The 126,513-nt window shown below is 41.1% G+C and overlaps 1 protein-coding gene across 1 annotated transcript; it reads right to left on the reverse strand.

The window, feature by feature from the left end:
- Positions 1-72,196: 72,196 nt before the first annotated feature.
- Positions 72,197-111,276, reverse strand: gramd4a (GRAM domain containing 4a). Its single transcript, XM_069907707.1, has 17 exons — positions 111,234-111,276; positions 110,485-110,605; positions 108,831-108,889; positions 99,237-99,369; positions 96,465-96,490; positions 95,608-95,699; positions 92,764-92,855; positions 90,847-90,895; positions 89,877-89,948; positions 88,612-88,655; positions 88,413-88,522; positions 85,284-85,438; positions 81,618-81,762; positions 79,639-79,732; positions 77,539-77,623; positions 74,731-74,799; positions 72,197-72,870 (listed from the first exon to the last, which is right to left on the reverse strand). The coding sequence occupies exons 1-17, from the start codon at positions 111,274-111,276 to the stop codon at positions 72,769-72,771; spliced, it is 1,491 nt and encodes a 496-aa protein (XP_069763808.1). The 3' UTR covers positions 72,197-72,768.
- Between the last annotated feature and the right edge of the window lie 15,237 nt (positions 111,277-126,513).

Here is a 126,513-nt window from a genome sequence, read left to right on the forward strand (position 1 = left end):
ATCAATTTGTTCAGAAAAAAATTGAAGATCTCCAATTAATTAGAATTAAGAAATAATTTGCTTACATTTTAAGGGCAACCTTTTTAAGGTTCACCCACAGTATAGAATTACTTTGATATAGTCACTGAAATCCACATGATATGTGAACTAATGACAACAGATTCCAGACACATCTAAATCACTGCTATTTTAAATTCTTTTTGCGTGAGTTTAATTCCTGATATGTGCAAGCCTGATCTGTCGTTTCTAACCTAGATTACATTGTAATCCTCAAAGGAAATTGCGAAATGATTATTTCTTGGTTACCTTAAATTAAAGCTGTGGGGTTTATTGTTAAATCTTTAGAAAGCCTTTGTTTTAAATATATATTTTCTGGTTTTTTTAAAAGAAAAGTTTTCAATGCTAACACAAAAGAGTAAAATTCTGACCATATCTGGATGATGATTAACTGGAACTGACATTGAGCAGCCGGATCTTCACTCTCTATTGTGATTAATGTTGTGCCAAGGAGAAAAATTAGCCCATTTCGTCTCACTAGAGATTGTTAGTGTACTATTATTGCCACTTTCTGCTTCATGTCGTGGTGCACCTTTATGCTTTTTTATGTTCTCCACCTGCTCTCTGCAAAGAAGAGATTCTGAGAGAAGGCATATAAATTTCCATTACCCGAAACTATTGGTTCAATGTCTGTGACACTTCTCAATATCCAGCGTCTCAGTCAGGGCTATGATCTTGCTTCACACTTTTAAGGTGTCTAATGCATGTTTTATTTGTACATCTGGAGCACTAAAAAACAAAGGCCCTCTCTCACTGAGCAGTGGGAAAAGTTTTTGAGCATCAGGTAAGGCTATTTTATTGCCAATTACAGCAGTCATCTGGTTTTATTAAGAAATATATGTCATTTCCCTTTACAGTGCTCTAGGGCTGTCAACATTTTGTATCCATAAATTAAATGCGCCCTCAGGCTGCTGTGATCCGAACCAAACAAAAACTTCGCATATCCACTTTATTTTTTCTCCCTGCTTAATTTTCCACAGAATGGACTGCAAATCAATTTGTTCAGAAAAGAATTGAAGATCTCCAATTAATTAAGAATTAAGAAATAATTTGCTTACATTTTAAGGGCAACCTTTTTAAGGTTCACCCACAGTATAGTATTACTTTGATATAGTAATTGAAATCCACATGATATGTGAACTAATGACAACAGATTCCAGACACATCTAAATTAAGGCCATCACTCCAGAGTGGGACAGGAGGGTGCCCTTTTTATTGACGTGGCCGGGGGCAGGTGGAGAGTCGCTAGAGTGCGTCAACCTAGATGCTACTGATGTGGGAGGGAGTGGGGCGGGTCTGACAGTCAGGGATGGCTGCGACCATTTGGGGGGCCACAGCACCTCGTTTGAGGGGCAATTCTCCCGGATGCCCACCTTGGCAGGCAGGTAGAAGAGTCTGTGTAAATCTCCTGTGTACCTGCCCCACTGTTGACCACAACTGTACTTAATTAAGAAATAATTGGAGATATTGGTATAAATTACTAATGATTATGTATTGAAGAACACAGTTATAACAAAAAAAAACAATAAATGAGCAATGAACATCACTGTACAAAAGAGAGATTAGAAGACAGCCATCAAATCCCTTGTACTTTTGACAATTTCAATCACTGTTGTCCACATTCTAAGTTCAGTACTTTTTTTTTTCTGATCCAGTCAGCATTCCCTTTACTGTTAAATTGGCAGTAACCTTGTCTTTCCTGTAACGAAAAGACTTAACCTTCCCTTCTGGGACAGAAAAACACCTCCTTTGTGGCTTCAAACTGGCCTTTATTTTAACCTTTTTTTCTACTTGTGAAAAGCATTATTTTTTTAAAGTCAGCTCTACTTGCTCTTTTTGATTTCCAAAAAGAAATTGTGAAAACCAGCCTCCGACCAAACCTTGTGTGGTGGTTGGCCTCCCTCCATCTCATTTACATAATCGAGCTTACAGTGTCCTGGGAGGATGCAGCGGAGGAGGCCTATAAGCGCAAAAACTGAGGTTCGCTGTGCTTACAGCAGATGTGCAGCAACGTGGCTGGAAGGCAAGGGTCCGACCAGTTGAAATGGGAGTTGGGAGTGCAGGGAAAGATGCACCGACAAGCAGTTAAAGATCTCTCTAGAGCTGCTGAACAGGGTAGTCAACGGCTCTGGATGAGGAGAAAGGATTCCACCTGGGCACCCAAGTGAGTGAATGGCATCTTGGGGGTGAGTCCAGGATGCCAGGATTCATTGCTGAACCCACTGGTGGTGTCATGGGTCTATCAGCAAAACACTGAGGAAGGAGGGCGCCCACTTGATAACCCAGAAGATGCCACCACTCACTTGGCTACCCCGCAGAGTCTTGGCAGCAAGTCTCAGGAGTGCAATAAGGGATATTAACATCAAGTTCTACATAACATACCCCCTGATGGGCTCAGGCCTGAAATGACGACTGCTTTTTGAGACCTTGGACAGACACATCAGCATGGGAATGGGGCAGGGAACTGAAGTGGGCGGCTGTTAGGATATCTTCACTATTGCAGTGGACAGAGAAAACGTGTCTCGTCTGCATCCATCCACTCTGATGAAGAAAAGGCCACAATGGGAGCACCTGATGCAATAAATTACCCCTGCAGATTCACAAGTGATGTGCTGCCTCACTTGAAAGAACTGTTTGGGCCCTCAAAGAGTGGTGAGGGAGGAGTTGTGGGCACTTGTTGCACTTCCTGCCAAAGGGGTGATTGGTGGAAAGAGAGGACTGGACAAGGGAGCATTCCCTGCGGAAGGTGAAGATGTATCTGGTGGTGGGATCACATAGTAGGTGGCGGAAATGGCAGAGGATGATATGTTGGATGTGGAATCTAGTGAGGTGATTGGTGTGGACAAAGGGAATCCTCTCTTTGTTGCACGTGTGGGCGGATGGTGCCATAGCAGATGTACAGGTAATGGAGGATATGCGTGTGAGGGCCAAGTTGATGGTTATGGAGGGGAAACCACATTTTATTTGAAGAAGGAGGGAATCTCAATAGATCTCACCTGGAAGACCTTATCCTGGGAGCAGAGGCAACAGATGAGGTGGAAATATGAGAAAAGAATCATTACAGAGGGCAGGGTGTGAAAAGGTGGAGTCGAGGTAGCTGTGGGTGTTGATCGGTTTGTAGAAAATGTCTGTCGAGAGTTTTCTGTTGAGAGATCGAGAAAGGGGAAAGAGTTGCTAGAGATAGACCAAGTTCATTTAAGGCCCAAGTGGAAGTTGACAGAAAAGTGGATAAAATCTCATCATCCGTTATCACAATGGTTCAGCATCTGGCTCACGAAGAGGCGGTGCCTTCAGAAAACAACCTCTATTCTCAAGGTCCCCCACCACCCAGGCCATGCCCTCTTCAGTCTGCTACCATCAAGAAAATGGTACAAGAGCCTAAAGATGAGAACTCAGCGGCACAAGGACAACTTTGTGACAATAAATTCGGGTTCTAAATGTTGATCTGGAATTACCTTGCTTCCATCAAAGAGAGTGTGGGGGGGGGATCCTTTGTCACAAAATATTAATATTTTTAAAAAGATTGATAAAAGATTAATACAGATAAATTAACCCAGGTAACTGAAACTACCTTATATTTGATTTATAATATGTATCTTGTAGTGGCCACACACAAAAATAAAAATATACAGTACCTTTTCCCACCCTTCACAAGAGCCACAACACTTGTGCACGTGGATTGCATGGGAACAAATGATTGTATCTGCTTTGCTATTGTGCAGTAGATCAAAAGAGCCTGCCTTCCCCCTTCAGTTTCTTCATGCTCATGGATATGTGCGTTCAGTCTGCATAGCACCCACACACGCTCACAACACAACATATCTCTTGATTAAATTTCAGGATCCTTGACTTTATCAGCAGATAAATGCTATCACTTTGAGTAGTCAAGCCTGGGTAGCTTCAATGGTTGTTAATAAAAAGATACATCGTTATATTTTAAATTAATTGTTTCATTATTAGGTTTGTTGTTTAATGTTGTCCTTTGCATTTTATACACTCTTGTTTTTATCTTTTGTTAATGCAAAATACTTTTCATGCTAATATATTTTATATTATGTTAACTATAATAGAGCTGCAAAGTTTGTGAAAATCTTCTTGGTCAGTAATTTTGCCATATTCTTTCTTCCAATTTAAATTTTGCAGTTTAAAATTTTACGCTTTTCATTTTTTTTCTCCAAAACATCTGTTTTTGAAAATTAAAGTTGGCAACTTTTTTGAGGGGGTGGAGGGATGGCGGGGGGTGCTGCAAATAGTTTGGCCTTGCCCAGAGCACAAAATAGTCTGGCACCGGCCCTGTATATGTCTGCAATTGACCAGCTTCATTTATGGGAATGAAATTAAGAAAAACTGCAGACTCTGGAAACTTGAAATTTAAATAGACAATGCTAAAAAACGCAGCAGGTCAGGCTGCACTCGTGGAAGGGGAAACTGTTGATATTTTGGGTCTCACTTCATTTATGTAATACTAGCAGGATGACCGGCGTGGCCCGGGAAATAAAACATTCAGTGGTTGACTACATGGTTGAAACAAAATACCCCAAAAATTCTGCATATTTGATTTCAAACGGAACGTTTATACTACAGGTTGGCTATAGTAAATGGTGCTGCCCTTCATCTGGTGGCTTTGATTCATGTTGCTTGGAGTCTTCCTCAGCAGACTTGTCTGCTCATGGAATGCCTGGCGGAATCAGCACTGAGCCGGGCTTGGCGTTGTTCCTCAGTTTCCTGCTGCCTGTCCCTTGCATGTCTGAAGGCAGCAACATTGGGGCGAGACGGATGTTCCTCTGCTCTCTCTTGCTTTCTCCTTTCTCTTACTCTACAGGGGCTTGTGAAGAGCTTCTGTGCCAAAGTTGCTTTGCTTTTTTGGGCCCATATTGAACTGGGTTTGGCTTCTTCTTTTTATTCTGAATTTATATTGATGTACAGCACTCTAACTAATTGAGATGCAAGTTCAAATTTTTTTGGAACTTCATATGACCTTAAAGTTAAATTCAATGTGGTCATGACATTCAGCATCAAATGTTACCCCTAGTGCTCCTCCTTGGACATTTCTAGAGTGCTCCATATTGAATTGCATGGAGAACAGACAAACAGGAAACAAACAGACATACATGCACAAATATATATAGATGTGTGTTCACAATTTGCATTCCAACCCAGATAAGAATGTAATATCTCATCTCTGCTGCTTTGAAACAAATCTCACCATTTTATGCTGATGCCTGTTCATTTTCTCCACAAATAAGGGTGGATAAATCCCCAGGGCCTGACATGATATTCCCTCAGACATTGAGGGAGACTAGAGTAGAAATTGCAGGTGTTCTGGCAGAAATATTTAAAATGTCCTTAGCCACGGATGTGGTGCCGGAGGATTCGTGGGTCACTTATATTATTCTGTTGCTTAAAAGTGGCTCCAAAATAATCCTGGAAATTATAAGCCAGTGAGCCTGATGTCAGCAGTAGGTAAATTATTGTCAGGAGTTCTAAGAGATCACCTCTAGCAATTATTGGGATAGCCAGTGACTGATTAGAGATAGACAATTGGCTTTAACCAATCTTTTAAGTTTTTTGAGGAGGTTACCTGAAAAGTTGATGAAGGAAAGGCTGTGGATGTTGTTTACATGGACTTTACTACAGCCTTTGATAAGGTTCCACATGGGAGGTTAGTCAGGAAGGTTCAGATGCTCGGTATTCATGGTGAAATAGTGAACTGAACTCAACAATGGCTAGATGGGAGAAGCCAGAGAGTAGTGGTGGATAATTGCTTCTCAGACTGGAGGTCTGTGACTAGTGGAGTGCCTCAGGGATCAGTGCTGGGACCATTGTTGTTTGTCATCTATATCGATGATCTGGTTGATAATGTGGTAAATTGGATCAGCAAGTTTGAAGATGACACTACGATTGGAGGTGTTGTGGATAGTGAAAAAGTTTTTCAAAGCTTGCAGAGGGATCGGAACCAGCTGGAAAAATGGGCTGAAAAACATGATAAATGGTCGGAGACTGAGGAATGCAGTAGAACAAAGGGATCTGGGAATACAGATATATAATTCCCTCAAAGTGGTGTCACTGGTGGATAGGGTTGTAAAGAGAGCTTTTGGCATGTTGGCCTCCATATATCAGAGTATTGAGTACAGGAGTTGAGATATTATGTTAAATTTGTATAAGACATTGATGAGGCCAAGTTTGGAGTATTGGGTGCAGTTTTGGTCACCTAACTATAGGAAAGATATCAATAAGGTAGGAAGAGTGCATAGAAGATTTACTAGGATGTTGCCTGGACTTCAGGAACTGAGTTACAGGGAAAGGTTAAAAAGGTTAGGATTTTATTCCCTGGGAGTGTAGAAGAATGAGGGGAGATTTGATAGAGAGTATTTAAAATTATGAGGGGATATACAGAGTAAATGTAGATAGGCTTTTTCCACTGAGAATAGGTGAGATACAAACCAGAGGGCATGGGTTAAGAATGAAAGGGGAAAAGTTTAGGGGGAACAGGAGAGAGAACTTATTCACATAGAGAGAGATGGGGGAGTGAAATCAGCTTCCAACTGAAGTGGTGAATGTGGGCTCACTTTCAACATTTAAGAGGAATTTGGATAGGCACACAGATGGGAGAGGTATGGAGGGCTATGAACTGAGTGCAGGTCAGTGAGACTAGGCAAAAAAATTGGTTCGGCACAGACTAGAAGGGCCAAAGAGGCCCGTTTCTATGCTGTAATGTTCTATGGTTCTGTGGCCACACAGCATCCATGGGAAGGAAAGGGGAACCAACATTAAGATCCTGAATCTTTCATCAAGGTATGAGCAAAGAACAGACAGGCATCCCAATAAAAGAGGTGGGGGGAGAGGGAGGGTGAAGGGTCAGGGGAAGGTGTGCATCTCATGGTTTACTGAAATAGTTTGGTTCAAAGAAATACATGAGTGTCAGAGCCAAAGCCAGTGAGAATACTGAATGACCAAAAGAACAGCTCACACTAACCATCCGAGACTCTCATATTTGGGAAACAATGCCTATTTATCTTTTTGGATTTATGAATACTTGTCCCGCGCATAAATATGTGTGTATGTCTGGTTGTGTGTCTGCATGTTTTGCACTGACTGAAGAACACTGTTTCATCAGGTTGTACTTGCACAATGAGGTGACAATAAACTTGACTTGACTTCTTGAAACAACGACTCCCAGTTTCAGTCGACTGTTTTGAAAGAGTGTGAAATGAATAGCATGCGTTTTCCTTCTTATCATCTCATTTCTAATGGTGCAGCCAAGAGTCTAAACAGTTCAAGAAGCAAATGTTTTAAGGATATCCAAATCACAGCAGTGCACATCGCTTGGCCAATTTCTTGCAGAAATGCTGAGCATTATCATGTGTTATACACCTGCAGAGCATTATCATGTGTTATACACCTGCAGAAATGCTGAGCATTATCATGTGTTATACACCTGCAGAAATGCTGAGCATTATCATGTGTTATACACCTGCAGAAATGCTGAGCATTATCATGTGTTATACACCTGCAGAAACGCTGAGCATTATCATGTGTTATACACCTGCAGAAACGCTGAGCATTATCATGTGTTATACACCTGCAGAAATGCTGAGCATTATTATGTGTTATACACCTGCAGAGCATTATCATGTGTTATACACCTGCAGAAACGCTGAGCATTATCATGTGTTATACACCTGCAGAAACGCTGAGCATTATCATGTGTTATACACCTGCAGAAACGCTGAGCATTATCATGTGTTATACACCTGCAGAACCTTTGCTGAATACATTTTATAGACGCACTTGAGTATCATTCAAATAAATATGCTTCTGGAAGTTGTTGAGTCAAAGTATGAAATGATACTAGTCAGAAAGAATGGATTTTCCAAGGACAGAAAACGTGCACATTCGTAACCCGTCTAGTAAATTGAACTCACAGAAGTGGGATACAAGAACAAAAGGTTTACAAACTAAGAGACACGATGAAAATTGATGGCAGCATCCAGTGTGCTCACATGACTAGAAGTGAACTAGGTCAGGGTGAACCACTCATTTGTGAATTGTGTCAAATCAGATCCAGTGTAAACATAAGAATGTGATTCTCCATTATGAGCCTGTCTGGCAAGGAAGCAAAACCTTTTTCATGTTTGAATCCAGAACAAAACAGCCAAAGGTTGATTCAATGCAAAAACACTTCCAGGAGATCATAAATTATTTATAATTATTCATTAAACTGGTTTACTGATGGATTATGAAATTAATTACTTCATTAGACTCATCATCTGATTCTCAATGCATTTGTGAAGACACGCCTCAATTGAATAGGACCTTTAGAATGATTTACTAGCCCATGGATTTATTTATGTGTTTTTGAATCTAATTTACGTAAACCATTTTCATTCTGAGCTTGATGCTTGGCAGGGCAGCAACGATTTTTATGTTTTGCGACTTTATTTTATTATTTATAACTGCAGATCAGGGTGATGTTTTATGCCTTTTATTGCTTTATTCATGGGTCAAGATGAGACCATGAGTTGTGTCTATCATTTATACAACTATCATTTATTCACCTTACTTTTGATTGATGGATCTCTCACATGATATTACCTTTCCCATTATCACACACTCTGCCTGTGTCTTCATCGAACAGTGTGTTCTCTTTCAGCAGGTGGTCGACAGCAATAGCTCTGGTAATACCTTGGGTTGCTTTTAACCTTGCAAATGCTCACCCACAGAAGCTCCTTTTATAGCTTTAAATCCCACCTTTACTCAACTTTCTTTTCTCAGAGCTACAGTTTGGAACAAAGACGCTCTTTTCCTTTATTTGCCCCTTTGCTGCAGAGTTTTAAATTTGTAATCAAACAATCCACATGTGATTAAAGTGCACATTCCAGATTTTATTCAAGGTTTTTATATGTTCTGTGTGGTGATGAAACCACAACACAGGCCGCACTCCCACTATCCGACTGCAGGGGGCAACCACTGTACCTGCAGGTAGGCAACCTGGGAGGCTGGCACCACTGGCCGGCTGTCAATCAACGGCTTGTATATAGATTTGAGACGACCCCCCCCCCCCACCCCCCCCCGCGCCCCCCGGAGTCAGTCGGACACGTGGAGCAAGGAGAGGACAGCCAGACACACATGGAGCCGGCAAACACATTAAGACTGGTGTGTACAGAGTTTGAACTGATTAAACCTGTAGTACAGTCTTCTCGTGTTTTGTGATTGCTTGCTGCACCACAGCACACCACATTTTGGTTTAGCCATGTAGAAATTTCAACACTTTTTATACAGAGTTCCCCTATTTCAGGGAACCTTAATGTTTGGGACAGTTGGTTTCACATGATGTTTGTGAGTACTCGTGTAAGTTTAATTGCTTTATTGGGGCAGGTATGTGAGCCAGGCTTGCTTTCAAATCACCTTTGAAGTCCATAGTTACTATTTTTCAAATGAAGACCAAAGCTATGCCAGAGAAAGTCAAAGAAGCCATTATGAGGCTGAACAACAAGAATAAAAGAGTAAACGATATTGCCCAAGCATTAGGATTACCAACATCAACTGTTTGGAACATCATTAAGAAGAAAGAGTGTACTGGTGAACTCAGTCATCACAGAGACTGGTAGGTCATGGAAGATGACAGAAGAATTCACATCATAATGAAGAAAAATCCCCAAACTCCTGTCCAATAGTTCAGAAACACTCTTCAGGAGGCAGGTGTGGATGTATCCACAGAAGACTTCACGAACAAAAATGCAGAGGCTACACTGCAAGATGTAAACCACTAGTTAGCCACAGAAACAGGATGGCCAGATTACAGTTTGCCAAGCAGAATTTAGAAGAGCCTTCAGAATTCTGGAAAAGTTCTTGTGGACAGATGAGACCAAGATTAACCTGTATCAGAGTGATGGCAAAAGCAAAATGTGGAGGCATAAAGTAACTGCCTTAGATCCAAAGCAGACCACCTCATCTGTGAAACATGATGGTAGTGTTATGGCCTGGGCACATAAAGCTGCCACAGGTACTGGCACGCTTATCTTCCTTGATGATGCAACTGCCGATGGCTGTAGCAAAATGAATTCTGAGGTGTACAGCAATATAGTATCTGCTTAACTCTGAGCAAAAGCCTCCAACCTCATTGGATGGTGCTTCATCCACCATCAAGACAATAATTCCAAAGTGCTGAACATGACTAATATATTACGGTGCCCTGAAATGAGGGGACTATGTATAAAAGGTGCTGTGATTTCTCTGTGCCTTGGCTATTCAAGAATTTTCCACTTTTTAGCTTTGAAATACACCTTTGGTTGCTTCAGCAGTATGTTTGGGATTATCGTCTTGCTGTAGGATGAATCGCCGCCCAATGAGTTTGAAGGCATTTGCTCGGACTTGAGCAGATAAAGATGTTTCTATAGACCTCAGAATTCATTTTGCGACAACCATCAGCAGGTTACATCATCAATTAAGAAAAATGTGCCAGTACCTGTGACAGCCTTACATACCCAGGCCATAACACTCCCGCACCACCATCTTTCACAGATGAGGTTGTATACTTTGGATCTTGGACAGTTCCTTTACACCTCCACACTTTACTCTTGCCAACATTCTGATAGAAGTTCATGTTGGTCTTATCTGTCCACAAGAGCTTTTTTCCAGATTTCTGCAGGCTCTTAAATACTTCTTGGCAAACTGTATTCTGGCCATCCTGTTTCTGTGGCTAACTAGTGGTTTGCATCTTGCAGTGTTGCCTTAGCATTTCTGTTCATGAAGTCTTTTGTGAAGAATAGACATTCTTCTGTCACCAGCAGTGGAGGTCTTCCTTGGCCTACTTGTCTCCTTGTGATTGCTTTTTCTTAATGATGTTGCAAACAGTTGATTTTGGTAATTCTAATGTTTGGGCAATTTATTCTTGGTTTTCATGTTGAAAAATAGCAACTACAGACTCCAAATGTGATCAAAAGCTTAGAAGAAAGCCTAACTCTCTTATACCTGCACTAAAGAAGCCATGAAACAAACACCTGTGAAGCCAAATCTCCTTAACATTATGGTCCCCTAAAATGACAAGTCTCCGGATAAAAGGTGCTGTAATTTAAACCAAAATGTATACAAATAATGTTGAATAAAATCTGGAATATTTACTTTAAATACATGTGAATTGTTTGATTAAAATTTAAAAGCTGTGGGGCACAGTGGCAAAAAGGAAAAAAAGTGTCTTTGTTTATGGAGGCCACTGTATAACACTTGAATATTATGCCCTTTTCCTTCATTAACTCAAATTCATGTTTTACCCTCCATTTCACATATCCTAATGTAACACCTGCACTCATGTATTCTTCCCTATTCATATCCTTTTGGTTATTTTGACGATAGTTTAATAGTGATAATTTGTGAAATCTTATTTGGTAAAAACTTCATAAAAAAACAGTAAAGCTTTTATCATCTCATTGTTCAAGTGGTTTTGGAATGAATGTGGCTCAACTGTTCAATATTTTTAGAAAGAAATGCAGATTTAGAAGAGTGAACTTTTTTGACCTGTGAATAAATGCTGAAGAAAACCACAGTGAAATAGTGAAAGGATGTCAAATTCATCAAGCCCAACAAATCAGTAGCTTTCTCTGGTGTTTCTGCGTCATTGCAAGTATTTCACTGTGGGTCTCTGGAGGCAACACCACAGTTGAGGGCCATAATAAAGTATTTTTTTGACATTAGAGACAAGATGTTGCCCTTCACACATACACTTTGGTAGAGCACTTATTCAGAAAGACTCTTGATCTCTCTGAGGAAAAATCAATGGGCATCCATGAGTTTTCTGAACTATTTTTTCACGTCACCATAAAAAGAATGCTTAGGAACGCAAACTCATTTCGTGTTGCACTTAGAGCTGGTAAAGGAAAAGACGTGATAAACAGTCATGTAATATAGATGTATGAATATTGCTCATGTACATTTTAAGAATTTTACCCTGTGATCACTGCTCCCTATGTTCAGTGCTCAACAGCCTTGAATCAGTTGCCTGCCTGGTAAGAAATCCACGAGAGAAGGAATGCCATGACTCTTTCCGCAAAAGCTTTGCATATTAAAGCTCTTTAATAGTTTAACTCACCTGGCTGGTCTCCAGTATCTAATACAGGTCGCATTTGGTGTACTAATTAATCCTCTTACAGATGTTGAGTGGCCAACTACACATTTCATCTTTTTTTTTCACGTATATGTTTGTAAGTTTATATTTCCAAGCATCTTCAGTTTAGTTTGTTAAGTGGGGAACTTAACAGATTAAAATAAAAGCTTACATATTTATTGATGAATGTAATTCTGGAATACTGTTCTGCAATAAAACATTTGTACAGATTGTGTCACAACAGCTGTTTCGCATGCTGTGGTGTCTTTTTTTAATAGACTCAGCTACATACATCAACGTGGCAGCAAAATGGTTCCATAAGTGCTCTTAGCAATGTCAGCTCAAAGAGACAGCTTCAGAAAAATTCAAGGAAATCACCTTAATTTCCAGAATTCAGGTGAAATAAAAACATACATGGTAGACCAACATTCTATAAATGCACTGACATTAATATTCACCGGGTCTTGACCGAGAAGCGTATTATGCAAGCAATAAATTTGGAACGAGAAGATAACTCTAAACCTATCCGAGAAAAAAAGACGTTTGCAATACCCATTTCCCCCACTTGCGTAGCTTTTGAGAAATGAAGAGTATTTGGCACAACACGGTGATTTCTGCCTGTGCCTTTCTATCACAAGTTGATAATCTTTGTGTGAGAACAGAAGTGTATCTGTGATGCGAATATTCTATCCCTCCCATCACATCATAACCTTGGTCTGTGCGTCACTTCACCCTCATCAAAACATACAATCAAACATATTTTTTGAAATACTCATAATCAAAAGTTGAAGTAACAATATCCCATTAAATACATTCTGAGGAAATAAATGTTAGTGTGGAAATGCTCTCTGTAAATTAATTGCTGGTATGCTAATTATTCTACAGTACATGGGAGGGACTTATACTACTGATATAAAGCATCTTTTGAAAGCTTTAATGGACAGTATGAACCAAGCAACATGAGTGATACTGACTCCTGAATTCAATGATTCATATGTGTCATTCTGGCATGCTCAGTAGGCTATTTTTGAGCCACAGGATGCATGATTAATGTCAGGTCATTTGCATTTAAGCAATAAACACACTGATCACATTAATCTAAAGAAACACCTTCTTCTCTTCTAACTAGGACTTACCAAGGGCTGGAGAACATCGGAACCTCCCTACCATTTCACAAATCTACTTCAATGACAATAGCTCATTCGATTAATTGACATTTTTCTTTGGTGTTTTTTTTTGCACTGTATATTTACAGGGAAAATGGAGACATACATCTCCGATTTGCATTTGTCAAGAAGAGCAATGCTCTGGGTGGGACTTGGCCAAATCAGAATCATTTGTACCTCATCACTCCATGTTTCTTTTTCAATGATTAACCTTCAAAAGCAAATTATGACATTCAAGAGAGAGAAATTTGCAGAAAAAGGTTGCTTTCATTTTGCATCATTATTTCCACAAGAACAGAGTGTGAAATAATTGATCCTCTGATGTCTTTAAATCTCGCCTGCCCTTTGATCCTGACTTGTATTGAATGAGGGAGAATACCATTCAGCTAATGAGCTAATGGATCACAGATTTCTTGTGTCAGCTCTCGTTCCCATTCCCTATCTGCACAAAAGCAAGGAGCTGGCTGCAAGGAAAATAAATAAAAGAGAAAGATTGTATCTGTATAAATAGAGGCATGCACTATAAAGTTAATGAGATAATGATGGATTTACAAGACCTCAGCTCAATTGTTGGTGCTGTTGTTGGCACTGCATTAAATAAAAGACTAAAACTATAAAATATGTGCAATATATGTTCACTAGAGGCAACCTGAGCACAATTAATAGATTTACCTGTGTATGAATGAGAGTAATGTCCTTTTGATAACATGCAGTCAACAGGGCCATTTGAGTTGGTAAGAGACATTGCAACAGTACTGAAGATCATGGTTTCCCAATAGTTTTTAGTAACACCTCACAATTAGAATGTATCAATAAACAAAATATATTTCTCAGATCTAAAGATATAGAGACATATTATCGTTATCATTTGTCTCAGTTGAAGTTTTGTATTCTTTTCTACCGGAAAATAATTCTGAGACATCCTTGTAAATTTCCTCTGCACCCTCTCGAGTGCATTCACAACCTTCCAGTTATGTGTTGACCTGCACTTTGTCAGTATTCATAGTGTGGGTTACCTGGTGGTACATTCAGTTCCAACATTACTTCTTGACCACCCCGCAGAGTCAGGAGTGCAATAAGGGATATTAACATCTAGTTCTACATAACATACCCTGCTCTTAAGTGCTACACCTTAGCAAGAAAAGGAAAGCATCCTGACATGAACGGCAACTGTGTATGTAAATAATTAAAAGAAACCCACTGACACGTAATGTAGAACAGGTATCAGGGCATACTTGGACATACATGTGGTCTTAAAGAGGCAATACCCACATGGTATTCTTAAAAAGGAAATGTATAAACATAGCACAACAATAACATCATTACATCTTTCCTCAGTTAGTTAAAATAATCACTCATTGTCTTTGCTAAAAAAATCTATTGGTTATGGAATGAACTCCACTGGTGTGATGGATAACATCTTGCGATTTTTCTATAAGGGTTGCATCATTTGGGAGGTTGATCGATTTCTTTTTCCACACCACTCAGTACCCTTTTTAAAATCTTGGTATGCATTCATTACCTCATTCTTCTCAGGATTGAGTACCGTTGACTACTTGCAGCCCAGCTGACCAAGTTACCCTACCTTCCTACATTCTGACCAAGTTACCCTAACCTTCCTACATTCTGAAGCTTTCATCCTCCCCCCTGTCAACCAAATGCTGCAAAATGCTTCATCGCGCCTCCTATGTGTCAAAATCATTAATTGAAAGACAGAGAGCTGAGCACTGACCCCTGTGGAATCCGACTAGGAACACTTTTCTAAATGAAGGAATACTGATGCTCTTTGCTTCCTGGTATTAAACTAATATTGACCCTAATTTGCCACTGTTTCTTGGAACCCTGAGGCTTTGTTGTGATCAGTGTGTGACCCTGTCAAAAATCTTGCTAAAATTCATGTATACGATTGCCAAAACACACCACCTTCATCAGCGCACTACGTTACATCTTCAAAAAAAACTCAATCAAGTTAATAAGGTTCAGCCAAGGGCTGTGGAGGTGACTGTGGTTGGTTGCCTCGAGGAGTGTGGGCCAGGACACCTGAGCAGTAACTCAAAGCCTCTAGCCCAGATAGCTAACTGGAGAATGGTTTGGAAGGATGGGGGGGGGGTTGCCATCTTTTAAGGCCTTAAGCCCATTGCAAAAGCTATTCAGATTTTTTTTTGTCTGAATTTTAATTTCCAATGTATTTCTGGTAGAGGTTGAGTGTTACCAGCAAGACTCTCCCTGAGCAGGCTGGACAAGTGGTGTCACACCTTGCAGTCCTACAAAAAGAGATTTTCACCGGAGCTGTCCCTTGTCACCTGACCTAATAAAGGTTAGACCCAGAGCAGTCCTCCATTCCAAATTGCATTAATTAATGAAGCTAATGAACGTCACCAGTGGCCTTCAGAGGCATAAAGCAGGAAACAGCTGTCAAATGCTGGCCAACAAAACTCCAAGACACCCAAGCAAGGCCAAATGCTCAACTAGCTTGGGCAGGTGAGTCGTTTTAAAATTTTACATCGAGCAAAAGCACAGAGAATGCTTATATTGAGGAAATTATTGTTCAAAGCTACCTCTGAGTAAAGTACGGTTACACTGTGTGACTGAGTTTTACTGGATCTTACTCTCGTGGACATAGACTGCCACTCAGTGGATGGGCTCTGTTATCCATATTCATTGACACACAGCACGCAGGACTTGACTGATGTTATGGGACATTGCACCACATGGGAAATCATGTTGAACTGAGAGACTGAATGAATGAACAGCAATCAGTTAGTGCACCATTTCAATAGATAAATTTACTTTTAAATACAATCTATTTAAACGATATATTCCAACACAATTAAACCATGATTAAATCTAAGTACGGTAACCCTTCATACTATTAAGTATCCTCATCATTATGTATTCACAAATAATTAAGTCTGTCTTTGTTTATACTGTCTGTGGACATTTGTTAATGCTGCACTTTAATTTTTTTTTGTCCATTCATTCAATAAACAAGTATATACCTTCCAGCAAATGTGAGGAGCCACGTTGGTGAGGGGAGTCCTAATACATCAAGGCTTTCAGGGAAGTAACATAGCTAAAGGGGAAACAAAACCAAAGCCAGGCAGCATGAAACCCCTGAGCAAAGAGCATTAGACAAGATAATATTTTCCAATGGACACAGGTGGCAACTGATTTTCGCATTATACTCAGACTGGAGGGTACTGGAGAGACGAACCGATGTGATGTGAATCTAAGACTGAACAGATTCCTTCACTGCATTAATTTGTTCTGTTTCTATGAAGGATTGACAAAGTACATCAATGAATATTTGTGAGAATGCCTTTTGCTGTTGAAATGGAAAAGGCAAAAGAGGTTTCCAATGCATTGCGTTGTCATGGCATTGCTGAGGCAGTCCATGCCCGCAGTCTCCACACGTTTATCCTCCTCCTGCTGCTCTCCCCCAATAGGGTTGTGCCTCTCACACCACACCTTATTGCTGGCAGGACCTTATTGAATAATTTCCACAGAGCCGTGGGCATATTTTTTCCGGAGTCCACGAATCTTTAACATTGCTGGTAGTTTTGGTTGTAACTCGCCTGTGATTTTTTTCTTCCCCCTTTGGCACTTTCACTGGGCTCAAACGTCAGGTTTCCAGTGAGTTGTCTGTCCCCCAGACACCTGGTTTTGCTTGGTGAACTAAAGCGCTCAGTGGTAATGAAGGGACATGACAGCTACCAGTTGCTGACCCCAGTGGCCCCTGTGGTCAACTAGCCCACTCCACTTTCTGGGTCTCACAGCGCACACTGAAACACTTATTTATGGAGACTTACTAACTGCAGTTAGCAAATGGACATTAGTATACATACTGAACAAGGTTACCAATCAGCATTAGAAGTTTAAGTTTATTATTATTACCCAATTGTACAAGTACAACTGGTCGAAACGTGTAAAGGAGAGAAAACATATATATAGACATAGCACATATATTTACAAGCAATTTATATGCAGTACATATATAAAATAAATAAATGTTGTTAAATAATTGCAGATTCTCAGAGGGATTGTATGAGCAATGTGAATAATTCATCAATCATTCAGCAGTCTCATTGCTCGTGGGAAGAAGCTGCTTCTCAGCCTGGTGGTTCCGGCTCGGATACCTCAGTATCCCTTCCCCGACGGGGGTAGCTGGAAAATGCTATGTTGGGTCCTGAACGATTTTACGAGCCCTCTTCAGACAACAATCTCGGTAGATCAGTCGACGGTGGTGAGGGAGACCCTAGTGATCCTCTCTGCCGCTCTTCAAACAACAAACTCAGTAGATTGACAGTGGTGAGGGAGACCCTAATGATCCTCTCTGCCGCTCTTCAAACAACAAACTCAGTAGATTGACAGTGGTGAGGGAGACCCTAATGATCCTCTCTGCTGCTCTTCAGACAACAATCTCAGTAGATTGACGATGGTGAGGGAGACCCTAGTGATCCTCTCTGTCACTCTTCTGGTCCTGTGGATTGACTTCCAATCTGATGCTCTACCGCAACCACCTCACACTCTGATGCAGTCAGCCAGGGAGCTCTCGACAGAAAGTCAACAGGATGATGGCCAGTAGCTTTGCCTGTTTCAGTCTTGTCTGGAAGTGCAGTCGCTGTTGTGGCTTCCTCACAAGTGAGGAGATGTTGTGTGTCCGGGGTGGGTCACTACTTAAGTGGACTCCAAGGAACTTGGTACTCTCTACTGCAAAGTTATTGAAGTGCAGTGATGGGTGGTCATCCCTCGTCCTCCTGAAATCTTTTTTGTTTTATCCACATTTGGTCTTAGGTAACACAAGATTTTCCACCTCTTCTCTGTAGTGTGACTTACCATTGTTGCAGATGAGGCCATCTACTGTGGTGTCATCAGAAAACTTGATGGCCCTGTTGGATCTGGTTGTGGGTCAGTAGCGTGAACAGGAGCAGGCTGAGCACATAGCCCTGAGGTGAACCAGGATGACAATGCTTGGTGTTCTGCTGTGGTCTTTCTGTTAGGAAGTCCAGAATACAGTTACAGAGAGGGGTTTTGAGTCCCAACTTCTCCACCAGCCTTTCTGGGTCTTCAAATCTTCCTCCAAGATTTGCTCAGAATCAATGTAGTTCAAGTGGGGAAAAGATTTCACAAGAGAAAAGGAGGCACTTAAGAGGGCATCTGTTAAGCTTTAGTATTTATTGTACGGTGGAAGTAGCAGCCGGTTAGAATTCATGCAGTGCAGTTCTGTTCTCAGAGGGAATTCATGGGAGGATTTCAGAGAGCTCAGGAAACCTGTGGGTCCTGGGTTAGATCCAAAAACCGCCGTCAAAGTTGTACGTCGTGGGTGATGAATGTAATTAAATTACCCAGCCATGATTTCCTAAAGGAGTTTCCAGATTGCTACAAAATGTGAAATGTGCTGGAATTAAATTGGGAACTCAGTGAGTTTGGGCCATTCTTCTGATGTCTGCTTTTTATATGCGGGTTTATTTTCCTGACCTGCTGTGAAATGAATCCATTCTCTGGATTACCAGGTTTCTCTTTGTGGGCAAAAGCAGAAGTGGAGACCTGCTGAAAGGACAGGCATATCGGAAACTCAGAAGCAACTTTTATAGCTGGAGAGTGACAAGGATAGGACTTGTTACCTTGACAAATGGGAAGCCGAGAGCAAAAGCTATGAGCAAAATGTAGGTGGGCACCTGAATGAAATGGTGGGAGGGTGAGGGGGTGCAGGGGGAGGGGTACAGTCACACAGTCAATAGGTGGACAAAGGCAGGCAGGCACCTCACCAAAACCCTGTGCAATTGCAACAAAACCTCCCTGTTTTTAAATTTTAACTCCTTTGAAGTCCAAAAATGTTGCCTTCTTAATTACATGTTGGACCTCTGCTAGATTCATGCACTGGAACAAAGAGATCCTTCCCTTGATAAAGGGCTCAAGGCTGAAATGTTGGTTATGTATCTTCATCTTTGCTGTATAAAGTTCTCTCTTTGACCTGCGGACTTCCTCCAGCATTGTGTTTTCATTTCAATCACGGTGTCTGAAGACTTTATTGTGTTTTACTTCCCCCTGCCCCCACCCCCACCCTGATTGACTGAAATGACTCATTACTTCAGCTTGAACCTCATTCTTCACAAGGTACTGATGGATAAAGGACATTTGTCCTTCGTTATTCTACCCACCCGGAACACCAGTAAATCACCTCAAAGATTGGAAATAATTGAATTTTACGTCACGCTAATACCTTTCCTTCCACTTCAACTGTGTTAGAAAGCCCGAAGTAAAATTTGTTGATCTTTCTGGCATGCAGCAAGTAGGACAGAGTGATCTGGAACTCCTTCTTCACAACTTCAAGCCCTGGCACTAGGAACTAGATTAATTGCCTGCTCAACGTTGCTTCCGCTGTTTGAGTGCCCTCTGTTGTTTCTCACCAACTACACATGCACAAAGTGCTCAAAGTTAACTGATTTTCTGCATAATTTGATTATAATTTTCTCTAATAATATTCTGCTGCCTTCTCTACTTTGGCAACTTTTCTATTCACTTTGTTGATTGCTGCATTACGTTTGCCGCTGTCTACTATATTGGCCTGACTGAGGCTTGTTTCGACTTGATCCCGAACTATTTATTTATAATAAATGAATTCAATCAATAATCACACTCTAAATAGCAGCAGGTCGTCAACCTGAAGCATTAACTTTATTTTTCTCTCTGCAAATGCTGTAGCACTTTCTGGCTTCTCACCATAACAAGCTGCAATGTCTTAGTTGTAGATACTGTGTGTGTTTTACCCCTGAGCAGAAAGCCTTGCAAAAGGTAGTGGACAGAGCCCAGGACTTCACAGACAAAACTTTCCCCACCATCGAGAACAGCTACAGGGAACGCTACCGTTGAAGAGCAACAGCAATCATCAAGGATCCACATCACCCAGCGCAAGTTCCGTTCTCACTACTGCCATAGGAAAGAGGTAAAGGTGCCACAAGCTTCGTTCAGGAAGAGCTGCTACCTTGTCACCAACAAACTCAACCAGGGACTTATTTAAGGACTCTTATTTTTGCACTTCCTTGATCTTTTCTTCTCTCTGTATTGTACGGTCAATCTGTTTACATTATTTTTACATTTTAAATTTAAAATTTAGGACAGTTATTTTTGCACTACTGATACCTGGTGGTCCTCCTGCCAGTTCGAGCCAGTCTCCAGCAGCCCTCAGCCCAGCGCCAGTCACCCGACAGCAGTCTCCAGCGGCCCACAGCTTCAGTGGATTCGTCGCCTTGAGCCGCCAGCAGCCCGGCGCATGCACTGGTCCCTCAGCCGCAGAGCCCCTTCACTGGTTCAGCCCCATGATCACCATCCCCACAGGCCGTCTCCTCCGCTTGTCCTTCTCAGACGGGATGGGGGGGTATCTTTCCGTTCTCTGTTGCCCTTCTCCAGTCCTTCACTTCCCCAGAGTCTGATTAATGGGTGCCACCATCTTGGGCACCAGGGTCGGTGCCAAGGGGGGGGGATTCGTGGAAATTCCCTCCCCCCCCCAACTCGTGGCCATCGCTTGTAAGCGGAGTTTATACTTTTTATTCCTTTATTTGTTACTGAGGCCAGAGGGGAACTGCCTATTTGTTCTTTGCGACTAGTAGTGTTGGTAGAGCACTGACAAGAGGAAACAAACAAGCATCACACAGGGAGTTTGCTTCCATGAGTGATCAATGTTACAAATGAGAGTAGCAACAGTTCCAGTTTGAAGTGAGACCAAAAATAGCCCGCTGCAATCCAGGTATGTGTGAACCTTTCACACGTATTTAGATTGGGTCACTTTCTAAGTGCTTTGCAAACTCCTTCTTATGTGATTTGTAAGTTTAAGAAACAATTGTAAATTGCAAATTTTCCCATCTATTCATGTACCAAATTATCTTGACAGTTGCAGAGTTTCAGAAGCGTTTGACCTTATCAGTTTCCATGGGGACAGAGCTTTAGTATTCCAATAGGTGAACCCTGGTTTGAGTCACAACTTGCTACAATATTTTAATGGATTCCGAGAGCTACACAGCATAGAAGCAGGCCTTTCGGCCCACTGCAGCATCTCTGCTGACTATCATGCTCCCCTACACGTATCCTACTTGCCTGCATTAAGTCCACACCCCACATTTAAGTCCACATTTAAGTTTCTGTCCAGCTGTCTCTTAAATGTTGGTACTATTCATGTACCACCTCACCTGGCAGCTCATTCCAGATACTAACTGCTCTTTGTGTGAAAAGTTCATCCTCAGATCCCCTTTAAACATCCTTCCCCTTGCCTTAAATCTACGCCCTCTAATTTTAGACACAGAAGCAGCAAACTCTACTATCTATCAGACATATGTTTCTCAAAATGTTATATATCCTGATCATGCCACCTCCCAGCTTTCTTTGCTCCAGGAAAAATAGAGCCAGCCTGTCAAATTCTTCCTTGTAACTCAAGCCCTTCAATCCAAGCAAAACCTCTATGTATGATTCCTGCACCCTCTCTCGCCTAATCATGTCTTACCTGCAGTGCGGCCGCCGGAATTGCAGACATATGTGGCCTCACCAACTGTAATGTGATGTCTCGACTCTTGAATTCAAGGCCTCAGCCAATGAAGGCAGGGGTGTGCACATGCTTGTATCTGGAAATGGAGCCGCTTTGGGCAATAATCAACCATTCCCTCTTTATGGTCATTATGGTTTTAAAGGGAAATGCTTTGATTCGGATCCCCCCCCCCCCATCTCAAATCGGGGAATGGGCTAACTGTGAACACATGATGAAGCCATTCCAGGAACCTCCTACAAAGTGAGATGCTTGGTTAAATAGCATTCACCTCTGCTCCAACAATTAACATCAAGTCATGGAGCCATAAAGCACGGAACAGGTCCTTCAGCTCAACTCATCCATGCCGTCCCCCAGGTTGCCCCCCTGAGCTTGTCTCAGTCGCCCCCATTTGGCCACAATGTTAAATCATCTGTGAGAACAACGATAGAAAAATTTGTTGCTAGGACCACCTGGTGATCAAGCCTCAGACCTTGGTAGATGGAGAGCCCAGTGTTCACCTGTTTTGTCCAAATGTTACTACACAGTACAATCAATGTTACATTAGTTTTGTGTGCCACAGAATACAGATGTAAAATAGAAAATGAAAGACTTCCTACCGATACCTAGTGGTTCCTAAAAGGTCTATTCTTCTTCAAATGTTGTTATTAAGTGCTGTATTTTAGGATCCAAGTAGAGAGTTGGTTCAGTGCTCAGTTGTTTCCTAAAGAAAGAATTGTTTAGTCAGCATATTACATGTGATTGCCCTCCAGAGAATGGGATTTTTCACAGGAGAGCTATCAAACATTGCGTACCAGATGTAATTTTAGAATGGTCAGTGTGTGAGAATGGCCATAGTATCATTTCTCCTCATTTTCTTTCCAATATAAGCATCATATTGAATTGCAGTTAGGATCATCAGACCTATAGTTTCGAAGGCTTGTGGGTGTCAATCTACTATTTAATTGCATCTCATCAGCACTGTGTTTGAATAGCCATTCATTATTTTTCCACATAACAGAAAGTAAATAACGTGTTTTCTTATATGTCAGTAGCAGCTACTCTTCAAAGAGAACATCTTTTGAAGTAAAAACAAGTACTTTCTTTCAGTCAAACAGAAAACACGCCATTCGCCGGTAGCCTTGGTTTCCATCTGTCCTTGATATTCGCGATCTATGCAGCCAAAAGGTACTTTCTGTCTAAGCATCAGTTTGTGATGAATGTTTGCAATGTACCTGCCAAAGATTAATGATCTTTACAACATGATGTCCAGGACTTCAAAATTGGAAGGATTTTTCAGATTTTATGAGTTTTCTAAAGCAGTTTGAAGAATACCTGCAGATTTTGAAAACCTATTTCTGTGCCACGGGGTGGCTGCATCTTTGAAGCCCCAATGCCCAAATGCCATCCATCAGTGCTTTGGTATCCTCCTGCCTCATTATTGCAAACACCTTCAGCATACCTTGCACAGCTGCTAAAAGGGCAAGATTAAAGCAATTCAATCTCACAGTGACTACATGCCAACATGTAATTAATTGGTGATTATTTGGCATTATTACAGATTGAAACAAGAGAAAAATGTTATTGAAGTTGTTTTACTGAGTGGATGTCAATTATATTTTAGTTTAAGAAAAGACTCTAAACAGTAGAGAACTGCTCATTAATAGAACATTGAGCCTTTCCCATTGTTGAGAGCATCTCTAAACAAAATCGACCCAGTGTAATAAGATCCACGTTATCCAAATTGCTGCTAAATCTCTCGTTGGCTCCAAAATATTTGAATTCATCTATATTTAGGAAGGAATCTTCACAGACCATTTATAAAGAAGGTCCAGTTCTCTGACCTTCAAAGATTGTTGGAAATGTCCACAGTAGTTGAATGAACAGGAGAACCGAGAGGAAGACGTCATCTCTTCGATCATTTCTATGAGATACCAGGCAGCTCCCAGCAAATAGTCTTCTCTGACTCAGACAGTCATAAAACAATATGAACTTGTGTTGTGTTGGCTAATACAGCAACCACTCATGCATAAGAAGGGCCCACAAGCAGTTAAGAATGCCTGATTGATTTGAGTTTAAGTGGGAAAGTAAGTATACAAGAACTCTCTCCTTTAACCCTGAATAACTTTCTGTCCAAACAGACAGGTGGGTTCTTGCTTTAACAGCTCATCCACTTGATGATGCTGCTGGCATCCAGCACTTCCTTTGCACTTTGACAGATAGTTCAGCTCAGATTATGCATTCAAGTCTGTAAAGAGAATCAGTCATAGAAGTAGGCCAGGAAGATTTAATGTGCAGATGGATGCAATGCAGAGCTTCACCAGCTCAGAGCATTGTTTACAGGTGTGGTCTCAGGATCACCTCCTGATGTTCCAGTTATTAAAAACAATCACAAGAGCACTGGAAAGTACAAGTATGAGACACATTTAAATCTGTGCAATTCACACTCCAAACTGACATTTCCTGACAAGACCAGTATTCCAAAGGTTATAATTTAAAGCTGTATTTGGAACAATGAGGTCGAAGTGTGTACTTGGAACATATTGTGTCACAGAGTCACAGAGCGATTTAGCATGGAAACAGGACTTTCTGCCCTCTCACTCTGAACTGGCCATCAAGCACCCATTTTTACTTCACTTCTACCTCATTCACCCAATCCATTTTAATTTCCTCTCATTCTCATCAACATCCCCCACCACTCCCACCCCCCCCCCCCCCCCCACCACCATCCCAATTCTCTCAGTCATCTAAATAGTGGGGGCAATTTATTAACCTCTCAACTGCATATTTTTCAGAATATCCAGAATCCAAATATTATTTGGGAATTTCAGTAATGGATCACAATCATTTATTCACAATCAATTACTGAAGCATTAAATCAAACAGTAAAACTGGAACAGCGGCTTGGATTCTCCCTACCATGCAGTCCCTAGAGGCTCCCTGATTAAATATATTTAAGGCACATTTAGATAGATTTTTGCACAGCAGGGGAGCTAAGGGTGATATGGAAAAGGCAAGTAGGTGGTGCAAAGTCCACGGCCAGATCAGTGATGATCTTAATAAATGGTGGAGCAGGTTCAATGGGCCTTGACCCCTGCTCCTGCTTCTTATGTTTGGGTGACTGTGGCACAGAAATTGGCCACCAAATCTTTCAATAACATTATGAGTGGCTGGTGGGACCAAGGACCATGGTTTTTTGTCAACCATTTTTACAGCCTCACTTACTCTGCATGGAATCCATGCTAATTTCCATTATCTAGAGATTGCCTATAGAAGGCAGAGGAGATCAGTCAGATGTGTTGCATATCCTGGATGATGTTTTGTTTCTTTTGTATAGTTAAAGCCAAATCCATCCGCTTAGATAGTGAGAAAGTAAGACCCAAAAAAATACCTCAATGAGGTGATCATTTAGCACAGACCTTTTATTGAATTGATTGCAAAGTGCTTTGGAGTTTCCAGAATTTCTAAAAATGCCAGATAAAATCAAGTTCTCGTTTCTGCATTTGAAACAGAAGGATCAAAGTCTGAATATCTTTGGGAGAACAAATATCTCCTTTAGTTTCCTGCCTGTGATTCCACTGAGAAACTCCTAATAGCAGAGGTTGACTTTGGCCTGGATACATTTGGATCAATTCAATAAATTCCAGTAGCCTCTTTTACAGTTGAGAAATGAATGTTAGTAAATTGGAAGATTGTGCAAAGTGGTTGCCAGTGGTTGGATACAGGCTCAGTCTGCTACCTCACTGAGGGTGTGGCCCTTACCCCTCACTGCAGGTTTGTGCCACACTCTATTGGATCCAAAAGAAGCATATGAGAAGATGGAGTGACTCTATTAAGCTTGACGTCTCAGCATTTTATCACTCTTCTCTACCCTACAGAAGTAAACAACGAAATGGATGTGAAAGGCTAACACACTAATGACATGGTGAAGAAAGCACGTGAGCATCCCTACTCCCTCAGGAGTTTGCTGAGGTTTGATATGACATGGGATATCCTGGCAAATTTCTGCAGATGTGTGGTGGAAAGTATGCTGACCGGCTGTATCAAGGTCTGGTGTAAGGACACCATTATTCCTGAGCATAAATCCCTGCAAAGGGTAATGGACATCACAGGCAAAACCATCCCCACCATCGAGAACATCTACATGGAACACTGCTGTCAGAGAGCAGCAGCAGTCATCAAGTATCCACCCCACCCAGCATGAACTCTGTTCTCACTGCTACCATCAGGAAAGAGGTATCGGTGCCACAAAACTTGTGCGACTAGGTTCAGGTACAGCTGCTACCCCTCCACCATCAGAATCCTCAACAAACTCAAACAGGAACTCATTTAAGGATTCTTTCTTTTGCACTTTATTGACTTTTTTAAACCTCTGTATTGCACATAATTTGTTTCTATTTCTTTGTTTACATGTGCACAGTTTTTTTTTGCACTGCCAGGTAATACTTCGTCCACATTAAAAAAGAATCTCAAGGTTGTATGTGTTGTCATGTATGTACAATAAATCTGAAATCTGAATTATCATTCAGTTAGACTAGCTGAATATTACAGTAACTCTCTCTTTGCCCACAGGTCCACCCTTCCCTGCCGTCATCTCACAGCATCCACGGCAAATGTTACAGACATTCGACCTGCTCAATACTCCTTGCCAATTTCTCCTTCTGCTGCTGGATTACCAGGCAACTAACCAAGGACACAATATGCACTTCACAAATATACTTCAGAACCTTCACCTGCAAATAAGATTAAAAAAGCAATAATTGCAGAAACCCTCAGAAGTTTTCACAATGCAGCAATTAGATTACCTGGTTCTGCAGCATCCGAATCAATATTATATGATTAGTAGGCTCTTAAGGGTGGCACAGAAGCCTGGATAATTTCATCATGCAGTAATGAATTCTGGTGATACTTGAATGTCTGTTAATTAAATGTTTGCAACTTTGTATATGCATCCCTTTCACATCAAGATAGATGCAATTAGAAGTTGGGGGGGGGGGTGTGGGGGGAAGCAGGAAGATTAATATGCTTTCTAGTATTACATATAATCATTGCTTTTAACAGAAATTTAAAACCTCGAATAATTTCTCTGTAAAATCACCACACCTCTCCCTTTAGTTTATTTTGTTTTTAACTGCACTAACCATTCGTGCAGAGACATTGATTGGTGCTTCGTAAGATTTCACACTAGATGTTATCTGGAGATTTTGTAGTTGGCTAATTGAGCCGGAACATTCGTCTTCAAATGGTCATGAAATCCTTTACATTTCCAGAAACAAGCAAAGAAAGTTGGCTCGTTACACTCTTCTGAATTATTCAAAGTCACCATCTCCCTGAAATGACAGAATTTCTTCAATATCCCACTCCTATGATCTTATAAATCCGAGCAAAGTGTTCTGCTAATAAAATCAAGTTGACACTCAAACCAATGGAAGGTACATGAAGAAAGCAGTGTATATTTCATTTTACATTTCTTCTTAAAAGACAGGAGATTGGGCACTGCTGTGTTCCGCTGATATTTCCTCAAAGTGTTAGCCTGAATCCAAAGACAAAGCATCTCAACCTGAAGTTGCCCTTCACAGATGTTGCTTTTGGTTTATTGTTCCTCATTCCAGCATCTGCAATCTCTTGTGTGTCTATTGCCACAGGTTCCATTCTCAGTTCCATTGCATGCGAATCAAATGCTTGAGTCAGGGAAAGATGAAGAAACAGAACAAGGATGGAACAGAGCCAGTACTGACATACTGAGAGATGTTGCACCAGAGTGAGGGTAAAGCATACCTAGAATATAGAACAGAACTGAATAGAAATGGCCCTTTGGTCCCCAATGTTGAGCCAAGCACGATGCTGCTGCACACCTGTTTGCACGTGGTCTATATCCCTCCATTCCATGCCTATTCATGTACCTGTCTAAATACCTCTTAAACATTGCTGTCACATCTGCTTCCACTAGTTCCCCGGAAGCACATTCCAGGCACCATACACTCTCTATGTAATAAACCCACCTGGTAATCTCCTCCAACCTTGTCTTTCTAGTATGTGACACTTCACCTTGGGGAAATTGGGGAGGATAGACCCCGGCCATCTACCCTTTCAATGCCACTCATAATTTTTTATACTTCCAACAGGTCACCACTCACCCTCTGACACTTCAGAGAAAACAGTGCAAGTTTGTCCAATCGCTCCTCAAAACAAAGTACTTTCTTGTCAAGGCAAGGTCCTGGTGAACTTCTTCAATCCTTCTTGCAATGCAGCCACCAGAATTGCAAAATATATTCCAAATGTGGCTGATCCAAAGTTTTATCCAGCTGCAGCATTACTTCCTGACTTTTAAACTCAGCACCCCATTAATCGGGGCAAGCATGTCTTCTCCTCCACCCTATTGAGTTGTGTTACCACTTTCAGAGACCTAACGGAACACTTCTCATTGTTGATTCTTTCCAGAGTTATTAGATAAATGCAGCATGGAAATAACATTTCCATAGAGAAATGTTTCAGTGGAGAGATTGGCCGTCTTGGTACCATTTTCACACTGATCTCTCCCGCTGTGGTGGGCATGAGGCTTGGGTGGTGATGGATCATGATGCTTCCGAAGGGTTTAGACTGAGGTCGATTCCAAAGTCTAAACAATGACAGCAAAATACAGTCGCTGAGACCACGTCAGCAGTGTCCACATTTACCACCTTTGGAGAGGCTTCCACTGTGATACCAGGAATCAGCGTAATGAAAATATGATCACACTGGTTACATTTTGGTGCCCTTTCAGTTAAACATAACATAAAATGTATTTGTATGACAGGGCTGTTCCTTATCTGAATTATTTCATGTTAGATAAGATGATAAGATTGCCACCCAGCATTTACTTTAACCCTTACAAAAGAAGGTCAAAAATAGCAATTGATCTTTTTCAATCTGTTCAGCAATTCATTACGACTGATAATTCTTTGCAGTTTAGACAAGCTGTTCAAGCATTAAATAGTAAACCAATGGGGGAAATGGCTTCTTGCATCATTAGACATGCTGGCAAATGGCTGACAGTGACAGAGATAAGAAGAAAACAAAACAGAGAGCAAATGCGAAACCAGCTGACCAGTTCCGAAATGTTGTATCACTGGGGTTAGATTTAGTGCTTGATTTATTCTAGTTTTTATCGATATACTTGTCCTGACAGGGCATCTGTTTGCGATGTAGTTTGAAAAGCGTGCCATATAATACCCACCATTGATGTTAATCAATTTAATCAACAATATAATGTCACCATGGTAAAGAGGAAAGATGTTTCTACACTAGTCATGAATAAGGATAATTTTTCTCATTCCAATGCATGTTCCACACTGCCTTTCACATAGAATTCAATGGAACAAATTACAATAAAATTAAATTTCAGGGAGTTTGAAAGAGAGGCTGATGGAGAAGTCGTTAGAGGAATCAAATGTAAAGTGTGGATAAGCCCTTTAGAAGTAGAGGAGATGAAGATCAGATGCAATTGCAATTCTACCAGATCCAGGTGTACATTTCTGGACTCCTTACCTGACAAAGGATATACTGGCCACAGAGGAGGTACGGCATGGAAGGTCTGCCATATGAGGAGACTGGGTGATAGTCTGGAGTCAAAGCACCGAAATACAGGAGGAACTCAGCCAAGCTCGTAGCAGCCATAGGAGGTAAATATATACAACCGATGTTTGAGGCCTGAGCCCTTCCTCAAAGTATGCTGGAGTTCTATTCGAAGTCCTCTATCCTGGTGTTCTGAGGAGATTCAGTCATTGTGGTTAAGTCAAATCAGGGATTGATAGATTTCTATAGAAGTAGCTCAAGAGGAAATCAGGGGAACATGACCCAGACCTTATCGAGGACTCAGTAGTGGAGAGGGTCAAGAACTTCAAATTCCTGGGTGTTAACATCTCCAAGTATCTATCCTGGAGCCTCCATGCTGATGTAATAACAAGGAAGGCTCACCAGTGTCTATACTTCGTGAGGTGTCTGAGGAGATTCATATGTCACTGAAGAGTCTTGTAAACTTCTACAGATGCACTGTGGAGAACATTCTGGCTGGTTGTATCACTGCCTGGTATAGAAATGCCAACGCTCAGGATAAGAATAAACTCCGGAAGATTGTTAACTCGGCCTGCGACATCACAGGTACCAGACTTCACTCCTTCGAGGACGTCTACATGACTTTAAAAAGCAGCCTCTATCCTCAAAGATCCCCATCACCATGCCTTCTTCACTTTGCTACCATCGGGAAAGGAGTACAGGAGTCTAAAGACAAGCACTCAACAGCCTAAGGACAGTTGCTTCCCCGCTGCCATCAGATTCCAGAATAATCAATGAACCAAAGACACGGCCTTACTTTTCGTGCCCTATTATTTTTAATTTTATAGTAATATTGTAAAATGGTTCTAATATGAACGTTTGCTCTGTGACGCTGCTGCAAGACATCGAATTTCATGACTTGTTCATGACAATAAATTCTGATTCTGATCCTGAGATGTTCTCGATGATGGAGAGGGTTTTACTTGTAATGTCCGGGCTGTGTCCATTCCATTTTGCAAGGCTTTCCGCTCGAAGGTATTGGTGTCCCCATAACAGACGGTCAGCCCACTTTCCACCACTGTAGAAATTTCCCAGGGTTTCCGACGTTATGTCTGAGTAAACTCTTAATCAAAAAACAGGCTTTTCCCATGGTGACCATACTCTATGAAAGAATTTAAAACTTCATGGTATGCCATTAAGCGACTGAATTTCAAAAATATACCTAACATTATAAAGTGTTTTAAGGCATCTCAAAGATGTGAAATGCTCTTCTAACAATATACGTTCTTTCTTTCTCAAATGTCAGATTTAATGATTTTTATGTCATTACTCCTTAATTAAAACACACAATCATCTTGAGGCCAGTTCTAAATCATGTTTTTTTTTATCAATTCCCTGTCAGCTTTTCATTGGAGTTAAATGAACTGGATCCTGACCTTGATTAAACATCTATGGCCCAAACATGCAGTGGTGGTTAAAGTTCACTCATGTTACTACAAGTTTGAAAAATTTTGAGCAAATAAATCAAGCAAAATTCAGTCTGGCTATTCAAGAAAATGGGTGTTATGGGGTCTTATACTAAATTCATATTTTATACAGTATTTGAAAAGATTTGATCAAGCTACATCAATGCAGTTTTTAATCGTTAGATTAATTTGACAGTAATATCGTCCATTTTTCAGAGACCTGTTGATGGTTACACATAGTAAAAACACAAAATTTCTGGAAGAACTCAGCAGGTCACGTGGCGTCCGTCAGAGGACACAAAGTCTGCAGACATTCTGACTGTCGAGAACCTGCTAAGTTCCTTCAGTATTTTTGTGCTTTTACTATGTAATAATTAATGACATGGTTGCTGCCACCGCCGGAGGTCCGAGGTCCTATTGCTGTTGCCGCCGGAGGCCCAAGGTCCTGTTGCTCCCGCCACCAGAGGCCCGAGGTCCTGTGGCTGCCGCCGCCGGAGGCCCAAGGTCCTTTTGCTGCCGCCGCCAGAGGCCCGAGGTCCTGTTGCTGCCACCGCCGGAGGCCCAAGGTCCTGTTGCTGCCGCCACCGGAGGCCCGAGGTCCTGTGGCTGCCGCCACCGGAGGCCAGGTAAACCCCGGCAGCCCACACAGCCCGACCGTTGGCAGCCAAGCTGTAAAGGCGTTGCACTTAACTGCTATACAGTCTGATCCTCAACCAATGCTGCATCCCCTTTACTCAGTCGCGGCTGGAGTAAACGCACTCAGGCCGATTCCAGGGTGCACCACTCCATAACTGTGGACAGCAGCCGTAGATCTCCAGATATGGTTCGACCTAAAAGGGGAGGCAGGCCTCTTCAGCCCGGTTAAACAACCTGCATAGGAGAAGGTCACTCCGATATAAAACCTACAACCCAAGGACCTCGCTGCCACGTCCCAGCTTGCTTGGCCATGGCACACGAACCATGGGTGTAAAGGGTGGGGCCAGTACTGCGCATACTGCACTCCACCTAAAAGCTCCTTTGCGCAGGCCCGAGGACAGGTCCACGTCCTCCCCCTCAAAAAAAATTAATGACATGGTCGTTCATTAATTAATGTAATAATACATTGCAGCATTTTCCCACTTTGGCGGCTCACTCCTCGATAGTTGCATCGCACAGATTTTATTGTTAGCAGTAAAATGATGCGCATGCCACTGACCTCAAAGAAATCTGACCACAGAGACATGGTGATCTCTATCCTGGGGTTTCCTTCTTTCAAGACAGCAGTTACTCTCATATGTCACCTTTCAGGCTGCATTGATGTCATCAAGCAGGATAAGGAGACAATCACTAAAGAGATGTCACAGATGGCAAATCAAGACGTAAAATGTGCAAATTTTACCAAATCTCTTTTAGCATTAAAGAAATAAAGATTGAAGCAATGCCATACATTTATTAAAAATTATTGTTTTAAATTCTATTATACGTTGGAATATTTGCCTGTGGAAATTATAAATTTAGTATTTGTGGCTAGTGAGCTTCATGATCTCTTTAGTGCATCATTATAAACGTTCTTATACACTCTGTAACAAAGTGTGATATTTTTGGGTGATACATTGAGGATAGTTATATCAGATCAGTGATCCCTGAAGATTACATTGTGGAAGAATGGTTGAAGCAGCAGGCTATCACCTGGAGCAAGCTCTGTTCTTCTCTGTATAACTGCATGCGCTTCACCCTGAAGCCACTGGCAGCTCCACAGTGAAATACAGAGATTCCTGACAACTCCACGTCACTCAATCTCAGAATCTAGACAATCGTTTTAAAGGCAAGCCAGAAGGCACAGCATCTATCAATTATCCAAGTCATAGTTACCATTTCACAAGTGAATTCAATCAGCACAAAGATTTAGTTTTGCATTATGTGTCCTTACAATCATAAAATGAGCTGAATCATTTCTGTCAAAGGGGAGTTCTTGCTGGAAAGTATTGCACATCAAGGATTCGCTGCAATTAAGCTTTCAAAAGAGTGTGGCAGTTCCACAATTATCCTGCATGACACCCTCAATAATTATCAAGCAGGCAACCTGGCATTTAAGATATGGAGGTTAATAATGTCAACCATAAGGCATTGAAATCTCACACTGTGGACAGCAGATGGCTCAAACCTGACTCCACACTCTGGAGTAAAACATGCAAGTCTGCAGATGCCATGGTTGAAGTAAAAACACAATGCTGGAGAAAATAAGCAGGTCAAACAGTGGACTTTCTGTCGCAACAGTAAAGATGGATAACCAACATTTCAGGCTTGAGCTTTTCCTCAAGGTGTGCTCACTCTGGACGGAACATTTCAGTCCAGTGTAATAAGATTAAGTGTGTGCAAGGAGACAATACAACAAAGTGCCCAGGGTGAGCTGAACAGCTGCTCATAGAAGTATTTCAAGGCAAGAGATCAGATAAAGGGACAAAAACTATTTTGTTCCATTAAGGATCACCACACACTCCTCTCGGACTGTTGATTTACAATAGCTTCCACAAATACAGTGGATGGCACGGGGTCAGCATATACACCAGTGATCGGGACTGCCTGTCAGGAACTTGTACGTTCTCCCCATGACTGTGTGGGTTTCCTCTGGGTGTTCTGGATTCCTCCCACTCTAGATCAATTGGGTGTAATTAGACGGCATGGGCTCCTAGGCCAAAAGGGCTTGTTACCGTACTGTATTATCTAAATTTTTAAAAGTTTAAATTAAATTAAAACAGATACACTTCCAAAAAAAAAAATCAGTACCTTTTATGCACCTGTGGTGCCCAACAATTAATTTTACATCGAAAAATTCTTCTGGGTGCTATTTAAAATAGGTAACCTCATGTAATCCACTGAAATCAATGCATAATCCTTAGCATAGTTTGTGCCAGGTGTATTTTGTTCTCTGCAAATGGGGTGACATTTTCGATTTTATATTTATTGGATAAAGCGAAAGCTAACCACTGGGTTTGGCCTAGCGGACTCTTCAGTTGAAACCTGACTATGGTTGATTTTCCAGAACTATGGACTTGAACAGTCCAGCAAGGAGTAAGTCGTACACTGAGTCACCAGTCATTCATTTATGTAAGTGCTGGATGGAGCAGCAGCAACAGCTCTAGTCACCCTGGTTCAACCCTGCCCACTGGAGTATTTAGTCCAGAGTTTGCACATTCTCCCAATGACTGAGGAGATTTTCCCAGCTGCAGCAGTTTCCTCAACCTCCCAAAAATGTGCTGGTGGGTAATTTAATTGCCCAGTCAAATTACCCCTGGTCAAAGCGGTGAATGGAAGAAGGAGGTGGGGGAGAGAGGCTGGGAATCTGAGAGAGAAAACTACAGGGAAACAGTGGGGAGTGGATTGCTCTAACAGTTGGTATAGAACAACATGGAGAATTGCCCCCTCCCACAAAATATGAGAGAGGAAATAATGAACGTTCTCCTTCTCATTGCAGGTGGTAGTGATCACTGATCTCTTGCAGTGTTGGACTAATATTTCCTGCAGCAGATTTTAATTGCCAAGACCAGTCACTCTGATTCACTTGGGCTTGAGGGTGGCCTGGGGTGGAGGGTCACAGAGCACATGAAACAATCATCATTGTGAGAGCAAAGGGTGTGGGGGAAGGGGGAGAAGTGGATGAATACCATTATGACTGTGCCCTGTGTCCATCCCCACCCTTTTCCATTTTCTCCATGGTTGCCTCTTGCAGAGCCATGGAAGCTGCTATGGGGAGTCTGATCCACTTCCCATGGGTCTTAGCAACGGTGACATGTCAACTGAAATTTCTGCAGGCACTGGTCGATCTGAATTGCAAAGGTCACAATTTACCAATGGGTGGAAAACAGATTAACAATATCTTCAAAGGCGAATAGCACCAATTTCATGAGTATTTTCAGGAATCCCACAATGAGGCATTAGGTTGCTTGTTTAGCCCACTATTTATGGCTGAAACCTAATGACTAGGTACAGGCCCTGGCCTGGTAAGTTGACAATGCACTCGTTCCAACATGGTGATCGAGAGCAGATGGGAAAACACCACTGGAGTTGGAGTCTCTCACCTAAACCAAGGCCAGATGTTTTGAATTGATTGTATTTCATAGACATTAAAGAGTGCATTAAATGCAGGAATTTAATCAAAGAATTTGTATGCTTTGAACATAACATAGAAGATATGCTGGAAGGAATTATGGCTATGAAACAATGTGAGTGTTAAAGATGAATTACTTCAGATTAATAGAGTTAAGTTACAGCCGAGGATATAAATCACAATGTGTTTTGGAGTTGTTTAAAATCAATTTTTCAGTTAAGTTGAATGCAGCTTGGATCAAACAGAACTTGCTCAAAGAGGCGTTTCCTTTGTTTACTGCAAATTTTAAATTTAACACCTGAAGCACACACCTCACCTCTTCTGCAGAAGAAATACTGGCACTTCACCAAGACAAGTCATTGAAGCATCTTTCAGAGCCTTTTATTTCAGAACAGGCTGTAACTATTCAATTCCATCAACAGTACGCATCCTGCTTACTTTGTATTTGATTGGCTGAGGCCCGGGCAGCCAGGTGATCACGGGCACTTCCTTTGAGTTCCTGCTGCAGTGCAAGCGGAACTGGGACATGTCATTCACAGAGATGAAAATGAAGCTCACCAAAAGCGAGAATGTGAAGTCTGGTCCACTCAAGGCAGATGCTTTGAAATGAGAAAAGTAGCCGGGTGTATAGAAGAGCACAACACACAAATGCTGCAGAAGATTCAGCAGGTCACACAGCATCCATAGAAAGCGAAAGGCCATCAACATTTCAAGCCTGAGCCCTTCATATTGAAAATGAGGTAACCTTACACTGGGCAATGTGAGTGTAGTGCAGGAAGAGGGATTTTGATCATAGTCAAACAACCAAGAAAAATATATGAAGCAGGAGACTATCTAGTCCAATTTTCCAGGACCAACAACTTCCTAATCCAACCTTTCAATGCTAGTCCTGTAGGTTTCAACTTCTCAAATACACATCCATGTGATGAGGTTTTCCATCTCAATCAGATCCCTACCATTCTCTGAATGGGACAACATTCTCACCTAATTTTTCTATCAATTACAATAAATCTATGCCGCTCATATCGATCCCTTCATCTGTCCTTTCAAATTATTCCATCGAGATGAGTCTACCTGCAAGCCATGTAAATTTTATATTTTAATTTTAAAATTTTTAAATTTTTAATATTGCTTTCCAAACCAAAGCAACGTAGACAATTGTAAAGGAGAGAATGATGCAAAGCTACAAAGGAAACACGTTGTTAACATCATGTGAGATTATGTCTCTATCTATTGTTTGCACCATGCTTACAGTTCAGATGAAGAGTCCCTGTTATAACAAACAATTGTGTTCGCTTGAAGCTCCATATCCATGAATGAGAGTGATGGGGATACTCAGCTCTAAAGACCTGTTTACAAATGTTACAAATCATTTCCACAGTTTAAGAAACAATTTGAGTGTAAAAATGTTTGTGCATGAGTTGAATGTTGGTTCATGTAGGGCTAAAAATAGTCGGAGCATTTTATCTTCTGGATAGATTTCACAACTAACCAAATAAGTACTGAAATTTATTAGCTGTTTCTAAAGTGTGGCTCATAATATTCCATTCAACAAATCTTCCAGAACAAATATAGGAGATCAGTTCATTTTTTTACAGACTGAACAAATCAGTTTTAGTACTATTGCCTGGTAAATTCAGCAGACACCAACATATTTTCACTAATTTATAGTTGAGAACATTTGCAATAAAATCAGAGTATAATTCATATTAATGGGGGCCCAGCAGCACTGAGGTCCATTTTTGATTCCGAATACCTTATTCTAGGTGTTAGATTTGCTCTCCTCATATTAACGGACAGAATAATTTTCAGATGGAAAACCAACCAACCACAATGTTAAAACTATTCTTGCATTACCACAATGTATCATTTTTATTGTCTCTGAAGTTTCTGCAAAACTGGTATCAACTAAAATTATAGCAGCAGATGGGGAGATGACCCAACAGTAGAGAGATTCAACCCCAGGCTTCATCTGAAAATAAATTTATGATGGTGAGATATAACTCTTGTAACGGGTTATATTAGTGTGGTTATGGATAAATATGTCTTTAAAAGAGATAGATTGTGGGGGTTTAGTGTAGGTCACCTCACAAACACAGCAACACTTCACAAAAGACATCTCATTTAAAATGAAAAAGTTTGCTGAAGCCAGACATTGAGGCACCGGTTGGCTTTGCAGACCAATGAAGAACGCTAATCTGTTGTGTATGGGCAGTAAAGTCGAGGCTCAGAAGTATTGATAAGATCTTTCAAAGATTGGGTTTATAGCCTTGGGAGAGGTTTTTGATTTTTACGAGCAGAGAGAGGAAAAACACACAGGATTCTTCTCAGAGAGAGAGAGAGAGAGAGAGAGAGAGAGAGAGAGAGAGAGAGAGAGAGAGAGAGAGAGAGAATTTAGTTCTACAGTAGCAGTTGAGGCTGCAAAATGGCAAGCTGGCAGGCTTGTTGAAAGACCCCATTTTGAAGACAGGTTGTGAGTTCTGAGTTCTACCTGTTCTAAACCCTTGTAGTCCTTACAAGAGGAAATGGCTGGCTATTTCTCCTGAAATAAAGGAAACAAGGGTAACTCTGCGGTGTCCTGGAAGAAGATGTTATCATTTGGAACTCCACGATGGGGCAAGTTTCTTCGGCAAGACGCTGAAGTGACTGAATGGAGGAAATCAGTTTGTGTGTGTCCAACAAGCCACAAATTTCTCTCTGAAACCAACAAGAACCTTCCTGAGCAGTAACCATTTAACTTTAAGCACCAGAGCCTGGTGAAGATTCATAAATGTTAAATTCTGTGCACAGTATAAGAATTGCCTGATACCAGTGAACTTGGAGAAGTGAGAACTGAATGTTTGGACTGTGAACTTTCCTGAACATAAACACATGACATACACATGCGCTTAGAATTAGAAGGGGGTTAAGTTAATAGCAGTGTGTAAAAGTTTGATCTTGTTATTATGTTTAAAGCAACTTTTGATTAAGTCACCATTTATATTGGTGAATTTCTATTGCTGCTGGGTTTTGGACTCCTCTGGGCTCATAACACTATAAAAACAAAATGTATATGAGAAACTTTATATATTCAAGAATATTCTCTGCCAACTAAGGTGAGTAAGATCAGCAAATGTATGGGAAATGACCCTATAACACAGAAATTTAACCCTTGGCTCCATCTGAGAATAAATTAATGATATTGAGATACAGCTCTAAAAACAATAGTTTAGTATGAACCCTTTAATAGATTCAACCATCGTGGTCATATACCATGGTGTAGAAGATCAACAAAGAGGTGCTGAGATCTCAAATAAAGTAATTCCATAATGAAATAGGGTTTGGATATATAAATATTTAAAGCAGTCATCTGTGTCTTATTCCACCCTTTAAACCCTTTAGATTTGTAATATTAACATCATTATTCTCTGCGTTACATTTGTTTCTGTCATGTTCTGGAACATGGAGAACATTGGGGTACCAGAAAATCCGCAGATGCTGGGGTCTGGTGTAATGGGTGTGACCTGCTGTGTTTCCCCTGCACTGCAGTGGGGTAACGCAAGAATAGTTTTTAACCCCACAGTTTATTTTCACCTTAAAGCATGAATGTGAGGATGGAAATTCCAATATCTGGACCGAAGTATCCAGAGTTATTAGAGAAGAAGGTTGTTTGCCCATTAAGTGTTTCAGAAGGACCAAATGTGAAGCACTGGGTTCTTCAATCAATGTCAGGATGTTCAGCCCCTCTCTGAAGCTGGCAGGGTGCTTGCTTAACCTATGCCGATCTGATTCTGCTGATTTCAAAGAACCCAGCTCCCATCTAAGACTTGGTACTGATCAAGGAATCCATAGATTTCCCAGCACTGGCTGGTTCGTGTAGCCAGAAGAGTAGACAGGCCTGACAAAATACTGTGATCTATAATTCCTATCAACTTTCCTGGAGGAGCATAAATATTCTTTGAGGGATGTTTTTCCACTTCCGCTTGGTCCTTGAAAAATTTTGCTCTGCTGTTTACTGACCATTCATCCATCCTTGTCTGGTCAGCACCATCCATTTCCTGCAGAATCTGAATAGGAACTGACCAGAGTATAGTAAAGGGAAAACACTGATGCAGATATGTTCGTGCATTGCATCTCAACCATCCTGGACCCTGCAATTGGATATTCTTGTCGAGAAATACATCCTTGGCCAGTGTCACAAAGTGCCCTCTATAGTCATGCCCATTGTACTCTACTGTACCTTTGACATCATTCCATTGCTTGTTTATCTGCCCTCCTTCCACAAAAATCATTACGTACATTATGCATGCGTATGTAAATAATACAAATTTGTTTAATGGGCTATCTCAAAACAGTGATATTTATATCTCTGATACTGTAAGAGAGTGATTGGATTTCTCTTGTCCATAGTCACATGTAACTTTAAAAGTACCTGAATTAAATTGCAGACATGGATAAAAGATTCATCCAACAATTGAAAGTCTTATCAAACTATGTACATTAAAAGTTTAATTGAAATTTTAGGTCAGGCATCAAAATTAATGAACAATGACAAATTAGGCAAAACCTGTACCATTGAGTAGGTGCCTTTCGAGTTTTGTTCTCTTTTATTGTAAGGGGAATTCATTTTCCTTCTCTCCTCAATTCTTGGTCTAATTCCATCTCACGAGACTGACCAGATGGCTTCCTCTCTGCTCTTTGCCAATGCAGCTTTCAAACGGATTGCCTGGAGGCAGAAGGGAACTGGTTGAAGGATCCCACTCTTCCCTCTCTCCTGAGACAGAAGTAACCTTGCCTTCACTTATTGCTACCTTCCGGTGTGTATCTCATGTGTGGGGAGCAGTGTGAATCTGTCTTCTACCTGCACGAATGCATTGCCACTGCTTCAGCTGAATGCAAAAGCTTTTAGCCCTAATATATAAATCTACAGTTTGCTTTTCATTTAGCAGATGACTTTTTTTTTAAATGCATTAAGGTTTATGTGTAAATAAAACTATCAAGTAATTAAAGCTGCATTAATAAAACTCTAATAAACTGAATTTGAATACTTGGTTTCAAAGCAACATAAGTAACACTGACATGCAATAATTGAATTTTATTACCATTCGTGTACATATTAAATATAGAGAACTGCGGCAGCTGAGAGAAACAATACAGAGAGGGGGATGCGAGAGGCTCGTCCGTCAAGGTAAATTTTGTTCAGATGTCGGAATCTCCCAAGAGGAATGGTGGACCATTTTCTGATCTCATAAGACATTCCAGGAAATAATCCACTTCAGAACTATGATTAAAATAAATTACTGCAAGATTTGCATTGAAATGAACTGACAAGGAAGCACCTTGTTACAGAACGACCACTTGATGCATAAAGTCAAAATAGAAAGGGAGCAAGACATTAAAATGATCGATGAGAAATGGGTATTAAAATCTATCCCTTAAATTATAAAACTGAATGTCCGCAATCCATTAGAATTTAATAACAAGGGAGAAAAATTGTGTTTGCTTGGCAGCAAAGTGATGTAAAACATTAAATCAGATATGCATTTAAATGTCATCTGTGAATAAAGCACATGATAATATTTGATATGTAACACACTTGGCCTCAAGAGAAAGCATTCTAACTTCTAAGTAGTCCTTTGAAGCAAGGATCAGATTCTCCCGCTGCAGTTCTAGGGTTGAGGTGGGTGATGAGGCCAGCGTGTGACCTGCAGCGCCTGCCACAGGCAGGGCAGGAGGTGGTTGATAGACTAGGTTGGGAGTGGTAGGTTGCTGCTCTTTTAATTCTTACTTTATCCAACCAAAAACAAACTGAGGATTGGAAACTTGCCACCATGCCATTCCATTAAATTCGCTCAAGATTTTTGTGGATAAACACGAACTTCAGTTTCCTCACTTCATCCCAGTCGAGTTGCACTTTGCATGTGATCAGTTGGGTTTGTTCCTGCAATCGACACCAACAACAAGTCAACTTGTCTTCTGTCGAGGATGAAGATCTTGATTTCCTGAAGTGAAAACTTAACTAAAGCACTCGATATATATATATATATTGTTATATAAAACATGAAAATCAAAAGAATTCCAGATTGTGGCAATCTGAAATAAGATCAGACAATGGTTGAAACATCAGCAGGTCGAGTAGCATCAGGAGAAAAAGGACCAGAGTTAATGCTTTAGTTCAAAGACTCTTCATCAGAACCTGTGAAGTAACAGAATGTTAATTGAGAGAATGGGAGTGGGAGTGATAAGACAAAGGGAAAATGTCCAATGGGGTGATGGCAGTGTAGTGGAAGGAAAAGTAGATAGGCGAAAAAGGACAACATGGATATGGTGGGCCTGTCCTGTTCTGCACAACTCAGTGACTTCACATCTTTCTGACTATGATCCATTATTCAGGGTCATCTGTTTGATGGGGGACAATTAGAGTCAGTGAGAAAATAAAGGAACATCTAAAAGCTGAGAAATGCTAATCAAATGGGAAAATGGAGTATGCTAGAAATGTCAAACAAAAGAGAGAAAGAAAGTGAGTGTGCGTGTGAGGGAGAGAGAGACAGCCAGGCAGAGAGGAAGAGAACAAGGTAAACAGAGGGGAAGAGAAAGAAAGAAAAAGAGAACGTAAAAGAAAATTGATTTAAAATTGCAAAATGATTTAATCACACAAACAAAAGAAAGCAAGTTAGCTGAGATTGTTGGATTCAGTATTACATTATGAAGGGTGTGACGTGTCCAGGCAGAAGAAGCAGTGAGGCTTCTCGGGTTTAGATTAGGTGTTGATGAGAGCGCAGGAGGCCACAGTCACCTGCGTCATAGTGGGAGTGGGGTGGAGAATCAAAATGAAAGGCAACTGGAACTCAAGGTTGTCAAGTGGACTGAAAGAAGCGCTCTGCTAAACAGTCACTGAATTTTCTCTCAGACATCAGCACCTAGTGTTAGAGAATCTGATAGGTTGACAGCGCCCTTGATCACTGTTGATCTGTTTCCAACATCTTGCCCCTTGCTCCCTCTCTAGTGGGAGCTGAGTGCCTCTGATGCCTGTTTCCCATGTCACCAGCATCAGCCTTCTCAGTTTCCTCCACCTTCAATGAGGTTTCATCACCAGACACATCTTTCCTCCCCCTTCACTTCATGTCATCTAGCCCACTCTCTCTTCCCACTAAGCTTCACCATAGGAGACTCAGCACCTGCATGTTTATGTTAACCCTTTCCATCACCCAAAGTGTCCTTTCAGATAAAGCAGTAGTCCACTTGCCCACCTCCCACTCTAATGCACCACACTCAATGTTCATTACCTCCCCCACACTCTGCACAGGAGAAACAAAGCATAGATTGGGTGATCGCTTTGTGAAGCACCTCTATTCAGGGCGAAGCAAAGCTTCTAGTTGCCTTTTACGTTACATCTCTCTCACACATACCCCTCTCTAACTCATCTGTCTGTGAACTTCTGTACTGGTCCAACAGGATACAATATAAGCTTAAGCAACAGCGTTCCATCTTCTACCTGGGCACCTTCTGCTTTCAGGACACAACCTTGAATGCAATAATTTGAAATAACATTTTTTTTTTCTGTTTTTAATCAAAATTTGTCAGTTCTGCAGCAGAACCCATCTGAGCTCCTCTCTCCACCATGACTGCCTAATCTGATGGATATAACCTTGGCAGAGCTCTGACCTATATTTTACAGCTTTACAAGTTTCTTTGATTTCCCTTCTCTAATTGTCCACATTATCAGCCCAACAACTATGTAAAGAGTTGAACTATGTCAGCAAGCCTAGCCTTACTGGACCATAGATATTTCCATTATCCTTCCAATCCTTTCTACAAGTTAAAATTAATGCATTGTCTCTGGTAAAGGGACTGCAACCTCAAACGTTAATTTAGTATATTTTTCCCCAGATGCTGGCTGACCTGCTGAGTGTTCCAGAATTTTCTGCTTCATTTTGAAGCGCTACATGTGTAAGACGTTCTCTGCTGAATGATTCCCAGGGTGCTGTTGGAAGGAGTGGTGGAGAAACCAAACCCAGCTGCCAGCATTCCCAGAGGGCATCCAGCTTGGGAAAAGCATGCCTATTTATAGCTTGGAAGCTTGGGAAACAGGTGAGGTTGTTGAATTAAATCTTTAAAGCTTGAAGCCTCCAAATTAATCGTTAGCAGCAAGGTGAAAGTTCCATTCAATTAGATTATGCATTAGAGATGAAATTTTATGTTTTCTTTTCAAGTTGAAAGCAAAGCAACAGCAAATATCAGCCACTTCCTGGTATCCCTACAACCCCTGGTAATCAGAATTCATGCAACCGGCAGTCTCATGCAAGAGGTAAAAAAAATTGAGGAAAATACATTTTAAAAATTAAAATAAATAACAATAAAATAATAGGTTAAAAAATACATTAGTTCCTTCCTTTTCCGCGGTTTCGCTTTCCATGGATTCAGTTACCCACGGTCAACCACAGTCCAAAACTATTAAATGGAAAAATCCAGAAATAAACAATTCATAAATTTTAAATTGCAGGCTGCTCTGAGTGGCGTCCCACCTGGAACATGGATCATCCCTTTGCCCAGTGTATCCACACTGTGTACACTACCTGCCTGTTTGTCACTTAGTATCTGTCTCAGTTATCAGATTGGCTGTCGCGGTATCACAGCGCTTGTGTTCAAGTAATCTTTTTTTTAAATATTGTTATAATTGTTTTATTTTATTACTAGTTATTGTTGTTAATCTCTTATTGTGTCTAATTTATAAATTAAACTTTATCCTAAGTTTGTACATATAGGAAATAAGAAAGTATATATAGAGTTCAGTACTATCTGTGGTTTCAGGGATCTTGGAACATATCCCCCGTGCATAAGGGGGGATGACTGTACATGTTTAAAATTTTATTTTGAGATATTTTGACAAAATGGGTTTGATTAAGAATGGTACACAATTTATTCAATATATGATTAAGGTACTACTGGTATTTGAGAAGTACAAATTATCTGTCTTTTCTTATTCACCCCAAGTATTGGGGTGTGCATTTTTTTTATTAAACTCAAAAAAGATATTTTTTTTAAAGCTTAAAATCGTAAAAGGAAATGTTCTCTGAAGTAATACATAAACCTTTGGTGAAGATGGGAGCATCTATTCAGCCAGCAGAGAGCCTTGGTTGAGCTTTGTTCGAAGCAACAGCTGTTTGAATAAAGTTGTGTGAAACAGCAATGGTGTCGCCTAGGATGAAGAGCTGGTTGATTCCGCTCACTGTTGGGGCGACTCTCTTAAAATGTCTCCTTATCCCTGCTTAGTAAGAGTTGCCCCAGTCAGAGACTTTAACTGTAAACTTGGGGGAGGAGAGGGTTAATTATCTATAATGTGATTGTTTGTCTTTCAGGCGGCTCCGTGGAGGGAGATGGTTAAATGTTTTCAAAGAATGTGATTGAAAATACAGTAAAATGCTTTAAGGTTCATATATTCATGCAAGTGAAGTTTTTCCAGTGTTAGTACAGTTTAGCATTTTTTTGTCTTTTAAACTGTTTAGTTTTAATGCAAGTCATATTTATTGTCATCTGGTGGTACAAGTACAGCCCGACAAAACCACGTTATCCAGACACACAACCAGACAATGCACACATATAGACAAACAATATATGTTCAGGACAAGTATTTCGTCAATACAAATAAAGAAATAATATTGTTTTGTACAAATGAGATTCTCAGACAGCTAACGTGAGTATTCCTTTGGCCATTCAGTATTCACACTGCCCATGGAAAAGAGGATTAGGGTGTATTATTTAACCATTATGAAAGTAAGTCTCAAGCAACCGGAAAATGAACTTATCTGGCATCTACAATCCCCATAGGGGTATTACTGTATTTACTACTTAATTCACTGGCAATCATTCATTCAACACAACATTAGACTCACTAAATCATCAAAATATGGTGCACTCATGGAATTCAAGTGACCCCCCCCCCTCAAATCACATGCTTACTTCCAAGCTGAAGTTTCCTCTGCCCTCCTAGATCAAGATCGAACCACCTCATTCAGAAGAAGATCATTCTTTTCTCTGTCCTGACCATCTCTTACTCTTCAGTCAATGTTCGCAATAAAATAATCTAGATGGTCGCTGTCTCACTGCAGTTGTTGGTGGGATCATTCTCTGTATAATTAAGTCACGTTGTTTCTTAAGAATGAAGACTGAACTTAAACAAACAAGCACACCATGGGCTGTAAAGTTCTTTGCAACCCCCAGAGACATGAAAATTCTTTCACATAGTTTTCTCATTATTGCCATCTGTAGACCTGATTAAAGCCTCTCTATCCATTAGGAACTTTATCCATTGTTTTTAGTATGTGTACTTTTAATTTCACCTTCTGTGATGAAAGTGGAGGAAGTATTGTGAGAGATATCTTTGTTTAAAGTGGCAGGAGGCTTTATACAAACAAAGCCCAGCGGAACCTATGGACCATTTCTACCAGCACAGAACTGTTCGAGCTAAGTGCTCCATAATGTGAAATAAAAGCAGGAAATGTTGAGCAGATCAGTTATCCTCTGTGGTGAGAGTAACACTGTAAACATTGCTGGGTTAATGACCTGTCCATTAGAATTTGGAAATGCCAGAGACAAATGGATTTAAAGGTGCAGAGAAACTGGTGATGGTGATACGACCACAAGCCTACTGCAGGGGGCGATCTCTGTACCTGCAGGAAGACCACCGAAGGGGCTAACTCTACCTGGTCGGCTGTCAATCAACCAACCTTAATATAGACCTGAGGTGGCCCCTCCTGAGCCAGTCACACAGGGAGCAACCAAGGCATGAACTGGTGTTCAGATTTTTACTGGAATAACACGTGTTGTACAGTCTTTTGAGTTTTGTGCTTGCTGCTACTTCAGTGCACCACAACGAATAGATAGGAAAAAAGTAAGGTGAATGGCATAAGTGATTAAACGAGAAAAAGAGGATATGCGGATTGAAAGAGGATTGTACTGGGATAATTGAATGAACAAAAGGAAGTCTGAAATAGAGAAGCAGAATGATTAACTGAATCTATCTTAGTGATATTGATTGTAGCATAAATATTGTCCAGGTCCTTGGGATCAATTTCCCTGTCATGGAATCCTTTATGGTCACCTGAGAGAGCTGAATGAAAGCAATATTTGATAGTGTGCCAGTAGGTAGCCACAAAGATGCAATGCTTCTGAAGTAATCTAGCTGTTCATCTGTCTGTGACATCTGTTTCCCTGGAAACACATTACCATATAACAATTACAGTATGCAAACAGGCCATCTCGGCCCTTCTAGTCCACACCGATTAAGTGAACTCCACTAGTTCCACCTACCTATTCCCTGCCCATAACCTTCTAACCTTCCAACCCCCTCACATCTTAAATGACAAAATTGACCCTGCTGCAACCACCTCTTCCGGAAGGTCATTCCACTCAGCCACCGCTCTCTGAGTGAAGAAGCTTCCTCTTAAGTTACTTCTAAAGTTTTGCCCCCTAACCCTAAACTTATGACCTCTCGTTCCAATCTCTCCTACCCTCAAGGGGAAGCACTTCGGTTACATTGCGGACACCTAAACCCACAAGCTTCCGACTTAGAGGCAGAAATACTGCAGGAGCTCTATCGAGAGCGTCCTGGGCCAGCTGCATCACAGTGTGACATGGTTGATGTGGACCATTGGATCAGAAGTCAATCCAGAGGGCCAGAAGAGTGGCAGAGAGGATTGCAGGGGTCTCCTCCACCCCCCCTCCCACCACCACCACCACCACTACCCCCTCCCCCCAATTGACGTGATGTAAAGAGATCATTGTCTGAAGAGGGCATGCTAAATCATTGATGACCACTTCCACAGTATCCTTCAGCTGCTCTCGTTGGGGGAAGAGATACAGGAGCATCAGAGCAAGAACCACTGGGCTGAGGAACAGCTTCTTCCCGCAGGCAGTGAGAACGACCAAAGGAACTGATCACACTCACTATTCTGGAGTCTAAACTTATTAAACATAATTTATTTATTTGCTTTGATGTACGTACATTGGTCCTGTGTACGTATGTTGTGTCTGGTTATGTGCCTGCATGTTTTTGTACCGAAGACCGGAGAACGCTGTTCCGGCGAGTTGCACTCGTCCAATTGGATGACAATAAACTAGAACGTGAACTTGAAGTTGAATCTGAACCGCAGCTGACAACTCTCAGCACGGGCGGTTGTAAGTGAGAAAACAAATTTGATGGATCTCATAAACAAGGACTCTAAACACAGTCACATAGTAAATGATTTTATTAACAAAAGACGAGAGTGAGAAAATGGAAATGGGAATAGCACACACACACAATTTATAGAAGACGAGTGTGGAAAAATCACAACTGAACATGGATAAAATACACACATGGGTACACATTGAACTGGGTACATACAATCAAGGGAAAAAATAATACGATACCCGTCACCCCTTGACTCAGTGCAGGCATGGCTTGGGATACTAAAACAGTCCCAGTTCTTTAACAATGCACATATCAACAATTTCTCCAGCGCTGGTCCATGGTACTCAGCCTGGAGTGAAGCAGGGTGGTCCCTCAAAGATGACAAAGAGGGCAGACCCAAGCACACGTGGCCCCTTTATAGTGCTGGAGGGCTTGGGGGGTCCAGCCCTGGTCATCTACAAAGTCCGATGGCTCGGTGCCAGCAAGGTTAAGTCGATTACAAAGGCCAATGGCCCAAGGCCAAGTACAGAGGTATTCAAATTATCCATTGGCAAGGTGTGCACTAATTTGTGGCTGGAGTCCAACCTTTATTGACAGGTGATGTGACTTTCGAATAAGTTTCAGATGGGGAGATGACTACCTGCAATACACAAATTCCAGACAGGAAGAGAGCCCTCACTTCCTCCACACATACAACGGTGCCCCTAGGATGCACTGACAGGCTAAGTGACCTCAGGATGCAGTGTCTTCTGGGCCATTCAATATATACCTGACTTGCAATGGAAAGCTACGCTGGATGGGTCACGTCTCCAGAATGGAGGACCATCGCCTTCCCAAGATCGTGTTATATGGCGAGCTCTCCACTGGCCACCGTGACAGAGGTGCACCAAAGAAAAGGTACAAGGACTGCCTAAAGAAATCTCTTGGTGCCTGCCACATTGACCACCGCCAGTGGGCTTATATCGCCTCAAACCATGCATCTTGGCGCCTCACAGTTTGGCGGGCAGCAACCTCCTTTGAAGAAGACCGCAGAGCCTACCTCACTGACAAAAGGCAAAGGAGGAAAAACCCAACACCCAACCCCAACCCACCAATTTTCCCCTGCAACCGCTGCAATCGTGTCTGCCTGTCCCGCATCGGACTTGTCAGCCACAAACGAGCCTGCAGCTGACGTGGACTTTTTACCCCCTCCATAAATCTTCGTCCGCGAAGCCAAGCCAAAGATATAATTGAAAGATGATAACAAGAATTGAAACAATTTTTGTGTATTCATAAATTCTCATGCTCAAGTACAGCATGGGCTGCATGGCCCTTAAAACTCTCTTCCGCCTTTAGCTGGAATAGCCCTCCACGTTAATGGAAGATTAACTATTGCAAGAGTTTATTACTTCTATTTCCCACAGAGTCCTTCTGCACTCTCTCTATCCTTCCTATAAATCGGTGACCAGAACTCCACACAGTACTCTATGGCCTCACCAATGCCTGGGTTTCATCATTACTTCCCAACTCCTATATTCTATGCACTGATTAAAACAAAATTAATTAACATTAATCTACATGGTTATGACAAATGCAATAACTAATCTATATTGAGGCGGCACGTTTAGCGGAGTGGTTAGCACCAACAATCGGGAACGGGGGTTCGAATCCCGCACTGTCTGTAAGGAGTTTCTACATTCTCCCTGGACTCTGGTTTCCTCCCACCCTTCAAAAGGGTAGTGTGGGGGGGGGGGGGTGGTTGTAGGTCATTTGGGTGTAATTCGGTGGCACATGCTCGTGGGCTGAAAGGGCCTGTAACTGCATTGCATGTGCAAATTTAAATTGTACCTTATATGGAAGCTATTGTAAGAGAAGCAAAAAGAGAAAAATGGGACAAATTCTTCTACTGGACATAATTGAAGACAATTTTTAAATTGTAAGGTGTTGTCATAGAAACTGCCATGAAGAAAAAGTAGCAGCTGCATAAAGTCAAATAGTTCATAAGCAAACTGGTAAAACAAACATAATGAATAAAGAAATGCTGAGGATTCCAAATGTATTTGTATAACAATTCATTATTTTAAGGAGTAAAAACACATTGCTGGAGAAACTCAGCAGGTCAAACAGTGTCCTTTATATAGCAAAGGCAAAAAAACTTCACCAATGTTTCGGGCTTGAGCCCTTCATCAAGGTATGGAAAAATGTCGGCAGGCATCTAGAAAGAATGGGGGGAGGAGTGGTCACAGAGGCAGGAGGTGATAGGTGGAGGAGGGAGGGAGGGGACAGCAGCAATCAAGGGGAGGAGGGATGGCTAGGGGAAGGGGAGGGGAAGGGGAGAGTAGGTTAGCAGAAACCGGAAAAGACGATGTTAATGCCATCTGGATGGAGAGTGCTCAATCGGAAGATCAGGTGTGGTTTCTCCAATTTGCAGGTGGCCTTGGTGAGATCGTACACAAGGCCATGGACAGAAGCGAGTATGGGAGTGTGACACAGCACTGAAATGGTTGGCTACTTGAAGGTCTCTGTCACTAGTGGAGACAGAGCGATCACCCAATCTGTGCCCAGTCTCTCCGATGTAAAGAAGGTCTCAAAGGGAGCACCAGATGCAGTAAATCGGTCCTGCGGATACACAAGTGAAGTGTCGCTTCTCTTGAAAGTCCTGTTTTGGGCTCCGGACGGTGGTGCGGGAGGAAGTGTGGAAGTAAGTGTGGCACAGGGGAAGGTGCCAGAGACTGGTGGGGAGGGATGAGCCATGGAGGGAGCGGCCCCTATGGAAGGCAGAGAGGAGAGGAGAGAAGATGTGTCTAGTAGTGGGATCCTGTTGTAAGTACCAGAAATTCTGGAGGATAATGCGGTGGATGCGGAGGCTGCTGGGGTGGTAGGTGAGGCTAAGGGGGATTTTACTTTTAATATTGCATTATTTTAAGGAGTTGGCCCTACCACCTTTTTAGCTGTCAAAAGGAATTGATTCTGGGAGCAAGCTGAAGCCCCACTATTTGGTTCCAAGGTTTGTGACCATAAATAAAAGATATCCCTGAGCATGGCCTTTGGGTGTAAATGAGTCACATTTCTGTACTCTGAAGAGCAGCTATGTGAGAACATACTCAGTTACGGTTTTTACATAGAAATTGCACGATTTTTCCATCCTGAACTATCTCCCTACTTTCCGGGAGTGGCCGCTCACACAGAAACGACCGAAACTCCTCATCTTCAAATTACACCGCACGTTTAGACAGGATACTGGAAGCGTGGTTATTAAGGAGTTGGACTTGCAACGCCACTGCGGCAACGTTGACTTGACGTTTGACGTGCGTGGGACATACAGCGTGACTGCAGCCACGCCGAGTGTGACGTGAATCATGTGTCATCGATACGTGCTATTCATTAGCCTGACGTTCACGGAATGCCTACAGTTAACTTTAGACTGCAGGCACTCCGGGAAATTTACTGGGGGTCGAGGAGGTAATATATCAGAATGTGAATGAGTCCTTATTCCTGTTCCGATCTTTTTTACACAGCAGCATTCCAGGAAAATGGCAATAATTTCCTGGAACGCAGCAGCTGTGTAAAAAACAGTTGAAGTTGTCATTCTTCATAAAACTGGGAGAGGGGGAATGGGAGTTAGGGGATTACACTCTTGGGAGCTGTCGTGGACACACTGGGTTAAAACAACTTCCTTCTGAGTCTAAGAAAGTAAAATATCTACAGATTAATGGCACATAAATTGGAAAAATATCAGGTCATCCTGATTGGTTAGAAAAGGCAGAAAGACACAGGATTTTTAAAATGGTGAGAGATTGCAAAGTGTTTGGTGTTCAGAGGGACCTGGGCATCCTTTTACACACAGCGTTAACAGTTAGGAGGCATGTTCAGCAAGGAATTGGGAAGACAGACAACACTTTGTTCTTTATTACAAGAGCACTTGTGTGCACGTAACCTCTTGCTCCAATTGTCAAGTCTGCAGACACTGTGATTGTAGTCAAAACACAAAAATGCTGGAGGAACTCAGCCGGTCTTGCCGTGGGTAAAGACGTATTACCGAAGTTTCAGGTCTGAGTCCTTCCTCAAGTTGTAAGTGAAAAATACACAGGCATCTGAATTGAAGGCTGGGGGATAAAAAGGGGGAGGAATATAGACCAACAGACAAAAGGCATTCATTGGAACCCTGACCCCTTCTTCCTCCTGTATCCTTTCCTCTAACTCTTCTCTCTCTCTTTCTCTCTCTCTCTCTCTGTTCAGGGCCAAAATCAATTCTCACTTTTCCTCTTATCATATCTAATTAACACCTCTTAGCTGTCGGCCTGCACTCTCTCCCCTTCCAATTCTTCCCGTCTTTCCCCAGCCTTTCATTCAGACGCTCGTCTTCTCTCACTCACGTACTGCGGAAGGGCTCGGGCTCGAAAGGTCAGTGATGCGCCTTTACCTCCTATGGGCGCTGCAAGACCAGCTGAGCTCCTCCAGCATCTCTGTGTTTTGTCTGGGATATTGCGTCCAGCTCTGCCTTCGCTAACTGAGGAAGGTAACAAGGATACGCCTGCAAGGGAAGTTGTACCACAAAGTTTCATTGGATGGATTCCAATGAATCGTGAGTTTACCATATGATGACATATTAAGCAAACTGAGTCTTTACTCTTTTACATTTAGAAGAATGAGAGATGATCCTATTGAAAAATACCAATCCCCCGCCGAAGAGATGTCACAGGAAAGAAGATGAATCCTGGTCCGGTAGGGAGGTTTGGGCAAGAAATATAGATTATAATCTCAACATAAGGATTCAGCCATTCAGGTCTGAGACATGGAAGGTGGTGAAACTGAACAAGGGAGTTGTGAAGGCTGACCAGAGATAGGACAGAAACAGACGGATCTTTAGCTGTTAAGAGATATTAGGTTAGGGACTTGACAAAAAGATCAGCCAAATATTGTTGATTATCTCTGCTTCTGTTTTTTATGAATTTACTTCATAGTCAACATTTAGTATTTAGATAAATTAGATTCAACTGCTCAACCTGTAGAACAAAGGCTTACAGCAAGACCAATGCCCAATCTTGTGAATGAATGGGGCTGGCTTCCGAACCTGCTGTATAGGAATTAATCTGGTGCTATGAAATGACCATCTGTTGTTGAATCTGTTCAATTACAGTTTCCCTCCCTGCTTTAATAATGGGCAAGAAATACACAATCGTGGTTGAATACACTGGCACCAGCAAAACTCCAGCCGAGTATTTTTTGGGGAGAAGTAGATGAAAGTCACCTTCCTTGGTTCTGATGAATTGGAATATGTCTATAATAAATCATCAAATGAGATTGCACTGGCACAGTAATGGAAAAGAACGGGTACAATGCTGTTAGATTCTGCAGAAAGTGAGTCCCTCTGTTACCGGCAGAGTTAGCGCAATGCTGTTACAGCGCCAGCGGCCGGGACCGGGATTTGAATCTAGCACTGTCTGTTAGGAGTTTGTCTATTCTCCCTGTGACTGCATGGGTTTCCTCCGGGAGTTCCATTTTCTGCCCACCGTTCAAAAACCTACCAGAAGTGTAGGTCAATTCGGCAGCACGGCCTCATGGGCCGAAGAGGCCCGTTTCCGTGCTGTATGTCTAAATTTAATTAAAATGAAAGTATCCCTCGGTCTAGGTTCTGTAAAAAAAAAGTATTGCTCTTAAAACACCAGCGAGTTCCCTTTAATATCATGAAACCTACAAAAACCTTTTTAAATCCTAGTGAGACATTTGCAGGATTTCTTCTATTTGTATAATTTTCTCCTTGGAGTCCAAATATTGTTCTGGGAGTTCAAGGCCAATATATTCTTCCAGGAGTGTAGCGTTGGAAGTGTTCTCTATCTGTGCTGTGGCTGGTTTGGATTTTACTGCTGGGTTTTGGGTCCTCTGGACTCATAACAATGAAAAAGAGATTGGTGGGAAAGTAATTAAGAGAAAGAAAATGTTATGCTTTAAACATGATAAGAACAAATGAGTTTAGTGTTTACACCAGATCAATACAATAATGAATACAACAGAAAGGTCATCCCATTTAATTTTGTGTCTCCCTTTCCTTACTCAAGGAACTTCTGTTTTTCTAAACTGGTGATTTAACAGCATCTACTATTTCCTGCACATTTGAAATAATCTTTCATGCTTATTAATAAAAATATACTCAAATGTTTTCGATCTCTATGCCATAAAGATGTAGCTGTTGACATTTAAGAATTTATCACTATCTTTGGATAGTGAGCAACATTTTAAAATTGATACTATTTTGCTGAGAATAAACTCCACTGTTGACTCGCCAGTCCCATAAAATCTTGAAATAGATTTAAATTTTGTTGGCCATTGGAAGTTCTTCGCTATTGCAGTGAGCAGAGAGAAGATGCACATCGAAACAATCTCCCAGTCTGCGTCCCGTCTCTCTGACCTAGAGGAGACCACAATGGGAGCACCGACTGCAGTAGATGACCCCTGTAGATTCACAAGTGTTTGACTTGGAAGGACTGTTTCGGGCCCCAAATGGTGATGAGGGAGGAGATGCGGGTGCAAATGTATCATTTTCTGCAGTCACCAAGGGGAATATTAGTGGGAAGGGATATGTGGATGAGTGAGTCCCATAGGAAGCAGTTCCTGCAGAAGGTGGAGAGGGGAAGATGTGTCATGTGGTGGCATCGCATTGTGGATGGTAGAAAGATTGTTGGTTGTAAAACCGTCTTCATGTGTTTACTTACAGTATATATCTATAAGTGTTTCTGGAACCTCCATGTCAATTGTGACACAATGGGCTAATTAAATACATGCTTATTCATTCATTTCACCGACACAGCCTTGCAGGTGCAAACAGAAGGTTCTAGGCTTTAGCAGCATGTGCTAGCATGCCCCAGAAACTGAAACATTTGCAGAGAGTTTGGGCCATGTGTTTTTTGTAAACCCTGGAAACTGAAATGTTGGCAAACTGAAACTAAATAGAAAGTAACAGAGCCTGGAACATCAGGAGGGGAGGGGCAGAGAAGGAGTCAGCAGGAGGCAGTCTGAGAAGAGGCTGGACAGAAGAGAAGTCTGCTGAAAAGGCTTCCTTCTTCATGACTGGGCAGAGTTCTGATATGGTAGCCTGAGTGTACTCTCTGTGGAAATCAGGAATGGCGGCTAGTCTTCCCAGTGTTGCGAAGAGAACTCTGTGAGAAGAACCTGGAAAGAAGACAAGTTTATTCAGGAAGACACTCCTGTTTGGGGTGTCCAACAAGCAACAACAATCTCTCTGTAACCTCCACGACTTTCCTGTCTGGTAATTCTAAGTAAAGCACTGAAGTTTGCTTGAATATAATGACTGTTTGATTCTGTGCCCAGGATTGAAGATGACTGGAAACTGTAGCCTTGGAAACAGTAAAAAGGACTTTCTTGAAAACACATTACACACACTTGCGTTTAGATTAGATTGGGGAGGGATTGTGTAAATAACTTAGAGTTGATAAGTGTTGATCTTGTTGTTCTATATTCAGAATTAAACTAATTTTGTTTAAGGAACCACTGCTTTGGTATATTTCTATTGCTGCTTGTATATGAGGTTCACTGAACTCGTAACACAATGCAATCATGAAGAAGGCTCGCCAGTGGCTATTCCTTGTGAGGAGTTTGAGGAGATTCGGTATGCCACCAAAGACTCCTGAACACTTCTTCAGGTGTACCTTGGAGAGCATTCTGGCTGGTTGCTTCACTGTCTGGTACAGAGGTGCCAACACTCAAGATAAGAAAAACTCCGAGGGTTGTTAACTCAGGCTGCGACATCATGGGCACCAGACTTCATAGTCTGTTCAAAAATCTGATTGCTGAGGGCAAGAAGCTGTCTTTGTGCTGCAGGATGTTCGTCTTCTGGCTCCTGTACCTCCTTCCTGATGATAGCACTGTAAAGAGGACATGGCCTTGGTGGTGAGAGTCCTTGAGGATAGAGGCCACTTTCTTAAGACATCACCTCTTGTAGTTATCCTCGATGGAGTGAAGTCTGATGCCCATGATGGCAGTGGCCAAGTTCACACCTTTCTGTAGTCTTATTCTGTCCCTGTGCACCTCCATACCGGAGATATGCAACTTGTCAGAATGCACTCCACAGCACACTTGGAGAAATTTGCAAGAGTTTTTGGTGAGATAACAAATGTCTTCAAACTCCTCAAGAAGTATAGCCACTGGCGAGCCTTCTTCGTGATTGCATTGTCATGGATGTGTAAGATCGCGCACTTTTACATCAGACCTAAGTGCACCTCACCTCACCAGGGGTGAGCACTACATACAGTCCTGTTCCACACAAACAAAGCCAAAATGAGTGTGGCCCAACATTTGCCATCACTGGAAGTCCAGGGACCTCTCTGGGTTTCTACATCAGATCTCATGTGAGGACTAAATATGATGATTCTATTGATAAGATTCCATCACGGGAATGCTGCAACTTCCAGTCGAGGATCTCTCTTGTGACAAATGGCATCCCTGACAAAGCTGCCGTCCTCTTTTACCACCACACTCGAATGGGAGCTTAGCTCTTCATGATCTCTGGAACAGAGTTTGGACTCATAACCTTGAGATCCTGGTGTAACGGTATAAACGGCTGCTCCATTGCCAACCCCAAAGAACATAGAATTGTGCAAAGATGCTCTTGGTAACATGACATTATTCACTCTCATAAGATGCACATTGAACTTTCCATTTACCTAATGAAATTGGGATTCGACTTCAGCGTGGTTTGCTCCGTTTGCCCATTCCGATGCTTTCCCTGTCAGTCAACAGGGAGATAAATCATAATGACTGTTTTTTTTTCTCCTGTCGTTAGAACAGCACTTGAAAATGGTTCTCCAACAATGCACAGATATAATCCTCAATGTTTCTGATTTAAATCACAGTATTATTTGATATCCTTCCCTTTTCACAATTGTCAATGTAATTTTTTTTGGCCCGACCTCCCAGGACAGACGAGCTTTCTTTTCCATTTCTAGAAATTTGAAATAAAAAATGTTCTGACAAGGAAAAATAAAGCAATGAAGAAATACATTTGAGCTATAACACAAAGCAATTAGAGTAAATTACTTTTAATGCTCTCACGGGCAACAATTCATGATTTACTGCAGCAGGCTATCACTAAACTACACGTTGCAGGCAGTCTGCCAGTAAAATCCGAATTGTCCTCTTGCCAAGCAGTGCTGTACAATCTCAGTGTGCTTTCACTCGATAACTGCGCTGTTGTTACAAAGCAGTTTTGTTTCATCCTAACACTGTGCTTCCAGTGTGAGCATGTTCAATGAGAGAAGAACAAAGCAGGTGCTCCCAGGAGGAGCAGCGTTCCCTCTCATCCATTTTTTGTGCGAGGGTCGACTCACTTCATCAGTTCGGCCCTTAAAGCTTTTCTTCGCATTCGGGTGCTTGATGTTGGATTGCGATGGTCTCAACCTTGCTGTTTATTAAACCACGGAATATGCAGACACATCTGGTGTTGTTCTACAATATACAGTGAAGTGAATTGTTTATTCAGATTTAGGTTTCGGGTTTATTATCGGAGTACAGACACGACATCACATGCATCCCTTAGAATCTATTCCTGCGGGCAAGGCAGAATTAACACTTATTGGTAGTGTAAAAAAAACTATACCCAACATACACATGTAAACAAATTTAAAAATGTAAATGAACTGACTGTGAAATGCAGAGAGGAGAAAAAAACAATAAAGTGTAAAACGAAGAGTCCTTAAATGAGTCCCCGATTAAAGTTTGTTGTTGAGGAGTCTGATGGTGGGGAGTTAGGGAGGTGCGAGTCTTGTGAGACCTTTACCTCTTTCCTGATGGCAGCAGCAAGAACAGAGGATGTGCTGGGTGGAGAGGATCCTTGATGATTGCTGCTGTTCTCCAAAGACAGCATTCCCTGTCGACGGTGGGGAGTGTTTTACCCATGATGTCATGGGCTTTACACTCAGGGCCAACGGTGTCCCCATGCCAGACCATGATGCCACTGGTCAGCAGACTTTCCACCGCACATCTATAGAAATTTGTCAGGGAGGTCACATGTTCCGAAATACAGTAAAAAATGTTTCAAAGCTATCCGGGCAAGTCAGCCATACATAAGGATGGAAGAAAACTAGATGTTTATGGGGCAAGAAGGGCTCTGGTGTTTTTTTTTTGGTAGATAGATAGGAGTTGGCACAGTATCGTGGGCTGAAGGGCCTGTACTATACTGTAATGTTCTATGTAACCTCACAGGATCTCTCTCAGGGCAGACGAAGCAAGTGCTGTGCTACTGTGGATTCTGAACTGCTCCAATTCAGGTGGACCATACCTATCCTAACCACAGCTTCAACTAAGTCTGGCACTGAGCGCTCTCTTCCCTGATGCACAGGAGCAGTCTGGGCACGTAGGACTGATGGCATCAGCAGCTGTCAAAAAAAACGACATGCCATCCAATTGAAAGATTTGCTGAAAATCTTCAGATTCTCCACCGCTTTGGGACATCCCATTCACTGAGGGGTTCCCTGCCTGGAGCCAAAGATGTTATCTCCCATAAGTGAAAAGCCAACATTCGATCGGGACAGTTGCCCAGGGTCTGTGATGCTCTGCGATCTTCAGTCCCAGGTTGTAGCTTTGTGTTGTGGAGCTGCGGTTCTGCCATGCCAACGTCCCTGAACTTCCAAGGAAGAACAGAGAGGTCTCCCATTCACCTTTTAAGTGCAATAGACTCTCCCAGCAAGTCTAATATCTCCCAATGGGCCACTGGGTTACCACTTATGAGCTGAAGCTAAAGAGACTTTCTACAATCAGAATGTTTCCAAATCTACCACAAGGATTTTTGATGCAGAAGTTCAGATACGACTAATGGTTGGAATTAACTGCAACCTTTAATGTCTCACTTGCATAATGAGATATCATTGCAAATCACAGCCTTACTCTCCCAGATGAAACTTAGACATACAGCATGGTAACAGGCCCTTCTTGCCCACGAGCCTCTGCCACCCAATTAACCTACAATCCCTGTAAATTTTGAAGGGTGAGAGGAAACTGGAGCACCCGGAGAAAACCCATGCTGACACGGGGAGAATGTACAAACCCCTTACAGACAGCGCTGGATTCGAACTCGGGTCGCTGGCGCTGCAACCTCTATACTAGACTGAAGTAATGCCTGGCGTGGATGATTGTCTTAAATTGTTTAAGGTTGATCTTCACTCACATGAGCGTGAACTGATTGCCACTCATTAACAGGGTCAAGAAAGATTGAAACCTTTTTTGAAAGAATGCACACAATTTTACTCATTGAGGATTGAGCTCATTAGACAGGAGCCAAAACTGTAGTTCAATGTCCTTTTGAAAACATATTTGAACCTCTGCCTGCTCCCCAAAAAGTAATGGGCCCTCGATTTTGATGATGCATCTAATTTCCTGATGAACGAAAGTTGGATGGACGGCTGCGTGAGTAGGATCAAGAGGGGCTTCTGCAAGTTAACTGAATGTGCAAGGACGTGGCTGATGCATTATCAAAAAATATCTAAAACAATTAATCTTAGTAGAAAGTGGCAGAAAATTTAACTTCTCACCGTCTACATATACAGCGCGGAACTCTGTACAAAATCCCACACCTGGACCGCCCCCTGCTGCGCAGGCAACTGCTGTCCAGTAGGTCAGATGGAGTCCTGGGATGCAGAAAGACAGACAGGATAGACTAGAATTATACCCATTGCGATTGGGAAGAAATGAGAGGGGATCTCATTGAAAGGTGGAAAATTCTGACCGGGCTCCACAGGTTGGAAGCGGGAGGAATGTTTCCCCTTGTTGGGCAAGTCCAGAACAAAGGGCTGCAGTCTTAAAGGGATGTCATCCGGCACTGGGATGAGGAGAAACGACTTCACTCTGTGCTGTGCACTTGTGGAACTTCCCACTGCAGAAGGCTGTTGACGCCAGTGAGGAACTTGGATGCGGCTGTTATGGCTAAAGGGATCAATAAAAAGAGAAAAGATGAATCGGGCACTGAGGTCACCCGATCGGCAGAGAATAGTGAAGGAGGTTTAAAGGGTTGAATAACCTTCTCCTGTACCTACTTTCCATGATTATTTAGTCATGATCTTCATTCTCGCCATAAATACTATTCACTGCCTTGACCCATTCTATCTGGATAAACTGTCCCAAACTCCCTGCTCCTCTCTCTCAGTCAAGATAAATCTGTCAGTGAATTTTCTCCCCGACATTTATACCTTCCACCCTTTATCTAATTACACTGGACATTAATTTTTCTTTTCAAACATTAGCTTCCTGAAAAAGAACAAATAGAGCCAACTTCAACCTGAACACAACAATAATTTCAGATTTGCTGCATCACGTAGGACGTTGGAGAAACATTACGTTAACTTTTATTGAATTTACCATGTTTAATCACACAATGACGCTGACACATTGCGTAAATTCAAAAATATTTTGCCGTTAATTTTCATTTGTACTCAGCATCTGATGCCTCTCATGTCAGTGTCCAACAATAGTCGGCCAGCACTGGATGGATTCCAGTTGCCCTGGTACCACTTTTCCATGGTCGCAATGTCCTGGTGAAACCTTACACCATGTTCGTCACTGACTGTGCCGAGATCAGCAGGGAAGACGTCCAAGTGCGAACGGAGAAAATGAACTTTCAATTCTATGTAGCACGTTATGGTTTTATATACTTGAAGTTACTTAAAATATGACAGGAAATCACAAAATAGGTTATATCTAAAAATGGAACATGTAATCGGCAGCCCAAAACTCCATAAAATACACCCAAAAATCTTCGGTCCAGTGGTGCCCCCCCCCCTTTCCTTTTCCTCAAATGCTTCCTAAAATCCACAGGTCACAGTATGTACCGGAACTGAGCTTAGTCCACCTCAGCATAGGCATTCATTCGTTCTCAAAACTCCAGGTCCAGTTCTGACTCAATCCTCCTCTCTCCTGCCCACAGCAGACCTCTCCATGCTGTGCTTTTTGTCTCAGAATTTTACACATGGCACAAAACAAGATCCTCCACAGATTTCCTTGTACCCACAAAATAAAACCAAAGACATTCAAAATTTAAAAGCTAATCCGCGTTGATGCATGTTGTTACAGCTGCTGTCGATGGATGTGATGTACAAAATGTTCTGCAACACGTTAGTCATGCTTACTGAACAAAATCATTTGTACATGATTAATAAATGGCAGGTGTTTAAAAACAGATGCTGTAAACGACTGAACTTCACACAAAATATGAAAATGTAGAACACTAATGGTACAATAGTAATGAATTCTGAAACAAAGAAATCCAGTCAATGCAGCTAACCTTGTTACAGAAATTCCCTTAATCTGATTAACCCTTTAGGTTTCATATTCATAGCATCAGAGAAATGAACATCACCTCATTACAAAACAAAGATGCTGTATTTTCAAGTCCACAAGTCATCTTGCTTCAGTTATTGAAATACAGGCAAGTTTCCAATGAGGTAGCGAGGAAAGCAGGCAGGTGTATGGTGGACGCTGACTGCCATCCCGTGGACACTGTTGGCATTACAACCAATTTATGTGCATGCTGCCAAAATTCATGATGCCTTGAAATGTGCAAGCGAATGAACAGAATAAGCTACAAAACCTATTTTTTTAAACTGCTGTTTTGTCTTAATAAATGTCATCACATTACCAAGAATTGTCGCACATCACAGGGTGTGGCTTGTTGAGCTTTTGAAGATTACAAATAGAAACCAAAGGCACAGAAACCATTTGTGGTCCAAGGGGTCTTTTTTCCAACATGGTCCTGATTTATTCAATTGATTCCAGATCTTCTACAATGGGATTTGAATTTATGGCTGTGGGGTGTTGGTGGGTCCTGGGTCCTGAAATCTAACCAGCAATAGTTGTATTTTCACTATCTTTTCAACTCAATGTTTCCATCCGTTCAGTTTTTAGAAAAATTTTAAAATCCTCTGACCTGGGCACCAACTTTTGACAGCGAAATACTTCAAATTTTTATTGAAGGGCTCGATGTTCATAGTACAGTATTTAAAGTGAGGATAACACTTGTTTTGGCTTGTTTGCTGAGTTTTTACAGATTCCGTAAGTAACAACAATCTTATTGGAACTGCAATATCTTCACCATATACAAAGACAGAAAATGTGGGAAATGCTTTAAACGGTTTTAGATGTCACTGGCCTAAAACATTAATTCTGTCTCTCTTCTCAGCTGCTGCCTGACCCACTAATCCGCACCGATTTAAGTGAACTCCACTAGTCCCACCTACCTGCTTCCCGCCCATAACCCTCCAACTATGTACACATCCATCCTCCTCTTAATTGACAAAATTGACCGTGCTGCAACCACCTCTTCCGGAAGGTCATTCCACTCAGCCACCACTCTCTGAGTGAAGAAGATTCCTCTCAAGTTACTTCTAAAGTTTTTCCCCCTAACTCTTAACTTATGACCCCTCATTCCAATCTCACCTACCCTCAAGGGGAAGAGCTTATTCACATCTATTCTATCTCCCCCCCCCTCATAATTTTCAATACCTCTATCAAATCCCCCCCTCAACCTTCTACGCTCCAATGAAAAAAAGACCCAGTCTACTCAATCTTTCTTTGTATTCTAGAAACTGCAACCCAGGCAACATTTCAGTAAATCTTCTCTGCACCCTCTCTACCTTATTGATTTCCTTCCTATAATTTGGGGGCCAGAACTGCACACAATATTCCAAATTTGGCCTCACCAATGAACAGTGTAAAAAGAGGAAAAGAAAGTGAGGTGGCGTCTCTGGCCCATTGTCCATTCAGAAATCTGATGGTGAAGGGGAAGCTGTTGTTGTACCATTGGGTATTTGCCTTCAAGCTCCTGTACCTCCTGTGAGAAGAGGGCATGGCTTGGGTGGCAAGGGGATCCTCGATAATAGAGACTGCTTTCTTGGGTCACCAAGAAAGTGAGCTTTATGGAGTGAAGACTAATGTCCATGATGGCAGCAGCCAAATTCTCAACTCTCTGTAGCCAATTCCTGTCCTGTGCATTGGCTCTTCTAGACCAGACAGTGATGTAATTTAGTTCAGATTTCTAGCATTTAGTTCTTTGATTAATGTTCCCATGCCGTTTTTATTACAATTTCACACTCTGTTCAATATTTTTGAAGCTGATGTTTTTGTACATATTCTGCAGGAAGTATTGATCTTGTGATATTGATTACCCACTTTTAAGCCCAACTCAAAAGAAGCAGGTAATTGGCCATCACTGTAATCAAAGTACAAGTTGTAGGAACCAAGTTGACAAAGCATGAAATATACAGCAACGTGCAGAGATGGAACCCCCCCCCCCCCACCTTCATTTATTTCTTTACAAAAACTAAGACAAGAAATCTCAATGTAGAGTTAGAAAAATAACGGTTTGCTCTTGAAACACCCACAGGAAATAGATGTGGCCGAAGGATGGAATTAGGCATTCTCCTAAAATGATACTGTACTTCAGGTCTTAACATAGCCACACAGTAATGATCGAGGGGCAGTAGACACAGTTGTGCCATCAGCTGTAAGGACACATGCAGCCGTCATCAAATGCCAGTGAACAGAAGCCAGAACTGATGATGTCTTCACTTCCTCCTCACATGATATTGGAATCATCCATTAGATGGTCTGAGATCGTCTGATCTCGGAAGCAAAGCCAGCTCAGGCCTGGTCAGCACTTGGAGGGGAGGCCGTCCAGGAACACCGGGTGTTGTAAGTTTCTGTGTGGGGCGCTGGACAAATGCGGAAGCTCTCGGCCTGCCTTAAGGTAGACAAAAGTTAAAAGAATTTCATGTTGGTTACAATCTAGATGTAAATACTACTAAATGTGACAATAATGGAACTTTTAATTTGCCTCAAATTGGTGGCACACCAGAGATGTCCCCTATGTAAAGCACTAGCACCAGGTCCTCTTTCTGCTGCACTGACCAAGAATCTGCCTTCAGACATCAGACTGCATCACCTGTAACACATCTATGATGTAATATTGGTTACAAACAATCGCTGCTGATTTATGGCAGTCCAATTTTAAGGGTTGAACAGCCGCAGCAATAATGTCTGCTGTGTAAAGGCCCAGAGGATGTCTCTATGCAGAAAATCCTTGGGCCAGGACGCTTGAGCAAAGTCAATTTGACTCTGGAGTGCCTGGTGTTGCCCTCCCACAGCAAGGAGTCACGGGTTGGTGCAGGTGAAACCAATGAGTCAGGGGCTGCCACTTTAAAGACAGCACTGAATCTGGCTGGGAAATGCTCTGTGGAGATATTGAACCCGAAAGATCCAGAGAGGCAATGTGGATTATAGCATTGCAAGTTAGAAAGGTGTGACACAGACTTTGAAGTCTATCGATAGTGAAAAATTATCAGAAAATAAAGGGTCATAAATTAAAGAGGACCTGAGCCCCAAGACAGAATGTGAATTGTGGTGTTGGACTTCCTTTGTATGTCTTTACAGGGCAAATAAAGAAAAACAATTTTTGTGCATTTTGTGTACACGACAATAATGGAACTGTGGTCCTAGTATTAGTATATCTCTACAGCAGGACTCTGCATTGCTCTCTTATGCAGCACTGCTTTGAGAAATGCTGTCACAGATGCCAGTGTCTGGAACCACCAAACAGCACCAGTACTACATATACAGAAGGCACCTTTCCTCCAATTAGGCTTGTGGGTGATGATTAACCATTATTTGCAGCGAGTGGAATAATAAATGACTTACTGAATAAAGCAGAAAAATAGCAGCGTGCAAAACGTTAAATAAAGCAAACTGTCAAGGAAGACAAACAATAACCCCCTCACCCCCACCAAGTTGACCGGGTTGACTCTTGCTAAGCAGAGATAAGGAGACACTTCAAGAGAGTCACCCCAATATTGAGCGGCATCAACCTGTCCAATGCTATTTTATTCAAACACAACTTTATTCCAATGGCTGATACAAGCAATGCACGAGCAAGGAACTTGGCAGGCTGAATATTTGCTCCCATCTTCTCCAAAAATTTACGTGTCACTTCAGAGACCAGTTGATGTATTTTTAAAATTTATTTTCCTTTTTTTTTCGCTGGTTGCTTGAATTCCAGACATCAGGGATTGTGATGTAAATGGATCGTAACTGCAAGGAGCTCATTTAATGTTGTTTTTGGCTGAGTTTATGGCAAGTATCAGCTGGAATGGAGATCCTGGCTTTTTATCACATGCAAAAAATATTTGTTATTGGAAGCTGCAAAATTATTCCAATTAAAAGCATTTAAGCCATCAATTTAAGGTCTTCAAACAGTAACAGAAAATTAGGAGTCTATTCTGCAAGGATTGAACGTTGTGGTGCATTGTCACACAGTAGTACATCATTAGACCAAAATTACAATACCTGAAAACTTGGTTTCTTTATTATTTTTCAGATACCTATATTACACAAATTAGCAATTTTATGTATTTCAGTTGATGCATTGTGAACAACTAAGCATTCAATTTTAATGAAGGAATATAAAAGAAAATCAGGTTGGCAGCTGTTTTGCAACATTATTTCTCTACATTATCGTAAAAATAACTATCTAAGACTCGAGGTACAAAAATACAAATGTAATATATAGCAAGGTTTATACAACTTTGGAGAAAAGTCACCAAGATTACCATCTCACTGATTTCAGAGCTGGCTTTATATGTCACAGTGGGTATGCGCTTTAACAATCCTCGCTGACGAGTTTTAAAGCCATTTCTTTCCCAGTAACTTCCATCTTTTGGTTTTGTTCAAGTGTCAGGTTACACTGGACATTTTTTTAAAAACCCCCCAAAAGGTTTGCTTCCTGAAAAATTACTGGGGACATCTTGAAGCTGAATTTCACATTTGCTGCGTCACTTAGGAAGCGGGAGAAACATGAACTTATTGAATTTAGCATGTTTAATGGTATAATGATGCTGACACACATTGTGTAGATTCAACTGACCTAAAAATGGTTTGCCACTGATTTTAGTTTGTACTCAGCATCTGATGCCTCTCATGTCAGTGTCCCACCATAGTCGGCCAGCATTGATGGATTCAAGTTGCCCTGATACCACTTTTCCATGGACGCAATGTCTTGATGAAACCTGGCTCCACCAAAATCAGCAGGGGAAGGAGTCCAAGGTGCATGTTGCACCTCATAGTTTTGTATGCTTGAAGTGGACTTAAAATATGACAGAAAAATCACAAAAATAGATTATATCTTAAAAAAGCTGTATGTAATAGGCAAACTTCAAGATGATTTTCTTGATCAACAGCCCAATATCCAATAAATAAACCCAAAGTAGTTCAGGAAGCAAGATTTTTGTTGTCCAGTGTCAAAAGAGGATTCTCAAAGGTCAGGCAAGCAGCTCTTCAGAGAGACTGAATTATAAGAAAATCCAGCTAGGCTTAGATTTCCAGAGGTTTTTTTTAAAATTTAAATATATAGCAGAAATAATGTTCTTCCAGAATTATAAAGCCTATTTTCCAATATTCTTCAAGCTCCTCTAATTCACTTGAGTGCCTTAAATAATATCCTCACCAAGCCAAGGCCATTTGCATTAAAACCCATTTTTATTTCCATAAAAGTAGGGCCATGTGGTTTTATACATTTTTAAACTTTGTCCAATTGTTTCGCACTATGGTGCAGATCACAGTGAACGTCATTACACTGACCCAATATCAACCTGCCACAAAATGTACGACTTTTGCTTTTCAGTGGCCGAGGCCCTAAATTTCACGACTTGCACTCATTTGGAATTTTTCTGAAAAATAATAAAGAAAGCAAGTTTTCAGGTATTGTAATTTTGGTCTAATGATGGAATGTACCAGAAGTAAAGATCCTACACAGAAATAGTATGCTTCGGCCAACAGCTTTGATATGGGCCAGAGAGAAGGGGAAACAAGTGACTGCTCACGTCAACATGTAATCAGTTGTGCCAGGTAGCAGGGAACTGGTAAAGCGTGCTTGTCTTTTTCGGCCTCCTGCATTCGGCTTACTTTAATTTCTGGCTTCTCGATTCAAGGATTAGTATCTGCACATTTATCTATAAACTTGCATGGCTGAATTAATTGCTTCATTTGAATCAATCTTTATTGAGTACTAGTGCATTTCTATTGGTCCTGTCTCTGCACAATTCCCCATCTTTCTGGTCCACAGCAAAGATTCTACTTTAAAGTACTTGTGAATCTTTCAATTCGCCACCTTCAGAGAAATGTCTCAAATAGAAACATGGAATTACTCAGGTGTTATGCACTCTGTGGAAAGAAAAAAAAAAGGTTGGAGGCCTTTCGTTGCGTATCCAGTTCTTCCAACTGCATGATGAGAAATCCATGTTACTCCCGAATCAAACTAAAATGTCATCATCTCCCCCTTGTTGATATCTTGGCATCAAATCACCTTGTGGGCGTCTTTTGCAAAGGTAGAACTTAATTGACACCAGGTACATTATGTGCACATGGGACTCTGATCCTGACCACATCTTTGTAAACAAACAGGCTGTTTACCGTGGGATTGCACAAGGCTCTACTGGTCACCTTACTCTTCATTGTAAATACTAATGAATTGGGAGCATGATAAACAAGTGTACAGATGATACAAAAATTGGCCAAATGATTGGCGAGGAGGAAAAGAGCTTCAACCGTAGGAGAATGCAAATAGTCTGCTCAACTGGGCAGTATTTAATCCAGAGAAATGTGAGGTAATGCACTCAGGGAAGTGCAACACAGCAAACAATAGATAGGAGCTCAATTGAATGGTGTGGAAAGAAGATAGAAACCTTGGACTAACTGCACCCAAATTGTTCAGGAGAGCAGGACAGTTCATTAAGGAGATTTAAAAGGCAAACTGAATACTTTCCTTTATTAACTCAGTCAAAAGATGCAAGTGCAGAAGGGTTGCTACAACATTTTGTATTGGTGTTGCATTTTTGAAGGACAAATCAAGGAATAACATGCACGGTAAATGGTAGGGCATGGAGGAGTGTGGTAGAACAGAGGGATCTGGGAATACAGATACATAAACCCTGAAATTGGCGTTGTCGAGGGTAGATAGGATTGTAAAGGGCCTTCATAAATCAAGTTGCAATGTCATGGTAGTTGTGTAAGAAATCGGTGGGGCCAAGTTTGGAGTATTGTGTGCAGTTTAGGTCACCTAACTACAATAAGATAGAAAGAGTGCAGAGAAGAGTTACTAGGATGTTGCTTGGACTGAACTGAGTTGCAGGGCAAGGTTAAACAGTTTAGGACTTTATTCCCTGGCTTGTAGAAGAATGAGGGGATTTTTGATAGAGGTGTTTGAAATTATGAGGGATATAGAGAGAGTAAATGCAAGCGGGCTTTTTTCACGGAGGTTAGGTGAGATACAAACCAGAGGACATGGGTTAAGGGTGAAAGGGGGAACTTCTTTTGACAGAATAGTGGGAGTGTAGAAAGAGCTGTCAGCTGAAGTGGTGAATGTGGACTCAATCTTAACATTTAAGAAGAATTTGGATGGGAGAGGTATGGAGGGCTTTGGGCTGGGTGCAGGTCAGTGGGACTAGTCAAAAAAAGTTTCAGTACAGACTAGAAGAGCTGAAGGGCCTGTTTCTGTACTGCAATGTTCTTATGGCTCTAACAGTACAAGTGACATATCTTTACTATTGCATCATTAAAATGAGGAAAGATGTGGTTACAGAGGAGATTACAGAGGAGATTCAAGAGGATATTGCCAGGACTACAAATATTGGACAGTATGGGATTTTTTTTTTTGGAAGCATGACAGCTGGCACAGGTAAATTCAATTAACCATTTCTCTTGGCTGGCATTTAAAACAAATCAGTCATAAGTTATTGATAGAATTAATGTGGTGAGGCAATATTTTTTTTACAGTCCTCTGCTTTATTTCCAGGTGGGTTGCAGTATGGATGAGAGTCATTGAGAGGTGTAGCTCTGAAACAGGCTGCTTGGCTTCAAGCTTACATTGTGCTCTCAATGTACTTTGTTGGAACAACACCAGAGGATAAAACGGGTCAAAGAGGACACCAAAAAGCTGCAGATGCTGGAATACAAGCAGACAATGCTGGAAACACTCAAAAGGTCAGGGAGAAGAAACATGAAAACAGATAGCAAACTGAGAGGACTCTTTGACCGATGTTGCCTGGTCTATGTTTCAAGAATTTTCTGTACGTGGTTCAATATTTTAGCAGGTCAAAAAAAAAGTTGCAGAGGCTTTCCAACATTTCCTGGGTTTCATTATGTGAATGGGATGGAGAAGAAAAAGGAAACTGGAAGCTCCAATCAGTGCTGGGGGCTGAAAGGAGTTCTGCACAACAGTGTCCTATCTGGGCTTCATTTCTCCAATCTAAATCTGGGCACTAGATTGGCAGGTCAATCACCATCCATGGGGTCGGGTCGGGGCCATTCTTTGAGATTTTATAATGGCTCTTGATCTGAAACGTGACTGATCAATGCTACCCATGGAATCCGACTGACCTGCTGGGTCCCTCCCGGCCCTCAGTAGCCCTTTTTTCACTGGTATCCTAGTTAATTGGCCATTCAGTGTCCTGGTTAAAGAAGCCATTCTACTGTTCCCACAGGGTCACTACCTGCTTTCATACTGACCACATCATTCCCGGGGATAGGAGCGTGTACCTTCAACCAGAAATGTTCCGTGTGACTTGTCCTTTTCACACTGGGTTAATCGGCACTCCGGCGTCAGCTGATGCTGGGGATGAGTAGGGGTTGAAGCTATCAATCCCCAGCATGGTTTGACAGCAGCATGCCAATTCATTCGCTTTCCCACTGGACTTTTAACCAGTAAATTGGCCGTCAATTCCTGGGACAAAGTGCCAGTGAAAAATGGGTTAGTGCTTGTTCAAGATTGCAGTATCTGCAGTTCTCATTTCTTTGAGAAACAAATGAGGCATAGGAGAGGAATCATCCCTTTATTATGGATAAAGGGAGAAAGGAGGGGATGTTTGGGGAGATGGAAAACAACATCAACTTTCTTCCATACAAGTTTATACACAAAACTGACCATGGACCAGAGGAGGCCCAGATTTGTTTTATATTTGTTTCTTTGTAGGTCGGGGGTGGGGCAGAATTTCTCCTCCAGTTCTCACATTGAGCCTTAGGCAGTTCTGGGTACCATCATTAACCTGTGGGATACAGTAAAGAAGGGGGGGAAAATCCAGAAAGAAAAAACAGAAAAAGCAAAGTACTAAGGTTGAAACCTGCATTTTGCATTCAGCTCCTCGGTTACAAGAAATCAGCTTCATAATTTTCCTGCAAAGGAAACCGGTAATTGAGTGCCAAACACGGCCACTGTGGAAAGTGTAATTTAAGAGGTGAACTGGTTCAATAGATTTTAGCTGGACTGAGTAATTGTGTAGATTAATAGGCCCCTGTGGCCATTAGCTGAATTCTTAAGGAACTGGATTCTATTTATGCAAGTTGAACAACTGTGAGCTGGTTCAGTAGCAGCCACAGACAAGCATGGGGAAGGAAGAGAATACTTCAACGTGGTTTGCCTTCCTACATTTTTAAAGTGGATATACCTTCATAAATCCATTGATACCACAATAATTGGAAGGCAAACACTTTTGAACTCCTGTATTAATTCAGTCAGAGTACCAGAAGCAGTCCAGAAATCCCCAGATGCAGCACCTAATTGTTCATTATATTAATCCAGGCCTTAGTCCCATTATTGTCCCTGACATTTATTTCATTTGTTGCTTAAATTATATGAATGAAGATCAAGTGGTATTTCATGCCTTGATCTTTTCCATGGTTCTGATCTGACCTGTTCCACACCTTTTGTCATTTTGCAAACCTCAATTTTACCTGTGCGTCACTTCTTCCAGGCAAGTCATACTTCATAATTCCAAACCACTACAATCGTGATCAAATCTGAATAATACAAGGCAAACCGGGTACATTGATGAGGTCTAACCAGAAACCTGCCCAAGTTAACCATGAGTTTCAGTGTCCAAATTCAAACGGTCTAGAAAGGTCAAGTCCTGTCTGTTTTGATTCTGCTCTGTCGGTTGGACATATTTCAAGTGTACAACATAATAAAACTCACAATTTAACTTCCAAATTCATCCTTGGCTATTTTAACACCATTTATGAGGCAAATGTTGGTGCATTTCAAAATGAAACCAATTTGAAGTATTCAATTTAACGGAAAACTTACAGCTGTTCACCACAAGGTAATACTATAGGGAAAATCTGGGATAAACTTCTCAGATTTATTTTGATAACATCTGTTACTTGTAATGAAACAATCAGAGGAATGCTTCATCAAATAGAAAGAACTACTCCATGATCTCATTACTACTCACTGAGTGTCTACAGCGCAAATGCAACTTCAATTTGTACGTGAAGGCTTGGCACCAAAAACAACTTTAGTGAACTTTCCAACAGCTTTAACAGATGGAAGCTAAAAAATATACATTACAGAACTATAAACCAGGAGGGTTTTTTTTTTTACAGAACCATTTATTTCAAATAAAAATTTGTGTGACTTTTTACAAGACTTTTCATTTTAGAATAAACATGATCCAAAGCTTGCAGATTTTATAGGTTTAAATTACATTTCATGGATCCATTTATATTTTCTACATTTACACAAAAGTTTTAAATGATACCAAGAACAATTATACACAACTTTCAATATGTAAACAGTCAACATATCTAAGGTACATTAACAAGAATGGCCACTGCTCTTTTAGTGATGGGGTTATTAATAAATGCATTGATTGAAAACTAACAGTTGATTTTCATGAAGTTGTTTACATTATTTTAAACTAAATGAGTTGCTCGTGTGTCCTACGGGGGAATCCAAACTAGCAAACACACTTCTCTTACAGAAGCTTGAAAAATTAGCCCTCAGTAAATATTCCCACAATAATTGTAAACTGAAGGGAGCTTGGCAAATGTCTGTACTGGGAAACTATACATCACAACCCCGCTACTACTGTATTCTTTGTAGCATTAATAACATTCAATTAGAGGTTTCAAATAATTAAATCTTGAACAAACTCAAGATCAAGTGAAAAATATTCTTCATGGTCAGGTATTTTTATGCCAGTCAGTACAAATTGTAGGAGCTCAATAAAACAGGTCATAAAGTGGAAGTATTGACTTTGATTACAAGTGCATGATGTTGAATTCAGCGAGTGGCAAGGAGTGGCTACTGCATCGCATCACCAGAAGGGAGGGAAGAATTTGGTGCATGCCAGAAAGAATGGAATTTTCTGCTGTAGTGTGCGGGCATTTGCCATCAGTAACATTGCACTCTAAGATGAAGGAATTTGAAAAAATTTTAAACTTCAGTGCAGATGAAGCCAATCCTGAACTGAAGAAATTAATTAGAAAGGAACTATTAGAATTAGAATTAGAATTAGAATTAGAAATTCTCAAAGCCAATGTACAAGTCATTTGTACCATATTTCTGAGAGATCATGGCCTCATGTCTGTGACTTCTAGCAGTAGGTTTCCAAACTATTCTCTAACTAGACAATGAACCAAGGCCAGTTTCTTTGCATATGGACAAAAGGAAAATTGGACAGCATATAATGGACACCACTCCATGCAAGTCACAATGACTGTACCTTGAAGACGGATTCATCAAGTTTTTTTTAAAAAGTCAGAACAAAATATCAATAATATTGTTGCTGTCTCAAGAGATGATCTTTCACTTACATAGAGAAGCAAAGGAGAATCAGATAAACTACAGTTTTGTTGTGTTAGTTGAAAAAAACAAAGAAGCAGGGGCGTATTTTTGGAAAGAGCTGGCGGGTAATAAGTATCAGGATATTAAGTTATAAATAATGTGGATATAGCATTCAATTTCTTCAAGCTGGAAGAATTCCAACATTCATTTTTTCACAGAGCTATCTGGCAACACTGGAGTAAAGCCTGCAAAAGGAGTGGGAATTAAAATTTCAAACCCAAAAAGAAATTATCTGAACAGGCTGTTAACTGCAAAATGCAATAACAGAATCATTTTTAAAGAAATAGAATTTGCTTCAGGAATTATATTTTCGTACCAATGGAAATACCAGATGAGGTTACTTCTGCTGTGGTTTGATAATATAGAAATAACTATATCTTGTATTACATACATATTTAACCAATCTTAATGTACACAAGGATCCAAACAATTACTTAATATGTACAATGTCCAGACTTGAGATTCAGGGTGTAATTTATTCACTTTGATTATTTTCCAATTCTAATAAAAATGGCATTGATTTGATACATTTATTCCATCTCTCTCTTCACAATTATTGCCCATTTGCTGAGTGTTTGCTGCATTTTTCTGTTTCACCTTAGCTTACTAATCCTTTTGAAAAGAGTATTACCTCAAACAATACTCGTCACCTGAAATCTGTATTGAAAAGTATACAATCTTGGCATTCAGATTTTGCACTTTTTTGCCTCAATTTTTAATCTTACATGGTTTATTTTTTTTAAAGAACAAAAGACTCAATTTTACCCGACTCCAATTCAATCCAACATTTAAAATGTTTGTAAACAAATGCCAAAAGTGCTTACTGTGCGGGGAACACCATGATAGTAACAGCATTTTTGTGCAAAACCTCTCACGAAATGTAAAATAATGAAACAGCAAGTTTAAAAATATAGATTATAAACCATCTATTCCAATTAGGTACAAAATCCATCGCAAATATCAAACAGATAGAGGTTCTTGTCCAATTGCTCATTTCAACAATATTGTTCATGTAAATTATTCCTTATTGAAAGCACGTGGTTAGCTTTCATTGCTGGATACGCTGGATGCTATTTTGGTATATTGACAGTTTATTGCTTCAAAGGCTTCGTCCCTGTGTAACATTGCACCAAATACCAGTGGCTAAAGGAAAGCAAGCAAAAAATAGTGGTTTCAAAGAAAAATCCACTTTGAGTTCAATGGAAATACATCAAGCAGGATAAGCAATGAGTTCCTTTCTTTCACCTGAATGCAATTACGCAGAACAAACACAAAACAATTAGTCACCATTTTGTCCATGCAGATTGAAGGAGCAACCCAATGTAATCCTACTTTCCATCAGTGACTTGAGTAAATACTGCAGATCTCTGCTATTCAAAGTGCACAACCAAGTTCTGCCTTCACTACCTTTTCCGGCAGGATTCCAGAACCCCATCACCATTTGGGAGAAAAGATTCCCAGCATTTCCCTCTGACACGACTAGCATCAATGGCTATGTTCTTTGACCTTGCAGCTCTGAGACATGGTTCCTAGTTACCCAGTTAAGGCCCTTCATTTCAAACAAGTCCATCTTCAGCCTCCTCTATTCCAGAGAGTGCACTGCCACTGGTGCGGACCGTGGAGAGTATGGAACAGAGACAGAGCTCCCCCATGATTCCAACGGCCCAGATATTAGTCAGTTCTGTACAGACTTTAAACAGCCTGATTTAGGTTTATTTTAAAATGCTTCATCCTTTTTTTTGTACAAAAAGTTGTTACTTTATTACTCATCGCATCTAATTTTCACACATAATTTGCATCTGGAATAAAAGACCATTAAATTTGTCGATGATATTAAACTACAAATGACAACTAAACCATGAAAAATGCTTCATCCTTGAGGTCTGGGTCCAAGATGGTGGTGCCTATGATCAGCAGCGACCAAGAGGGGCTGCAGACTCCAGGGAAGCAGAGGATGGGAGCAGGACATCAGAAAATGGGGAGACCACCTTGTCTGAGAAGGAGAAGCAGAGTAGACAACCCATAGGACAGTGACCAGAGCGACGGACCAGCGAGGGGCCCGAGGCTGAAGGTGGTGGGGTGTTGGTGACAATGAAGCGAGGAACCTGGGCAGGTCACAGGCTGATGGCAACTCACACCAGCCTGTGGACTTCTGGAGAATGGATGCCAGATATTGGAACTGGGACGCAAGAGGGTGCCGAGGATGCCGGAGGCTTCCTGATTGTGTCAGAGATTTGCATTTGGAGCTCAGGTGCTGAAGTTTAGACAGAAGGCTGTGTGGCTGCAGAGATTGCGGGAGCACTGGAGAATCCATGGGCACTCCATGAATCTTTCTCTGACTGTAAGAGGAGTTGGGCAATTCTGCTGATAAATTTTTATGTGCCTTTTGGAAGACTCAAGGAAATTTTGTGTAATACCACAATAAAATAATCTTGAATCCAATCTTTCCTCCCAACTAAAACTTTGCAGTACTGGCAATCTCCTCCTAAACCCTTGCTGCATCCTCTCCAGTGTAATCGCTTATTTCCTGCAATGCACTGAACTCAAGCTGCTGCCTGATAAGTGCTGTAGAAACAATCTCTCTGTGAAAAAAGAAAATCATCCAGTGCAACATTTCAACCACCTTTACAGGCCATCCTTCAAAGGATCTGTGCACATGCATTCTAAACTTCTTCTGCTCTTCCACTGCTGTCAGTATCACCCACTCATGCATTTCCTGGACAGCCTTCTCAAAAGAATTACTTTGTATTTTCTGAACCAATATTCTCTAACTCACTGCAGTGAAAAGCTTTCCTCCTCACAGTCAACCTCATGAACAATTTTTATGACAGGATAATAAGAATTATATAACGACTGTTGGGAAGAAGTGTACTCTGTACAAACATGCCATACTGCAGCTAAGCAAGAATGAATATAAATCGGTGCAAGTCCAGTAATGTATATTCTTTAGTTAAGGTTTATTGTCACCTTGTGTGTGAAACATCTAAAAAGAAAATGACTTACCTTTTGTGTATATGGAGTTGTTATTGAAATGCCCATTCCTGATCCAGGCAAAACTGATAGTACTTTATACTGTGGGAACAAACAGAAAAATGGAAAAGGTAAAAAAAAATACAAGGAGATAATTCATACTTAGTGAATTGTGTTGTGATTGAGATGGTGTTCTCAGATAACTAAAATGGCCTGGATACTGCCAGAAAATGGCAAGCATCCCATATGCTATACAATCAGAAGATTTTTACTTGGATTTCCCAGCTATGAAATCTACTCGCAGATTATGAACTGAACTTACAACCTATTGATTTTAACAGCCAAGACTGAGGGAAAGAAAGACAAGCTATCTTTCTTTTTAAATATTATGGTTCAACACGTTTAATCATCTTACAATATTTTTAGTGAATTTTAAAACACAATTTAAAATACATTTTCACTTACTGGTGTGAGTCTGATGCCTACAGATATCATACAACAAAAGAATATGAAGGGTCAACCTGGATGGCCCAAAGCATCTGATACTCCAATTTTAAGTCAGGATACAAATGCCTAAGACACACGAATTGCCCGTGAAGGCTCTGAGAAAACAGTCAGGCTTTGACAAAGGTCCCGCATGGGAGGTTAGTCGGAAAGGTTCAGACGTAAGGTGCTCATGATGAAGCATCTGATACTCCAATTTTAAGTCAGGATACAAATGCCTAAGACACACGAATTGCCCATGAAGGCTCTGAGAAAATAGTCAGGCTTTGACAAAGGTTCCGCATGGGAGGTTAGTCGGAAAGGTTCAGACGTACGGTGCTCATGACGAAGTAGTGAACTGGATTCAACAATGGCTGGATAGGAGAAGCCAGAGAATAGTGGTGGATGATTGCTTCTCAGATTGGAGGCCTGTGACTAGTGGTGTGCCTCAGGGATTTGTGCTGGGACCATTGTTGTTTGTCATCTATATCAATGATCTGGATATTAATGTGATAAATTGGATCTACAAGTTTGCAAATGAAACCAAGATTGGAGGCCGTGTGGACAGTGAAGGTTTTCAAAGCTTGCAGAGGGATCTGGAACAGTTGGAAAAACGGCAGATGCAATTGAATGCAGACAAGTGTGAGGTGTTGCACTTTGGAAGGATAAACCAAGAAAGGACATGCACAGTCAGTGTCAGCGCCAGAACGAAAGTTAGTGGGGGGCGCATTAGTGTGTTGGGGAGCACGGTGCAATGCTCAAAAACTCGCTCAGCTGTGTGGTGGTTGGGGGGGGGGGGGAGGGAGAAAGAGTGCGGGCTGTCTTACCATTCTCCGCCCCTCCAATGTAACTGCCGAGAGTGCCACTTTATGGTGTCAAACGTCATTAGCACCTAATGACACTTGATACACCCTAGTTGCGTGGCCTGAGACGGGTGGAGAGTCTCTAGCTTGTGTAAAGCTAGACTAGTGATGCTTGACGCATGCTAGTGACGCTGGAGAGGGTGGGGGAAAGCGATGGCCACCACCGAATGGGGGGCATAGCACCTCACTTGGGGGGCAATACCCATGGATGCCCCCTTGGCATCAACCCTGTACACGGTACTGTGGTAGAACAGAGGGATCTGGGAATACAGATACATAATTCCCTGACGGTGGCATCATAGGTGGATAGGGCTGTAAAGAGAGCTTTTGGCACATTGGTCTTTATAAATCAAAGTATTGAGTGCAAGAGTTGGGATGTTATATTAAAGTTGTACAAGACATTGGTGAGGCCAAATTTTGAGTATTGCGTGCAGTTTTGGTCATCTAACTACAGGAAAGATAGAAGATTTGCTAGGATGTTACCCAGACTTCAGGAATTGAGTTACAGGGAATGGTTAAATAGGTCCCTGAAGCGTAGAAGAATGAGGGGAGATTTGATAGAGGTATTTAAAATTATGAGAGGGGGGTGGATAGAGTAAATGTAGACAGGCTTTTTCCACTGAGGGTAGGTGAGATACAAACTAGAGGAAATGGGATAAGAGTGAAAGAGGAGAAGTTTAGAGGGAACTTCTTCACAGAGAGAATAGTGGGAGTGTGGAAAGAGCTTCCAGCTGAAGTGCTGAATATGGGCTCAATTTTAATAGTTAAGAGGAATTTGGACAGCTACATGGAGGGCTATGGACTGGCTGCAGATCAGTGGAACTAGGCAAATCAAATGGTTCGGCACAGACTACAAGGGCTGAAGAGGCCTGTTTCTGTGCTGTAATGTTCTACAGTTCTAATGACATAACTACAAAGTTAAATTGATGAATTTCTTAGAATAATCCTGGTTTTGAACAATTGAATGCAAGTGTATTATGGTAATGGGGGAAAAAGAGCACACTGCTTTATTACCTGGGACTCTTGTGCAATGATCAAACTCTGGAAATAACATTCCTCAACTCCATCTCCAGCCCTTATGTGATCTCTCCTTCGTTATGTAGTATTCTTCCACATAGATGATCACAAATGGTTTGGCTGGTGTGATCAGGAAGTATGCTTATGTTTTAGATTCCATTCTACTGCAAACTGAATTCAATTCACATTGAACTCAGATTACTTATAGAAATGTCTATGTGTGTTCACAAATCACAATTCATTTTTTTAAGTAAATTTACTTATCCTATCACCATTGTTCTCCATAACAGAAACCAGTTCCATTAAAGTGTTAAGAAGGGCATTCAAATTCTTAAATCAAGTAAAATAAGGAATTTTAAGGATTATTATAAAATTTGACTTGAGAAATGGCAAACCTACAAAATTCAAATACAAATACACAGACACGGGCTCAACAGAAAAGGCAAAATTCAACAAAAAGGCCAAAGGTCAGACGTACCTTTTGAATTTCTGTAATTTCTTTTAGTTTTATTATCTTGTTTTTTTTGGATGACCCAGACTTGGAGCTTTCAAAGCACAAATAACTAGATGGAAAGAAAAACTGTTTGATAGGAAATACTAAATAATTTAAGATAAATTGACTTAGAACCTTCATTGGTGATTTTACATACTGTAACATACTTTAAACACCTGGTGTACTTATTTAACAATAAAAAATAAATCAAAGACAAACTTGATGACAAATAAAATGTACAAAAGAAGGAACTGACAATGTCATCAAAAAGTGAAATTTTTAGATTTGATTTTTTTCCATTGATCTAGTGGGTTTTCTATCAGAATAAACTATTCACTATCACAGAAAGGTAACAAAACAATTGGCCCATTCAGACTATTCAATCAATTCTGCCTTTGTGTAAAATCAATCCAGCAAGTCTTGATCCCCTGTCCCTCTCCTCAAACCCCAGCAAAATTATATCCCTCCACATAACTTTCCAGTTCCTTCTGAACACTACTTCTTCCACTGTTAGTACAAGCTGTGCATTCCAGCCTGGGCCTGATGATACCAAGTATTTTTCATCTGTTTATTTTTTTTCTATGACTTTAAATACTCTTTGCAACCTCCTCTGTTCCAAAGAGAAAACACCAATTTCTCCAATGGTAACCAATGTCCTTCATCCCAAGAATTATTTTGGTAATTCTCTTCTGTGCTTTCTCTAAAGCCTTCACAACTTTCCTTTATGTCCAGCTGTTGCTGAACTAGTAGTTTGTATTCATAGAAACCATCTTTATCATTCATTTTACCAATTCCACGTTTTATTTGACAAATTCACACTCACAGGAGGGAGGGGAGGAGTGTGAAAGAATGAGTGTTTGGGGCAGAGTAAGGTTGTGATTCATGTAGGATAATTTGTTCTGGACAATGTCAAGTTGGTTCAAATATTGCACTTATCCAGACAAGTGCCTGAAGGTGGAAAAGATTTGGAGCAAACAATGATTGAAGCATAACATTGATAAAGCAGCGAGGTCTTGAACACTGACCTGACTACCTACCACAACAAATTATAGAGCAGAGATATTTGAACTTCAATAAACAGTCATTTTCCTTGATGTGGAAAATGATTTCATCCTTGGATCCATTTTCCACAATATCCATTGAGCACATTCACCAGAGCTCCCAGGTGCTATACTTGGTCAAATACAATCTTGGTGCCAAAGGCAATCACTCCCACCTCAAATGTGACCAAGGGAATTCAACCTTTTAGTCTAGATTAGTGAGCAGAAGCTATACGAATAGGTGTCGTTTTATATCTCATCTCTCAACGCATTGCTGATGAGGGACCAGCAATTAGTCAGATTGGATTCACCTTGCATTTGGTGGAAAGGTTCTATTTTTCCTCAATTCTGTACATTTTAATTGCACTGCAGCAGCTTGGGTAGAGGCAACAGCTGGTTGTGGAGCAGATCTTCAGAACTACATCTTGGATGCATTTTATACATCTAGTGTTGCCAGATGATATCACGTAGAGTGAACGGAATTGGCTAAAGGTTGAATCTCATGATTAAAGTCCACTATCATTCATAATAAGATGTGGGTTTTCAATGGAGTCATGAAAGCTTCTAAAATTAAAGAGCATGAATTTGAATCCGGATTCAAAACTACAAAGGTGTCAGCGAAACTCATTCACAATCATTATGTGCAATTCTTAAAGCAATTCTAAGAGATTTGTTTATAAAGAGACCATGGTTTGTCATTGGTTCGAAAGAATTGAACAAGTATTCTAAGAAGCTTTAGATCCCTTATAAAAATCAATGGGACACATTTTTGCAAATGATCTAGGTAGAAACCCTAACTTTAACATCACAAATAGCAGGACATTTTTTTTAAATTACTAATACAATAAATTAATACATCTGATAAGGTGCGTTCAGACAAGATATCATTTTACTTTCTTTTCAAACAAACCTTTTATCTTATTGTAACAAAATTTTAAAATGTTTTGAGATTTTGGTCTCAATTATTAAATTCTAGCAATATTGATCAGTTTGTCTTTTGACACTAAATATTTAATGACTACAGAATGCTTTTAATATAACCTACTTTTCTGTTACATAGAGAAAACCATGCCGAATATAGTCAGTTGGTATTTTCTTGTCCCTGTTAATTAAACAGCAGCGCCATCCATTTTCACAAACTGTAAAAAGAGTTCACACTTTTAATTGTGAATTTCCTATTTGACGATGTGTTCTGTTAACAAATAACATTTTCCAATATTGGTCTTTGTTTGAATGAAGCAACTCACTAAGAAAATGCACGTCATATATGGAGAGTAAAAATTTAACTCCAATAATAACAAAAATTCACTTAAAAGCTTATTGCTTTTCAAATTTGAAACAGGACAATATCTTTCATCTCTTCATTTTGGTCATAATTAAAATGAGCAAACAAAAATGTACCATAGCAGTAAACTTACCAACTATTTTAGATGTAATAAAGTAATTGAGAGTTCCAAATATCCACTAGCCTATGTGCAAAGTATCACTATTAACCAGAACAGTCCAACTTTTAACCTTTATTCTTCAGTACCGTCAGATTAGTTCATCTTATCCTTCAATATGCATGGGACAGTTGCTATAATCAACCAATCTTCATAATTTAATCCTTTTTGCTCCTGTATCACTCTGACAAAATTGTCCTCAGCCCCACTTCACCATTTTGCAATTATTACAAAGGATGCTTCACCTCCTCAAGTTGACACTAATCTCTAAACCACTTCTCACTGTCAATACAAACTACTGCCAAAAGAAGGTGTAGTTTGCTGGTAGCTAAAGTAGGTAAATAAAGTTAAGGGGCAGGTCAGCCATAATCAAAATGTTCAGCAGGGTCAAAGCTGTTGCTGGAAAAAAAGGTTTTGTGGACAGATGAGACCAAGATTAACCCGTATAAGAGTGATGGCAAGAGCAAAATATGGAGGTGCAAAGGAATTGCCCAAGATCCAAATCATACCACCTTATCTATGAAACATAGCCTGGGCATGGCCACAGGTACTGGTGCACTTCTCTTCATTGCTGATGTAACTGTTTGCCATGTTTTTAGCTGAAGCCAGTAAATTTCCCATTGATTTGTACAGTGGCAAAGAACACCAAATGCAGGTCAAGAGGGCATTTGAACTGAATCGACAGTGCAAGGATGGATTGGAAGGTGGAAAAGATAGGATGAAAATCGAGGGAATAGCATGAACTAAATTTAATTCAGGAACTGCTGACCTACTCAGTGCTTGGAGGTCTTTCCAAATAAAGTTGAGAATGAACAGCAAAACAGATATGATAATCAGTGGGGTGGAATACCACCAGGCCAGAGGGAGCCAGGGGTACTGAAAGGTCATGAGAGTGCTCACTGGAGGGTGGCTGAGAAGAAAGTCATTAATTGAACGACACAAAAGCCGCAGCTAATACAGAGAGGGTGTGAAGGGCCGTATGTGTGTGAAGGTTTTAAAATCTGCAAACATCACAGCAAGAATTAACTGAACAGGAGTTCAGATGGACAAGAAAATGGGGGAAAAAATATCATGAAATCTCTAAATAAATAATTTGATGAGGGAAAAGTCCAGGAGTGTGATATGGTCACTGTTATAAGAACAGAAAAACGATGTTGGCAGGGTTTTCTCAGAGAAAGCAAAAATTCACTTGAAGTCCGTTTACGTGACACGAGATGACAAAGTTGCGAGGATTTCACAAACAACTGTAGTCTGCTTGAGATATAAAAATAAATAAGTTGAAAATGACTTCATAGAGGTTTACATGAATTCAAAAACTAATAATTTCCTTTCTCATAGCAATACAAATGATTGCCATCTCAGTTAGAACCTTGCAGATATAACAATTCACATCCAGATCTTACAACTACTTCAATTTTTCTTCTCAAGGTACTCCATTTCTTATTCAAAATAACCCTGCACTCATTCAAATATATATACACCACAAAATTTTTATTTTTGACAGATCCAGAAATAACATTTTTCAAATCCATTCTAAATTAAATTGCTGATTTTAATAGATCATGGATACAATTGTACTTACCTGGTAAAGGACGTTCATTCTCTGCCAAACTGAAAATCTCACTGAAGCTGCTTTTTTTACTGTGTGAACGCGCACCGTCATCCTCCCGACTATAAACACACATGACATTGGCTGTTACATTGGACCGTGACACAACCGTTGGGATCTGTGGAAACATCACAATTAACTGGTGGGTGGGCATATAAAACTTTACCTAAAATCTGATGCTTCCAATTAGCAAATGGCTAAATAATATACATCCATCCCTCACCGTTGTATCTGTAAACTTACAGAAAAGAACAGACACATAGTTGCAAGTTGGAATATTGGCATTCAGTTGTTGAAATGTTAAGGAGTCATATCTCCCATGTGTGCACTGCATGGATCAGATAATGCCTCATCTGACATTATACATTACCTCAACATGCTGATCCCATTTAAGTCAACTCCCAATGATTTCTAGAGGGACTCAAGCGCTGCAAGTTGCGAGGCAGAGAGTAGGCTGAACTATTTTCTTAAAAATATTTTTGATTATTTGAAGTTTCAATTAGCTGCTTTTCATTATTCTCATTTCTATACAACTATTTCAATGTTATTATCTTTTAAATGTCCCAACTGCCAGAGCTCAAAGCTTCCACAGAAGGCTCTGCACTGTGCTGTCTGATACCTGTCAATGCTGAAACCTTCCCACCCAACTCCTGCAGGGGACTGATCCTTTGCCAGCTGAGGGTGAAGGGCTATCAATTACACAAAGACTTCATGCTGCAGAGTTCTGCGGTGCAATTTACAGCATTTTAATTGCTGGAAAAAACTTTAAAGCTAACAAGATTTCAGATTAATTTAAACAATCAATTGTTTCTATTATTTTAAACTTTGCCTTCCCACATTCTTTGAACTTTTAACAAGCATCCTTTTTCTGAGCTAGCAAAATACTGTTTTGTCATATACAGTCCAGTGGGCAGAACACCTTTATTAGCATTGTATAAATATTAACCTTCTGTTTCATTGAACTATGCATTTGATTAATTCAAAGCTACTGTAATACGAATAACATTGTATTTACAAGATATGGACAAAGAAGATATACCAGCATGTTTATGAATCCTGGACTAACAGCATAACATTTAAAATTCAAATTTACTTAGCAATATTAATTACTCAGGATATTTACAACATTTCTCGAAGTTTCTAGGTCATTTATAATCCATTGGAGTAAATTTTGCAACTGATCAATTTATTTTACAAGAAAAATAGTTTAAACAAACACTATTTGCACAAGGAGTGATTAAAGCTGGTTTAAAAAAATTAAAACTCTAGTCTATAAATATTAATTAGAGCTTTAAAATACATGTGAAATTCCAACATGCAGTAATTGAAACTTGCATTTATCGCAGCTTCAGGAAAACAATCCGTTAACTTTTGGGGAAGGATAAGGGGAGGGAGGAGGAGGAGAAAGTCAGCACAGCATCAAAAGCTGCTACAGGTGACTTGGGCCACAGGAGGGTGCTCTACATTTACAACAGGATCTCAGCAACACATTACTAACAAAGGGTAGGTTTTCTTTCTGTCCACCTAACACACATATCGACTGTTTCCACAAAGTGTATATTTAGAATCCTCTTTGATTGGCAAATCATTTTCAAACCTTATATTTCTCATCTGCATTCATAGAATTGCCCAACCAGAGAATAAGTCAAATTGAACAAAATTTGAAATGTGCATTAGTTCCATAAATTCTGCTACAATATTCTCTGAGTGACTCAGAATTCCAGCTCTTATCTGAACCAATCTGCAGGGACCTTTGTTCAGACTGTTGGTCTTTTATCCAGTTCTGAATAAACTTTAATCCCTTCTGGTAAAAGTTGGCTCCAATCACAAACACTGTATCCTTGCCTCAGATTCCATCCATCTCTATGACCATCTCCTTGGGATGAGCCACACTTTCCAAAACATCAGGGTCAAATTCACTCAGAATTTGAGTTTCAATTTTCTATTCACTACTACAAACATTACCTTCACTGGAGGATTATTTTCTCTCTCTCTCTCTCTCTCTCCATGTCTGCTTATATACACCCAAACCCCACACCTAGCTCCTTTTCAACTTCAGATCCAAATAATTCATTGCTCACCACACAAGCTACCCATCCTCCACTGATTACAAAATTCAGCTCATCCAAATTCCCGCAGTTCCGATTCCACTCTGGATAAGACCCAATCACAGATCACATCTTTGCCCATTGATCTACATTAGTTCCTGGTTTCTCAATTAGTTGCATGCTGATATTTAAATGTTTTCAAGTGCTTTTCCTTCCCTAATCCTTTCATCTCCAGTTCTGAAAACCTGCATTCCTCTAGCTCTGTGCTTATTTACAGTGATTTTCTTGGTTCCAAGCTCCAGATTGCTTTCTCTAAATCTGAATATGCCCCCTTTTTGCCTTTTTCTTACATTTTCAAACAATAAAAGCAATTTCTAAAGATTCTTATCAATCCTCTTGGAACTTATACATTTATATTTCAATAATGCTTTTTATATATATTTCCAATCCCAAAAATAACCAAGATGTTTGCATGAAAAATTTCAACATTTTGCATGCTAAATGTAGTTTTTTTAAAAATAAATTATTTTTTTAAATAAAGCTGACAATTTTTTTTAAATCTCTGAATTCCGTACAATGAATCAATATTGAGTAACCTCTGGAGGGTACACATCAGCAGTGCGCAAGAATTTAACCTTTAACCTCCAAAAATATTAATAATAAAACAAAACAGAAAATTGAACTGATTCAATAGCTTTAGCTTAAAGCAAATTAACATTTGTAATTTTAAGCAAAGTTTAACTTGTTGAAATTTCCTTTCAATCAGTAACTTTATAACGCAAATTCTTAAAAGGGATATAAAAATACTAATAAAGACAAATCTCTTACACTAATAATCACCTGCAACATTGAAATTAGAATTTTGTTTCACATGCTTCACATAATCACATTCTCAAAAATATTTATCTTACTGTTCTACCATTTTCTGTGAACAGAAAATTATTAAACAATTCAACAGCACTACAGAAAACAAGACAATAACATAACAATAGATCACACTTCATTCAATAAATAACATCTACTTTCTAATTACAGACAACCGCAAAAGTACACACATTTTAAAAAAATTAGACTTAAACCCTACCTTTTCAAACCCTGACAGCTAGCAGAAAAAGAAACAACAAAACATGTAACAGACAACAACAAATCATATAATGCTATTCTAATTGGTACTAACTTACAATAATTATTTTTCTGAATTATATTACTGTACAGTAGCTCAGCACTTGCACTCGCTCACACACAAACACAAACAAACTAAATTGGAACCTTGTTAAATACACTGATCAATGGCTGGAACAATTAAAGGAATTCTTGCATTGACCTTTATGGATTTTATCAATTTCTTTGGCAAGATCAGTTCTGTAGTTTGCATTGCGAGTTTCCAGAAAAATTCAGAATCAAAGTCGACTTCTGCAGCATTAACAACTACAGGTATGTCACCAGGCATTGTTCAACCTCAAACATGATCACTACAGTAACATACACAAAAAAAGTCAAATACATTATCAAATGTATTTAGTCTTTAACCAGGACCTCGAGTTAGTTTTTTCTTCCAAAAGGCTCTGGATAATTTAACCAATAGACCTACCCTTCTTGTTAGCATAGCATTTGATCTTTCTTTTAGCTGAGGATCCGTTGGCAAATTTTTCCACACAATATAAGGAGTGTCATACTTTTCACGAAGCCTTGGACATCGTTTGAAGATGAAGTCAATGAGAAAAAACTTGACTCCTCCATAAAGTCCTGGAGCAAAATGAAGCAATCAACTTCTCAGAGAAATGATCTTGTGCAACTGACATCTTGTTATGTATTTTAGCAAAGCCAACAAACACAGATATTTATCACATCTCCTTCACAGTTAATTCATATCTAGCCAGCTTCTACACAGAAACATTATTTCAATCAGAAATATGGCACACAGCTTCAGTTCACTACTGTCAAACTGCAATATTTCTCAGAGCTAATCAAAGATGATAAGACACTAAGCCACATGCTGATAAGACTGATTCAATAAAAGAAAAATTGGTTCACAATAGGATACAAGAATCAGGAACAGATGCAGGCTATTCTGCTCTTGACATGACTCAGCCATTCAACATGCTGATCTTCTACCTCAAGACATTTTCTTATCTAATCAGCATATCCTACAAGTCTCACGAGCGTCTTATTCCCAATTCCATGTGTTCTACCTCACTCTCCAACCTCCTGTGGGACTGCCTTGAAAGCCTTCTCAAAATCCAAACACATTGAACTCACTGTCCCCTCAGCCTCAAAAAACTTCAAGAAAAAAGTTAATCATGATTTTGCTCAATCATATTAATTGTTTCTACATTATTTTTTATTCTAAATTATCAGTATTTTCCCAGCTATCAAGATCAGGTTAACAGATCACTTGTTCCCCATTTTCTCTCTCCCTTCTTTCTTAAACTGCAAAGTTATGTTTGCTATCCCCAATCTATGGGGGCCATTCCAGAATCCACAGTATGTGAAGTCAGTGTTTATCATCTTCCAGTTTAAAGTGGTAACAACAATGTAACATCCAAATTTATGATCGTCCAAATGATAGTAAATCATTTAATTTTTGTGGACCTGTGGTTAGAATGGCAGTGTAGAAAATGACCAACACACCTTAGTGCCTGCAGCTTGCAAACTAATATCATATCAATCTTCTGGCATGCTTCCAACAATACTGCTGTCTTTCGGCTTTTGGATTCCTCTCAGACATTGCCGTGGTTAAGTAATTCGCTCATGCTCAATTTTTGATAGTTCACAAGAGGGAAAATCATAAATTCAAGGACAGAATCTGAAATCAAGACTATAAAAATTGACTAACCTCTTCCATTTCCAAACCTTCTGATTTTATAACCACACTGATAACATGCACTTATAGAATCGTTTAATGGTGTAAAATAGACCAAGACATTTTACAAATGATATCAAACAAAATGCAATAATAGAGCATAAAGAAATAAGAGTTCAAATGACCAATGAACTAAGTTTTAAAAAGGAGTAGAGAAGCAGAGGTGTGGAGAGAGAATTCCAAAGCTTTGGGATAGGTAGACATGGTGCAGAGATTAGAATTAAGGATGTACGTGAATTGTGGTTTGGCAATTTGAGAGGGTTGTAGGGGTTGGAGAAAGCTACAGAAATGGAGAGGGGCAAGGACCAAGGTATAGACCTGCAAGCAAAAAAGTGATGGGCCAACAGGACAGCTCAGGTTAGGGTAGAGAGAATGATGTTTTGAAGGGGTTCAAGTTGACGGTGGGCGGTAGGGCAGGACACCAGTCAGTACAGCACCATATTTATAACTCGATGAGCCAAGGCAGGGCAACCAGAGATTATAGAGATGGAAGTGGTGAAAATAAAGAAGTGGTGATGGAAGGTTTGCATCAAGGTCAAGCGGACACAAAGGCTAGAACTTGTACTATTGACAAACACTGAGAGGGATGGAAGCACCTACTGGATCATAGAATTTATGGCCAAGAGCAAGAACTATTCCTAAATATTCAGCTGGAGGAAATTTCTGCTCATCAAGAACCATCTGGACTGGCTTTTGCTCCACTTTTATGGATTGAGATGGTTAATGAGACCAACATGGGAACCATTCTTCCACTCGTGGAGCAGGAGGCGAGAGAAGAGTGGGAAGTTTGAAAGTTGGCGCGCTCCTTATGCTGCCTGAGAAAAAAAAGAGGCCTCGGTGTGCCCCAATCCATAAACTCAAAGTTCTTGGGACCATGACAAAATCTCCTTCAACTCTCTGAGGGGGTCATGAGCCAAGAGGTTCACAGGAGACCATGGGGATGCATGTCTACCCATTTGTCTACCTGATAATCTCTTATTCAGAATAGCGAGTTTCAAGGGGTCTGGTGTTGGGGTGTGAATGGGGTGGCTAGCCCGATTGTAACCAGGCTTTCCATGCTGGCAACGCTGGCTGGGAGAGGATGCCAATACGGCATTGCTTATGAATATTATTCTTGAAATAGAATCTAATATTGGGCAAGGAAGGGAAGTTGGATACCAACAAGATGCATTCTCTTTATGGAAAATTTAATGTCACTGCAATATTTCTCAGAGCTAATCAAAGATGATAAGACACTAAGCCACATGCTGATAAGATTGATTCAATAAATGGAAAAATTGGTTCACAATAGGATACAAGAATCAGGAACAGGTGCAGGCTATTCTGCTCTTGACATGACTCAGCCATTCAACATGCTGATCTTCTACCTCAAGACATTTTCTTATTTAATCAGCATATCCTACAAGTCTCACGAGCGTCTTATTCCCAATTCCACGTGTTCTCCCCCCCACCCCCGACTTTTGTTGAGTTCCATCTAAAATAGAGGGGATCTTAAAAAGTTTCCGCTTGCCTCATTTTTCCCGACTTGCACAAAATGTCTTATTGAAGGAGAAAAGGCCCACAAGAAAAAACCTCTCCCAAATATCTTAAACAAGTTAGGCTTGGCCCCAAATGTTGAAAAACAATTCTCTCTTCATGACATTGCAGTCAGCATGGAGGACTTATAATGGTCGGACTAATTCATGCTTTGTCTTCAGAATATTTATGTGCATAAAGGAACCACTTAATTCTGGGATAGCCAATTTTCTTTGCAGTCTTTCACCAAAGATATCATGTTCAAGGTACCCAGATGCTAAGCCTCACAGTTGTAATTAACTAAAAGCTGTAGCAAAAGAAAATTATATGGCATTTATTTACCTATAAAGAGACCGAGAATTCTGTATGGAAAGAAGCAAGATGCAATAAAGAGGAGCCATAAGCCTATGTACAACTTCTGTGTAATTTCAGGATGCACCCACATAAATAAGCTGCAAGAACAAGAGAGAGATTATAAAATAGGACACAGAGTCTTATTCAATTATTCTTTTTAGCATAGAGAGCAATTTTACAAACTTACTTTTTAATTTTTTCCAGTACATCTGCCATCTTGCCAAATAGATTCTGCAAGTTAAATTTCAAAAGCTGAATCCATTTTAAATGCATAAAGAAATTAAACTTTCAGCAATGGAACAACATTATATTCTTGTAAAAGTACTTGTTTATTCATTGATTTGTGTGGAGCTAACGGAATATTACCTGATAAAAACAAATATTTAACATTGTTGAATTTCCTGCAAAGAATGAACTTGGATTTCCAAAATATTTAAAATTATCCAAGAAGCCTCAATTTGACAGATGGGCAACCCATTTTTCTTTTCAAGAAATAAACTTTAATCACAGTACGTATTTTTCCAAGTTCCAATAGTAATACAGTAGATTTCAACACTACCTCGCCACATTCCTTCACAACTGTCAAAAGTAGACTTCCTTGTGTCCCATCTATTACACAATGAAGCAAGGCAAAGTCAACCACAGATTATGGAGACGTCTCTAGCTACGTCCTTCTTCCAATGAGCTATGGAACTATTCATCAAAACATTCCAACGTATTCTTTTCAAACAATGACGGCCCTCTTTTAAATGTAAAATTGTCTCACTTTGTTCTATCCAGGGAAGTTTCCCTCAAAATGTACTCTTCAGAATGGCCAATAAAAGGAATAGTAAAAATGTTCAGCTTTTTCTTTCAGATGCTTATTCAAGTCACTGCACATTAGATGTATTTTTTTCCTCCACCTATCACTTATTTGGGATCTAAAGTACAGTACCTATGGGGATTGGTAGATTCCAGATAAATTAATTTTCTGTTTGCTTGAGATTGTGTGTGGCGTGATTGGCGAAATAATGGCGAGGAGCACCAATTTTAAATTTCCGGGGGTTTTTTTACCTATGTATTTTCTGCGATTTTTTTTGCCCGTTGCTTGAATTCCGGATACTATTTTTCCTCGGCCCTGGTAAGAATCTCAATAGCTGAAATCATGGTGTATTCTCTAAATAATGTACTGTTCTACTTTTTGCAACATGATTAATGGCCTGAATTTTGCAGAATGCAAGCCATGATACATGTAACTGCCAACATTTCTCACCATAGATGGTGTCAAGTTTGGGATCCCCAGGAAATGATTGAAACCCTAAACAATTTCCCCAAAACAACTATGACCTCACAACAATTAAAATGACTGATTAAAATAGATCAGAAATTAACATTCATTTCCACTAATTTTAATACTTCAACTGCAACATAAATGTGTTATTGGATTATGATATGCAAGTGTCTCCAAGCTACCTGTGCTTTTTGTGCTACATCAAGCACGAGCTGGAACTTTTCAGATACAGTGAGATCTTCTTTTGAAGGTTCCTATAAACAACAAATGCTTTTCTCAGTATTTAAGATTCTCAAATATCAAAGCAAAAACGGAATAACCCATTCAGAATCCTACACAGTAATTCAGCATATATCTTTTTTAACCAGAACATTTAAGTCAAATATCTTTAAAAAGAGTATTAATTGGTATGCTGGTTATAATCAATCAAAAATTTGAGTGTTTGGTAAAAATCTGGGAGAGAACAATGGAGAATAAAGCACAAGATTAAAAATGATCCCCCCCAGTATATTTGTTCATAAATGGCAACCCTTTATGTGTTATTTCTCTGAATTACGAGTGTTTATGGAGTAAAGGTCTTAACTGCGAGATGGCTGGACATGTACAATCGGTAATATCCCAATGTTACTGCCAACAAAGATACCAAGGTGGTCATGGAGTGGGGGGCCCAGGCGTGTATCTGAGGGCGTATGTGTATATGTGTGTTAAGAAACTAGGAGCATAACGTATATCTGTGTAATGTGTACAAAGTTGTTTTTGAATATTTTGAAAACATTTCCTGTTATGAAAGTGTTTATGGAATGATAGATTTCAGTTCTGATCACATGAGAAATATTCTATTCATGGAAGTTCATTCAATACACTTTTTCAATGGTCTCTGAATGTACCATTCTTTAAAGTCATGAATAATCTTTCCAGATCCATGCGACAACCAAAGCCAAAACTCCATTCGTGACAGCATACCAAATTTTGGAATTTATTCGAGGGATTTTCATCATTCTTTTTAAGAAACAAATAATTTCAGACACTGAAAATTTGGATTGCCAAATTGGAAAGAAATTGTTTGAAAATAGGCAATTGAAATTCAGTTAGTGTTTAATCTATCTACTCATACAGAAATCTACAAACAACTCCAATAAATGAGAATATTACCACAGGGTCCGAAACTTCGGGCACAATGCTCCACTGGATCCTCCAGCCCCTGCAAAATTCCAAGAGTACACGATTTTCAAAGATCTAGGAAAAAAGGTCTCGACACGTGACATAATGAAATACAGCACTTCAGGATAAGCTAATGCTGATCCTCCCCTCTCTTGGAGGTAAAGGTTAAATCTTCATTCAAGGTTGCTATAGCTTTGTCTCCTGGAACATCCATGTACACTGTCACATGGATGTACTTTTGCACAAATCAAACTGCAAGAAAAAAAAGCTTACAGGAAAATATTTGACCCATGACACAATTCACAAGTCACAGCAGTTCTCTTTTAGGTTGGTCAGAGTCAATTTCAAGTTCAAAGTTTCTGTTGAAGACATTCAAAATGTAATATACATGATGTACTTAAACTTTGTCTTCTGTAAGGCAAACAATGAGTCACCATGAGCATTGCCCAGCGCCTCTAACAGTAGGAGAAAGAGAAGAAAAAGAAAGTCCCTTCAGAGTCACTTAGTGTCTGCAGATTTGCTTCCAGCATTCCCATGGTCTCTGCAGCCGCACAGACTCCAATTCAAACAATTGGCAATTTATAAAGACACTTACAGCTACATTACATTATTGACTGTCTGAAATTTATTTGGCTATCTTAATTTTTAAAACTATGCATATAAAAGGTTTTAAATTAGCAGTCACGTTATGGACCAGATCAACAATCTGATTTTAAAGTCAGCAAGATGAAGAGCTAATTTAGGAAAGAGAAACTAAAGGACCACACACGCCAGGGTATCAAGGGTCATGGGGAGAAGGCAGGGCAGTGGGGCTGAGTGGATGAAATAGCGGAGCAGACTCAACTGGCTGAATGGCCTATGTCTGCTCCTGTATCTTTATGGTCTTCATTGATAGGACAGCAGTGCTATCCAGAAACTTCAAGTTGCTGGACACCCTCATATCAGAGGACATCTCATGAAGACATTCATTTTTAGCACGCCAAACATTGTAAAACCTCTACAGATGTACTTTGAAAAGTATACTGACTGGTTGCATCGTGGCCTGGTTTTGAAACTCAAAATGCAAAAGGCAGAAAATGGCAGATACAGCCAAGTCCATTATGGGCACCAACCTCTGTGCACTGAAGACATCTAAATGGAGGTACTGATTCTAGAAGGCAGCCAGAATCATAAAAAGATCCTCATCAGCCTGCCCATGGGCTCTTCTCACTGATAGCATTGGGTACAAGTTACTGAAACCCAAAGTCCATGATCTCTACGTTCAAGAACAGTTTTTTCCCCCTGCAGCCATCAGGTGTCTGAAAGTCCCTGCACTGTCCTAACTCCAAAACCACCGGAGATCTATCTGCCTGACTCACACAGAATATTTTTTCCACCACTGGCCAATATCTATTTCTTTATCTTCCCTTTTTCATTACCTTGATTTTCTTTCATGCCATTCGCTTACTTCAATTATCATCGTTTTATGCAGCTGGGAAACTCAGTATGTAAGACTTCCATTGCATCTGTACATAGAACTTATGTATGACAACAAACTTCTTAAATGAATAATGAATCAAGTTCTTCAACCATTAATTATTCAGTTTAACTAAATGAATGTTCAATGTCACAAATATAATGCTTATGGCTAATTTGAAATTAAATTAAAAATCTGATAATTCATCCTGATGCATGAAAAAACTTGGTTAAGAAGGCATCTTTTTTTTGGAACACAAACTTACTGATTTTCTACGGTCTCCCTATTTTGAAATGTAAAGGCTTTCAAAACCCAAAACTCAGCTGTTAAATTTGGATCAGTGGGTGGCTGGCCACAAGTTTTAATACAATTCCCAATGCAAACAGATGTTGAAGTGCAATTAGATGTTGTTAATTTTAGACAGCAGGGGAAAGCAATGGAAATGTTAATACCTTGCAATGAGATAATTTAGAGATAACCTCAATATGGCTAGAAATAAGAACATTGGAATGGCCCAGCCATGCCATACAGCATTCATGTAGATCTGAAAAACAAGAGTTTTACACACAGTGCAGACAGTTAGATCACTTCTCCCCTCCTATATTAGCAAACTATTAAGCATTCATAAAGTTAATATCTACAAAAAAAATTACCCATTTAGAAAATACACAAAAATATTACATTCAAAATTGATACTGCCATAAATCAGTTGTGGTGAATAAATTCTCAACATATACTGTATCAGCATCAAGCATATTTTTTTGGTAAGGAGTTATAAAGCTATAGCTACCACGCCAACAGTAGGAGGCAACTTGCCCAGTTAGAAAACTGGCCAGCCTTGCATAGGATCAACTTGAAAATTTGAAAGAGTTGTGCCTCAGAAAAACTGGCAGGTCAGATTATTTTTTCTGGTCTCAGAAGCAGCAGAGGAGCTCAAATCAGTACAAAGTAATTAGATCCATAAGAATTTGGATCAGGAATAGGCTTTTCAGCCCCTTGAGCCAACACACTCATTCAATAAAATTTTGACTGATTTGACATAAATTCCTCAAGGCAACGGTTTTGCCCTTTCCTCATAACCCTCGTTTGCTTAATGATTATAAATTTATTCCTCTTGGCCTTAAATAATACACTCAATATTCTGCTGCCACAATCCCTATGGTAAGGAATACCACAAACTATCAACCCTAATTTCAGTTTATCTAGAAATGAGTTTCACTCGGATTGCTCTCAAACTCCTGAAGTTCAATGAGTAAAACACAAGCTGTTTAAAGTTTTCTTGCTTCCGTTACCAGGATCCTCCAAAGAAATAATATCTTTCTTTAAACTGAGGGAACAAAATTGTTCATGGCACTCTACATGTTGTCTCTCAAGTAGCTTGTATAGATGCTATAAGACGTTATACTCCAACTTCCTCGAAGGGCCAACATTAACCTTTATTATTAACTGCTGCAGCTGTATTAATTAAGTTCATTTGCGAGGATCCCGAAATTTTCTCCTCCCTATCCTCTGGAGTCTAGAAAAATGAGTAGTCCTTGGCTACTCGATCTCTTCAGCTAACCTCATTTCTGGAATCAACCTGGTGAACATCAACCCAGTTAACCCTTTCATATTCTTTCCAGCAAATCTCAAAGTGCTTTATAAGCAATATAAGAAACTTTTACAAAATAAGAAACATGACTGTAAATTAATTTGCACATGGAAATTTCACACAAAGAGAAACATGATAACAATGTTGGGCAAGACACTGATGAGAGCGTCATCAGCAATAACACCAGAAATTTTAGCGTCTCCCTCAAAAGACAGATTCTCTGAAGCTGCATCCCCACTTTCTGCTCACAATAGGTGTGGAACCCTAAACCTTCAAACCCGTATGAAAATCCTATAAAATCCTTCAGAAATCTTGGTATAATTCATCATCCCAAAATCACTCAGAAATTCAAGGTTTAAATTCAGCCCAGTGCTCAGTTTAAACATAATAATATTAGAAAAAATACTAATGACCTACAAATCCCAGGATCTGACTTTCCAATTCATGAAATAGATGCAATTGATTTTTATATAAACTTTCAGATATTATGTAGTTGGTTTCCTTTTCAGATAGGTAAACTGAAAATATGCTAATATTTAGGAAATGTGCAAAACTGAAACTAGAAAATTATTATCTAGCTTTTGTTGCAGGGAAGTGAGCAGTAGTAAGAAACTTGAGCCAATTAGTGCTTGGATGTCTAACACATTTTTGGACAAAACAACTCCAGTAGCCAACAGCAGAATGTCATATGATGTAATTGAAATAGACCAGCAGAAAGCATTCAATAAGATTCCATTCAAGGAGCTCGCCACTAAAATTAACATTTATTGAATCGGAAGAAGATCTAAATGAGAAGGAAGGCAGGACTGCTCGAGTGCAAATTATTCACTGCATTAATTAATTAATTAGATAACATAACCTGTTTTCAGACAACAGAAGTAACTCATGTAATGTACACGTTGGCATAGATTTATAAGATCTTTGTAGATTAAACATACGGCTGAGGCAGATAAATTTCCTTAGATAAGTATGAGGTGACTTAATTTAGTAAAATAAAATCAAAATACTTTTTAAACATGTAAAAAGTAGGACTAATGAAAATTAGGATTTATGCATGTAAATCACTAAATTACAAGGAAGAATTAGCCTTGTATGCCCTGCAATACAGAACTGAATGGAATCAATAGAGCAGATTAAGGAATTGTATTCTCTGGTGGGGATAAAACAGTATAACTTTTAAAATCAGACTTGAGCTATTCAGAAAGGAATTCAGGAAAAGATTCTTTATAGAAAATGTACATTGCTCTTTCACACAAAAAGTAACTGATAATTCAACATCCCGTATGAATGCTGCTATCCAAAAAAAAAATAAGGTATATAAAGCAAAGATACGTGGACAGGATTGGGGTGCAAATAGATCACAAACTTACTAAATGGAAGAACAAACCCAAGGATTTGAATTGCCCACGGAACAGTTCGAACTTTCCTCCCATGTGATCACTGCGACATTATAAAAACAAATCTCGGGTGTTTCAAGATAAAATAATTATATTCACTAAAAATGAGCTTACTGATACTTATAGAAAAGGTTGTGCTCTATTTTCAGTGCTCCAATTGCCTGCTGCAATTACGGAAGAAACTCCCGGATCCTTCAGGAGGTTCCACACAAGTTGTGCCAAATCAGGAATTCACAAGGAATCTCTGAATCATCGTATCGCAAAGCAAGTGCACAATACTTTAGAAACCCATAACAATAACTACTTACAATAAAGGCAATTACTGACGTGTAGACAGAGTGCCAATTTGATAAGGCTGACAGGTTCTTTAAGAAACTGGTAACTGGTTTGGCACCTCGTTCTGAAAGTAAATAAAAGAAAGTGATCCTGCAGCTTTTTTTTTAATCTAATTCAAATCAAATTCCTTTTCCCCTTGTGAACATTTAATTGCAATAATAAATTACTTTCAATGGTCAGAATTCATAATAATCTCGTTTCGTTAATAAGTTAACACAATAACAACCAGATGTATTACTAAATACATCCTGCAACAAATGAAAGAGTTATAATTGACACAAAGTAAAATACCTGGTGATCTGGACAGTAATCCGTATCAAGTTTCTTCTTTAGCCAATTTGAGAACATGCTTTTAATGGCTATTGCATTCCTCAAATGCAACATAAGATAATCTTGTACTGAATAGCAGCCCCCATCACATTAGAACATCAAAATTGATTTACAAATTAAGATTTTAAAATGGAACAAACTGAGACCAAAGGCAGCAGAATTTTGTTTCCCTATTGGCATATTTCAAACAATGTTTGTAAATTATGTTTATGAACTTTGAAAACAACAGTCAAATATTTCTTTATCTGGAGATGAAAAAAGATAACTTGGCAACACTTTAATGAAGAACACTTCTAATACATTGTTCTTTCCTAAATTCCCTGCTTAACTTTAACAATGTTCATTTGTTGGAAGGATATCAGTTATAAAGTGATTTTACAACAGGAAAACACGTAAAACTGTGCACGATAAAATACAATTAAAACCATAACTACAAGTTTTATACATCAAAAACTTCAGTACAAAGATTGTGATTCACTCCCAAAGAAAAATCACTTACTTAATCTTCTCATATTTTCAGTTAATCTAGAGAAACAAATTGACAAGACAATTAAAATCACAATTATGTATGTCATTTTTAAAAAAAGACAACTTATCTTCAGATACTAACCCAAAAGTTTTCATTTTAATGCTGCTCATGTTTTCACCTCCTGTGAATCAACCGCTCAAAATACTTCTATGCATGCTATCTTCACAACTGAACATATTTTGTGTAATATGTTGGGAGACAAGGATAGTCATTCTGTGACAAACATGGATACTACCAGCACATTTTTTTCCTTACGGTTAGTCACTCCCATTGATGTCTGAATCTTTCCACACCAATTATGAAGCAAATTAACAAGACAAAAAATACTGAACCTTTTGCAGTTCAAACACATTGTGATGAAGGTATAAGACAATACCACCAATTTATATTTTTTTTAAAAAGTAAATTGTCAAAAGAATTGCAAACTTTCAAAATTCAAAGTGATTACAATTACTGAGTTTCTGTGAAGAGGCAAGGAGTATGGTCAGTACAAGTAATTAGCAAGCAAACAACCTTATCTTAAAAAGATCAATTTTCAAACTGATCTTTTGCATTATCTGCAATGCACATGTAGGGTTCAGACCAGAGATGTTAGATATTTCATGGTTCATCATTTGGCAATCTATTCATTTGTTTTAATGGTATTATGGCTAAAAGTTTCTGTACAATAATACAATTTATTTGAATTTTCTGGGAGGCATACGGTGCCCTCCATAAGGCTTGGGACAAAGACCTTTATTTTCCTGTGCTCCACGGTTTAAATTTGTAATCAAACAATTCACACATGATTAAAGTGCACATTCCAAGTTTTTTTAAAGGATATTTGTGTACATTTTGGTTTGACCACGTAGAATTTACAGTACTTTTGTACATAGTTTCCTCGTTTCAGGGCACCATAACATTTGGGACATTGCAAAGAGTATGTACATAAAGCAGTCATGTTTAGTTCTTTGTTGCATTTGGCCTTGCAATGCAATGATTGCTTGAAGTCTGTGATTCATTTAGAGTTCTGGTATGCCAGAACTCGACTGCAGTCATCTTCAGCTCCTGCTTGTTTCGGGGTCTTGTTCCCTTAAGTTTTCTCTTCAGCATCTGGAAGCATGCTCAATTGGATTTAGATCAGGTGACTGAATTGGCCACTCAAGAATTTTCCAGTTGTTAGCTTTGAAAAACACCTTTGTTGCTTTAGCAGCATGCTTGAAGGACTTGAATTTGGGGGCATTTGCTCAGACTTGAGCAGATGAGATGTTTCGGTACACCTCAGAATTCATTTTGCTGCTGCCATCAGCAGTTACATCATCAATGAAGACAAGTGTGCCCGTACCTGTGGCAGCCGTACATGCCCAGGCCATAACATCCCCACCACATTTCACAGATGAGGTGGCATGCTTTGGGTCTAAGCCAGTTTCATTATGCCTCCAATTTGCTCTTGCCATCACTCTGATGCAGGTTCATCTCATCTGTCCATGTTCTTCCAGAATTCTGCAGGCTCTTTTAAACACTTCTTCGCAAACTGTAATCTGCCCATCCTCTTTTTGTCGCTAACTGGCAATTTGCATCTTGCTGTGTAGCCTCTGTAAATCTGTTCATGAAGTCTTCTGTGGCCAATAATCATGGACACATCCACACCTGGCTCCTGAAGAGTGTTTTTAATCTGTGGGACAGGCATTCTTCATTATAACGAGGTCTTCCTTAGCCTACCAGTCCCTTTGCGATTACTGAGCTCCCCAGTACGCTCTTTCTTCTTAATGATGTTTCAAACTGTTGATTTGGATAATCCTAAGGTTTGGGTGGTGTCTCTTACTGTTATATTCTTGTTTCTCAGCCTCATAATGGTTTCTTTGACTTTTAATGGCACAACTCTGGTCCTCCTGCTGAAAAGTGGCAACTACTGACTCAAGTAGAACCAAGCCTAGCTCTCTTATACCTGCACCAATGAAGCAATTAAACATATCTGAGTAAACACAAATATCTGTGAAGCCAAAAGTCACATCATGGTGCACGGAAAAGGGGAATCTATGGATTAAAAAGTACTATAATTTCTACATGGTCAAACCAAAATGTTTACAAATATCCTTCAATAAAATCTAGATTGTGCAGTTTAGTCATGTGAATTGTATGATTATAAATTTAAAACTATGGAGCACAGGTGGAAATAAAGGAAAAAAAAATGCTTTTGTCCCAAACATTATGGAAGGCACTGTATATCAATTCTACAAGAATTATCCCAGTAGAAATTATGAAAACTGCTCAGCTCAGCAATGATTAGAAGATGCCTGTTATTGCTGCGACTGTAACTATACAACCTCGTTTCCAATCCAGTGGTGAATGGATTGACAAGGTTCTTCACAAATCAACAAATAATACACATCATTGTTATGGCGTCCTGAAAGGTGGGGACTAAGTAGAAAAAGTGCTGACCTTCTGACAGGCCCATCCCAATGTTATTAGAAGCTTGAGCTCCCTGTCATTTCACTGACAGTAAGGCTAGTTCTGTTGAGATTTTTCATTATCCCTGGACCATGAATAACATTGGCAGATTTCCACCCAAGAGAAAAATAGTATCAATCAATCTTGACAATTTTGATGAGGTTCAACAAGTTTTCACTATTAGTGGCTGGGGTAAGATTCAGACTGAGCACCAGTGCTAAAATTGTAGCTGAAATCGAGTTAGAGAGAAGGGTCATGCACCTCACCAACCCTAATGGAAATCAGACACAGCCACCAAATTATTCCTCTTACCGTTTAGCGCTAAGTGGTTCTTCAGTTTCTACAGGGATCTCTTCTTGTTGGAATTGAAAATCCTCAATATACTCTGAAAACTTCTCAAAGAACCATTTTTGAATCTTAGAGTAGAATGTCTGACCACGTTTGTCTGCAAATTTTCAAAACATTGATTATTAGAAAATGAAAGACTGATATTCTTTTTGAATGCAATTTTGGAGATCAAAGCTTAAAATAGACAGTTATAATCTTTTTTTTGTCAGTTGTTTACCAAATAAATTAGGATGATTAATTACTTTTATATTTTGTATTGGTACACTTTGCACCCTCTGTCTATTTCAGTTTGTCACTTTAGACTGAAATTCAAAATAATGTTACTTTTGTATCCAAAGAAATTAAGATATTCCTAGGAGGAAAATGAAAAGATAAATACTTTATGTCATCTTTTCAGAGACTCATACTTCCTGTTGATGAGTTAATAGTATGATTTAATTGTATAAATTATAATTTAACATCCAAAGCTATGACTCCAATATCGAAGACCACTTGTAATTCTGGTCTTAACACTGGGTGTGTTCCCTGAGAGACATGCTGACATTAATTCTCTTATCCTGCCAAAGGGTGTTGTTGTCAGAGGGCAGTGGTGAAACTTCCTTTCTGGGTACCCCTCCTCTTCTCTTCCCCTTTACTCTGTAGTTCCAAGAAAAATCTTAGGGAAGAAAATATATTTTGTCTCCAGTTCCTGAGGTTGGTGGAGAGACTTCTCCCGAAACCATGAGTCTTTTGATCTGAAGCCTGAAGTCTGCCAGAGATCCCTCCCAGACTTTTCTTATTGGTTGGTGGGGATGACTTCAATCACACAACAGGAGAATGACTCAGTCCTCCATTACCAAGGGAAGGCTATTATTTTCCACTTCTTTAACATTTACCTAATCAAGTTGAATTGTAGCCATGATTTTCCAGATTCTTCAAGGTCTCATTAATAGTAATCTAATAATTTTAAAGGTACATCTCTTCAAGAAGTCGCAGAAATAACTTTTCAAAACCTCAAGGTCTCGGTGCTGCAAAGCCAATGAAATACTTTTGATTGAAATGAATAATGAAAACAGCAAAAAAAAATCTAACAGATGAGATAAGCCATTTGAGTGGTTTTGATTGAGAGATGAATAATGACTGGTCAAAATTTTTTGATTTTCTATAAATAGTTCAAAGGGGTTATTTAAATCCACAAGAAAATGCTGATGGTTGCTTGCTTAATGTTTCACGCAACTTTTTTTTTTAATCCTCCATTTTTTTTTCTCCATAATATTCGCAGTGATAGATATCCAAGTTGTGCGACAGATGAGAGGAGCTCAATAAATTTTAACTCCAAGGTAACTGGCATCGCCAGAACATGTTCAACAAACAAATCAGATAGTCATGCAGGAGATCTTAAATAAACAAATGCTTCGGACAGCTACAGCTGATATCCACGGTACATGACCTCTTTCCCCACTGCAGTCTGAGAAGTGGTAAAAGAAGGGCACAAGCCCTCAAGATTCATCATCGGGACAAAATAAATAAGTCGATTTACAAAGAGTACGTCATGAAGTTAATGTGATCACGGAAAAAAAATTAAAAACTGATGGCTCAGAGTTCAAAACCACGAAAGTATTTTGTGTTGAGAGTCAGAAGAGTCATTACAAAAAAATGTAAAATGTTTCAACTGCAGAAAGATGCTAAGTTCAAAACACAGTTTCACAGGCAAACCACAACAGGAAATGCTAGCAAATTATCCAGCATATTCGGCACAAGAGAAACAGTCTAAAACGCCAGTCCTGGTTTGGTGGAAATTTTCGACTGACCTCGATCTTTAGCTGCATAACACATACATACATCAGCCTGCATTACTGGAACGTTCAAAACAATAATTTGGTTTCCCAAGCTTTGTTTAAACAATTTGAGACAATGTTTGCTTAAAGTTACATTCAATAGGCTGCTTCTCAGAATAGAGATGTCGCATGGAAAGAGGCTCTTCAGCTCACCATGTTTACACCTTTCTTCACTAATGCTACTTGCCTGCATTAGATCCACATCCCTTCCTCATTCAATTACCCACCTAATGCTGTACCTGCCTGCTTCCACCAGCTCATTCCAGGTACCAACTACTGCGTGAAAAATGTATTCCTTAGATTCCCTTTAAACTTCATTCCTCTCCCATTAAACCACCAGTTTTTAATCAACCAACATGGGAAACAGACTCCCGCTATGACACTTTTCTCCGACTCTTATCATTTCACCTCTCAACCTCCTTCACTCAAGATAAAAGCCCAGCCTATCCAATTTCTTCCTGCAGATCCTCCAATCCACACAACATTCTTGGGCATCTTTTCTTCACCCTTTCTAGTTTAGTCTAGTTTCCAGTTGTGTGACAACTAGAACTGCACATGGTACTCCAAATCCAGCCTAACCAACGTTATGTTCAAATGCAACAGATGACATAAAGTATTCTCAATGCTCCAACTGATGAAGGCAACCATGTTTGCCCGTGTCATAATTTTCAGGGAACTATGTCCTTGAACAGTACCCACAGGTCTTTTGGTTCAACAACATTTCCCAGGGTCCTTCTATTCACTATGTCCTGGCTTGGTTTAACTTTCAAAAATCCATCATCTTGCCCATTTCCAAGTTACATTTCATCTGCCATTTCCTTGTCCACTTTCCCAATTGGTTGACATCCTTTTGTAACATTAGACAACCTGAAAACTAACTAATTATCCCACCTACATAATTTCTGGCTCCTGCCACCAAGACAATTTTGTATCCAAGAGTAAAACATGAAAGTCTGCCAACCCTGTGATTGAAGTAGAAACACAATCCTGGAGAAACACAGAAACTGGAGGACAGTGTACCTTATGTAGCAAAGATAAAGATAAATCACCAACGTTTCAGGTTTGAGCCCTTTGTCAAAATATAGACAGGTGCTGTAACAAATTTTGTATCCAAATGGCTGCCTCTCCCTGGATCCCTTGTCTTCTAACCTTCCAGACCAGCCTACCATGAGGGACCTTATCAACGTCCCTGTAGACAATGTTCACTGCCATGCCCTTGTCAATCCTCTTGGTCACAATTTCAAAAAACACCATCAATTCGTGAGGCACGATTTAACAGAAACACAAACAGAATGAGGATCTGGAATTACTCCGTGCCTTTCCATTTACAGATGGATTCTGTCTCTCAGAATCCTCCAATAACTTTTCCACCACTGATGCAAGGCTTCCTCGACTTATTCCTACTGCATTTCTTTAATATCGCATTGTATTGGTTCAGATTTCAGTCTTATTATCAGAGTGCGCACATGACCACGCATAACCTTGAGATTCTTTTTCCTTCGGGCGAGGAAGAATTACCACCAATTGGTAGTGAAAAAAAAACTGTACTCAGCATACATCTGGGAACAAATAAAGAAATGTAAGCAAAATGACTGAAATACTGAGAGAAAAGAAACCATAAAGTGCAAACGTGAGAATCCTTAAATGAGTCCCTGATTGAGTTTGTTGTTGAGGAGTCTGATGGTGGAGGGGGAGCAGCTGTTCCTGAACCTGGTGGGGTGAGTCTTGTGGCGCCTCTGCCCCTTTCCTGATGGCAGAAGCGAGAACAGAGCGTGTGCTGGGTGGAGTGGATCCTTGATGATTGCTGATGCTCTCAAATAGCAGCATTCCCTGTAGAGGTTTTCGATGGTGGAGAGGGTTTTACCCGTGATGTCCTGGGTTGTGTCCACTACTTTTGCAAGGCTTTTCATTCAGGAGTATTGGTGTCCCCATACAAGACTGTGATGCAGCTGGTCAGCACACTTTCCACAACACATCTGTAGAAATTTTTAGAAAGGGTTTCCGGTGTCATACCAAACCTCCGCAAACTCCTGAAGGTCGAGGCGATGACGTGCTTCCTTCATGATGTCATTTGTGCATGGGTCCAGGAAAGATCGTGACTCCCAAGAACTTGGATTTCCTCACCTCCTCCACCTCTGACCTCCCCCCCCCACTCCACCCTCATAATAATCACTAGATCGTATACCTCTGGTTTTCCCTTCCTGAAGTCAACAATCAGCTCCTTGATTTTGTGACATCGAGTACAAAATTGTTGTTGGAGCACCATTCAGCCGTTTTCCTTACTCGGTGCTCCTTTTGATGCACCCACTACCATGGTATCACCAACAAATTTGTGTTGTTGTCATACCGAGCCACACAGTCATAGGTGTATAGTGAGTAGAGCAGGAGGCTAAGAATAAAGCCCTGTGGTGCTCCCCTGTTGATGCTGATTATGGAGATGTTCTTACCAATCTTGATTATGGTTTGGAGGTGAGGAAATCCAGGATCCAATTACACTGTGGGGTGTTGAGTCCCAAGTCTTGGAGTTTGCTGATCTATTTTGAGGGGATGATGTTATTCAATGCCGAACTGTAGCTGATAAAGATCATCCTGATGTATGCATCTCTGTTGTCCAAGTATTCCAGGACTTTTATGTTGATCCAGTGAGGTGGCATCCATTGTAGAAGAGATGGAATGGATCCATGTCGCCACTCAGACCAGAACTGATATGCTTCAACACCAACCTTTCAAAACACCATCATTGTTGATGTGTCACTGGTTGATAGTCATTTAGGCAGCTTACCACACTCTTCTTGGACACCAATACAATTGATGCCTGTTTGAAACAGGGATCTTCTAGAACCTGATAATTTCTGCCAGATGCCCAGCAATCTCCTCCCTTGGTTTCCATTGTATCCTTGGATACATCTGGTCAGGCAGCAAGGATTCATCCACCTTTATGACCTCCAACATGTCCTCCTTTGTAGTGTTGATTGCTTCAGAATATTATCTTTCCTTCTCAGAACTATGTCTTTTTCTACTGTAAATACAGACAAGAACTATTAATTTAAGAGCTCACCCAATATCTGTGGTTCCACACATGGATTACCTCACTGATCCTTATCAGGATATGCTCTCTGCCCAGCTATCCCTTCACTCTCAATATACTGATAGGATCCTTTGGTGTTTTCCATCACCTTATGGGCCAGAGATATCTCAGACCCCCATTTTGCCATCCTAATTTCCTCTTCACGCGAACTACTTCTGTATACTCTAAGGGTTCTCTTGATTTTTAACTATCATACCTGAAATGCACTGCCTCTTTTTTCCTGATCAGCGCCTCTTAATCTCTTATCAACCAAGATTCCTGCTTCTAAGATCAGGGAAATCAGTTAACATTAAAATTGAAAGCTGATTGTTTATGAAGTTAAAAGCAAAATAATGCAGACACTGAAAATGAATATCACTTAGCAAAAATAGGTTAAGGAAAGCAAGGTTGACATTTTGGGCAAGATTCTTCATTACCAAACCTTCCTCTGTAAAATCAACCTTTGCTATTCTTATCGTTATGACAATGTACTTTTCTTCAGTACCAAAGAAAACCAAATGGTCAACTTTCTACTTCTCAATTTCCATCCTGTTATACACATAATCCCACCTCTTCCATATACAACAATATATGGAGACCTACCAGATACAAAATAGATACCCATCTTAGAGAGGGATGATATATATATATATATTTATATTCCAAAGCAATTGGCAAGAGCATAAAGTTAAGAACCCAGTTCAGTGTCCCAGTTGGCTGGACTTCGCCCCTATCCTTTGTGGAAAGGTTTTTCCAAACCAACACCTTTGTCCACAGGTCCATCAGGCAATGGTCAGCATGAAACGAATGTCCTGCAGACACTGGGTGGCAAGGATTTACGGTGCTCACAAACAAGTACCAGAATTTGACCTGGCCGGCGGTGAGAGGATATCTCCTGGTACAATCCTTCCTGTACAATCGGAACATCACCCTTAATGCATGTTGTCCCCGAGATGACTACAATGGAGTGAAGACAGTCATCCACCTCTTTGCAGAATCGCTAAGAGTATGTGGAGAAGGATGCAAGGGTCCTTGTCACAGTTCAACCCAGCATCAGTGTAAGAGAGGCCTCTCTGATTTACAGGCTGATCCCAGGGATGCACAGAGTCAGACATTCAGAACTGCTGGAAGACCATCAACTCAGTGAAGGACGCACTTTGGTTTGCTTGTAACTCGTTGGTCTTTCAGAAAACAGGGATGTTGGTGAGGGGATGCCACCAACTGGCACATTCTACGCTGTAGGAGTAGTGCTGAGGGACACACTGAGGCTTGGTGCAGCCAATGCGAGGGTGTCATGGGGAAGAACCAAAGTCAGTGGGGAAGCCTCTCAAACAACAGAGGGAGGGAGAAACAACTAGATTCCATGGTGGTAGCAATAGTGTAAATAGGAAGTGAATGTAACAATGTACAGTGATGGAAAAGTATGCCATTTGACAGTACACAAGGTCATGAACAGACATTTCAGCATGGGAGTGGCGTGCAGAATTCCGAGATCCCAGACACTGATGCAGACAGAGCAAAGATCCTCAGCAAAGCAATCTCGCAGTCTGCGACCAATCTCTCCGAAGTAGAGAAGCTATAACGGGAGTACTGGATGCAGTCGATGACTCCCACAGATATACAAGTGAAGTGTTGCTTCACTGGGAAGGATTGTTTGGCGCTACGACTTGTGCTGGGGGAGGATGTGTGAGCACAAGTGCGTGGCCGCAGAAGATGCCAAAGGGACAGTTAATAGGAAGGGATAAATGGATGAGGAAGTCACACAGAGAGAGCAGTCCCTATGGAAGATGGAGAAGGGAAGAGAGGGAAAAATGTGTTTGGTGGTAGGATCATGTTAAAGGTGGTGGAAATTATATGAAGGGTGCAAAAGGATTTTCCCCGGTTTTCATTTTGTGAAAGGATTATTGTGAAAAACCTATTTTTGGTTAAAAAATATATATATAAAGTTGAGAATACATTTACCTCACTCTCTGAAAAATAAAATGTAAATACCTAACATTTATTGAAATATGAAACATTGGCAATATAAGTCAACTAAAATTAATTCAAAAAGCTCGCAAATGTTAAATTAAGAAACTTGGATATTCTGTTAAATAAATTCGCACATCTTCTAAATTAGTGAGTCACCGTGGGCAATGCAATTGCATGCTGAGAAATGTTGCACATGCTCATATTGGGTATCAAGTGAATTACATGCAAAGTGATAGTTCATGGAAAAACATCAATGGAAAATCCAAGCTTTTCAGAGAATTTCAATGGAACCAAATTTAAGATAATTTCAGGAGTAGAACACAAAAGTCTGCAGACACTGTGATTGAAGTAAAAACAATGCTGGAGAAAATCTCTTGATCTATCTCCTGAACTTGCCCCTTTCTTGATCTCTCTCCATCTCCAGAGACAAGCTTTCCACAGACATTTTTCTACAACCCCCACAACAAGCTCAACTACACTTCTTCATACTCAGTTCCACATAAGAATTCTATTCTTTTCTTTCATATTCTCTGTCTCCATCTTTTCTGTTCCCAAGATGACATCTTCCAGTCCAAATCATCTGTGACGTCCTCATTCTTCCAAAAACATGGTTTCCTCTCCACCACCATCAACTCAGCCCTTACCCACATCTCTTCCATTTCTCATTAATCTGTCCTGGCCCCTTCAGCCCCCAGATGCACCAAAAACAGAATTCCCCTACCACCAGCCTCCGCATCCAACACATAATTTCCGCCACCTTTAACATGATCCCACCACCAAACACATCTTTCCTTCTCCACCTTCCATAGGGACTGCTCTCTCTTGTGATCCCTCATCCATTCATCACTTCCTATTAACTGTCCCTTTGGCATCTTCTGCGGCCACAGGAAATTAAACACTTGCGTTCACACATCCTCCCCCACCACCATTCGTTGCCCCAAACAGTCCTTCCAAGTGAAGTAACATTCACTTGAATATCTGCGGGAGTCATCAACTGCATCCAGTGCTCCCGTTACGTAGCTTCTCTACTTCGAAGAAATTGGTCACAGACTGGGAGATTGCTTTGCTGAGCACCTTTGCTCTGTCTGCATCAACGACAGAGATCTCCCAGTGGTCAACCGTTTCAATTCTGCATGCCACTCCCACACTGAAATGCCTGTCCATGGCCTCGTGTACTGTCAAACTAAGACCACCTGTAAGTTGGAAGAGCAACACCCAATTTTCCCTCTGGCCGTTCAACCAGTTGGCATTAACATAGACTTCTCAGGTTTCTGCTATCGTACTATCCATTCTCCCTCAGTCTTCTTTCCTCCAGCTCTCTATCCCCTTCCTTTTCCTCTCCATTCACAGAGTATCCCCCTTCCCCTTGTTTGCTGATGTGCCCTCCCTCCCTGCCTGTGGGATTGTGCTCCTCCCCCGCCCCCACCATTTTGTTTGGGCACATGCCTACAGCTCGATCGTACCTTGATAAAGGGCTCAAGTCCGAAACGTTGGTTATGTACCTTTATCTTTGCTAATACAAAGTACACTGTTTGACCTGATGAGTTTCTCCAACATTGTGTTTTTAAAGACAATTTTAGGTCCAAGTTTAATTGTAATTTGTGAAGAATGCATTTTTTTAAGAAAAGATACAGACCTCACTTTGAAACCTTAGTCAGCAGGCTGAACAGGAAAAATGACAGGTTAAAAAAATTGACTGATTTAAATTTTTATCCATTATTCTCTAACTTGAATATTGTCATTCAGCCTGCCTGGGCACAGCTTTATTTCACTGAGATTTTCCTCAAGTCTGAAAAATGTAAATTGCAAGCAAATGCCAAATCTATTCAAGATTGAGCTTCTTAACAAATACTTGATAAATTTCTCAAAGGTATCCTTTCAGCTTCTGATTTGTTTATTCCTTATCTTTCCTGTTGAAGTATGAAACAGGGTTACTTGAATTGAGTGAAGTAAAATTGTGAAGCCAGTGTAATATGAAATTGTTGTAAGTATATGTAAATTTGAAAATTCTGGAAGTCTGGATTATAAATTGCAAAGTATAAATTAGATACTGTGTTTTATGCGACATGAATTCAGGACTATTTAAAATGTTTAAATTTGACTTATGAATGAATTGTGTAACATTTTCCCAAATAACTTCAATTTAAAACTTTGTCTACTCAGGAGTTTGCATATTAACAAAAGTTGAGTTGGATTGAATTTATTAAACACTTGGCAACAATAGTGTAGCCTCAAGTTGATTTTAAATTTACCAAATTCTAATTTGTTCTTTTTGAACTTAACCTGATCTTGTTTTTACATAAAAATACAGTTGAGATATTTTGTGCCAAGAAAGTTAGCTTTGGAAGTAATTCCAATTATTATGCATTCCCAAATATTACATGGCTTGATGAAAAATATACCTTTACCTCCAAAATATACTCTTATAAGATTTTAGACAGGACCTCAGAAGAAGATTGCTCCATGCACCAGTGGGCTACTTCCCAAACTGTACAAAGCCAATCATTCCTGATCAGGGCTAAGAGCTCAAAATTAGGTCCACGATGACACGAAACCGGCACAAACTCATTTCATGTATTTACAAATGTTCTCAAAAATTATAGTTTTTACATTTGTAATGTTTAAAATTGTCACAGTAAACCTCAATGTTGTCATATGTAACAATTATACTTTTACTAGCACAAATTAAAATGTGTAAATTACCTGTTCCATTCACTGAAGTTGGCGCCTTCGTAGATTGCTGACTGGATGAATCTTCACCCCTGTAAAGGAAAAAAATAAACAGCAATGATTCAATTAATTCATGATGTGTACGTCTAAAATTATAATATAACTGAAAAATTCAAATGCACATCCATAACTTTGCTCTAGTTGCCCATGAAGCATACCAGTACCCATTACATGCAATGACACATAGAGCATACAATAATTGTATATTTGTATACAAAGAGCATACAATAATTGTATATTTTTTCCAAAAGCATCTTATTTTAAAAGTTTCTATTGATTTTCAGATATTGTTGAAAAATTCCAATGCAATGATTACTATTCTCTTCTCAGTCAAATACTTCACAGAGATATAGTCTCAGTAAGAATCGACTGAGCCAATCTTCAGCAACACTCAAAATGATACTATAAATGATGCCTCAATTTAGTTAATCCTATCTAATTATCAAACAATATGCAAATAAACAGCTGATTTAGGATATGAACTTCAATCTTTTTCTACTGAAACTACTAAAATCTTTCAAATTAAAGCTTTTTATTAAACTGTGAATTACAGGATTAATTTATAATCGTAGAAGTATATAATTATGGCCCACGCATTATGCATTTTTAAAAGTGAGTTAATCATTTCATATTTTATATTTATCTTCTGATATATGTTGATAAACTCGCATCGTCCCTAGGGATTTGAGGGTTGCAAATATCGTTCACGAACATTGGTGGTGTTGCGGATAGTCTGGAGAATTGCTGTTAATGTTTTTGGGTGTTCGATATTTTAAGTTGTCCATCTGCAACTTTAGATTTTTAACCTGATGAAAGGACATCAACCTGAAACTTGACCACTGCCAGCAACACCCAACAAATGCTTCATATTCCCAACTGCTGTGGATATTATAGCATCAGATTTGTAGGAGTTTGGATTGGAAATTGTAATGGGGAAGATACAAAACAACACTTGATTCTAAAACAACATAGGCATTCAACATCGGATACAGCAATCTCGAATACAGTGGCCGCCTACTCTCTCTCTCTCTCTCTCTCTCTATTACACACGTGCAGTAATATTTAGTATCTAGCACATTCTTACAAATCATGGACTTTAACACGTACTTCATATTCCCTGTACCAATGAGGTGCGGCTCAATGCCAAGTATTTGCACACAATACTATAGTTCCGCTCCAAGGGTCGTGCACACATGAAAAAAAAAACTCCTCTAGCAATGTCCAGAGTTCACAACCTGGTGTAGACCAGCATTCATATTCAGGAGCAAAAAGGCTGGTCTACACATGGTAGGCTTTTAAAGTGCAGTGAGCTGGGGAGTCTGGCCCAGGTAATCAGTAAGTGGTTTAAAGGGGCCAATGGTTAGATGTCCACTAATGGGAGGGCAGAGTCCAATCTTGATTGGCAGGTGATGCAACTTCTGTTCCAGACAGAGAAGTCACATGACTCTCCACAATCCCACCAAGTTCTAGATGGAGAGGCCACATGACCCTCCACAATCCACAGTACATCCAAATTAGTTACTTACAACAGCAAATAAAAAGTCCCCAAAATGAATGAAAAATAAGTCATAGTCTATTACTGATTTGTGGAAATAAAATCTCAATTTTTGTTTTGTATTAGTTTTACCTGACTTTAAGCACATCAGAAACTTTTTGTTCCAGCTCTATTCGTTTTAATTTTTCCTTTTCCAGTTCTTGCTTTAGAGTTTCAGCGTTTGTCTCTTCTCTAAGTTTCCGTAGTTCTTCCTCTGTTTAGGAAAGAATCAAAAAGTAGCTATTAATAGGAATGACAAGTTATATAAAAAGTTAAATTCATTCCTCTATAAATATCCAATAAAGTTACAAACTTGTCACCCTTCATGCTCCAATTTCCATTACACATTTAAATTTGATAACTTGAAAACACACATAAACACCCCTTTATCAAGGCTACATAAAGATCACTGCATAATTTGCTGAGTAAACTACAATCACAGCAGATTTTCTTGCTTAACTGAACATATACAGTATCAGGCTCTAATGGGGATTGGTAGATGTCGGATATGCAAATTTTCCAGCTGTTTGAGACTCACTCTTACAATGTCTTAACTAATACATCTGCATTAAGAATAAACATTTTAAAATACAAAAATACAGTACTGTACTTACACTGCATGAATATATAAACCTTAAATTATTTTACTATATTTTCAGTCACATTCTTTCAAAATATTTGCATCTCCTTGGAGACACCTAAAAGCCAAACAATAACATCAGAGATAATTAACACCCCCCCCACCACCCCCCATTTACAGATAAAGCCTTACTAATATATTTAATAATAGACTAAAAAGACTCTTACTAAGCAGGGAGCAAGGTTCACACTAAGACGCTTACTAAGCAAGCAGCTAAAAGCGAGAGGCATCAACCAGCTCTTCATCCTGGGTGACACCATTTTATTCTAACAAAACTTTCTTCGAAAAGCTGCTACAAATAAAGCTCTTTATCCTGAGTGACACCATTTTATTCAAACACAACTTTATTCAAACAGCTGCTATGAGCAAGGCGCTCCAGTGGCTGAATACATGCTCCCATCTTCACTAAAGGCTTAAGTTATTTCAGAGAACAATTACAGCTTTAAACTTTCATCTACATTTTTATTTATTCTTAGTTATTTTCCAATTTTTTTTATTTCCTCGATTTTCTTGCTGGTTGCTTGAATTGCAGATAATGGGGATTTTGCTGCATATTTATGTTTAAGCATTTAATCCTTCTAAGCACTTTAGTTAAATTTTGAATAAAATTATTAGTTTTATTAAACAAAATGATAACGTACCTTTGACACCAAGGGCAGACAATTGTTGGGTTACAAAGATCGCCCAGTGAGACACTGACCACAAGATGGAGCACAAGATTCATGCAGGTGAACTTGTCACCTTCTCACACATTCTATATTGAGAGTATTCACATCATCTTCCAACAGAAAACACTTGCTTTCCAATAAGATGGTGAATCATCATGCAATACAACACAAGAGACAATTCTGTGCACTCTGCCCTTTCCAAACATCAATTGACTTCGTTAATCCACCTTGGAGTGATTTGATAAAAATAGGAAAGTGAAACTTGGTGACACTCGATTGTCTTTGGAACATTAATTTTACTGACCTACAGCAATCCACCATTTTTTTTTTGCAATAGATTTTTCAGATTTATTGTCAGAGCACATACATGACATCACATACAACCCTGAGATTCCTTTTTTCCTGCAGGCACAACAGAATTACCACTAATTGGTAGTGCAAAAAAAACTGCACAGTGTAAATCAGTCAATAAATAAGAGCTGTAAACAGATAACTAATGTAAACAGACTGACTGTGCAATACAGAGAGAACAAAAGAAAATCAATCAAGTGCACAAGAGTACTTAAATGAATTTCTGGTTGAGTTTGTCATTGAGGAGTCTGATGGTGGAGGGGTAGCAGCTGTTCCTGAACCTGGTGGTGCAAGTCTTGTGACATCTATACTTTTTGCCTGATGGCAGCAGTGAGAACAGAGCACATGCTGTGTGATGTGGGTCTTTGATGATGGCTGCTACCTAATGGCAGCATTCCCTGTAGATGTACTCAATAGTGGGAACAGTTTTGCCTGTGATGTCCTGGGCTCTGTCCACTACCTTTTGCAGGCCTTTATGCTCAGAGGTATTGGTGATTCCATAGCAGACTGTAATGCAGCTGGTTAGCACACTTCCCACCACACCTCTGCAAAAATTTGTCAGGGTTTCTGGTGTCATACCTTCACAATCTCCTGAGGAAGCAGAGGCGCTGACATATTGAAATGGGAAGAGGCAGAGTGATTAATGTAATTGAGCTGAAAGATCAGAGGAATGATGGGAAATGAAATTCACCCCAAAGGTGGTAGCTAGCTGGAGTTCGCTGCCTGAAAGGGTGGTCCGTGCAGAAACATTGCACTTGGTGTGTATTTGGACTTCAATATGCTGACATGAAACAGGTGCTGGGAGTCTGGGGGAGTGGTGGGTTTAGATTGTGGTGCTTCATTTTACCCAGCACACACAAAGAAGACAATCCATCTCCTCCCACTGTTTAACACATTATCTGGAATTATGCTCAGTTTGGAATAAGAATGCACCATCAAACTTGACCATCAAATCAAAAATTTTAATTATTGTTCTTAGAAGATTTCTTTATTTATATAGACTTCTGTATATAAATTGAGGAACGCAATTATTTGCAGTTCATTCCCTGTCCAAAAAGCATTTTCAGGTCATGCCAGGGCTATGTCGTCTTCTGAATTATTTTAAGTTTCTTCAAAGGCATTTTTTAATTGTTTGGGCAATGAAGTAATCCTCCCCTTCATGCTACAATTTTCTTAAAAATGCTTCTGATAAGAGATTCATGATTTTGATGTTGCATTGGCACGGTGCTCTTTAACAACAAGCATTATGAAATTAAAAGACTAGAGATGGTATCAACTCGAATACAAGGCAAAGGGGAACTACACTAACAGTAAACATTCACTAAAGATGATTTGAAAGATCAGAAATATTTTATGATGTTCATGTCATTGCATGGTCGAATAAACTAATAGAGAATGTAGATTTAATGATTGAAAATCCTCTGATGACCCCATCACAATATTATACTTCAAACAGTGTCTGCAGTTGTCTAATTGATATTGAACTGACCCTGCATAATCATCAAATCTTAGCAACACTATCAAATAGGATGACTTCAACCGAACCAATCCAGCTTTGTATTCTACTGTGTACATGTGAAGCATTCAAAATGTGGCAGAAGCAGTTTCAACATCAGTGCTCCACTACCCACTGAAATTTCACAAACTCTCTCCCACAGGCAGGTGTTTGCTTTTTGTGATGTGACAAACACATCGGTTCCTCCAGGTTGCTATTTCAAATTCACATCAATTAAATTTCATGGTCATGAGAGGAAAATGAACGGTAGCAATAAAGATGGCATTTGACGGTCTCCTTCAAACAATTATTCATTATTTTAAATTGGACAAGTTTTCACATTAGCTGCCTACTTAACCACTCATTTAATTTAAAAAGAGTTTTGCCTGCTTTTCGTGAATTTGAAATTAGATTTTATTTACATTATTATAATAAATAATAATTAATAGTTTCTTCCCCCCCCCCCCCACATCACCTGAAAGAAAAAGCACTTCTTTTCTCTTCCAATCTCTACAGATCAGACACCATTCCCTAATCATGAAAAAATATTGCAGTGATACTCAAAATAAGAAAACAGAAAAATGTTGTGGACTGCATGCTCAGTGTCGTAGCTGGTGGAATGCCATTATAGCACCAGTGACCCGGTTTCAAATCCAATGCCATTTGCAAGGAGTTTGTACATTCTCTCTATGTGGGGGTTTCCTCTGGATGCTCTAGTTTCCTCCCACCTTTTCAAACCAACAGAGGTTGTAGATTAATGGGGATATATGGGCAGCACAAGCTCATGGCCAGAAGGGCCTGTTACTGTGCTCGATGTACAAATTTAAAAAAATTTAAATCCTGGGCATTTTCACTGACCTGAAGTGTTAAACTCTATTTATCTCATCCCTGATTTGCTAATAATTTTCTATTTTATTTAAGAAATTTTGCAGTTAAAAGCACTATACTATAAATCAAAGTGGGAGAGAGACTCTTCTTGTTTTCTCCTAATTATGATACCCACAAACTGCACTGAATATTCTTCTCTGCTGAAATATACTCCATGAGATGCTAAGGCGTTGCAATATCATGAGATGCTAAGGCGTTGCAATATCATGAGATGCTAAGGCGTTGCAATATCATGAGATGCTAAGGCGTTGCAATATCATGAGATGCTAAGGCGTTGCAATATCATGAGATGCTAAGGCGTTGCAATATCATGAGATGCTAAGGCGTTGCAATATCATGAGATGCTAAGGCGTTGCAATATCATGAGATGCTAAGGCGTTGCAATATCATGAGATGCTAAGGCGTTGCAATATCATGAGATGCTAAGGCGTTGCAATATCATGAGATGCTAAGGCGTTGCAATATCATGAGATGCTAAGGCGTTGCAATATCATGAGATGCTAAGGCGTTGCAATATCATGAGATGCTAAGGCGTTGCAATATCATGAGATGCTAAGGCGTTGCAATATCATGAGATGCTAAGGCGTTGCAATATCATGAGATGCTAAGGCGTTGCAATATCATGAGATGCTAAGGCGTTGCAATATCAAGAGATGATAAGGCGTTGCAATATCATGAGATGCTAAGGCGTTGCAATATCATGAGATGCTAAGGCGTTGCAATATCAAGAGATGCTAAGGCGTTGCAATATCAAGAGATGCTAAGGCGTTGCAATATCAAGAGATGCTAAGGCGTTGCAATATCATGAGATGCTAAGGCGTTGCAATATCATGAGATGCTAAGGCGTTGCAATATCATGAGATGCTAAGGCGTTGCAATATCAAGAGATGCTAAGGCGTTGCAGTATCATGAGATGCTAAGGCGTTGCAATGTCATGAGATGCTAAGGCGTTGCAGTATCATGAGATGCTAAGGCGTTGCAGTATCATGAGATGCTAAGGCGTTGCAATATCATGAGATGCTAAGGCGTTGCAATATCATGAGATGCTAAGGCGTTGCAATATCATGAGATGCTAAGGCGTTGCAATATCATGAGATGCTAAGGCGTTGCAGTATCATGAGATGCTAAGGCGTTGCAGTATCATGAGATGCTAAGGCGTTGCAATATCATGAGATGCTAAGGCGTTGCAATATCATGAGATGCTAAGGCGTTGCAATATCATGAGATGCTAAGGCGTTGCAATATCAAGAGATGCTAAGGCGTTGCAATATCAAGAGATGCTAACGCGTTGCAATATCATGAGATGCTAAGGCGTTGCAATATCATGAGATGCTAAGGCGTTGCAATATCAAGAGATGCTAAGGCGTTGCAGTATCATGAGATGCTAAGGCGTTGCAGTATCATGAGATGCTAAGGCGTTGCAGTATCATGAGATGCTAAGGCGTTGCAGTATCATGAGATGCTAAGGCGTTGCAATATCATGAGATGCTAAGGCGTTGCAATATCATGAGATGCTAAGGCGTTGCAGTATCATGAGATGCTAAGGCGTTGCAGTATCATGAGATGCTAAGGCGTTGCAGTATCATGAGATGCTAAGGCGTTGCAATATCATGAGATGCTAAGGCGTTGCAATATCATGAGATGCTAAGGCGTTGCAATATCATGAGATGCTAAGGCGTTGCAATATCAAGAGATGCTAAGGCGTTGCAATATCATGAGATGCTAAGGCGTTGCAATATCATGAGATGCTAAGGCGTTGCAGTATCATGAGATGCTAAGGCGTTGCAATATCATGAGATGCTAAGGCGTTGCAATATCATGAGATGCTAAGGCGTTGCAAAATCATGAGATGCTAAGGCGTTGCAATATCAAGAGATGCTAAGGCGTTGCAATATCAAGAGATGCTAAGGCGTTGCAATATCATGAGATGCTAAGGCGTTGCAATATCAAGAGATGCTAAGGCGTTGCAATATCATGAGATGCTAAGGCGTTGCAATATCATGAGATGCTAAGGCGTTGCAATATCATGAGATGCTAAGGCGTTGCAATATCAAGAGATGCTAAGGCGTTGCAATATCATGAGATGCTAAGGCGTTGCAGTATCATGAGATGCTAAGGCGTTGCAGTATCATGAGATGCTAAGGCGTTGCAGTATCATGAGATGCTAAGGCGTTGCAATATCATGAGATGCTAAGGCGTTGCAATATCATGAGATGCTAAGGCGTTGCAATATCATGAGATGCTAAGGCGTTGCAATATCATGAGATGCTAAGGCGTTGCAGTATCATGAGATGCTAAGGCGTTGCAATATCATGAGATGCTAAGGCGTTGCAATATCATGAGATGCTAAGGCGTTGCAATATCATGAGATGCTAAGGCGTTGCAATATCATGAGATGCTAAGGCGTTGCAATATCATGAGATGCTAAGGCGTTGCAATATCATGAGATGCTAAGGCGTTGCAATATCATGAGATGCTAAGGCGTTGCAATATCATGAGATGCTAAGGCGTTGCAGTATCATGAGATGCTAAGGCGTTGCAGTATCATGAGATGCTAAGGCGTTGCAGTATCATGAGATGCTAAGGCGTTGCAATATCATGAGATGCTAAGGCGTTGCAGTATCATGAGATGCTAAGGCGTTGCAGTATCATGAGATGCTAAGGCGTTGCAGTATCATGAGATGCTAAGGCGTTGCAATATCATGAGATGCTAAGGCGTTGCAATATCATGAGATGCTAAGGCGTTGCAATATCATGAGATGCTAAGGCGTTGCAATATCATGAAATGCTAAGGCGTTGCAGTATCATGAGATGCTAAGGCGTTGCAGTATCATGAGATGCTAAGGCGTTGCAATATCATGAGATGCTAAGGCGTTGCAATATCATGAGATGCTAAGGCGTTGCAGTATCATGAGATGCTAAGGCATTGCAATATCATGAGATGCTAAGGCGTTGCAATATCATGAGATGCTAAGGCGTTGCAATATCATGAGATGCTAAGGCGTTGCAATATCATGAGATGCTAAGGCGTTGCAGTATCATGAGATGCTAAGGCGTTGCAATATCATGAGATGCTAAGGCGTTGCAATATCATGAGATGCTAAGGCGTTGCAATATCATGAGATGCTAAGGCGTTGCAATATCATGAGATGCTAAGGCGTTGCAATATCATGAGATGCTAAGGCATTGCAGTATCATGAGATGCTAAGGCGTTGCAGTATCATGAGATGCTAAGGCGTTGCAATATCATGAGATGCTAAGGCGTTGCAATATCATGAGATGCTAAGGCGTTGCAGTATCATGAGATGCCAAGGCGTTGCAATATCATGAGATGCCAAGGCGTTGCAATATCAAGAGATGCTAAGGCGTTGCAATATCAAGAGATGCTAAGGCGTAGCAATATCATGAGATGCTAAGGCGTTGCAATATCAAGAGATGCTAAGGCGTTGCAATATCATGAGATGCTAAGGCGTTGCAATATCATGAGATGCTAATGCGTTGCAATATCATGAGATGCTAAGGCGTTGCAGTATCATGAGATGCTAAGGCGTTGCAATATCATGAGATGCTAAGGCGTTGCAATATCATGAGATGCTAAGGCGTTGCAATATCATGAGATGCTAAGGCGTTGCAATATCAAGAGATGCTAAGGCGTTGCAATATCAAGAGATGCTAAGGCGTTGCAATATCATGAGATGCTAAGGCGTTGCAATATCAAGAGATGCTAAGGCGTTGCAATATCATGAGATGCTAAGGCGTTGCAATATCATGAGATGCTAAGGCGTTGCAATATCATGAGATGCTAAGGCGTTGCAATATCAAGAGATGCTAAGGCGTTGCAATATCATGAGATGCTAAGGCGTTGCAATTTCATGAGATGCTAAGGCGTTGCAATATCATGAGATGCTAAGGCGTTGCAATATCATGAGATGCTAAGGCGTTGCAATATCATGAGATGCTAAGGCGTTGCAATATCATGAGATGCTAAGGCGTTGCAATATCATGAGATGCTAAGGCGTTGCAATATCATGAGATGCTAAGGCGTTGCAATATCATGAGATGCTAAGGCGTTGCAATATCATGAGATGCTAAGGCGTTGCAGTATCATGAGATGCTAAGGCGTTGCAATATCATGAGATGCTAAGGCGTTGCAATATCATGAGATGCTAAGGCGTTGCAATATCATGAGATGCTAAGGCGTTGCAGTATCATGAGATGCTAAGGCGTTGCAATATCATGAGATGCTAAGGCGTTGCAATATCATGAGATGCTAAGGCGTTGCAATATCATGAGATGCTAAGGCGTTGCAGTATCATGAGATGCTAAGGCGTTGCAATATCATGAGATGCTAAGGCGTTTGCAATATCATGAGATGCTAAGGCGTTGCAATATCATGAGATGCTAAGGCGTTGCAATATCATGAGATGCTAAGGCGTTGCAATATCATGAGATGCTAAGGCATTGCAATATCATGAGATGCTAAGGCGTTGCAGTATCATGAGATGCTAAGGCGTTGCAATATCATGAGATGCTAAGGCGTTGCAATATCATGAGATGCTAAGGCGTTGCAGTATCATGAGATGCTAAGGCGTTGCAATATCATGAGATGCTAAGGCGTTGCAATATCATGAGATGCTAAGGCGTTGCAATATCATGAGATGCTAAGGCGTTGCAATATCATGAGATGCTAAGGCGTTGCAATATCATGAGATGCTAAGGCGTTGCAGTATCATGAGATGCTAAGGCGTTGCAATATCATGAGATGCTAAGGCGTTGCAATATCATGAGATGCTAAGGCGTTGCAATATCATGAGATGCTAAGGCGTTGCAATATCATGAGATGCTAAGGCGTTGCAATATCATGAGATGCTAAGGCGTTGCAGTATCATGAGATGCTAAGGCGTTGCAATATCATGAGATGCTAAGGCGTTGCAATATCATGAGATGCAAGTAACTGAATGCTCAGTGATGGATTTTGAGCCACAGACCCCGCCAAACATATGTTTAAGTCAAGTCCTTTCAATGGGTTTAGAAAATCTTCCACATTTTAAATTTGAGAATACATATCACAGCCATACTTTGGACAAGTCAAGTCGAGCACAGAAATGGTTGGAACAATTTTATTTTGTAAAATTTCACCTTCAGATGTCTTCTCAAACACTGGAGTTTAAAGTTCAATACAAGTAAAAATCAAACTACTTATGAAATTTAATTAATACATTTCAGAGATACGTCCCAAAAAAATTGTATTGTTTGCACAAGAATTAAAAGCTACCAGTCAATAGTTCAATGCATTACATTTTTTTTCTGACAGCTTACAAAAAAAACAGGTGAAAAGGCTTGTGAAAATGGGTGAACAAAAAAAAGCATAAAAATTGCAATCCACAAATTCCTTCAGCAGCATGTATTAGAGAATAGAACACTTTTAAACCAAGGCTACGCTGAATTAAATGCTTGGTAGGCTAACGAAACATTCTCTAATTTTACATTCAACCTATGTGAATTTACATTAGACTTCTGATTCATGCAGCCTACCTCTCTTTATCTGTGCATAACAACTCTAATTGATTTTTTCTTTAAAAAGACATACTGCATGGTAACAGGCCCTTACACCCCATGAGCCCGTGCCACCCAATTACACGCAATTGACATACAATCCCCTGTATGTTTTGAAGGGTAGGAGGAAACTGGAGCATCCAGAGGAAACCCATTCAGTCACAGGGAGAATGTACAATCCTTACAGGCAACATGGGATTCAATCACCAGCCCCAATCGGTGGCACTGTAAGTGTTGTGCTAAACCACTATGCTAAACGTACCACTCCAAAAGTAAAATTTTGTGGAAAAAGGATTTCCTTCATTGTGCAACTAATACAGCAGCAATTTCAAATATTGTTCAGATTTATTGTCAGAGTACATACATGCATCACATACATGCCACAAGGCAGAGTTACCACCAATTTGGGTAGTGCAAAGAAACTGTACTCAAAAAGGTACATACACATGTAAACAAATAAAGAAATGTAAATGAACTGACTGTGCAATACAGAGAAAAAAAAAGTACAAAAGTAAGAACCCTTAAATGAGTCTCTAAATGTATTGGTTGTTAAGGAATCTGATGGTAGTCAGCAGCTTTTCATACGAGTCTTATGGCATCTATACCTTTTCCCTGATGGAAGCAGCGAGAACAAAGCATATGCTGGCTGATGTGGATCCGCGCTGATTGCTGGTACTCTCAGACAGCAGCATTTCCTGTTAACGTTCTCGATGGTGGGGATGGTTTTACCTGTGATGTCCTGGACTGTGTCCACTACCTTTCCACTCAGGGGTATTGGTGCCCCCATACCAGTCCGTGAGCAGCCAGTCAGCACACTTTCCATCAAACATCTGTAGAAATTTGTCAGAGTTTCCGATGTCAAGCTAAACCTCCATAAACTCCTGAAGAGTAGAAGCCCTGATGTGCTTTCTTTATGATACCATTAGTATGCTGGGTCCAGGAAAGATCCTCTGAGATAGCTACTCCCAAGAAATTAAATTTGCTCACCCTCTCCACCTCTGATCTCCTAAGGATTAATGGATCATACACCCTTGGTTTTCCTTTCCTGAAATCAATAATCAGCTCTTACTGTTGTCTTCATAACAAATAATGAATTTACATGAACACAAAATAACATGTCTACTGGAGTCAATGGCTCAAATGGCTCTCACCTGCAAGTCAGAAGAGCATGGATTCAAATCTTTCTTAAAAGGCTTGAAAACAAGGAGAAACCAGAAGCAGGACTGCATTAGATGCTGCTGCAAGAGATGCCTGGTCACAGATGAAATACCACTGGATCCTGTCTACTTTCAGGAACACACAGAGAATATGATGACACTCCAAGATCAAATGGAATTATTTGTGGTGAATGTTCAATTTCACTAAAATGGCAGTGTGGCCAGCTATTTCATGAAAGCATATCATGTGCATTTTTATCTGCTATGTTCCCTGCAACAATATTGTAAACCAAAATTACTTGTGTAATAGCAAAGTTTTGGGGACTAATTTTTCGAGTCAAATCTGGGTGGGTGGGGAGGGGGGGGGGGGTTGACTTTTACACGGATACTACTTTTGATTGCAGTAAGTACCTTTGTTGCTCAAGGTGTTGAGAGCTCGGATGGCTGGGATCAGGTGGTAAGTCCGCGTTTGGGGAGGTGGGAGCTCGGATGGATGGGTAGACGAGGTCAAAGAGAGAGCCTGTGTCCAGAGGGTTGGGAATTCAAATGGGTGGGCAGCTGGAGCCTCGGAGTGAGTCTGTGGCTGGGGCATCAGGAGCTCTGGCGGGCAGATGGCCAAGGCAAGAGTTCATGTCAGGACATTGGAAGTTCTATTGGCAGGCAGCCAAGGCAAGGATCCACACAAGGGGTGCCAAGAGCTCCAGTGGGTGGCCAAGGAGAGAGCTCATGGTCAGGGCATTGGGGACTGATGTGTGGTTGGTCAACTTTTACACGGGATATACAAATAATATTTGATTTTTGGGTCAAAACGAGGCAGGGGGGGTCAACCTTTACACGGGATCGACTATTACATGAGTATGTACGGTATTCATTGGGTCTAATTCTTTTGAGATATCCAGAGATAGCAGTAGGTGCCATAAAATATTCAGGTTCTAACTTCATTTTACCTGCAAGCAGTGGCATCCAATTTCAGAATAAATTATTTGTCTGGCTATTTCATGTACTATTTGTAGCGCTCTTTCAGTTGAATCCTTATGCTAAGGATAATTTTTTTTATGTATCCAAGATGGAGATGTTCTCTCAATACTCAAGCAGACTTGACTACACAAAAGTACTGGAGTAACTCTGCAGGTCACACAACATTCATAAGAAGCAAAGATGCATAACCAACTTTTCAAGACCAAGACTGAAGAGCAAAAATCAGGCAGGCAACAGAATAAAAAGATGGGGGGAGGAGGAAATAAGGGGCATGTAGGAGATGCACATGGATGGAAAGGCAGAAGAGAAATAAATTGGGAAGTGAGGGAGGGGGGAGAGAGGGAGGGAGGGGGGAGAGAGGGAGGGAGGGGGGAGAGAGGGAGGGAGGGGGGAGAGAGGGAGGGAGGGGGGAGAGGGGGAGGGAGGGGGGAGAGAGGGAGGGAGGGGGGAGAGGGCGGGAGGGGGAGAGGGAGGGAGGGGGGGGAGAGGGAGGGAGGGGGGAGAGAGGGAGGGAGGGGGGAGAGAGGGAGGGAGGGGGGAGAGAGGGAGGGGAGGGAGGGGGAGAGAGGGAGGGAGGGGGAGAGAGGGAGGGAGGGGAGAGAGAGGGAGGGAGGGGGGAGAGAGGGAGGGAGGGGGGAGAGAGGGAGGGAGGGGGGAGAGAGGGAGGGAGGGGGGAGAGAGGGAGGGAGGGGGGAGAGAGGGAGGGGGGGAGATGGAGGTGGGGAGAGGGAGGTGGGGGAGAGGGAGGTGGGGGAGAGGGAGGTGGGGAGAGGGAGGGGAGAGAGGGAGGGGGAGAGAGGGAGGGGGAGAGAGGGAGGGGGAGAGAGGGAGGGGAGAGAGGAGGGGGAGAGAGGGAGGGGGAGAGAGGGAGGGGGAGAGAGGGAGGGGGAGAGAGGGAGGGGAGAGAGGGAGGGGGAGAGAGGGAGGGGGAGAGAGGGAGGGGGAGAGAGGGAGGGGGAGAGAGGGAGGGGGAGAGAGGGAGGGGGAGAGAGGGAGGGGGAGAGAGGGAGGGGAGAGAGGGAGGGGGAGAGAGGGAGGGGGAGAGAGGGAGGGGGAGAGAGGGAGGGGGAGAGAGGGAGGGGGAGAGAGGGAGGGGGAGAGAGGGAGGGGGAGAGAGGGAGGGGGAGAGAGGGAGGGGGAGAGAGGGAGGGGGAGAGAGGGAGGGGGAGAGAGGGAGGGGAGAGAGGGAGGGGGAGAGAGGGAGGGGGAGAGAGGGAGGGGGAGAGAGGGAGGGGGAGAGAGGGAGGGGGAGAGAGGGAGGGGGAGAGAGGGAGGGGAGAGAGGGAGGGGGAGAGAGGGAGGGGGAGAGAGGGAGGGGAGAGAGGGAGGGGGAGAGAGGGAGGGGGAGAGAGGGAGGGGGAGAGAGGGAGGGGGAGAGAGGGAGGGGGAGAGAGGGAGGGGGAGAGAGGGAGGGGGAGAGAGGGAGGGGAGAGAGGGAGGGGAGAGAGGGAGGGGGAGAGAGGGAGGGGAGAGAGAGGGAGGGGAGAGAGGGAGGGGGAGAGAGGGAGGGGGAGAGAGATGGGTGGGGAGAGAGATGGGTGGGGAGAGAGATGGGTGGGGAGAGAGATGGGTGGGGAGAGAGATGGGTGGGGAGAGAGATGGGTGGGGAGAGAGATGGGTGGGGAGAGAGATGGGTGGGGAGAGAGATGGGTGGGGAGAGAGATGGGTGGGGAGAGAGATGGTGGGAGAGAGATGGGTGGGGAGAGAGATGGGTGGGGAGAGAGATGGGTGGGGAGAGAGATGGGTGGGGAGAGATGGGTGGGAGAGAGATGGGTGGGGAGAGAGATGGGTGGGGAGAGAGATGGGTGGGGAGAGAGATGGGTGGGGAGAGAGATGGGTGGGGAGAGAGATGGGTGGGGAGAGAGATGGGTGGGGAGAGAGATGGGTGGGGAGAGAGATGGGTGGGAGAGAGATGGGTGGGGAGAGAGATGGGTGGGGAGAGAGATGGGTGGGGGAGAGAGATGGGTGGGAGAGAGATGGGTGGGGAGAGAGATGGGTGGGGAGAGAGATGGGTGGGGAGAGAGATGGGTGGGGAGAGAGATGGGTGGGGAGAGAGATGGGTGGGGAGAGAGATGGGTGGGAGAGAGATGGGTGGGGAGAGAGATGGGTGGGGAGAGAGATGGGTGGGGAGAGAGATGGGTGGGGAGAGAGATGGGTGGGGAGAGAGATGGGTGGGGAGAGAGATGGGTGGGGAGAGAGATGGGTGGGGAGAGAGATGGGTGGGGAGAGAGATGGGGGGGAGAGAGATGGGTGGGGAGAGAGATGGGTGGGGAGAGAGATGGGTGGGGAGAGAGATGGGTGGGGAGAGAGATGGGTGGGGAGAGAGATGGGTGGGGAGAGAGATGGGTGGGGAGAGAGATGGGTGGGGAGAGAGATGGGTGGGGAGAGAGATGGGTGGGGAGAGAGATGGGTGGGGAGAGAGATGGGTGGGGAGAGAGATGGGTGGGGAGAGAGATGGGTGGGGAGAGAGATGGTGGGGAGAGAGATGGGTGGGGAGAGAGATGGGTGTGGGAGAGAGATGGGTGGGAGAGAGATGGGTGGGGAGAGAGATGGGTGGGGAGAGAGATGGGTGGGGAGAGAGATGGGTGGGAGAGAGATGGGTGGGGAGAGAGATGGGTGGGGAGAGAGATGGGTGGGGAGAGAGATGGGTGGGGAGGAGATGGGTGGGGAGAGATGGGTGGGGAGAGTGATGGGTGGGGAGAGAGATGGGTGGGGAGAGAGATGGGTGGGGAGAGAGATGGGTGGGGAGAGAGATGGGTGGGGAGAGAGATGGGTGGGGAGAGAGATGGGTGGGGAGAGAGATGGGTGGGAGAGAGATGGGTGGGGAGAGAGATGGGTGGGGAGAGAGATGGGTGGGGAGAGAGATGGGTGGGGAGAGAGATGGGTGGGGAGAGATGGTGTGGGGAGAGAGTTGGGTGGGAGAGAGATGGTGGGGGAGAGAGATGGGTGGGTGAGAGATGAGGATGGGTGGGGAGAGAGATGGGTGGGAGAGAGATGGGTGGGGAGAGAGATGGGTGGGGAGAGAGATGGGTGGGGGGAGAGATGGGTGGGTGAGGATGGGTGGGGGAGAGATGGGTGGGGGAGAGTGGGTGGGGGAGAGATGGGTGGGGGTGAGTGGGTGGGGGTGTGTGGGGGGGGGAGTGGGTGGGGGGAGAGTTGGGTGGGGGAGAGTTGGGTGGGGGAGAGATGGGTGGGGGAGAGATGGGTGGGGGAGATGGGTGGGGGGGAGATGGGGTGGGGGGAGATGGTGTGGGGGGAGTGATGGTGGGGGGTGAGATGGGTGGGGGGAGAGTGGGGTGGGGGGGGAGATGGGTGGGGGGGGTGGATGGTGGGGGGGTGGTGGGTGGGGGGGGAGATGGTGGGGGGGGTGATGGGTGGGGGGTGTGGGGTGGGGGGGATGGAGGTGGGGGGAGTGGGGTGGGGGGTGTGGGGTGGGGGGTGGAGGTGGGGGGGTGTGGTGGTGGGGGGAGATGGAGGTGGGGGGTGTGGGGTGGGGGGGATGGTGGTGGGGGGGAGTTGGAGGTGGGGGGAGTTGGGGTGGGGGGAGTTGGGGTGGGGGGGTGTGGGGTGGGGGGGGGTGTGGTGGGGGGGTGGGGTGGGGGGGTGGGTGGGGGGTGTGGGGGGGGATGGTGGTGGGGGGAGATGGGGTGGGGGGGGATGGTGGTGGGGGGGTGGTGGTGGGGGGGGGTGGGTGGGGGGGTGGTGGTGGGGTGGTGTGGGGGGTGGGTGGGGGGGGTTGGGGTGGGGGGGTGTGGTGGTGGGGGGGTGGGGTGGGGGGGGTGGTGGTGGGGGGGTGTGGGGTGGGGGGGATGGGTGGGGGGTGGTGGTGGGGGGTGTGGGGTGGGGGGGTGGGTGGGGGTGTGGTGGGGGGGTGGTGGGGGGGTGTGGGTGGGGGGGTGTGGGGTGGGGGGGTGGTGGTGGGGGGGGTGGTGGTGGGGGGGTGTGGAGGTGGGGGGGGTGGGGTGGGGGGGGGTGGGGTGGGGGGTGTGGTGGGGGTGTGGGGGGTGGGTGGGGTGGGGGGGTGGGTGGGGGGTGTGGGTGGTGGGGGGGGTGTGGTGGGGGGGGGGTGGTGGGGGGGGTGGGGTGGGGGGGTGTGGGTGGGGGGGTGGTGGGTGGGGGGGGATGGTGGTGGGGGGTGATGGGGTGGGGGGGAGTTGGTGGTGGGGGTGATGGAGGTGGGGGGGTGGTGGTGGGGGGAGATGGAGGTGGGGGGTGTGGGGTGGGGGGTGTTGGAGGTGGGGGGAGTTGGAGGTGGGGGGTGATGGAGGTGGGGGGAGATGGAGGTGGGGGGAGATGGAGGTGGGGGGAGGATTGGAGGTGGGGGGAGATGGAGGTGGGGAAATCGAGATATCTCCCCCCCCTCTCTCTCTCCCCCCCCCTCGATCAATA

This window comes from Narcine bancroftii, chromosome 13 (assembly GCF_036971445.1).
Source record: "Narcine bancroftii isolate sNarBan1 chromosome 13, sNarBan1.hap1, whole genome shotgun sequence".
Taxonomy (NCBI): domain Eukaryota; kingdom Metazoa; phylum Chordata; class Chondrichthyes; order Torpediniformes; family Narcinidae; genus Narcine; species Narcine bancroftii.

Excerpts from the sequence above, each read along its gene's own strand:
- gramd4a (XM_069907707.1), bottom strand. The coding sequence starts at position 111,276 with ATGAAGAGCTGGTTGATGCCTCTCGCTTTTAGCTGCTTGCTTA. Across the intron at positions 108,890-110,484 it reads TCTGATGTGCTTAAAGTCAG|GGGTGAAGATTCATCCAGTC; the intron begins GTAAAACTAATA and ends TTTCCTTTACAG. Across the intron at positions 81,763-85,283 it reads ATGCTATGCTAACAAGAAGG|ATCCCAACGGTTGTGTCACG; the intron begins GTAGGTCTATTG and ends ATGTTTCCACAG.